Source organism: Vulpes lagopus, chromosome 15, assembly GCF_018345385.1.
Source record: "Vulpes lagopus strain Blue_001 chromosome 15, ASM1834538v1, whole genome shotgun sequence".
NCBI lineage: Eukaryota > Metazoa > Chordata > Mammalia > Carnivora > Canidae > Vulpes > Vulpes lagopus.
The window spans coordinates 5766694-5888589 of NC_054838.1; the positions used below are offsets into that span (position 1 = coordinate 5766694).

Genomic DNA, 121896 nt, shown 5'->3' on the forward strand with positions numbered 1-121896 from the left:
GGACCGAAGATTTGGGAACCCGTAAGTTGCCAAACAATTGGATATTTCATATAGATGCAAAGCCACTATATTTATCCTTTTCAAAAAAGTCAGACTGAATCCAACACAAGTGTCTTCTTGTAAATGCTTTTCATTCAAAAATGAAACAAAAGATGTGCTGCTGCTAAGAGCCTCAAGGTCTAGAATGCCTCTGCGCTCCTTATTAGAATTCCTTTCTTCAAAATAGGCATTTTGTGTCCCCGAAGGACAAGCCCTGCGTTGGTTCAGCTCTAGGAATTGATTAATGTCGCAGGATGTGATGTATATTTAAGCCAGACTCGTGGTCTATTAGCAATTCACAAGCCGTGACTGTGCACCGTTCTGTGCTCAGCTCCTTTTTGCATCACAAAATGTTTATAAATCTGCCTCCGTCCTCAGAGCGGTATATAAACCCATCAGCAAATCGTGTGTACATGGAGGGAAGGGAAGTAGAAGGTTATGAATTTATCACAGCCGCCGGCTGCTCTGTGACAAATTAAATAGCACCCTGGCCACTGGGGTCCCCGCCAGACAGTCGGTCAGAATGAACTGTGGATAGATTGAACCTCCCTTATTGGTGACAAGTCAGCAGCTCACCCAAACATTATAAATCGTACCCCCCAGTCCCTAAAGAGAATTACACCATGCTCAAGGCAAGCCTCTCCTTGCTGCAAGACTGTAGTCTTAGGATTTCCTTAGAAGACAAAGAGCATTAAGGCAAAAAAAAAAAAAAAAAAAAAAAAAAAAGTCATGAGGCATAGGTGGAGAGCAGGAAACACAGGTGGGTGAGGAATGGTGGGAACATTATCTCATTTCCAGCCCCAGCACCGGCAGGGAGCATTCAGATTAATTGAATATGTATCCCTCATATATATATATATATACACACACACACTCACGTTCCAGAAACACTATATATATATACATAGTGTTTCTGGAACATGAATTATTTCCCTTCCCATGCTTGGGACTTTAACAGGCAGCAGAAAGTGAACAGAAAATGGGTCCAACCAAAGCGCTCACAAATTTGCACTGACACCTCCTCCAAGAGGTGAGTGTCCAGATTCTGTTTTCAGCAGGATGTAGTCGCAGGCAGACCTCATTTTCCCTTTTAATCGAAGGGTATGTTGGGGTACCTGGGGGGCTCAGTGGTTGAGCATATGCCTTTGGCTCAGGTCGTGATCCCGGGATCCTGGGATCTGGTCCCACATAGGCTCCCTGCATGGAGCCTGCTTCTCCCTCTGCCTGTGTCTCTGCCTCTCTCTCTCTCTCTCTCTCTGTCTCTCATGAATCAATAAATAAATAAAATCTAAATAATAATAATAATCTAAGGGTATGCAATTGTATTCAAAATATAAATGTTCAGTGATTGGTGGGAAGATACACCATGACCAGCTATCCTAAAAGATCCCACAGTCGACTAAAAATTTCATCTTTTAAAGGTTTAGCTTATAAAATAAAGGTATTTCTTATGTGTTATATGTATTTTATCCCAATAAACAAAGAAAAAGAAATAAGGTATTTTCTCCCAGAGAAGCACACATACGAACTAGAAAAAAGGAGACGTTTTCTGCAACTGCATCATAGAATCAAAGACTTTCAGAACTGGAAGGGCTCTTAGAAAAATGCATTCAATACAGAATTTTCCAGAATGTTTTTCTAAGTTATAGCTTTTGCACTAAGAAAGGATTCCAAAGTCGGAGTAGTCATTAGTTCTGCTCACTATAATCCAGCTTTCCTTTCCTCTGTGCAGTTTCTACCTTCCTGATAGTTGACTAGGATCATGTGACTAGTTCTGGCCAATGAATTTTGAGTGGGAATCAGATGTGTCGTATTTTGGGCTGTAACATTTAATAGCTGGTTTGAGACCCTCCTAAACTTCCTCATTTCTTTCTGCCAAAATGATCTGCAATTTTCATGATGATGTCTACTCCATCGGCTGGTGTCCCTGAGTGACTATGAACATGAGTCCCATTAAACCACACTACAAATGTGATGAGAGAGTGAGAAGTGAGAGCATGGGGAGGGGGGAAGAGAGAGAGAGAGAGAGAGAGACTTTCTTTCTGTAAGCCTATGAAATTTGGTTGTATTTTTTCTGTCTGCATAACCTGGTCTACACTGACGCAAAGGCCAGTGGTGTTTGAAGGACACAGATTTATACAGGTTTCTGTACCACAGAAATGTTCAATACTAGAAAATGTGAATCTTCAAGACAGGCATATATATTGGAAAACTTTCTCATGCGTATTTGACCACAGAAGTTTTTACTTTATTTTAGTTTAGTTTTTGTGTATTGTGCGGGGCCCCGACTGCCATGTCGAACGAAGAGCACAGTGATCCACAGAGCAATTAGGGAAAGAACTTCTGGTCCAATGTCTGCGGTTTACAAAATAGGGAACAAAGCCCTAAGAGATAAAGGTCTTCTCCAAGGTCACATTCAGTCATATCTGGACGCAGCCATGGGGGGCAGATGGCCACGGTCCGTCGTGGACCTGGGAAACTGGGGTAGCTTCACAAGTGGATCAAACGTTTGCAATGTTCTGGCCTTTCACTGGGTCTTTGCAAAGCTAACCCTGTGGAAGCGCCCATCCCCACCTGGCCACACAAATGAAAATCAACACAAAGTTACCCACAGAAACTACATTTTCCCACAGAAAATTAAAACAAAACAAAACAAAACACCCCTAAGAAAAGCTCAAAAGATTTCCCAACCAAGACAAAAGCTAGAGGTAACATTTTTAAGAAATGTGAGGGAAGAGAATTTCTCAGGTGGATCTTCTCAACCAGGACTCTATAGACTGCTGTGGGGGGAAGGAGAGGGTGTGTGGGGGGGGAGAAAAAAAATAAAAAAGAAAAGAAAAGGGAAAAAAAAAAGATCAGTTCTCTTGCTAAACCTTGGCAGTGAGAACCTCAAGGACATGTTGTACTCCTTTTCCTTGGGGAAAGCTTTAGCCAAAAAATGAGATTTCAGTCTGAGATGAGGGGGAAACTAATTCACTGAGGCTGTTGTTAAGCCGTCCAAGACATCTCTCTCCTTTGAAACAATTTATTTTGACTGTGGGCGAGGAGAGGCCCTAGTAGAATTTCTTTCTCTCTAACAGAATCACAGAAGTCAGGCTGATAGCTTAGACACTGTGGGAGCAAAGGTCTACCGGAACATTATTTGGATTTAATCACAGTATCAAAGGAAGGAGTAAAACCTGTTTCAAAACAAAAACAAACAAAAACAAAAAGCAAACAATAACAACAAAAACACTAAAAAAGTAAACTGCTGCCTGAATATGGATATTGCCAGAAATTAAGAAAAGCTCTAATAATTTTTTTAAAAAAAATTACCTTTGGTAGCAACTCCAAACTGAATCTCTGAGCTTCACCGAAGCACTTTGTCTCATAGATTCGGGAGGATTCTAAATGGTAGGCTGTGTCTTCCCTGAAATATGTCCCCCAAATGCACGTTCTCTGTGGCTGGTTTGAAATGACCCAGATTGTATTGGATTCTTCACTGGAGTGAAATGAGATCTTTAGTTAAAAAGTAATGAAGTGTAATTGGAACATAAATAATTTTAAAACATTTTGGTCTAGGCCAGAACACTGGCATGTGAATAATTTTGCATCCTGCCCCAGGGACCGTATTGGTAGACACAGGTGGGGAGCATGAATTCCAAATACTGCCTTGAGGGTTCCAGACATAATGGCGAGGGCAGACAGGCCTCTGGTTTTTTAGTCAAAGAGCCTCTACGGAAAGCCTCCTGCTGCACTGCTCACCCCCATGGAGAACAGAGAGCTCCGCCGCGCCCCCAGCCAGCTGCGGGAGCAGGAGCAGCTCAGCTCAGCTCAGCTCGGGAGCCCTCTGCCTCAGCAAACCTCCAAATAATTGCAGGACCCCGCTGGAGTGCCCCTTCCCCCCAGAGCAGGAGGTGCAATTAGAATAGACAGGACTTGGGAAAACATGAATTTAAAGCTACTGTAACAGCTCCCTCAGGGGACTGCAGTACAGAGGGAGGTCCCAACTCAAATGCACTGGGGCGTAGACCACACCTGGATGCCTGAGGACCCTCCTCCACCTGTCACTCATTTGCATAACCCCAGCCCTTCAAATATAGGATGTCCTTACTCATGAAAGGGGCTGCTTGTCACGCAGCAGCAACTACACAATGACTAAGCATCATTCGTTGTCTGCCTCCCGCATAAAAATGTGATTTATTTATTTAAGATTTTATTTATTTATTCATTCATGAGAGAGGGGGGGGGGGCAGAGACACAGGCAGAGGGAGAAGCAAGCTCCATGCAGGGAGCCCAACATGGGACTCGATCCCTGGTCTCCAGGATCACACCCTGGGCTGAAGGCAGTGCTAAACCGCTGAGCCACCAGGGCTGCCCTAAAAATGTGATTTAAAAAAATCTGATTGGAGCCTCTTTCCTGGCTCCTCGGTTGTCTAAACCCCATGAAGAAGTTCATCCCTCAGGAAAAAAAAAAAAAAAAGAGAACCTGTACTGTCATCTTGTCATCTTACCTTCTTTTCTTCCTTGTGGCCCAGTTCCTTCATTTTCTTTTCATCTCTGATTTGATAAATACATTCTAAGGAAAATGTTCTGGATTTAACAGCTCCTTCTTTCTTTCCAGAGCTGGGGCTTCTGCAGAGGTCACGAGAACCATGAAAAACACATGAACCTAAAAAAAAAAAAAAAAAAAAGCATGGATGGAGGGATTTCTGGATTCACCACCACTGATTGACCAAGGAAGAGGGATGTCTGCCAGCAAATCGGAAGCCAGAGCACTGCCTGCAAATCAGTCACCGTCTCACTCCTACATTCATTTAACAGACACATTATAAATGTTGATAAGCAGGACACTGTGCTCGTTACTGACTCAGACACAGAGATGAAAAAGACACACGTCCTAATTTACAGAGACTTCCAGTCTGACAAAAAGAGGCAGGCCTATCAACACATATCTATAACACAAAACCCAAAGACATAAAATATGGGCTAGAAGAGGGGCGTGGGTGGGGGAGTGGGTGAAATAGGTAACGAGGACTAAAGAGTACACGTATGATGAGCACCCACTAATGTATAGAACTGCACACCTGAAACTAATACGACGCTGTATGCTACCTATGCTAGAATTAAAATGTAAAACTTAATAAAAAATAAAAAAAAAAAAAACAAACAACTCTGCGATAGAGGTAACAGCCACATACTATGGAATATAGAGAGCACCGTTGATGCGAGCCTCCAAGCAAGAGCCCTGGTTGCATGCATGGGATGCAACCCATCCCATGGGGATGGGGAATGGAGTGCGGGCCTGCTGGGCTGAGCAACCAGCCTGGCTGCTGGGCGGAAAGGCTGCCCATAGAAGAGTCTGGCCAGGGCACAGAATGTCAGATCGCTGCGTGCTGTTAAGTCAAGGTGTATGGAAACGTCTACTAATAACTATCTTCGTTTCCGAGGGCTTCTGTAACAAGTCAGCACCAAGTGGTTAACGATAACAACAGGAACTTATTCTCTCACAGTTCCAGAGACCGGCATCCAAATTTAAGGTATTGGCAGGGCCGGGATCTCTCTGAGGGCTCTAGGAAAGAATCCGGCCTTGCTTCCTCCTACCTGGCAGTTCTTGGCATTCCTTGGCTTGTATCTGGATCGCTCCCATTTTTGCTTTAGCCTTCATGGCTGTCTTCTCTCTGAGTCTCTGGTTTCTCTGCTTCTTTTTCTTACAAGGATGCCAGTCAAAAAAAAAAAATAATTAAAAAATAATTTAAAAAATAAGGATGCCAGTCATTGGATTAGGGCCCCCTTAATCCAGTAAGACCGCTCCCTGACTAATTACATCTGCAAAAAAAAAAAAAAAGAGTATTTTCAAATAAGATCACATTTTGAGGTTCCCAATGGACATGAAGTTTAGGGGAATACTATTCAACCGGATACAGTAATCGATATGATTTATCATTTTTGAGGCGAAGGGTAGGATAATGTGTCATGGCTCCAAATAGGCAAGCTTTGTGTCTAACCTTTCTAGCTAACAGCTTCCTAATAAAGACAAGTTCAACAGCTATTTTAAAAGTAGCATAGACTGAATAGCCAGGCAGATTTGGAAGGATGAAGAAAGAGGACCGATGACATCACTGCAGGTTTCCAGGAAAGGTCGATAGCGACACTTGATGCCAACGATAACACCACCAAACATTTGTTGAGTGTTGCCTCCGAGCCAGGCATCCTTCAAGCTGCAGGTACATCGTTAATGCTCGTAACAGCCCCGGCAAGAAAGATTTCACCAGATTGCAGGTGGTAAACTGTTTGCCACTTGGCAAGTCTTAAAACTGAGGCACAGAGCGCTTAAGTGCCTTGCCCGAGGACTTGGGCACGCAGCGCATCATTGTGAGAGCTGGAAAATGAAGCAGGGAGTCCAACTTCAGAGTCCGTGACTTCCGCCACTGCAGTAGAGCTGCCTCTCTAAGATGGTACGTCCTTAAGCCAAGCAAATTAAGGAGAAGAGTTCTTATTACAGCAGAAGATGAAGAGCGGAGGCAACAAGCTCAGTTGGAAGCATAGTTAAAGAAATGTTCCTCCCAGCACTTACTTAGGAATCTGAATTGTATTTGGTGCATCAGGATGCGCCTCATACCTCCCTAACAAGTCTCGAAAAATCCAAATATGCAGAATGAACACCGCACTACAGAACAACAATGCAGTGCCTCAGAACGTTGCAATAAATTATCAGAGGGGGAGACTAAATGTTGGAAAACACCCTTTTGCATTTCTCTTTGGACTTTATCTCTCATCTTTATCTCCAGGTCAGTCTGAGTCAGGTCCTCTGTGCTCTGCTCCTCCGTGACTCTGGCGGGAGGCTGCAGAGCCCTTGGGCCCTGGGATGAAGCAAGAGGGCATCGTGCCCCAGATCACCTTATTTCCTTCCTTGCTACTGATACTGCACAGCCAGATAATCACTATAGAGTGTTTCATAAGTTGTATCTTCATTAAAAAAAGTCTTCTTTTTTTAAATAAATTTATTTTTTATTGGTGTTCAATTTGTCAACATATAGAATAACACCCAGTGCCCATCCCATCAAGTGCCTCCCTCAGTGCCTGTCACCCAGTCAACCCCACCCCCCGCCCACCTCCCCTTCCACCACCCCTAGTTCCTTTCCCAGAGTTAGGAGTCTCTCATGTTCTGTCTCCCTTTCTGATATTTCCCACTCCTAAAAAAAGGTCTTCTTTAGGCATAGATCATCTTTAATTAGCAACCACTCTCCTCCTTTTACAATACCCTTTTTTAAAAAAAAAAAAAAGTCACTTTTTCTCATTCTTTTTGTTCCTTGACTCTACTCTTTTATCCACAGGAATCTGGACAACGATGCACTGCAATTGCCCCTGCCTGTGTTGCCAGTGATAGATCTGAGCGTGGCTTCTGATACCAACATCGTATTTGACAATCTTGACCTCTCCTTCCTTCTTGAAGCATCCTGGTTTTATTGTGGTGGTTTGGAGGACATTCTCCCCATTCCTGTTTCTTTCTTACCTCTATAGTTTCTCATGTCCCAGTTTCTCTTTTGATTTCTCTGCCTAGAATTTAAATCAGTGATTTTCAAATAGGGCATTATGATCACGTTGTAAGGGGATGTGATGGTAATGAGAATTTTGATAGGCAGCCTCAAAGATGACACCCGTGACTTGTTCCTCATGGTATTTATCCTTGTGTGATCTCTTCCTCTCAAGTGCAGACCGGATTTACTCACTCATTTCTAGTGAATGGAATGCTGCAGATGACATGTGACGTGTCTTTGAGATTAGGCTATAAAAAGATTGTGCTGGGGTGCCTGCCTGAAGCATCTGCCTTCGGCTCATGTCATGATCCAGGGGTCCTGGGATCCAGCCCCCACTTCAGGCTCCCTAAACAGTAGGAGGTCTGCTTCTCCCTCTCTTTCCACCCCTCCTCCCTGCTTGTACTCTGTCTTGTGCTCTCTCAAATAAGTAAATAAAATCTTAAAAAAAAAAAAAAAAGACTGTGGCTTCCATCTTGAAAGAGTCCTCTCTTGCTCTCTCTTGGATTCCTCAACCTGGAAGAGCCAGCTGGGAGGTCATGAGTGAACCCTAAGAGAGGCCCATGTGATGAGACACAGACAGTGGTCTGCCCAAACCCAGGCGCGTGAACTTGAAAGAAAACATTCTTTTGGTCAAACCTTCAGGTGAGACCACAGGCAAGACCAACTTGGTCGCCAACAACCTGAGAGACCCTTGAGCCAGAGGCACCCAGCTAAGCCTCTCCAGATTCCTGACCCAGAGACACTGAAGTAACAGATGTTAATTGTTTTATGCTGTGAAATTGGGGGGTAATTTGTTATGCAGCAATAGAGAACTAATACAGGAAACTTGACTGATAAGCTTCACTGACTACCCACCGCTCCCTCTCCTACCACCGCGGTCCTCGCTCGCAGCCTCCAGCCTGCACAGCCCCCTTCTCCGCCACTGTCAGAACCATTCAACCAGAGAAGTTCTGTCTTGATCTCTCTTATAAATTTATTCTTTATACAATTTTATTGTACTTACTGCACAATTTTTTCCCCAGCTAAAAATTGATTGGAACGCCAATGTTCTCAGTGTGGGTGTTTCTCAGGGTTCCATCCTTGGCATGTATCTCTTTTCAGATTTCCCACTCTCCCTTAAAAACCACACTTAAATCCATATCAATAACTACCTTTCTCTACTTCTATAGTTCCCAAAGGCACATTCCTAGACTTATCTCAAACCTTGACTCATCATTGGTCATCTCCGTTTGTCCCCCAGGCATGTGAAAGTCAAAATGTCCAAAACCGAACTTATAAACTTTCTTACAAAATATGTTTTTCTCCTGTTATTTTCCACTTTAATTGTTGGTGCTACCATCACTCAGGTCATCCTTAATTTCTTGTCCTCACTCCCCACCATTCTTTCAACAAACATTGAAAATCCTATAAAATCTCCTTCCTTACTGTGCCTTGGATCTATATCCTGTCCCTCCATTGTCACTCTTACTTTCAGGCCACCGTGGTTTCTGCCTGGATTATTTCAACTCTCATCAACAATCTACCTATATCCACACAACACAGGGGTGGAGAGCTCCGGTTGATGTTTCAGACTTATTTCTAATCTCAAATCATTTGAATTCCAGCTCTGAATACTTACTCACTGGGCTATATTGCATAAATCATTTAATCTCTCTCCTTGTAGTTATATCATCTATAAAACAAAGATAATAAGAATACATGCCTCAGAACGTAGTTCTAAATGCCTTAGGAGACTCATATGATGTGTTTCGACTGCTGCCTGGCATAGGGACAGCTCTCAATAAATGTTAGTGGTGATTATTGAAGGGCAAGCTAGCAGAGTGGCAAGGGCATGGACAGCCAGCCTGATGAGTTTGAATTCTTGTTCTGCCATTTATTATCTGAGTGGACCGAGGCAAGTTACTTTAGCGCTCTGTTCCTTCGCTTCTTCATCTGGAATACCAATACTAATCAACACACAAAATTATTATAATGTTAGCGCATGCTGAACACTCATCAAATGTTTCCTATTATTGTCCCTATTGTGCCACTTGTAGATCCATGCATTTCCCTGCCAAAATATTTCTCAACCTCAGGTCTCAACATCATGACATTTCCCTGCCCTTTGAAAGTCCACCCATTACTCCTTAGCACAGCATCTTGCAACTTTCGTGATTTGGCAAACATCTCCAGCTTCATCCCTCTCCATTCTTTTCCACTGAAACTTAAACTCCAATCAGACTAAGATATTGATCTTTAAGTATTCCATATTCTCGCGAGTCTCGCCGTCATTGCAAATGCCATGCCTCCTACCATAAAGACCCCTTCTACACTACTCACTGGGCTAACTGCTACCCATCCTTTCAAAATTTATCTGATAATATCAAGTTTTCCAGGAAACTTCCCCAACTACTACTGATACCCCATGTAACACACACATACACGCACCCCAACACACTCACGCATATTGGTCAATCTTCCATGAGTGCCCATAGTTCTCTCTGCACATTTCTATATGTAATATCCAGAAAATCGTAACTAACCTTGTATATTTATGACTTTCCAGTAGACATGAGATGTGTGCTCCAGCAATGAGCAGGGACATATGGAACATTATAGGGACACAATAAATATTTAATCAATGAACAAATGAGGTCTCTAATCTACCAAGTCCTTTTTTTTTATTTTAGAGAGTGCATGAACTTTCTGTATTATGTTCCTACAGTAGACTTTTGATAGAGTTTGGAAACAATTAGAGAGAGTCTCAGTTTGAGATCAAAAAAGTACATGGACTCTGAACAATGAGGAACCCCAAGAGGCTCCAGGGACTGTGTACTAATGTCTTCAACTGAGCCCAAGTGAATAAAGTCTTAACAATCTCTCTAAGCCTGTCTATTCCGTAGCTTCAGGCAAGTACATACCTGGTTAGAGTCTGCTATCTTTTACTCCAAAATTCCACAATACTCTTTATGAAATTCAAAGTTTTTGAATACTTCAGTTTCAGACCAACAACTCCAATAAGGTAGGACTCGTGTCCCATATTTTAACAGTTTTCTAAGTACAATTCTCTAAGTCAGTTGCTTAAACTGGGGCTCCATTAGCCAGTGTATTGATTTCCAATTGGTGGGAGGGCCAAGATGTGAATCACTTCACTAGAGTGCCAAGAAAGGTAACTGAAGAGACCAAAGAGTTTCCTGTCTTTTTAGGTTTAATCAAGGAACTGCTAAGTTCCCAATTCTTAAAAATATGTAAGAATGAGGAAGCTATGCTTTTTTTCTTCCTATACAATTTTCTCTTTTGATATATCCTGAAGAAGCAAAATAACTATTGAGAAACGACAGGTTCTGCTGATAGAAATGGAAGAAATGGGAGAGATAGTCTTCAGGTCTCAACACAAACAAAAATGAGCAGTATCCATGTTACTAATGAGATCTCCTCCTGAACCCACTTATTTCATAAAGGGTCTAAATATGTGAGATGAGCAAAGATAGTTTTCTCAAACAGAACATTTTCCTGTAGCTAGGAAAGAGAATTGGAGGGAAAATTACACCTATAAAACTGATTGAGAGGATAAAGAAAGAACTCTTTATATTTCTTACATTTCTAACACAGAGAAATGGAATCATTTTTCCAGAATGTGTTTTCATTACTGGAGTAAGGCGGCAATGATCAAGGTAAGATTGAGAGTTTTTTGTTTTTTTTTTGTTTTTTTTTGTTTTTGTAATGTATACCTATGGGGATGTTTGGCATTTCTCCTGACATAAATAATTTTTCCAGAAATTTTGGCTGGAAGTTTCTGTGCTGCTGCAGAAATAGGAACTAGAAGAAATAAACAAGTGATAGGAATATGTAAGAATATAGAACCTATAAAAAGTAATGACAAATAACAGGCTAAAGTCTTGACCTGACTGGGAAAAGAGATGTCAGTTTCAATTAACAACTGAGAACCTATGTGTCTGCAAATGTGGGTCCAGTAGGGTATATCCAGGGCTACAGGGTGTAAGCTAACTCACCTTGTGCCATAAAACCACTCTAGACTTCAGAGGGAAAGTAGTAATGCTTTTTAAACAAAACAAAACAAAACAAAACAAAACAAAACAAAATAAAACAAAACAAAACAAAACAAAAAAAACTGCTTCAAAGTCTATCTTCAAACCTGTGATATATCCTTGTTAACTGATCTCTTAGTAGAAGATAGTGACTTTAGGGGCACCTAGGACTCTCAGTCAGTTAAGCATCTGCCTTTGGCTCAGGTTATGATCCTGGGGTCCTGGGATAGAGCCCTGCAAAGGGACTCCCTGCTCAGTGGGGAGCCTCCTTCTCTCCCTCCCACACTGTGCACTCTTTCTCTCTCTCTCTCTCAAATAAATAAAATCTTAAAAAAAAAAGATAGTGGTTTTATGAAGTTATGTATTAACGAAAGCCCATCTTGTCTAGTAGAGGGTTTTCCCAAGATACTTACCTGCCAGGGGACTGATATCAAGGATGATAGAAAAAAAAAAAAAAAAACAGTGGAGGGATAGACAGGCCTTTGAATAGATAGACCACAAGGGAGGCCCATAGGTACAGGAAGGAATTGTTCATTAGGGAAATGCAAACTAACCAACAACGAGACGCCATTATGCACCCACAAAACACACCAAAACCTAAAGGAATGACTGTACTAAGTGCTGGTGAGGATGCGGAGCAACTATGACTCCCATAGGTTGTGGGAATATAAAATGATACAATCACTTTGGAAAAAAAAAAGTTCTGATAGTTTCTCCTAGTCTCTGGGGGATAGTAGGTGCCCAAGTCTGGCGAGCACGAGCACCTTGCTACAAGTTGCAAGACTACATCCTGCCATAAACATGTGGGAAGATTGTTCTTCCTTCCAGTTAAGCCAATTAGCAAACACCAGGGGCCTGGGACTTGCCCCGAATGCCTTGTAGTACTTTTCCCCTCGCTTCCCCCACCACTTAAAACCTCTGCCACTCTTTGTTTCAGTGGAGTTGAGTTGGGACTGAGTTCCGGCCCCTCTCCTTTATTGTTACAGCCTTTAAGAGTCATCCGCCTGTTTAAACTTTGTCTGGTCCATATGGGGTGACTGGGTGACGGGCACTGAGCGGGGCACTTGATGGGATGAACACTGGGTGTTATACTATATGTTGGCAAATCGAACTTCAATAAAAACAAACAAACAAAAAACTTCACTCTCAAAAAAAAATAATAGAAAAAATAAACTTTGGTCCTTTTTTTTTTTTTTTTTTTTTTTTGCATTGGGTAATTGTTACACAGTCTTTCAGAGTCACCTTAATTGTCTGCTTTTTTTTTAGGAGCTCCTAATGATCTCCAGGCTACTTTCTCACGCAAATATTTGGTTGTCGTTCTTCTCAACTTCCACACCATGGGGGAGGTTCACACCTCAAATAAAACATGTTTCTCTTTGCTTATGTGTCTCATCTTCCAGAATGGGAGTTCCTTGATTTGTAAATATGTCTTGCATCGTACCTCTAGCTTCTAGAATAACCTTTAATCCACAATGGACACCAATTAATGATGGTTAGATGAATTAATAATCAGATGGACAGAGATGATATCAGGTCCAGATCTTGCCATAAGATGAGGCTGAGCAAAGCATGGCCAACAGGCTACCTACTGCTTAAAGGATCTGAGGCAACCATGCAGAACTGATTATCTGATAATGTAACACACAAAAATCTCTACTAAGCAAGCGAGAGAATATCCCTCTTCCTCCTGGAACATATCTCTGTTTATGTCCTCAACTAGTTTCTAGCATTTGGGGATCTCAAATATCTCCAAATTCATTCAGCTAAACCTTTACCTCGAGAAACATAACGATGCTATATTTTTTCTTTTGGATAAGGAATAACCATATTCCTTAACTCAACTGTGGAAACTGTACATTTTGTGAGCTGAATGTTAGAATATTGTGAGTTTCATGTCAGCCTTGGCACTGTTTTGCTAAAAATGGAAGACCATAATCTTGCTCTTTTATGCATCAAGGCCTGTACATGCAAGGGCAAAACAGACCTCAGGGTTTGTAGAGCACTTCGATTCACCACATGCCTGAGGAACACAGCTACCATTTCTTGGGTGCTAATTAGGGAAAACACATGAAGCTAACCACTCTGCAAGCGTTGTTTTATTTAAATACCAATTCTGTACTTGAGCTATTGTAATTATTTCCACTGGCCAAGCTCATCTTGTTGAAATCTCCCTTTGCCCCTTTGTCCCAGCAACATGACCTCCTTTCTATCTTTGAGTTTCCCATCTCAGAGCTTCTTGAAATTAGCTGCTTCCTACATCTGAATTCTTTTCATTTCAAGTCTCTGCTTGGTTGGTTCCTTCTCATCCTTCAGGTGTCAGCTTAAATCTCACCTTCTCAGGGAGGCTTTTCTGGACTATCCAAGCTAAAGCCGCTGTCTGCCCCACCCCGGTCACTCTCTACCTCTTCCTCTTGACTTATTTTCCTTATAGCGGCAGCTCTCAAAGGGTACTCTGCAGTCCTGTGGGGATCTCTGAGATCCTTTTAGGGACTCCCTGAGGAGAATGATATTTTCAGAATAATACAAAGATGTCATGTGCTTCCTCTGCTGCATTGACATTTGCACTAATGGTGTAAAACCAATAGTGGATGAGCTCCTTGGTGTCCTAGTATGAATCGAAGCATTGGCACCAAACTGTACGAGTGGTCATTGTACTCTTCCATACTATGCAGTCACAGGACACAGAAACAAAAAAATGAAAAGAAAAAAACAAAAAAAGTCACTTAAGAACATCATTAATGAAGCAGTAAAATGTATTCTTATTAAAACTCTACACTTCAATATGTGCTCATTCAATAGTTTATGTGATGAAATGGGAAGTACTCATAAGGCACTTTTGATGTGTACCAAAGTATGATGATTATCTATCTCAAAGACATGCACTAGTATAACTGAACTGGAAACAGAATTAGCTAGTTTTGCATGAAACAGCACTTCAACTCAAAAGAACAACCGCGAAACTTGGTTGTTTGGCAGATATGTTCTAAAAAATAAAAAAGTGAGCCTGTCACTTCAAGGAAAACAACTAACAATATTTGTTGCCAATAATAAAATTTGAGTTTTCCAGGAAAATTAGAATTTCAGAACATTTCTATGTGCCATCAGGAGCCTGAAGGCTTCCAAATGCTGAAGACTTTTCTGATGAAAGTTGTAGTAATATCAACAAATGTGAATTTTTAAAAAAATATTATATCATGCTATATGCCAATACTGGGGAGATGCACATGACTCGGTGAACCAATATTTTCCAAATGATCAATGCAACGCATGATATGACAATATCATGAACAGATAAAACCTCCATTTGAAGTGCCAGACCGGTGGCTTTTTCGGCAATGGTATGCCAAGTTCATGTATGATTTTAGATTCTACATCACCATGAACATTCAAGAATTTACCACTTCTTAAGTCCTCACCAGCTTGCATTCTAGTGTATATTTTTCATTATTGTTTATTGTCTATACCTACCCATCAGATTGTTGGCCATGAGAGATGGACCTACCTCTGGCCTGTTTATCGACGTCTCCTGTGCCTATAAGAGTGCCACATACGAGGTGCTCAATAAATATTTGGTTGCATGAATAAATCCCTATTTGAAAGATGAAGAAACTTTAGTCTTAAAGACTTAAGGTTAAGTACCCAAGGTGACAGACATAGTGACTAGCTAAAGGATTCACATTCGACACGAATGTCAAAGCTGATGCTCTTTTTTAAAAAGAAATATTTTATTTATTCATGAGAGAGAGAAACACACACACATACACAGAGAGAGGCAGAGACACAGGCAGAGGGAGAAGCAGGCTCCATGCAGGGAGCAGGACTCGATCCCAGGTCTCCAGGATCACACCCTGGGCTGAAGACAGCGCTAAACCGCCGAGCCACCCAGGGATCCCAAAGCTGATGCTCTTAATTGAATCGCTGCACCAAACTGCCTCTGCAGCGAAGATTTATTAAGTGGTCTTGTCACATGGATAGCTAGTTTTAATATCGAAGGACTTCTAGCCTTTGTGAACTTTTCCAGCATCTTATGGTTGGAGTGAAATCATTATATTTCATTTTTTATGATTTTAACATTTATTTTATTACAAATATTTTTTAAATTTATTTGAGAAAGAGAGAGAGCAAGCATGAATTGAGGAAGGGGCAGAGGGAGAGGGACAAGCAGACTCCTCACTGAGCAGAGAGCCCGACAGAGGGCTCCATCAGGACACTGCACTTAACCCATGGAGCCACCCAGGCACCCCTAACTGTTTTTTCAGTAAGCTCTACGCCCAGCATGGGGCTTGACTTCACAATGGCATGATCAAGAGGCCCGCACTCCCCCTACTGAGCCAGCCAGACACCTCGTGTGAAGTCATTTCTATAGGACCCCTTCAAGGGTATTTCATCCAACCTCTCGCAGACTTAGCCCGGGTCACAGAGTTCCTTATTCATGTAGCTGGGAAACAGCCCTCGAGCTTCCATTAAGGCAATAGGTGAAGGCAATAGGTGTGGCACCACGGCCGTAGAAATCACGGGAAGTTGCTCTCCTTTCTCCTGCATCATCCCCAGCACTTTCTTTTCTAAAACCCCAGATGGCGAGCAAGGAACCAAACAAAACAAAGGAACAAAAAAATCGACAGGCGGTGGGGTGGTGAAGGAGGCCTGGCTCGCTAGTTGAGGTTGAGGGCTTTAATTTTCTGACCACAGCAGAAATTTTTCCAAAGTTGACAACTAGGTCACACGTCTTTCAGACTGACGCCCAGCTACACCCGGCAGGCCCCAGGCTATCCAGACTGCAGCACCTGAAGTGGGGTCACATTCAGGCATTTCCAGCACTTGGTAGAGGCTGCAAGTCTTTCCAGAACAAAGGCTTTGGAAAGCCCCTTGCCAGGGCTCTTTTGTAAAATTTAATTACTTTTCCTTTACTTATGACACTTAAGCCAACAACAGAAACACTTTATTGGTAAATCATTGAAAATGCTGCAAAGCAGATGTGACATCAAACTGTCACTCAAGGATCTGTTCAGGGGTGTGTCTGCAGGTAGCACAGCTGGGGAGTTGGCCAGGGACCTAAAAAGGGGTCATGCTTCCTACACTTCGCCCTAACAGTGCTCAGGGCCATACTTCTCTCACCCCAGGCCCAGTGCTCAGGGAAATTCCCTTGCTCAAGCCGTTCTTAAGTGCTGAGTGGCTACTTAGAGCGCTAAGCTCCCCAGCTTCCAGCACAGAGCAGATGATCAATACATAATCATCGAATGACTAATTTTCCAAAATGCCAGTACGTATTTCAGGCATTTACCGTGAGTACGGTTCCTCTAATCTGGAAACATTATGGCTGTAAGGAAGACCGAACAAATCCTGCTGCCTGTGGCACAGAAGGTTAGATTTATAGATCAGGTGGTTTTATACACTTCTATGATATTTTGCCTTTAGAGAGATCTTATGTCCAGATCACAGCTGTCAGATGAAAATAGTGTCTTAGCCGACAGCCCGACGACAAAATGTAAAATATAACATGTATTTCTTCCGGAAGAAATGCAAAGGCAGTATCATTTAGTGGGGTGAGGAAGATATTAAAGAAGCCAGATACTTGCGTTATTAATAGAAGGCTTAAGATTATCCTAAATAATGCATTTGCTGATTATTTATTAGCCATCTGTGTTATATTCAGACACTGGCACAAAATAAGTGCTTAATAAATTTCTGTGCCATTCATTCACTACAGTGATTCCCAAAGTCTAATCTGAGGACTCCTGGAAGCAGTGGTGTGCTAGGGCAGCTTCCCTCCTCTCACAGACACCGAGGTTTGGAGAACTTTCTGACTCCTTGTCAAATATCATCTTAACATTGACGATATCAAATGATATTGTCAAATATCATTTCAATAATTACCATCTAATTATTAACATTAGATGGTAAATACAGTTAAACACATTATATTAAAATAAGGGTAATAAATACTCAAAACCCGTCACTTCCTAAATATTTTACTACATTTTACTATCTCTAGGTTATTCCCATCTATTGTATTTATATGGAAGAGACGTCATACCCTGGAATGCCTCCCTGCATTTCCTCCCGGCCCTGTGTTATCAGCCATGTGAAGAATATTTACACCAGGAAAATTGGCAAATGATGCACATTGGGTCCCCCCCACCCCCCGGGTGAGTTGGCTATCAAGATCTTTACTGGCACCCTTCTGAGGGTTCCCCAAACTCTCTCAGGCGGCCTAGCATGTACTCCCCTTAATGTGAGAGGCCGGATCTTCTCCATGGACGCCAACTAAAACATCATAAAAGATTGAACGCAGAAGTAGCTATGAGTTAACTGCAAACCCGATCACAGTTTTCAAAAAGTGTTAAAACTATGCCCTCCCACTATTTTCTTTCATCTTTTGCACAAAAATGTACCCTTAACATGTGCTCTTTTTATCTCTATTTTTAAATGGATCAATAAATATTTTTATTCTCCTAAGTTCTCATGATAAATATTGATGGATATGACGCACAAAAGCAAAAGCTCTCTGGCGTCCTTAATAATTTTTTTGACCGTGAAGGGGTGTGAGATGAAAAGTTTGAGAACCCCTGATTGAATGGAGTAGAAAATCCCATATAGTGCTTTTTTTGACTTAGTGCGGCCCAACCAGAAAAGAAGGTCTGGATTCCTAGGCCTTTGTGAACCAGGGAAATGAATTCTTGACCTCCTCAAATCTTTCTTTTTCCCTTTGAAAAAACAGTGCTAGACAAGATGATCTCACCGAACCGTTTTCTAGCCCGTAGATTCTGTAGGTCTAAGAATTATACATGAGCTTGGCTCCTACTTTGAAGGCAGGAGAAATGTTGGTGCTTTGTCATCGTTTTCATACCTCCCGCCCAGGTCATCCCTGTCTTTGATAATCTTTTCCACCTAAGCTCCTGCCCCCCAAAGGACTTCCCTTCCCATAACATCACTGTAATTACAGAAGTCGCTGTGTCCCAATTGTCCAAAAAACAAAAAACAAAAAGAATCATACCAGTCTTGAACTAAAGTACATGCCTTGCAGCTGACCCCAAAACGCAGTGCAGACCCACAAACTGCCACGGCTGCGTGTCCCCCACCCGGTGGGTGGAAAATGAAAAGCCTGAAGCGGGCGAGTCTGAGGTTAACACAGCGAACCGTCCTGGGGGGCCCGCTCTGCACCCCCACGGCCGCCCAGGAAAACGCAGGCGCTGGGGCCAAGGCCAGGGTGCGCTGGTCCCGGGAGCCCCGAGGGGAGGGTGAGCGCCCAGGCCGGGCCGCGGCGGGGGCCCCCGGGGCAGACACAGGCCCAGGCCCCCCCACCCCCGCGCCCTGGGAGTCCGCGCCTCCGCCCCGAGCTGCCAAGGCTGCGGCCCCCCTCGCCCCCCACCCACCGCGAGGCGCCCCTCGCCCCTCCATAGCGGGGTCTCCTCCCCATCCCCCCACTCCAGCGCGGGGCATCCCCTCGCCCTCCCATCGCGGGGCACCCCCCATCCCCCATCCATCGCGGAGTCCCCCCATCCCCCCACCCCAGCGCGGGGCATCCCCTCGCCCTCCCATCGCGGGGCCCCCCCTCATCCCCCACCCCAGCGCGGAGTCCCCCCCATCCCCACACCCCAGCGCGGGGCATCCCCTCGCCCTCCCATCGCGGGGCCCCCCCTCATCCCCCACCCCAGCGCGGAGTCCCCCCCATCCCCACACCCCAGCGCGGGGCATCCCCTCGCCCTCCCATCGCGGGGCACCCCCTCATCCCCCACCCCAGCGCGGAGTCCCCCCCATCCCCACACCCCAGCGCGGGGCATCCCCTCGCCCTCCCATCGCGGGGCACCCCCTCATCCCCCATCCATCGCGGAGTCCCCCCATCCCCCCACCCCCCGCGGGGCGCCCCCATCCCCCATCCATCGCTGGGGCGCCCCCCCCAGTCCCTCCCACCCCAGCGCGGGGCATCCCCTCGCCCCCCCACCGCAGGGCGCCCCCCATCCCAGGCTGCGGCCTGATCCCCGCCCGCAGGAGGCCTGGACGTTGCTGACGGGGCTGCCAGCCTCCCGCGGGGGGGGGCGGGGGGACACTGCCCCGGGGGGGTGGGGGCAGCCCCCTCCTAGCGGCCCCCGCCCGGGTTAGCCCGCCCCCGAGGCCCCGGCCCGGCCGCCACGCCCCCGTGATCCTCCCCCCGCCCCCCCCCCGCCCCGAGCGCCACGTGCGGCCCGCGTCGCCATGGCAACCGCCTCGCTCCCCTGCCCTCCCCGCCCTCCCGGGGACCGCGGGGTGGGGGTCGCGGAGCCGTCCCGCCGGGGGCTTAGGTTCCTGCCGGGCTCGGCCCCTGTTCCCGAAGCTACAGAACCTGCGGGGCTCAGGGCAGGTCGCCCCAGGGCCCGGGCGGGGTCGGGACCGGCCTGCTCCTGGGGGGGGACCAGCTCCCCTCAGTGCCGCCACCCACCTTGGAACCCTTCTCACCTTGGGGGCCTCGGCTTGCTGTTTAAAAAATATTTATTTATTTATTATCTATCTATCTACCTATCTATCATCTGTATTTTGTTATTGGAGTTGGATTTGCCAACATATACTATAACACCCAGTGCTCATCCCTCCCGCAGGTGCCCCCCTCAGTGCCCCTCACCCAGTCATCCCCTCCCCCCCTGCCCCCCCTCACCTCCCCTTCCACTACCCCTTGTTTCCCAGAGTTAGGAGTCGCTCAAGTTCCTCCCTATTTCCCACCCAGTCCTCCTCCTTTCCCCTGTGATCCCTTTCACTGTGTCTTTATTCCCCGTATGAGGGAGACCAGGTGAGGATTGTCCTTCTCCGACTGACTTCACTCAGCATCAGGGACCCTCCAGGTCCCTTCACGCCGAAGCAGACGGTGGGTGTCCGTCCTGACGGCTGAGGAATATCCCACTGTGTACACGGCCCACAGCTTCTTGATCCATCATCTGTCGGTGGACACCGAGGCTCCTTCCAGTCTGGCTACTGTGGACATTGCTGCTGTGAACATCGGGGTGCAGGTGTCCTGCCATTTCACTGCATCTGTATCTTTGGGGTAAATCCCCAGCAATGCAATGGCTGGGTCATAGGGCAGATCTGTTTCTAACTTTTTGAGGAACCTCCACACAGTTTTCCAGAGTGGCTGCACCAGGTCACATTCCCACCAACAGTACAGGAGGGTCCCCCTTTATCCGCATCCTCTCCAACTTTTGCAGTTTCCTGCCTTGTTAATGTTCCCCGTTCTCACTGGTGTGAGGTGGGATCTCATTGTGTTTTGATTTGTATTTCCCTGATGGCCAAGGATGCGGAGCATGTTCTCATGTGCGTGTTGGCCATGTGTAGGTCTTCTTTGGTGAAATTTCTGTTCATGTCTTTTGCCCATTTCATGATTGGATTGTTTGTTTCTTGGATGTGGAGTTTAATAAGTTCTTTATAGACCAGCCCTTTATCTGATAGGTCATTTGCAAATACCTTCTCCCATCTGTAGGTTGTCTTGCAGTTTTGTTGACTGTTACTCTTGCTGTGCAGAAGCTTTCTATCTTGGAGGCTTCAGTTTTAAGAGATGCAAACCCTCAGTACAATTATTATATATGAAAAACTACATGAGTACCTTCGAGCTATCTGCCACCTGTAGTTAATGTTTGAAGGTGAAATAATCTCTCTAGCCATGACCTCTCCGGGTGCCCAGCAGAGTGGCATTCAAGGAGCTAAATGGATAAAAGAGCTATTCCTTTCCATTGTGAGTGATTACCAATAATGACCCTGAAGGACAAAATTGTGTGTGCTCATTAACAATCGAAGAAAACGTAGATTAAAATAGCAAAGGTATGCTATTTTGTAAGGATTTTGTTTGTTTTTAATAATAGCCAGTGCTGACGAGGGTGTGGTGAAACATTCATAGGGCTGGTGGATGAATGGATTGGTACCATCCTCCTGGAGACATTTTTTTCAACAAATAATTAGACTCTTGAACAAAATGCAGCTACATAATGCTCGTAGCAGCAATGTTTATAACAGTTTTTCTTTAATCCAGCTAAATGTAACCTAGATGATTGGATAAATCAATACAATGAAATAAAATAAAATGAAAGAATAATTTCTAGAAAGACACTTTTAATGATGTGTTGCTACGTGAAGAGTAGATATCAAATAGTGATTAATTTATCCTATTTTTATTTTATCTTAATGTATATAACAAGGGAAATGTTAACAATGGCTATCTCTGGGTGATGGAGTTACAGGTGACTCTATTTTGTTCCTTACTCTTTTGGTGACAGTGATAAGCATTATTATCTATTAACAGTAAAAAAACAAAACAAAACAAAACATGTTGTATTTTTTATTGTGTCAGCAGGTCCAATCTATTTTATAAATAAATATACATATTTATAATAATAGAATTATAATCTATTTTCACATAGACAATTAAATATATTTTTCTCAAAGGAAAGTGTGAAAATTTTAATAGAGAAAAGAGCTCTGGGTCAATCACTCTGATCATTTGTTTTTTTCCCTTCCGTACTTACATTTGGTTTGGAAAGGAAATATTTCTTTAATTCTTTATGTCTATCAAAGGAAACAAAAATGGATTTCCATTTAAAACATAATGATATTAAGGAATACACTCAAAAAATTTTAGTAAAAAAAAAAAAAGAAAAAAAATTTAGCATCATAAACCTTCATTAAGGATTAAGACTTTGATTTTGTTCTCATTCTCTGGCTGTAGCATCACACATTGAAAGGCAGTTGTTGGGGATCCCTGGGTGGCTCAGGGGTTTAGCGTCTGCCTTTGGCCCAGGGCGCGGTCCTGGAGTCCGGGGATCGAGTCCCGTGTTGGGCTCCCTGCATGGAGCCTGCTTCTCCCTCAGCCTGTGTCTCTGCCTCTCTCTCTCTCTCTCATAAATAAATAAATAAATAAATAAATCTTAAAAAAAGAAAAAAGAAAGAAAGAAAGGCAGTTGTTGGTTTAAAGTGAAAATTCTTGAGTACTGCCAAGAGGGCAGGTCAGTGCAGACATGCTCATGATGGAATCCTTCCAAACTACCTTCTCTGCGGCCCCTGCACCCAGGCCCTGGGATAGTGGGGAATGGCCCGTCATCTCATTCACACATGAGGAGTTGATCCTTCAGGGAAATTGCTCTCTTCCTAACCTTGTGAGAATGATGCAGGCTGCTGTCAAGGAGTTTGTGGCGAGCTGCGCATCAGTGCACTCAAGGAACCTCATTTCAGAGGAAAGCTCGAGAAGAACCCAGGCCCAAAGGTCACAATGAAATCAAGCCTTGTGAAAGCTTGAGAACCGCTCCCTGTGAATTATCCTGAAGAAAATAAGTCATAGACCTGGGCAAAGACAGAGTTACAAGACTGTTTATTTTTATACTATTTTATAACAGTAAAGCTTTGGAATGTACGGAAATGTCCAGGAATTAGAGAAATCATATTATAGCTGGATGATAAAACTGTCCGCAGCTGTTAAAATTGAAAATAGAGAAAAATATTTGATGATGCAGGAAAGTGCTCACACTGCAGAGTTAAGTGAAAAGAAAGACGTGTTAAATATAGAATATGCAAGAGATCCTGCCTTTATAAAATTACAGTACACACAATATTTAATGTATTACATGCATAATTGAAGATTTAAGCTAAACAATTATGGATTGTCAGTTTTGTTTGTTTTTCTCTTGTCGTCTGTAATAAATCCATTAAAAATACGCTGTTAGGGTATTAATGGAAGACATACGTTTTATTAGAAGCCAGAGCAAAGTACTACAGATTCTGATCACTTTTCAAGTATGCATTTTACAGGCACCTGGAGACTCTTTCAAAGCATACATTTTATTAGCTCAGCAATTAAAGGATGATAAATCACTTGGGTCACATCACCCACTTCACTCTGTTCATCTGAACTAAAGTTCTGGACCCTGTCTTTCTCTCCAACCTAATTGTTGGAGCAGGTAAGACACCGTTCACCTTAGGGCATCTGTTCACAACACTGGAAACATCAGATCAAACTAGAGATTGCCCAGGCCCCGAGTAAGCACATGCTATACATTCTCATAAAATATACATGCTCTGCATTCTGGTCTGATTTTCCATAAACGTATAAATAGAGAAATGATTGGCCACATGACCCTCTGATGGACAATCCATAAGGGCTAATCCCTCAGGCGCATGGCCAAACTTTGCAGGCTCGAAATGCCTTCACTGCCTGCTTCCCAACCCACTGGAGCCTCAAGTCCCACCACACCTTTCCCATGTCCTGTGTCCAGCCACAAGGAGACTACAAGAGCTGACACAAATGGAATCCTATTATGTCCTGGACATTGTTCTAATTCTGCTATCAAACCTATGGGGTATTTTATAGATGAAGAAACTGAGGCACAGAGAAGTTAAGCAAACAGTTCCCATGATCCACAGTCAACAAGTATTAATTGATGAACCCAGGAAGCCTGGCTCCAGCCCTTAACTGTTATATTCCCGCCCAGATATGAAGTTTGCCAAGTAAGTCATTAGCTTCAATTAATCTCTGCCTCAGCCCAGCTCTTCCCTGTATAGAAAGTCTTCCACTTAGCCAAATCCATGTTCCTTTCAAAATACAGGTGCAAAGTCTTCCTCAATCACCTCAGGCAGGCTTAAGGATTTTCCTCTTTGCCCCCATGATTACCTCAGTCATGGTACTTAACACACGGCTGTGAGGCGCATTTATTTGTTTGCTTCTACCACCAATCCGCCAGGCCTTCAAACCAGGGTTCAAATTTCTGATAATCTTTATACCTCCAGTGCCCACACAGTATCTGACACATAAGTAGTTCTTAATAACTAATGAATGTATGAGTGGTTATGAGGAGTACTATCTAGTTCTGCTTGTCCAAAACTATGGTCTTCAACGTCCTACCATGACAGCCATCACCTCTCCATTAAGAGTTGGTGCTATGTAGGCAAACACTGGGCTGGTAGCCAGAGGACTGGAGAAATGCCAGCTCTGCTCCACAGGTTCAATCTGGGCCCTGCTGAGCCTTTAAATGTTAAATTTGGACCTATCTTTGGGGAGGGAAGAGAGAATATCAAAAAGATCTCTTAAGGTATTACCAGGTATTAATTTTGACTATTTGCCAGCTGTTTTGTTAGAAAAGAGGGTCCCTTTTGGGATGGGACAGAGGGTGGCTAAGTCTGATCAAGGACTTGGGGCTCAGCATGTGGCCAAAAAGGTGCACACCTTGATGAATCCGCATAGTTGGTAGCCAGAAAATATACCAAGGTCTCTACTTTGGGCAGTTCCCACTTTTACCTCAGAAGTTTCATCAAGACAGTCAAGAAAATATGGTCATCCATGTCAATGTTCTTGAGTAGTAAAACATTATTTTTGCTGGTTACACAGTCCACTGTTGGGACAGCTTGAAGCAGTGGAAGGAAACTAATATTTCTGCATTAAATTGATCCATAATGAGTAACATAAAGTCATGTTTGTGTTTGCATCCTTCTTACTATTTGCACCAACATACTGTTGTGCCTGCATTTTATTAAGCTGTCTCAAATCTCTTTTGGAATGAACCTGGCAATAAATATATGCATAAGCTGAAAATAAACATACTGCTGATTCACTTTAAAAGTCTGTTTTGAACTTTGCTTTGAGCTTCTAGGTTTATGTGTGACCACATTCTTTGGGGAAGGTAGGATATCTTCAGAGATAACAAAACAAATGCTTTGAAAGAAAGCGCCAAAAACCCAGGAGCCTCTTGTACACTCATTTGGAGGGAAATAAAACCAATTTTACCCCAAAATGTTTCCTAAATTCTATTTATACATGTTGACGTTTGGCTATGTAGAGGTTCATTTGGCCATCATGGAAAAACTTAGTTCATGCTTAGTGCTATTGCATTTTTAACTATGAGTTCTTTTTTGAAGTTTTGCAAAGTTCTCATAGATATCTAGTGACTCCTTGTGGAGTTTTGTCGCTTCATGTAACAATTCACTAAAAAGTTAAGAAATCATAAAACATCAAAATTGAAGGGGCCGTGGAAGCATTTGAAGCTAACTCTCATCCAGGTGGGAAGCTATTTAGCAATAACTGTAAAAAAGGGTTGAAACCTCCTGTGACAAGAAGGCATCTTTGGATTCCTGCTTCCTTTCCTCGCTTATGATGAAACAGACTTACAAACCAGATTGTAATTTTCTTGGGATTTTGCCACAGAGGTAACCATTTCAAGAGGGCTCAGAACAAAAGCAAAAAAGGGAAAGAGGAGAATTATATATTGGCCTAAGTCTTTAATGTTCATTTGAATTATCTGAAGGAGCTAATTCCTCAAGACAGTTGGTCTCATTTGGTGGCCAAGTAATCAATGTTCCAAGTACAATAATGTGTCTCTTAAAAAAGAATCCCTCTTATTCTGAAATTTCACCATGACTTTATATTTTGGAGTTTTTATTAATATCCAATAACCTTGATAGTAAGCATTTGTCATTTGGGTCTCAATATCTAGTGTCTTGCCCTGAAAGTACTCTATTTGTTTTTTGTGGAACAACTTTTTTCCTACATCGTGTGTAATCTATGTGAGATGCTAAAACTAGTTGTCTACTTCCTACTTTTGAAGGCTCAGTATAGTCAGGTGGTTATCAAAACCTACTAGACAGTTTTTTTCCAAGACATAGAATGTGAGGTAAGTAAGCAACAACCCAAGAAGCCCATTTGAGACTGCCGTGGCAGCAGTGGTGCCCCACCAGAGTCTCTCAGCTGTGAGCCATGTCTTCACCCTACAGTGCTATCTTGGATCTTGACTTGTTCCAAGTCTGGTTTCATCATTTCTTGGCATCCCTAATGTTGTTCTAATATATTCTCCTTTCTAAAAAAGTTATCCAGATTCTAAAATTGTGGTGATGGTTGCACAATTAGGTGCATCTACTATAAAACATTGAATCATGTACTTTAATGGCAGAATTATTTGGTAGATGAATTATACCCCAATGAAGCTCTTATTTCCCCCCAACAATAAAAGTTAGCCAGAGTTGGTTTTTCCACGGCTTGAAATATGGCAAAATTTAACTGATACAATCCTCCTGTCAAAATGCAAATATCTAAGCTATAAAGGATTACACATTTTCAATCTCTTTAACATTAAGTTTACCAAGAAAAAAATAATGGGCGCTAGTTTTGAGAGGGGTTGAACAAGTCTAACAAATACAGTGCTATTCCAAGAGGGCAGGCAACAATAAAGCAACACATGGCGGGGGCGGGGGGGGGGTTGGTGTTCAGATTGGCACAGGGGCATTGAATGTTGGGATATTAGAGACAGAGGTGGGTGTGAAAATGGGTAGTGGTAGTCCATAGGGCAAGTAAGCTTTTCTGTCACTGGTCCTAAATCCATATTTATCCAATGTCATAGACTTAACACTAAGTTTATTACCCCTGTCCTGCAAATCAATTGTTATCTACTCCATATTTTTAATAACAGGTGTAGTAAATGGGCATCCAGATCCAGGAAACAGAGAGAACTTTGATCAAAATCAACAAAAGTAGGCAAGCACTAAGACGTAATTAAATTTGCAGAATATAATGATAAAGAAAAATATCTTAAAAGCAGCAAGACTAAAGAAGCCATTAACTTATAAGGGAAAACTCATAAAGCTAGTTGGAGATTTTTCAACAGAAACATGGCAAGCCAGAAGGGAGTGGAATGATATATTCAAAATACTGAATGGGAAAAATTTGCAGCCAAGAATACTCTATCAAGCAAAGCTATCATTCAAATAGAAAGAGAGGGACACCTGGATGGCTCAGTGGTTGAGCATCTGCCTTCAGCTCAGGGCATGATCCTGGGGTCCCTGCATCGAGTCCCATATTGGGTTTCCTGCATGGAGCCTGCTTCTCCCTCTGCCTGTGTCTCTGCCTCTCTCTGTGTGTCTCTCATGAGTAAATAAATAAAAACTTAAAAAAAAATAATAGGAGAGATAAAGAGCTTCCCAGACAAATAAGAACTAAAGAAGTTTTTGACCACTAAAAAAGCCCTGCAAGCAATATTAAAGGGGACTCTGAATAAAAAAGAGAGACCAAAAGTGACAGTATAAGGCAAGAAACACAAAAGCAGTAAAAATGAATATTTCTGTAAAAAATAAATCAGGGAGCTCACAAAAAAAGACATAAAATATAACAATTTATACCTAAAATGTGGGGAGAAGAGGAGAAAAGAATGGATGAACATGGATGTAAAAATTCTTGATAGAATACTAGCAATCCAAATGCAACAATACATTAAAAATCATTCACCATAATCAAATGATTGATTCCTTGATAAGTCAAGGGATTTATTTCTGGATTTCAAGAGTGGTTCAATATTCACAAATCAACCAACATGATAGGTCGCATTAATAAAAGAAAGCATAAGAACCATATGATCATTTCCATAGATGCAGAAAAAGTATTTGACAAAGTACAACATCCATTCATGATAAAAACTCTCAACAAATGTTTAGAGGGAACATATCTCAACATAATAAAGGTCATATATGAAAAACCTACAGCTAATATCATCCTAAGTGGGAGAAAAGTGAGAGCTTCTCCCCTACATTCAGGAACAAGAAGACAGGGATGTCCATTCTCCCTGCTTTTATTCAGTATACCATTGAAAGTCCTAGCCACAGCAATCAGATGACTAAAAGAAATAAAATATGCCCAAATCTGCAAAGAAGAAGCAAAGCTCTCACTGTTTGTGACATGAAATATTCATGAAAATCCCAAAAGACTAAGAAAAAATAAAACAAAATAAAACCCCTTCCAGAACTGATAAATGAATTTAGTAAAATTGCAGGATACAAAATCAACATTCAAAAATATGTTGCAGGGATCCCTGGGTGACTCAGCAGTTTAGTGCCTGCCTTCAGCCCAAGGTGTGATCCTGGAGTCCTGGGATCAAGTCTCCCATCAGGCTCCCTGCAGGGAGCCTGTTTCTCTCTCTGCCTCTCTCTCTCTCTCTCTCTCTCTCTCTCTCTCTCTTGTCTCTCATGAATAAATAAATAAAATCTTAAAATTCTGTTGCATCTCTATACACCAATAGTGAAGCGGCAAAAAGAGAAATTACAGAATCAATCTAATTTACAATTGCACTAAAAACAGTAAGATATCAAGGAATAGACCTTGCACAGAGGCGAGAGACCTGTACTCTGAAAACTATAAAACACTGATAAAAAAAATTGAAGGTGACACACACAAAAAAGGAAAGACATTCCCTGCTCATGGATTGAAAGAACAAATAGTTAAAATTTCTCTACTAACCAAAGCAATCTATAGATTAAATGCAAATACTTATCAAAATACCAAGAGCTTTTTTCACAGAACTAGAACAAACAATTCTAAAATTTTTATGGAACCACAAAAGATCCCAAATAGCCAAAGCAACCTTGAAAAAGGAAAACAAAGTTGGAGGCATCACAATTCCAGACTTCAAGTTATATTACAAAGTTGTGGTAATCAAAAGATTATGGTAATGGCACAAAAATAGACAAATAGATCAATAGAACACAATAGAAAACCCAGATATGAACCCACAATTACATGGTCAATTAATATTTGACAAAACAGGAAAGAACATACAATGGAAAAAGACAGTCTAGGGCAGCCTGGGTGGCTCAGCAGTTTGGCGCTTGCCTTAGGCCCAGGGCGTGGTCCTGGAGTTCTGGGATCGAGTCCCACCTCTGGCTCTCTGCAGGGAGTCTGCTTCTCTCTCTGCCTGTGTCTCTGCCTCTCTCTCTCTCTCCCTGTGCCTCTCATGAATAAATAAATAAAATCTTTAAAAAAAAAAAAAGGAAAAAAGACAGTCTCTCCAACAGATGGTGTTGGGAAAACTGGATAGCAACATGCAAAAGAATGAAACTAGACCACTTTCTCATACCATACATAAAAATAAATTGAAAATGGATAAAAGACTTAAACGTGAGACCCTGCGATCATACAAATCCTAGAAGAGAACATAGGCAGTAACTACTTTGACTTAGGCCATTGCGATTTCTTTTTGATAGGTCCCCTGGAGCAAAGTAAACAAAATCAGAAATAAACTATTGGGACTACATCCAAATTAGAAGCTTCTGCACAGCAAAGGAAATAATCAATGAAACTAAACGGCAACCTACTGAATGGGAGAAGATATTTGTAAGTGATATATCTAATAAAGTGTTATTATCCAAAATATATAAAGAATTTATAAAACTCAGTATCCAAAAAATGAATGATCCAATTAAAAAATGGGCAGACAGGGGGTGCCTGGGTAGTTCAGTCAGTTGAGCATCTGACTTGAGGTTTCAACTCAGGTCATAATCTCATGGGTTATGGGATTGAGTCCCATGTCAGGCATCATGCTCAATGGAGAGTCTGCTTGAAAGATTCTCTCCCTCTTCTCTTTCCATTCATACTCTATCTCTTGATTTCATAAATAAATGAATAAATAAATAAATAAATAAATAAATAAAATCTAAAAATTGGCAGAAGATGTGAATAGACATTTTTCCAAAGAAGACATCCAGAAGGCCAACAGACACATGAAAAGATGCTCAACATCACTCAGCATAAGGGAAATGTAAATCAAAACCACAATCAGATATCACCTCACACCTGTCACAATGGCTAAAATCAGCAACACAAGAAACAACAGATACTGTGGAGAAAGGGGAACTCCTATATCTTATACACTGCTGGTGGGAATGCAACCTGGTGCAAACACTCTGGAAAACAGCATGAAGCCTCCACGAAAAGTTAAAAACAGAACTACCCTTTGATCCAGCAATTGCACTACTAGGTATTTAGCCAAAGAATACAAAAATACTAATTCCAAGGAAGACATGTACCTCCATGTTTTTAGCGGCATTACCTACAATAGTCAAATTATGGAAACAGCCCAAGTGTCCATTGACTGATGAATGGATTTAAAAAAGGTAGTATATGTGCAATGGGATATCAGCCATGAAAAAGGATAAAATCTTACCTCTTGCTATGACATGGATCGAACTAGAGTGTATTATGCTGAGTGAAATAAATCAGTCAGAGAAAGACAAATACCATATGTTTTCACTCCTAAGTGGAATTTAAGAAACAAAACAAAAAGCAAAGGAAGGGAAAAAAAAGAGAGAGTGGGACAAACCAAGAAACAGACTCTTAACTATAGAGCAAACTGATTCAAGTTACCAGAGGGGAGCGGGGTGGCGGGTGGGCCAAATAGGTGATGGGGATGAAGGGGTGCTCTTGCTGTGATGAGGTGTTGTGTGGAAGTGTTGAATCACTATATTGTAAATCTGAAACTAATATTACAGTGCATGGTAATTAACTGGAATTTGAATAAAAACTTACTCTCTCTGTCTCTGCCTCTCCCTCTCTGTGTGTGTGTCTCTCATGAATAAATAAATAAATTCTTTAAAGATAAATAAATAAATAAGTAAATAAATAAATAAATAAATAAAAACTTAGAATAAAGCGAAAACTGACAAAATTACAAAATGGGCATGCACACGGTAGGCATTGCCCTCTTCCTTCATGGTGTTTGGGTGCTTCGTGAAGGTTGGCCGGGTGCCCTCCATCTCCTTGGGGCCTCATCCGGGGAAGCTGGTTGGGATTGTCCATGCTATTGCTCAGAACAGGGCTTGGGCTGATGGACCTTGCAGTCTGGTAAGAAGACAGGTCATGCCTTTCAAATCCATGGAGCTCACTGACTTCATTCTCAACTTCCCACACGGCACCGGCCAGAGGTGCACCGGCCAGAGGTACGTCGGACAAGCCTGGCAGAAAGCAGAGATCAACACAAAATGGGCAGCCACAAGATGGGCTCTGCAGACTGAAACCAGAGACAGAAAAGCCGAGATGACAGATTTTGATCATTATAAAGTCAGGAAGGCAAAGAAAATGAGGAACAGAATAATCAAGCTTGATGTCAGGAAGCTGCAAAAAGCACCAAAAAAGCACCCACTGCTCAGGGTGCTGCTGCAGCAGCTGCTGCAGAGTTTCCAGCAAAAACGATGGCCGCTTTTTTGCCTGCAGGCCAGCATGCAGCACCTCCGAAGTCTCAGGAAGGTCAGAATGCTCCAGCCCAGAAAGCACCTGCTCCAAAGGCATCTGGCAAGAATGCATAAAAGCCTAAGAGGCTATTATAAATACGTAATAAGGGCTCTTTCTCTTTTGTACATGTTTTAAAAAAAAAAAACTGACAGCATGACAAATTAAAAAAAAAAAGAAACGTAGAATTTGAAGATAGAGGACACTCGTGAAAAAGGCATAATCAACAGCTAGCATCCATTGCAGAGCTCAGGATCATAGCTTTCTGTTTCATTGTACTTACAGCTCATAACAACCTTGGAATTTCAACTTTGAACTATTTAGTGGTTTTCTCAAGGTTACAGAGCCAAGAAGTAAAGGAAATGAAATTCAAATGCAGATCCAGCTGACTCCAAAGGGCATGCTTTCCCTTCGTGCCAAATAGAATGCCTGCTCTTTCAGCGTTCTGAGGTGTAACCTCTCAATCACAACTGCAGGCAAGTAGAAATATATATGTATATGTATATATGTCTACTAATAAAATATTAATTTTCCATTAAATCTACATGGTGAAAGACTTTTTTTTTTAGATTCTCACCCGTGTGTGTGCACATGTACACACACCCACAAGAAGCCCCATGTTTTCTAGGAATAGAAGATTTATTTAATCTGTTTCTAAATTACCTCTTAGCCTTATCTCTTCTTCCTTATACTCCATATAACATGAATTATTTAAACACCACGTTGACCGAACTTTATGTAGACTTTCCTCTCTGTTCAAAGTACCAATCCTCGGGTGCCCCATTTTTGCCTAATCATTTCAAGGAAAATGGCTCAGTTCAACCTTCCCTCAGTTAAACCCTAACAGTGAATGAACTCAATACTCCCTATCTTACAGACTTCTGAAGTGTCCCGTGTCTACCTCGAACACAGGACACTTCAGGCTGGATTACATTGGTGCCTCACATCTCTCTGCCACTAAATGGCAAATTACTTGAGTCTAGAAACTGCATCTATTTGTCTTTAAGCTTCAGTCCCTACCAAGTTCCTGGAATATATTAAGTACCCAACGAATGCCTGTTGATGAACGAAACAATCATTCAGGAGTTTGGAAAACTGAAACATTTTTCCCCCACATCTAATAAACTCAATTTAGTGTATGATAGGATGTTCTGGTTAAATACATAACTTACTTGAAAGATTATCTATAGCATAAATATTATCAAAGAACCATGATATCATGGGATATCTGAAAACCCCACTAAACATAACAATTTAATATTTCCTTGATGAAATAATTTTGATTTTTTATGATGGGGGCGTCATAGGCCCTTAGGGGTTGTCATCAGTAATGATGCTTCAAAATCATTTAATAAAGAGATCCGGTTAGGGTGTCAAAGGCCAAGGAGCTTATACACAGTGGTGTCACTGTTTTTATTCCAAATATTGATCCAACAGTATTTCTAATCCTAGGTGGAAAAGCTTCTTTTGGAAATAACTGTAGAAACCATATTCAGTAATTTTCTGGCCATCTTAATCTCCTGATACTGTCACACTGGCGTACTGACCTTGACAAGTATGTCACCAATATTAAAGTTATCCCAAGCAAAAACTCATGCTTGGAGGCTAAGCCCATGACCTCTTGCCTATGTATTCCCAATTTACCAGTTCTATTTTTAACATCCATGTCCCATTCTTGCTTTGATATCCTGACTTGATACCCCTATCTTGCCTTTTCATGTTATATAACTTTTCAGACTCTGTCCCTGGCCTTTAGGACTTCAGCAATCAGAAGGCTTGGGGCTATAGCCCCCCTTTAACTTTTACTGTTCCCTATTGCCTGTGGTGGGGACCTGACTTCAGCTCCCAGTGGACTTTCCTTCACCTGGGCTACTCCCCAGCATCCCCTAGAGAGAGTAGAAGAGTAGAGGGACTAGACAGACAAAATTTTGACAAGTTTGCTATTCCTCTTTGCCACCACAAATGTTATGACCAGCCCTTTATGATAGGGACCCAGTTGAGACTTGGCAATTTGAACAACAGGCATTTAACAGTGAACTTTGTGTGGGGAAACACTGGTCTCAGCATTTCCTGAATTCTGATCCTTACATTGAACATTGTGTGTGTGCACAGGCAGGACAGTTCTCTTTGGTGTCTCAAAGTCCCTATCTGTAAAACTGATTGTAAGAACTGGGTGACGGGCACTGAGGGGGGCACTTGATGGGATGAGCACTGGGTGCTATACTATATGTGGACAAATCGAACTTCAATAAAAAAAATATATTAAAAAAATAAAGTTCATATTCCTTTCCAATCAAAATAAAATTAGTTTAAAAATGAAACAAAACAACAACAAAAGAATAGTCATCTCTTAAATAAGTTGAGACCTAGATCTAAGCTTTTGTTTGCAAAGAGTTATACTAGAGTTAAAAGGGCCTCTATCTACTAAACTGATGGTTTTCCCCTGTTTTACTTGGAGGAATAACAGGAAATCTTGATGGGATTTTTAGTGTGTTGTGTGCAAATGTGTGTAGTGCATAGAATGTTTATATATTAAATTATGTCATTTGAACTAGACATGATTTTTAGTAGAAATATGACTTTATTATATGTTTGCCATAAATTCACAACTCTGGGTGTCCTAGGCTTGGGAGTGGGGGCAGACAGGCAGTCAAAGCAAGCATGCATTTCCATTTCTCAGTTTTCCTGAATGCTTGTTTCTCGATCATTCCTTTTTAAAAGACAAGCTGTAGAAAGTATCAAATATCAAGAAATATATATGGAAGAAATTTTAAAATGTGAGCCAATACTTGTCTCAGAAAAATCATTGCTCGCTTTGGAAGCAGAACACTCCAGCTTGGTTCACGGAGCTCCTAATCTCCAGACCAGCATAGTTTCAAAACCACTGTGCTCACATCTCAAGAAAAGCCTCTAAAGCAACTGTTCCCCCCTCATTTTTCCTTAAAATGAATAAAATAAGGTGGTTTTGCCCAGATGGAGGTTGAGATGTTAATATTTCCAAAGAGAATGAACCCAGAGTTTAGCATAAATACATAAAATGTACATTTCTCATTTCTAATAATCTTTTACATTTTGACATAGACCATTCACACTGCACTCACTCATGGACTCGGTGCCTAATTTGAAACATATTTTCCATTGGAGAGATGATTTTATATGGAAAAGGAAATAACTCCTGTAGTCCCTCTGTGTATATTGAAAAAGAAGTCTGGAGCCACTATATAGTTTATGCTTAAGTTTTGATTAAAAGATACCATGAAAATCCCATGAGAGCTCAGGCCCAGGTAAGGGATTTGATTTGAACATATTGAAAAAAGATTGGGTGCCCAAATACCAGTTTTAAGTATCTTTTCTTGCTGAACTATATAATAAACAATCCACATGAATGTAAAAACCAGCAACTTCCTGAATCATGGTCACATCTGTTTTCCAGCCAAGCTTAAATCCCCTATCTCTAAATTTAGTGAATAATTCATTTTAGATCTGGAAGAGAATTTAGTCCAATTCCCTTCATATTACAAATGAGGAAATTGAGGCACAGAGAGATTTCTCCTCCATAACCCCGACTAATCCTTCCAGTCTCAGCCTATGTGACTCCTTGGGGAAGCTTTCTCTGATTCCTGCCACCATCAAAAATGAGGTGTCCCTGACATATACTCACAAATTCCTTTGTCTTTTTCTTTCAGAGTGTTTAACATAACTCGTAATTATGCAATTGTTTTTATGGCTTTTTGGTTTAGAACGTGTTGTCATGATGGAAAGCTCCATGAGGCTCCATGAGCTGGATGCTCATTGACTAGCTCAAGCCAGGCACAGAGAGCCAGCCCAAAAATACTTAATAAATCAATGTCTAAGTGGCATGCAATGACACAAATATATGTAGTACTTCATTTATAAAATGAGAGGACAGCCTAGATGATCTTTAAAATTTATACCAACTAAAATAAAATTTATGAATTCTCGGTTAGGTCTCCTGTTCTTTCCGCTCTGCTAGTAATGTCAGAGAAGACAAGTCTTGTTGCTATTCATAGTTTCTCCATTTCCTGTTGGCATAACTTGGGACAAATTTTTCTCTACACTGAAGCTCAATTTCTTTAATAGAAAAATAATAATAAAAATCTCTCTTCCAATTCATTTTTTAGTTTTGTTTTTTACCTGTGGTAAAAATACAGGTAACACAAATTTTACCATTTCAACAATTTTTTTTAAGATTTTATTTATTTATTTATTTATTTATTTATTTATTTATTTATTTATTTATTATTTATTTATGAGAGACACATACAGAGAGAGAGAGAGAGAGAGAGAGAGAGGCAGAGACACAGGCAGAGGGCAAAGCAAGCTCTATGCAGGGAGCCTGACATGGGACTCGATCCTGGGTCTCCAGGACCATGCCCTGGGCTGAAAGCAGCGCTAAACCACTGAACCACCTGGGCTGCTCCCCATTTCAACCATTTTTAAGCATACGGGTCAGTGTCATGGAGTACATGATCACTGTGGCCCAACGATCACCACCATCCATCTCCAACATTTTTTTCATCTTCCCAAGGCATTTATATTTATACGCCCACCTTACCAACCCTTCCCTCTTTCTCTGACCTCCAATCCATTTACCTTTCCTCACCATCCATCACTTGTCCCAATTATCTCTTGCTGTGTAACCGACAATGTATTGGGCTCACAATTCTGTTAGCTGGTTCCTCTAGTCTAGTCTGGGCTCAGATTATCTTACCTGAGTTTGTGTGGGGGTTTGCAGTCAATTGGTTAGTTGGCTGGGCTGTGGCTGGTCTTGGATGGCCTCACTCACACGTCTAGCAGTAGGATGGCTGTTGGCAGGTGTGACAAAAAATGACCATGTAATTTTCATCCTGCAGGAGGATAATCAGAGCTTATTCATTCTGTCGTGATGTCAGTATCCCAAGAGCACCAATAGGTCGAGGCCCAATGCTCAAATGCTTTTCAAGCCAAATGGCCATTTTCAGTGTGGAGGAGACCATGACATGGGGACATTGCTACAAAAATATATCACACCCTTGTTAACCAACTGGATTCCATGCTCTACCACATGATCATTCATTTCTGTACATTATCAACTCTCTTCTTAATCCTCCCTCCAGTTTGGGAGGAGACACACACAATCACATGGAGTTGGTATCGTTTCCGGTATTTGACAAGACTTGCTAACAGATTCATGAGGGTCTAGTGAGAAAGAGGAAACAAGAGTGACTCCCAGGCACTGACTTGAGCAACATGGCTAAATGCCCTTATCAATGGAAGAAAACCGGAAGAGAGATTAACCAAAATACTCAACTGGAAAAAAATCCAAACTCTGGCCAAAGCTAACAATCTGCCTATTCCGTCCTGCATTGGAGCAATTTACATGACTGAAAAAACCACCCAAACAGGCTGGAGATGCAGTCGCTTGTAATCATGGCTACAGATCCCATCTGGACACTGAGGTGTCACTTACAGGTCCCACTTACTTTTCTGACTGATTCACTTTGTTATTGTCCTCGAGGGTGATCTTACTTCATAATATCTGTCACATAGACACACATGGGGAGGGGGGAGACAGAATGAGAGAAGCATGAGGGTGTTTCCTTCTCTTGATGATAGACCTCTCCCGCATCTGAGAGCACAGTCCTCGCCCTCCTTCTAGCTGCCTCTCAAATCGATTTCTTCGGGCTTCATCTGTTTCTTGTGCTCCCTGCTGGATGCCCAGCTGCCTCCCTGGCACCTCACTTAGATGTCTGCCAGGAAGCTCAAACATGACAGGCCCAAACAGAACACTGGGTTCTGTTTGTTTCTTCACCATCAGCCTCCAACGCACAAAGTTCATCTCTTTCCTGGTTTTCTTCCATTGATAAGGGCATTTAGCCATGTTGCTCAAGTCAGTGCCTGGGAGTCATTCTTGTTTCCTCTTTTTCACTCGACCCTCATGAATCTGTTAGCAAGTCTTGTCAGATACCAGAAATGATATCAAATCCACGTGATTTTGGGTATCTCTGTTTCCAGTGCCCTTGCCAGCCTACCATCGCCCCTCATCACCTGCGATGCCTTCTTACCCACTCTCTCCGCTCCCCTTGGACACTGCAGTCTACTCTCTACCAGAATCTTTTTAAAACACAAATGATTATACTGCTCCTTTGCTTAAAATTCTCTAATGGCTTTCCACTACTCATTGAATTAAATCCAAATTCTTTATGGTTGTCTGCAAGGCTCTGATACGGCTGCAGCTACTCCCTCCCCAGCCTCACCTCACATTGCTCTTCTCTGTGTTCTTAAGCCTCAGCCAGTCTGGCCCACGTTCTAGGGCTTGAACACACCAGGCCTTTTCTTGCCTCAGGAGCTCTGGCACTTGCTATATTATCTGCCTGGGGTGTCGTTCATGTGGTGGGACTTTCACGTAAATCAGGTCTCACCTGAGATGTCACCTGGCCATCCTTTTTAATGCTGTTTCCTTTCCCCTTCACCTCCTCCTCACACCTCACCATACATACCCCTGCTCACTCTCCATCACATCACACCCTGACTTTTTCTCATAGCGTTTGTATTACTTGAGATTTTTTTTTTTGTTTATTATCTATTCCACTAGAACATAAAATCCTCCATTGCTGAGGACGTGCTCATTTCGTTCAGTACTTTATTTTCAGCTTTTAGGACAAAGTATGAAAAATAGTAGGTATTCAATAAATACTTGCCTTAAAAGGAGAATAGCTAGTCCTTTACATTGCATGGTTTCTGTGGAATTTTTTTAATGCATTTGAAACACTCTAGTGTATCCTAGTCACTCAATCAATGTTGATCATCTCTTTCCTCACAGTTGAAAATGAATATTTTTTCCATCTTGTTCCCTTGAGACCTTGTAGTTTCTAGAAATAGTATGCATGTAATGTTTTTTTTTTTTTGTATCACATCAATGATTCCACAATAAATGCACTAACTTTGGTCACTATGGATTCCATAGGATATTTTGATCAAGATATTTTTGGTGACAATGAACAGAAATCCACTTATACTAACTTGTATACAAAGGAGTAATCATCATAAGGGTAAAGGTGTCATCTTATAGAGGTGCAGGAAGTACAGCTGTGACCCCCCCTCAGGCTTGGAATCAGGAACTAGAAAATTGCCATATACTGTGGCTGTTTCTCCAGAGGTGTCATGACATTTCTGTCTGGATCATTCACTCTCTGCATTTCAAGTCTTTCTAGTGTTTCAAAAAAATTTCCAACCCCCAACCCTGGCATTATATTAGCTTATAGTTCTAATGACCAAAAGGTAGTAAACTAGTGTCTGAGAATTAAATTTCCCATTCCTGTGAAGAACATCTGACTTGTCCAGATTGGGTCAAATACTCTATTCAAACATGTATGGCCAGGAGTCGTGGTTATATATTATCAGATGACTTCAGAGGTCCACACCTCTGTGTGTGTATGTGTGTGGGGGTGGGAGGAGGGTAGAGTTTTCAAAAAATGAAGAAACAGAGGAATGGACAAATTTGTCAAAATGCATTTACCTCTCAAGGTCCATCAGTTCAACCCTCAGAGCAGTGGAGACTCGGTCTCCAATGGCAGCTTTGGTCTTCAGATCTCAGCTGATTTTCCTTAACCATGTCCCATTCAAATGGTGTAAAATACATTGTCAGGGAAACTTGGTCTAAATATATGAGGAGAGTTTGCCTTGTTTCAGCTACTAGTGGGACTACACACCCTAGAGGCCTTCCAGTAAATTGATATGTGTAAATTATAGGTTGTGATTCTGGGGTCCTGGGATGGAGTCCCACATCGGGCTCCCAGCAGGGAGGCTGCTTCTCCCTCTGCCTCTGTCTCTCATGAATAAATAAATAAAGTCTTAAAAAAATAAATTATAAGTCAGATGCACAAAGTACTCACAATATGGGGGCAAGAAGTCTTGTCTGATAATGCTGAGCAAACAAATGTAATTGGCATTTTGATCAGAGTATACAGGTTCCCAGGAAGACCCATTCTGAAGCAAGCTACTGAGTAGAGATTGAAACTGAGATGCAGAGACACGATTTCATCTTTGACCCCCAGAGAAACGTGATTTATTAAGAGTGTAGGAAAACAGAATGATTGGATTCCTGGTGTTAGCATGGGCATTGCAGTAGAATCATGGAAGGAAAGGCAAGTGGATTTGTTTTAATCTCTTTTTGCCTCACCCTCTAAAGGCAAGCCTCCAGGTCTCCCATGTATAAGAGAGAAGTGTTATTGAATTTTAGGACATAGTTCTTCTACCTGCCACCCCCCATTCTGTGACTCCTCCATGAAAAATAAATACCCTTTGAATTGAGAGGTAGGCAAGAGTGAGAAAATGGTGAAAATTGGACTGACTTATTTGAACATGGAATAAAAGTCAGAAAGATAAACATAAGGACATGCACCTGAATGCTGCCTTGTATTTTAGACAGTCCAGATTACAAGGAAAAAAAAATTGTTACGCTCTTTAAGTCAAGTCCAGCTATATTTTAGCAATATGAGGGGGGATAGGAATTAAGAAGGTACAAATGTTGGATCTGCAAAGGCTACCTCTGCCGTGAGCAAGAAAAAGAGAGATTGTAGTATTTATCACTCATTCCTCAGATTTCAAACTTTACTTCATAACCATGTATTAAGACCTGATGTCGGGCTAAGTCGGTTAAGCATCTGCCTTTGGCTCAGGTCATGATCCCAGGGTCCTGGGCTGGAGCCCCAAGTTGGGTTCCCTGCTTGGGGGAGATCAACTTCTCCCTCTCCCTCTGCTGCTCCCCCTGCTTGTGCTCTCTCTCTCTCTCTCTCTCTCAAATAAATAAATAAACAAAATCTTAGAAAAAAAAAGACCTGACATTATGGACCAGGGCAAAAGCAGAATGTACACCAGACTCCATTTATCATTTATCTGATCTGCCATCCAGCCAAATCCTTTGGGCTCCCCCATGCCAGCCATTTTGAACAGTCCATATATCAGCTCTTTGCTGGCAACTACATTTTTATTCATTTATTCTTGCATTTCTTGACACATTCATTTTCCCAAAAGATTTTTTGAGAACTTTTCAGATTTCAGGTACTGTTCTAAAAATATAGGCTATAATAAGGCAAAGAAGAAGGAGGAGGGGAAGGAGGAGGAGGAGAAGAATTAATCAGGACTTTGCAGAGTACTTTGTTTTGCTGAGCACTTACTCTGTGTGGTAATTTTATGTGTCAGGTTGCCTAGGCTGTGGTGCCGAGTTGCTTGGCCAGACACCAGTCCTGATATTGCTGTGCAGGTGTTCTATAGTCTATCATTTAATATGTAAAAGATCACCCCTGATAATGTGAGTGGGCCTCATCCAATGAGTGGAAGGCCCGAGGAACAAAAACTAAGGTTAACTGGGAAAGAAGGAATTGCCTCAAAACTGTAACATAGAAGCCCTCCCTGAATTCCCAGCCACCAGCCTGACCTACCAACTCTAGCCTGAAGACTGCACCGTCCCCTGTCTTCTGAGTTTCCAGTCTGCTGACCTGCCTTGGATTTTGATTTGCCAGCCTCCACAATCATGTGAGCCAATCCCTTAAAATTGCCATCTCATCCCCCCATCCCTCCTCTCTCTTTCTTTTCTATATTGAGCACATTCCTAAAGCTTTATATTTACTTAATATGGCATGTCATCTCTGTAACCAGAGGCGGATCCAGATATTATCAGGCCCGAAAGTAGTCAATTTGGAAGGCTCTTTTTTAGGAAAAACAATACAAAATTACAAATACAAAATTAGATACTGAATTTGGAGAAAATTTGTATAAGCGAAGCCTTGAAACTTATCCTTTATTAATGTCGTGGTAAAGTCACCTCTCTTTATAACAAACAACCCACGAGACAGGCACCATTATTTTTATTTTTCCCAGCTGACATACGGGGGAATTGAGATTTAAAAGAATGACTTGCCCCGTGCCTTACAGCTTGGGATAAGAGAATGTAAAATTCTAGAATAAATTCTATGTCATGCTTGAGGCTAAAGACAATTTGTGTATGTATATTAGGTACCATTGCAAACAGGAAGTTTCTATTTGGGGTTGAAGAGAGACAATTCTGAGAGGTCTGTGCTTTCCGATTTAATGTACTTTTTAAATTTCTAGATCCAAGTTCTACCACCACCACCACCACCGCTGACCAAACACAGAACACAGAGCAACATGCACCATGTAATCAAAGCTTTGAAACCCACATGGTGCTGGCGTATTAGGATTCATGGTCACAACATAGTAAAAGTGCATTTAAAAAAAATGTACTAGGGGCGCCTGAGTGGTGCAGTTGGTTGGGCAACTGCCTCTTGGTGTTGGTGGAGGGCCTGATCTCAGGATTGTGGGATGGAGCCCACACAGGCTCCGCCCTTAGTGCAGAATGTAAGACTCTCTCTCTCCCCTTCTGCCCTTACCCCTGCTTGCACTCTCTTTCTAAAATAATTAATAAATCTCTTTTTAAAAAGTGAAGCAAAATGGAGTGCTTTTAGTGCTTATGGATTTTAAAACGTATTTCCCTTTTTTATTCTTTATTCTCAACCAAATGTCATATATTATATTCAGGATACTGGCTTAAAAACAAATCTCAGGGATGCCTAGGTGGCTCAGTGGTTGGGTGCCTGCCTTTGGCCCAGGGCGTGATCTTGGAGTCCCAGGATCGAGTCCCACGTCAGGCTCCCTGTGGGGAGCCTGCTTCTCCCTCTGCCTGCGTCTCTGTCTCTCTCTCTGTGTCTCTCATGAATAAATACAAAAAAATTTTAATTAAAAAAATGTCATTGGATCTATACTAAGCTTCTTCTTCTTCTTCTTCTTCTTCTTCTTCTTCTTCTTCTTCTCCTTCTTCTTTCTTCTTTTTAGAGATTGGGGGAGAGAGAGAGAGAGAGAGAGAGGCCAGATGAAGTTGAGAGAATCTGAAGCAGGCCCCATGTCCAATATAGAGCCTGACATGGGGCTGGATCTTACAATCCTGAGATTGTAACCTGAGCTGAAATCAAGAGTCAGATGCTTAACTGACTGAGCCATCCAGGTGCCCCCAAACCTATAATAAGCTTTAAACAAATCTTAATATTTTGCCATATTTGCTTCAGATTTTTAAAACAAAAATATTGTATGTAAAAGTTAAGCCACCATTGTTTCCCTCCTCAATCACATCTCTCTCTCTACTTCAATATTTACTAGTAGAATAAATAAATAACTGAACTGATGAGCAAATCCAGTTGCAATAATATTTTCTTTCCTTTCCTTCTCAACAAAACCATAAGTGCTTCTATCCTATACTCTAAAAAAACACCAACAAGCAAACATTCCATGAAGATTTGAGTGAAGAAACTAGAGATGAGTATTCTGATCCACCCAAAATGTCAGTAATGTCATTGGGTAATACATTGAATTGGAATGGAAAACCCTGAATCAACTCAGACTTAGTCCATTCCTTAATCTTTTATATTAACTTACAGGCACTGGATGCATCTGTCTTTTAAAAATTTCTATCAGAATCTCTCCACATCCATTTTTAGAATCATAGAATCACTTTTCTTTAATTTCTAGTGAGATCTATAGCTTTAGGTGAGGACTAACACCACCAAAGTTAATGAAAAAATCAGCATCCATATGTGAAAGTCACTTTTAGCATGAAAGGTGTGATATTTTATACTCTGTTGGAAAGAGAGAAATGATATAGACATAGGTAACAGAATCACTTCAAAGTTGTGTGATCTATAACATCTAAAGAATTCCTGTCTTTGAGTTCTGCTCTGGCTTTCTTCTTCATGGCTTGTAATCTCTGGCTGGCCCTCAACACTGGGGAGAGAGAGAGGGGAACGCGCTGTCCCCCCAACCCCCAGCCCCCAGGGTTCAGAATTCTTCTGCTCCCTAAAGGGAAATAGAAATCTGGTCTTCAACTGAAAAGAGACATTTATTAAATTAAATGTCCCTAATAGTCAATAGCTCAAACTAAGCTAGGCAAGCTTGGTTTGGTAACCAGGCTTTTCACCTTACTCATTGTATGAAGCCTGAACAAGTGACCACTTCATTATAACTTTGTTTCTTTGTCTATAATATGGAAATAATAATAGTAACTACTTCGTTAGGTTAACATTTAATGAGATATATCATCTAAAGTTTGTTGCATTTTGCAAAAACATTGAAGATGTGCATCAAAAATATGTAACTTTTTTTAAGATTTTATTTATTTATTCATAAAAGACAGAGAGAGAGAGAGAGAGAGAGAGAGAGAGAGAGAGAGAGGCAGAGACACAGGCAGAGGGAGAAGCAGGCTCCATACAGGGAGCCTGATGGGGGACTCGATCCCGGGACTCCAGGATCACGCCCTGGGCCGAAGGCAGATGCTCAACCGCTGGGCCACCCAGGGATCCCAAAGGTATGTAACTTTAATTATTAGTATATATATATATATATACTTTAGAGAGAAAAAGAGAGCAGGGGAGGAGGAGCAGGGGAGGAGGGAGAGACAGAATCTTAAGCAGGACTTGATCTCACAACCCTGCAATCATGACCCTGAGATCATGACCTGAGCTGAAATCAAGAGTCAGATGCTTAACCAACTGAACCACCCAGGCACCCCAATAAGTATTTTTATAAACCAGGAACTGAACTGTCTCTCCAACTCCCAAAGTCACTTCAGGAGCCACCATGTGTATACATTATGACCTTACTCCCTGACCACAGTTGATGGCTTTGGGGTGGGCATCTGACGAGTCCTTTCCTAGTAATTTTGGAACTTGAACTGAGAGAAGCAGACTCTCTTTGAATAAGTTCTGCCAAAGATATAAAACTCAGAAGTTGACTTCTTGGGCAGCCATGATCATCCATTATGAATGAAAAGCTGGTGTTTGATGGAAAGGAAAGATAATGTCAACATGCAAATGGAAATAGATATGAAAAGCAATAGTGTCTTAATAGCATTTGAATTTCTAATTGCAGTTGGTCCTGAGATGCAGTCACACCCCTGCCCTCTGTAAGGTCTTCACGTCCTATACATCTCAATAACCTTCCAATACATTGCCCTTTAGACTTAAATTAGTTGAAGTTGAATTTCTATCTTTTGCTAACAATGGAAGTACTTCAAATACATTATCTCATTACTTTTCAGTAATGTTGACAGTAAAAATTTTTACTGATAAGGAAACTGAGGCCCTCAATTTTCCTTGAGTGGCTAATCAAGGTCAAACCACTGATGAAAAGTTGAACCCGGTTGCAACATCTTCCGCCTCCAAGTCTTTGTTCCTGCTTCTCTCTTTGGTCCATCATGTTCTTGCCTTTTCTTTGTGTTCTCCTCTCTCCCTTCACCCAGCTTCTCTGTCCTTCAGGTACCAGCCTACCATTCCTTTAGGAAATTCCTCTTGACTCGAAGAACAAGGTAAAGGTTTTCATTCTATGCTCGATAGCATCTATGCTTCTCCTTATTGTTGTATTTATCAACTTGTGTCCTGTCTCTCTTCCTTTCTGTAAACTGTGTAGGAGGAGGGGCCTTTTTTCCACCTTTGTATCTCATGACAGGCATAGCCTCTGGCATAAAGATCCTGTATACATGTACTTGGAATTGAATGGGTAAAGGATATATTTACAAGAGGAAGAAGAGGAGTTTCTCATATCTCCAAAATCACATGACTGAGGAGGCCACCAAGTTTCTCACATGGAAGATCAGTCCAGCAATCAGAACCTTCTTTTCCTGGGCTAGAAGCTCCTATCTCATAAAATCACACAAATCAACCTTTTGCTTAACAGTCCCTTCTTCTACACCTCCCCCATTTCCCTGCAGCTTTGCAGCTCTGCTCTAATTGGGAGGTGAGAGTGAAAATAGCAAATAAAGACAATTTAAAAACTCTGAGCTATCACATGGCAGTTCTACAGCATGGAAAAATGTATCTTGGGCTAATAATGTTCATAACATTTCTGGCTTTAAATGCTGTCCTGGTAATCTCCAGGAATAGAAGCTGTGATTTTTCATTAAGCTTTACTTCAGAATGTCAAAAATTATCTGGTTTTCATATTTTTTTCTTGACATCCAAGGAAATATGTGCATAACTGTAGCATGCATGGGCACACAAATACACACACACATAGAAAGGAATTTACGTTTTAAATAAAATAATTAAATCTAACTATGAACCTAATATTTGATCTAATAATTAAATCTAAAATAATTACAATAGTATCAAAGATTCTTCAAAGTTGGATCGATCATAATGAAGAAAGTTGAAAGAATAATATTTACAGAGGTAAATTTTTAATGAGCATGGTCTGCACCTAATTAAACTTTTCTCTCCAGAAATGATCTTAGGTGAAGGAAGACCAATTGGAATTGATGCTAAAATGAGCTATCAGATTTAAGACTTTTTTTTTTGGTATTTGACTTGGTGAGCCTCATGTCTCAGCTTGATAGAGAAGACAGCATGCCTTTTTGTAGAGACCATACTGAAATGGTTTTAAATTATTAGGGCTTCTGGGAGATTGTGCCTATTTTGGACAGGTGAACTGTTCTGAAGCAGTGAGTCTATCATCATCCTCATTAAACAAAATCCTGAAAGATCAAATCCTCACGCAGGTTGGGTCCAGAAGCTTTCAAACAGCTCCTGAGCAGTGAGGGGTCTACTTTGTGGCATAGCCATCCAAGTTGTTCTTTGAAAGCATTGTCTCCTAAGCAGATGGAAGGAAGGGGACAAGAGCTCTTCAGCACTGCAGAGGACACAGCAAACAAAAAGATACATAGTGTGAGTGCTTTCAGAGTAGTGCAGTTTAGCTCTGGAACATGTAAGACATTGACTTTCTTCGTGCAGGATGAGGGATGGGGAATGGAAGAAATCACAGAAGCAGAGAGGGTTAACATGATTAAACCAAAGCCCCCATAATGTGGGGAATCGAGTTTGAGTAACGGAACGTTTTCCTCAATCACTGTCAAAACTATTTTCCACAGGAAGCTTTTTGGTTCTCAAGCCTGTAAGTCCTATTGCATTTAAAACCTTCTATGGACTATGTTCACCACCAATGAAATTTTTTTTTTTTTTGTGAAAGTTGCTATTTCTGAATTTTGGTGTGATGGAACAATCTGTTCAGCTGTAGCTCTTCATTTGCTGATTATAATAAGGAAAGGGTTAGTTGTTTCACAAATACAATTTATCACGAAAGGTGCGAACTCAAAGAGATAAATTAAATTGATGTTTGTATTTATTGCCATGAAGATGAAAAGAGTTACTTGGAAATAAGCTGCAAACCCGTTTCAACCAGGATGCAAGTGAAAATCAATAATTCATTCTCATACATCTTCCTGCACTTTGCTGGCAATTGCAGACAAAATTAACAGCAACTCTGACAACCAAAAGGAATGGCTCTACCATGTTTCCCCAGGAGGGCTGAACCGTTTCGGTCCCAGTGACACGATGAGCAATTGGCTTTGGGATTTATTGTAGTTAGAGGGAGGGGCCCAAGTGAGAGTTCTCAAACAAGGTCTTGCATGGTTTGGACTTCCCACCAGTGTCAAGGGAGGGAGTGCCTGGGCTTTCCTACCAGCCTGCTGAGATGTGGAGCAGAAGAGAAAGGAGGGTGCTTGAAAGCTACCAACAAACAAACACTAGAAATGCAGTCAGATCATCTAATACACTCTCCATCTCCTATTGGGCCCCAATACTCTGTGGTCTCAGACTCTCTCTGCACATCTGCTGCTTAATCTTCTTTAAGAAACTGCTCTCTCTCTCTCAGGTTCTAGTTTTTGTGTGTGTCTTTGGGGCCCTGTTAGGCAAAAACTGTAGCCATAAGTTTCAATGACCTGTTAATGTTAGTGCTTATCACCACAGAAATGACAAAACCTCTTTATCTAAATTCAGAAGTGAGAGAAAGAAAGGGAAACAGGGAAATAAAGAGACAAAGATGGAGGGAGTGAATCCTCTGTTAGGATTTCCCCTAGGCAAGGTATCTACTCTGGCCCATTTAATTCTGTCCAGTAGGGTTAAGTCATATGGTCCCAACACGGCTACTTATGGCTACTCAAATGCCCTCTCTTTAAAGGTCCCCTGATTGAGGTAAATGTTAATAAAAGAAGTGCCGAAAGGAGACTATTTTGGCATCTTTAATACACTAAGTTGACACCAAAAACTGCATTGTGAGATGAAATCGGATGAATGTTATATGAGTATTGAACACAAGAGATGGGAAAATAGAAAAAGATATGGTCAACTAAGGGCATGATGATTCCAAACACAACATGATATGTTGTACAAATTAAGCTCACAGATAATTGATCAATTGTTGATTGAATGAAGTCATAAATAAGCAAAAGTTAGTCATATTAGTAAAGAGAAACAGATCCATCATTCATTTGTTAAATGCTAATTGAGCACCAACTATGTTCGAGGTATTGTTCTAAGCACTAGGGATACATCCATAAACCAAATAGAAAATAGCTTGCCTATGTGGAGCTGTGGCCAGAAAAGGGGAAAGAAAATAAATAAATAATTTGTAATATAACGTGTCATAGTGATAAAAATATTTTTATAAAACATAGACAACAAAATTCTATGTAGGCTAACACTTTGTTTATTGAGCACTTACTACATACCAGGCCCTGCCCTAAATCCTTAATGCATTCTCTCATATTCAATCTTCACAACCACTCTCGTGTGGCTGCTCCGATTATCCCTGTTTGATGAAGGAGGTTTCTGAGACACCAAAGACGTTTTCTGCTCAAGACACATGGCTTTGAAGTGGCTGAGTTGGTAAAGGAGCATGAGTCTACTTGACAGGAGAGACGATGTGCCTAAGTTCTGCATTCTCTTTTGGGTCAAAGAAGGTGTCAGTGCACATGTCAATTACCAGTTCATCCTAATGAAAAATGTGTGGAAACTCTTAATCAGGAAATATTCTCTTTTCCAATGGGGACTGGATTTCTCTTCTTTATTCCCATTGTTTTTGCAAAAAAAGAGCCACAAGACTAATTGTGCAATTTCTCTTGATCATGACTTTACAGGTGATACCATTCACATCAAGTGGGTTTGAATAATGGCTGAACTTTAAACTGTCTGTCTTAATCAAACCTTTCTTTTAAATATATGCTCTTCTCTAGCTTTTGAAGAGCACATGTTGCAGTGGTGGGTAAGCTTATCAAAAGGTCACACCAAGATAAATTACAAGTGGAAAAGGGGAGAAATGGAAAGGGAGAGGAGTGGGGATTTGTAGCAAAGGGAAATAGCAGACCCAGCAGGAAGACCTTTGGATCAGTAGGGGGATAGTCAGGGTTGATGAATGTAAGGAGGAAAGTAATCTAATTCCTACAAATGCCCTATAAAAAGGGCAGGTCCAAAGCATAGTCCCTCCAAAGAAGCCTTTCTTGGAGTCTAGGCAAGGATTCTACTTGAAAAGACTCTAAATCCCCCACATTAAGTCCTATCTGTCCCTTACCAGACAAGGTGTTGCTTGGGAGGAGCTGCATCTTACCACAATCTGAGGCTTTGAATAAGAAGCCTGGCAAACAGCAGTCTTGCCATTGGGATCCTGGCTACCTTATGCATTATGCCTGGATTTCTCTGAATCTGATGGTTAAGGACTTTTCTCTCAGACACTTGACCACAGCCAAGTTAGCTCCTGCATCTGTCCATCTGAGGATCTTTTCGCCTAGTAAGTAACTCATTTCAAATTCACAGCAAGAGTCAATATGGTTTAACGAACTCCATTTATCAATGTAGAACAGTATTCTGAAGAGTTCCTTCACTCACTCAAGACTTTCAAAGTCATCAGATCCACCTCAGATTTTTTTTAATCAAGAAAGGCAATTTTAACATAAGTATATCCAATAAACTCTAAATAATGCACAGTCTGATTTAATTTTAAGTTTTTTTTTTTTCCTTTTCCACTACTGTTAGTTCTGGTCCTACCTGATTCCTTCTGGTTCTTTCTCTTCCTATTGCCCAGAATCTTTTCAGTGTTTTGTCTAATGCTCTTTAATTGCTAATGCCCACCCCCTCCTTTTTTTTTTTTTTAATAACAGAAATTTTAGTTGCCTATGTGGTCACCCAGGTAAAGACTACATTTTCCAGCCCCCTTTGCAGATATGTGTGGCTGTGTGATTAGGTTTGGACCAATGGAATTTGGTCAGAGCCATGTGTTTAACTTCTGGATCATGCCTCTTCCTGTAGACTGGCATATAAAAGTAGGGGAAGGCCATCCATGAACATGCAGATAAAGGCAACACTCTCAAGACTGAAGGGCAACAAAATGAACAGGCCTTGCTACTCAGTACTGTCAACTCATCCTACCGGCCTTGGACTCCTTTCTCTGAGATGAGACGCAAACTTTAAACTTGTTTAAACCATTCAACCCACTATGTTTTAGAGTCTTTTTCTTAGAACAGGTAAGCCTACATTCTAACTACCATACTCTGCTCATGTCAAATCGTGAGCTGTAAATAAAACTGACTCCACGTGGGATCCAGGGATAAAACCTAGGTCTGGTTAATTAAAACATCACATTTTTTTTTCTCCAAACAATTATTTAAGCAAAGGAGAGTCTGTGTAAGAGTGGTTAAACCCTAGAAAAAGCAAAGCAGAAGAAATCTAAAGCAATTTGGGTTAGGCTTCTGTCTCTTTCAACAGAGTCCCAACTAATAATAAATATGGAGACAAGCAGGGAGCAATTCAGGTTTCATCGATTCAAAGAGACATCACTCCAGAAAAAGAAAACAAGACAGGGTCTAGGAAAGAGCAGAACATATCGAAAAGGAACAGATTTTTAAAAATAAAAGTATTTTTTTTACTGAGCAATGCAGTAAACTCAAAGAATAAGGCAAAAGAGGAAGCGTAGTGGATTAAGTCTGTTGTAGAGAAGATAAAGTCTCAAAGTCGGTCCAGTAGTTAATTCCAAGGTTATTGAATATCTGCCATGGTTTCCTTGTATGAACAGCCAGAGAAGCTTCACCAGCTAAAACACAGGGACATTCCTTCAAGTGTCAACAGAGCCACTTTGTATATTTTTGTGGACAGATTAGGTTTTCTGTCTCAGGTTACAAAAAAATGTTTAATGGGGTGACTCAGTTTACCCTGAGCAAAGGTTGGCAAGAAGATCAGTCACCAAATGACCAGGTAAAAATGATTTCCCAGAAAAAGTTGTGGAAAGGCAAAGTGGATTCCCTCCTGCCATCATTTCTGTGCATAGATACATTCCTGGGTCGTGGGCTTGGGAAGGGCTTTCTTCTCACGTAGACTCCCAGGAGAAGGGGAACAGGTGAGAGCTGACACTTAAAATCTGGCTGATATTACCTGCAGAATGTTTAAACCTTGATGAAGAACTTGTCACATTACTCCTTGATTACGCAGGAGGTGGGAATGTATACCTTTGTGGTGCAACACTTCTTGGTTCTTGGAAAACCATACAAAGGGGTCATTTGCTTATGCAGAAATAGAGACGTCTTAGAAGCTGTGGAATTAAGGTGCCAACCTGCTTTGACGGGCTAGCGTGAATGTTTGTTGATGGCGGGCATAGCTACATCTCTGAATGTGAGGTTTCCTTCAGAGGAGGTCAATTTCCAAGCATGGATTTAGAGCGTTGTGCCTCCAATATATCTTATGGAGGTCTACATTCTCCCTTTGGACTCTTCTGTCACAGGAGGACATTTGTCAACATCACCAGCAATTTCCAATGTTGTAAAATCTAATTATCAATTTCTGACTTCTTTTAAATTATAAATAGTAGACTAGAGTGGAATCTTGTAGTCAAAATAATGTCATGCACTGCTTAAGGCAGGGCAACCAATCCAACTACTGAGTCAAGGGGAATGAGATTATCCTGAAACATTCATACTAACTGGGGTACTTTCTATGAGGTGGAGTCAACCCCACCCAAATTTTACAACCGTAGTACCAAGAAAAAGGGTGAAATTGATGATGGTTAATCAAATACAAGCTTACTCAAATAAAATTTTGGTGAGATAGTCTCCTATCCTCCCAAATCTATCTTAGTGTTTATCACTGGCTCTTCTCCGCTATTCAAGCTATAATTTTTTTTTTCCCCCACAGGCTGTAAATATTGGATGCTCCAAGGCTTGACCCTATTCTCTTCCCTATACCCTCTCCCTGGCTGATCTCACTTTCTCATATTTTTAAATATTATCTATTGGTTAAGGACTCTCAAATTTATGTCTCTAGCCCTGACCACACCTTAATCTTTGGTCTCATTTTTCCATTTTTTTAATGTAACATTTGCACTTGAATGTCAAGTGAGTATGTCATATTTAGTATGTCCAAAACAGAATTATTCATTTCTCTGCTTTAAACTTTTTCTGTTTCCCACTTACTCTATTAACTCAAGGTAGTTAACAGCATCATCAACTACTCAAATGTGCAAATTCCTTGATTCCCTCTCCTCATAATCCAATCCCTCAAGAAACTTGTCAGCTTTGGCTTCAGAATATTTTGCAACTCTGACAGCTTTTCATCTTTTTTGTGGCTACTGTCCCAGTCCAAGTCCCACCATCTATTCACTGAATACTACAGTAATCTGACTAGTCTCTTGCCTCTAGTCATGTTTTCCCTACAATGTCCTCAGATCCTATTCGGAAATCTAAGGCTGGTCATGTCACTGCTCACTCAAGAACTTAAAATGACCTTACCATAGGATTTACACAAAATTCATACAGGTCTTAGTTACCCATCTACTTCTCCAGCTACATTTCACCCTGTGCTCCACATTCCCACTCTACTCCAGAAACATTGGCCAAGCTTGTTCCCATGAGCCCTTCCTTCAGCCTGAAATACTCTTCCTCTAGATATTTGCATAACTGGCTACTCCTTACTTCCAGAGCCAAGCTCAAATATCACCCTTGATTGTGAATATGGTGGGTGCCTACCCATATTCCCTTTGCTATGAGGGTGCACCCATCCCCAATTGTTGGGTATATTCGTTATTAACAGCTCACACTTGCCAACTTTTTCAAAGAATTGTCCTCAGCTCCATGGCTTAAAAAGGTCATGCTCCCCTCACCAGGGGGAGGACTGAAGCCAGTGACTGACAGACAGGGAGATAAGACCAACCCTCTTGCTTCAAGGTGGCCCCAGTTGTGTGGTGTATTCATGTTCTAGAGCTCTGGTGGGACTAAGCTGAAGGGCCCCACATCTGAGACCACACCCCTGTTTTGCTTTCTGTGACCAGCCTCTTCTTCCCCTAGCTCCCCTTCTCCTAAGAACATACATTCAGTAAATCACTCAGGAGTCCCCATCTCTAGTCTGCTTTGAAGAAATTCTATTTAAGTTTTCTCCTCAGAGAGGCTTTCTTGACAACCAAGTTTAAGGTAGAACTCTACCCTCCCACCATTCTCTATCCCATTACTCTCTTTCGTTTTTCCCTAACACATACCATTCTGAATTTATTTTATTTGTTTATTTGTTTGTTTATTTATTTATTTATTTACTTTTAAAAATCTGTCTCCTAGATGTGCAATAGACTCCATGACACAGATCCATATGCTTGGAACAGTACCTGCCTGTGCTTGATCACACAGTCAATATTGGTGGTGTGAATGGAATACAGGCTTTAATGGATGAGGAGGGAAATGCTTTTTCTGTCTGTACTTCAATCTCTAAAGGCTGGCCTCTGAGGTGGGTAGATGCTTTTGAGCACAGCTGCAGATGAAGGGGGAAAGATGATGTATGTCAGTGGGATATAGGCTAAGGGCATGGCAGGGACTTATTCCTAGATCTTGCTAGTAAGTCAGGCCTGAATGAGTGTGAGGCATCTTATAAAAGAAGCTTGAAGAATTCTCAAGTCACACAGCCTCTAAACTGCCAGCCAAGAGACTTCCAAGTGAGAACCTCAGGGCCAAATTGGCCTGGAGACATTCTGTTTAGCTCACATTGCTTGTTAATTTGCCATTATGTTTGTATTAAAAAAAATAATTCTGCAATGCCACATAGATATCTCAACTTTCTGACTCTCAGAGAAAGATGGCACCATTTCCACTGGGCCACAATCAGCTGGAACTGAGGAACTGCTGTGCCCCTTCCATTGGGTGGGAATTCTCTGTGTCACCACATCCCCACCAGCCTTTATCTGTCTTTTGTGTATTATGCTTAAACCCTGTAGGCCTTTGAATAGTAATCCTAAGTAGTAATCAGTTGAAAATCTTCTTCTATAATCCTGGATTCCATCTTTGGTCAACCTTTGTAGAATCTTCAGCTTGTCTTGAGCTGTATGGTTACGGAGGGAAAGACTAGAGTGGTAAAGGGACAACAGGTCCAGGTGCAGGGAAACCCTGGGGCTGGAACTCTGTGCCAACAACTGAAAGGATGGTGTCCTGTTCAAATCTCCCTCTTTGTAATTCACTGGCAAAGGGCAGACCACATGTAGAAGTATGGCCATGAGAGAGCAATAGGGCCTCAGGCTGGCAAGGTGGTAGTGGGAGGAGTCCCTGCCTGAAGCTCTCAGAGTAACATTATGTTATGTGATCTCATTAGGACCAAGAAGCAGAGGGACCTCGAGGGATTCGTTTTTGTTTTTGTTTTTGTTTTTTATTTTCAGGCAAATTTATCAGTCTCACATACTCTGCAGGTTTCACATTGAGATATGTACAGTTGGCTCGTGATATTTACTCCAAATAATAGTTCTACCTTCTGCAATGGCTGAGGTTGCCATTGCATGGAATAGATCCACTGAATTTTCTGAGTAATGTTAAGCCTAGAGTAAGATGAACAGCCAAATGGAAAAAATCAGACTCTTGAGTGATTTGGGATACCGGTCACACAGCCAAGTACATTTGTTTTATGCCCTCGTCTCTGGTGCTCATTTCATTTCTTGCCCTTTGATCTAGGTCTTCAGCCATCTGATTCTTGAGGGGATCCACAACGTGTCTTATCAGACTGACTCCTTGTCAGCAGAATGGCCATGTAGTGTCTCTGTGATGTCTTCCTCATTGTCTGGAATGCGTGTTTACTCTCTGTTTCTGGCCATGTCGGACAATCACGTTCCTATATGTCTTGGAGAGAATGTGAGGTGACCAATGCCCACAGTAAGCCAAGGGTTATCACATTTTGCAAGTCTTTTATTACCCATACTAACTGGAAGAAATGGAGAGGTTATTAGAATAGCTGCTTCGTGGTCCCCAACTGAACAAGCTCGTGTACACTGGGAGATTTTTAGGATCTCTTAGGGCCAGAGGGAGGCTGTCATGGCTTGAATTATGCACCTCCCCAAATGTATATGTTGAAATCCTAACCCCCAGGACTTTAGAATGTGACCTTATTTTCTTTTTTTTTAAAACAATTTTATTTACTTATTAATTAGAGAGAGAGAGAGAGAGAGAGAGGGAGGGAGGCAGAGACATAGGCAGAGGGAGAAGCAGTCTTCATGCAGGGAGCCTGACGTGGGACTGATCCCAAGGTCTCCAGGATCAGGCCCTGGGCTGAAGGTGGTGCTAAACTGCTTGAGCCACCGGGGCTGCCCAGAATGTGACCTTATTTTCAATATTACACCTACACCTACCTGTAGGTGTAATGAGTTTGGTGAAGATAATGTCATAGTGAACTAGGGTGGGTCCCTAACCCAATATGACTGGTATCTTCATAAGAAGAAGGGTGCATAAAAAGACAGATCATTTGTTAGCACCTTTAGCAAGATCATGGCCCCGCCAACACCTTGATTTCAGGTTTCTGGCCCTCAGAACTGTGAAACAATAAATTTCTGTTGTTCTAAGTTACTCAACTTGTGATATTTCTTGGGACAGTCCTAGGCAACTAATACAGAGGTGTTTTGAGTTTCCCTCCATTTGATTCTGTATTAGGTGAGAGGAATAGTTTGGGGACTGGGAAACCATGAAGAGAAATAAAACATGATTGCTTCCTTCAATAACTTTGCTGGGGAGCATAAATAATAAGACAAATAGAAATAAAGGTTATGTGAAAATAGAAGTAACTTGTGTCAGTGAGCAAAACAAAACATGACATCTCAGGTTTCCAGAACCATTCCCTTCCTTTTCAGTGCCCCTCTCTCTTCACCCCATACAGGGTCTTCATGCAGTCATGCTCCTGCCCACCCCCAGCAAAGAATGTCCTACTAATCCTGAGTTCCAGCCCCGGACTGGACAAAGCAAAGACTAACCCTGGGTCTTGATTTCTTTTATTTGAAGAAAATGAGAATAATGCCCCTTCTCCATTTTGTCTCATAGCATCGGAGTGTGGATAAAATTAGGGAGAATAACTGAAAGCATTTTGAAAACCTCTGATCTATCATAAAATATTCATAGTTATTAATGGTCTAATATGTTTACCTCCAGGTAAATATGTCCTTCTTACTGGGAGCTATTTGCAGAGCTGCTACCTTCCACTCAAATGGAGAAACTCGAAATCACTGCCTTTGGTTAGCCCCTTCTAGAGATTTATGCAGTTCACCAATCAAATCATCTGACTTAATTTTTATCACAATTTAGTGAGTTATGCATTTTATGCCCATTTGGAAAATGAGCATACTAAACTCAGAGAAATGAAATGGTTTGCTCATAAATAGTTGGAAATATATGAGGCCAACTCCAACACTGCATTTGACAACTTCTCGTAAGGGGGATATTTTGGATCGCCCATCCTTTTCTGTGCTTTTAAAAATCAACCCTTAATGTAAGCAACTATAATGTCCACCATTACTGATGAAGAAGTGCGATTTTGATTTTGAAAGCCCTCTGGTGATACTTTAAGATTTTATTTATATTTCCAGACATATCATAAAGAATGATGTTCTAGCAAGAAAAAAGATTTGTTAAAGAAATACAGTTTTTAAAAAGCACAGAAAAGGATAGAGTACGGTCAAAACTTAACTTGAATCTACCATTTGAATGAGCCTATTGTTCTCGGAGTTGAGTGCATCAATTTCTTAGAGAAAAGAAACAATTTGAGGTTACTTCTGGAACAAATATGCTCCGAGATATGAGAGAGAAAACAAAGCCAAAATTGAGACACTTTGTCTTGTCCTTGTGAAGAACCTTGAGTTTCAGATAGGATTTTGAGAGAGAAAGAGAAGAAGTATTATCTCATAAATAATTGTGCCTGGTTCGTTCTGTCTAGAGTTGTGAAAGGCAGGGACAAGTGGATCACTCTGCCTTGGACTCCTTCTGCAAGGTGCAGAAAGCATGAGTAATGTATTTGTCAATATATTTTGATTACCCACATCCTGCTCTTGGGTTTGAGTTGTGAGTAGGTGGACATGAAACAATGGAAAAGCCAAGCTTTTATCTTAACATCTAGAAAGATACTGAGATTCCCGGAGTACATCACCTTCCCCCACACCATGTCTGCCTTGGCCCTCGTGTACAGAGCCTGCTTCCCGCTCCCCAGTCCTGTGCCACATCCTCTATGATGGAAATGCTCACTCAGGCTTCACAAAAAATTCCTTCAAATACAACAACATCTGAAAAATGTAGTCTTCCATCTGAGGCCCGGTGTGGCCAGCCTAGTCACCCCATCCTGCCTCCTGCCTGTTCCCGAGCACACTGGATAGTTCATCTGCACCACCTTCTCCCTCGTCCAAACACAGCATGGTGGCCACACCTCCATGATCTGCCAGTGATGTGGCCTCTGCCTCTGTGCCTTTCCGCCCCTTATAAGGTGGGCAAACATCCATTCCGCTTTCAAAGTATAGTTCAGTGTCTTCTCTCTGTCACTGACTTCCCTTCCGACAAGAATTAATTTAATGAGGAGGATAATGTCGTCCTGTTTGCACATCACCTATGACCATGCAGTCTGCCATCAATTATTTGAAGGATTCCTAATCTATATCAGGCCTGGGGTGCATGATGGAGAGCAAAAGGTATGCCTCTTAGGACTTACAGCTTAGTGGGGAAAATGAGTTAATATTAGAGTCACCAACAAACATCTATGCCTAATTGCCAGTGGTGATAAACCATATGTAAATAGTGAAACTGTGCAGTGGTGACTCATGCCAGGAATGACTGTGAATGTCTGTTGATATGTAGAATTTGCTGCCCATATGAGAGATTCTATGTACATGAAATTCTTCCCTTCTTTTTTCTTTTTGCTCTGAGGACGTTCTTTCTATTTCTATTTCTATTTCTATTTGTCTTCCCTTCTAAACCACGCTCTTCTCAAGAGCAGAGACTATGCCTCATTCATTTCTGTATCACCATAGTAGAGCAAAAGGCTGGCATATAGCTCAATAGATGTTAAATGGAGTAATGAATGGGCAAGTATTGTAACTTCTAAAAAAAAAAAAAAGTTTTAGTATGCTAGACGTAAGCTTAGCCGATTGGCATTTCTACATACTAAATAAATCTCACTTATTCTGTGTGCATATTCACTAACATTTAGGTAGTGTTGAAATACTAAAATTGATTACCAGGCTCTTTCCACCTTAGGGTCTTGGCACACACCATTTTACCTTTTTGAAACATTCTTATCGTGCTCTGTCAGCCTAACTCATACTCACCTGCGAGGGCTCACATTTTATGTAAAACCCCTGAGAAAATTTTCCTCCGCCCATAGAAACAGTCAAGTCCCCCATTGGAACTGTTCAAAGTACGGGTACATCTCTTTCATGGCATCTGTCAACAACCATAAGTGATTCTTCTGTTCATTTCTTTATTATCAGTCACCTCCATGTATTAAGAGCTCCAATGAAGGCAGGATCCATTTAGCTATTTTTCCCACCATACTTCTAGTACCTGACACATTACATGTTCTTCTTTTTTTTTTTAAGATTTATTTATTTATTTGTCAGAGAAAGAGGGTGAGCACAAGCAGGGGGAGCAACAGGCAGAAGGAGAGGGAGAAACAGGCTCCCCACTGAGCAGGGAGCCCGACTCTATGCTGGATTCCAGGACCCTGAGACCATGACCCAAACAGGAGGCAGATGCTTTAACTGACTGAGCCACTCAGGTGCCCCCAGGTAGTACATTCTCAATATATAGGTACTTGACAAACTGCTTAACTTACTGAATGAAAGAGTGGTTCTTCATTACCTCAAAAGCTCTGTTGTGAATCCCAAGATGTAGGTTAACATTACCCTTCTGCTACTGACTAGCCGGGGAGAATTTGACCAGTCACTTCATGTTTCTCGCTGAGCCTCCTCATCTATAAAATCAAAGGGTTTCGAGCATGTGTTTTCTTCCTTCCCAGTGCCAGGAATATAATATGTCCCATTAAACCGATAAGTGACCTATTATTAGAAGGTAGACTTGTGTTTTTCACACAAGCATGTCAACTCTCTGCAGGACATTTACTGAATAAGGGGTTCCCACAAAATTCCCAAATCCAAAGTTTTGTAAGGATATGTAAGGTGTTCCTTAAAAGAATCAGAAAGAAAGTAGAGTCACAGAAAGAAGGCCCCCCCCCCCCGGATGAAGTGAACCTCCAACAACCGTCAAGATTTTAAAAATGTTAATAGGAATGTAGGCAGAAAGTCAAAATTTAGGGGCACCTGGGTGGCTGGGTCAGTTGGGTGTCTTCCTTTGGCTAGAGTCATGATCCCAGGGTCCTGGGATCCAGCACAAGGTTGGGCTTCCTGCTCAGTAGGGGAAGCTGCTTCTTCCTCCCCACCCTTGTCCCCCCACCCCCACTTCTCATGCTCACTCTTTCTGCTCTCTCTCTCAAATAAACAAAATCTTAAAAAAGAAAAAAGAAAATAAAAATTCAGTCTTACATTTAACAGAATTCTGAGAACAACTTTACTTCTTCAAGTGGACTTGAGGAACTCAGCTATTTGTCAGTAGGAATAAAGACAGAAAACTTCAGGGCTTCAGAGTCAGGAGGATCTTTAGAAACCATCAAGACTAACAAGTTCCTTTATTTTCCAGACTGGGAAGCTGCAGCCCACAAAACTGAGATGACTTGCCTCGGATTATGTAAAGAGGCAGTAGTAGATTTAGGGATTCAATCCACATAAATCTGATTTTTCTACGATCTCATTGCAACTGGAACGGAGGATTAATATGCCTTTAGAGTAATGGTGATATACTAATTTCCACCCTGCATTCAAGGAGCTAGGTATCTTCCTCAAACCCCTTTTTTAATCTTTGAGAAGCAGTCCAAGAAACTGATGAGACCTGTCAGAAAGAAGGCTTTCATCTGTGACATTTATTCTCATGCACACTTTTGTTGGCTTTGTGCCCAAGAACTTCATTTGGATTCATAAACCTGTTCATAAATGTGTATAATTCTACCTTTATCTTGGCTTTATAAAGTAAAAACATTTCTCCCAAAGCTGTTGCGTTAAATGCTACGGCTTTTGAAAACTGTCAAATGCTCTGGAAGATCATGACAATATCTTCATTGGCAGCCCAAAGATTAAAAAAAAAAAAAAAAAAAAAGCAACCCTGAAGAGAAATAAAAGACTTGTGTTCTCTAAGGAAAATATCGTATAGGGTTTGTTTGTTTTATATTTCACAATACAGAAAATTGTTTGAAAAATTAATAAAAAGCCATATATAAACCCCAGAATAAATAGATATTGGTATTTTATAATATTTGCTCCAGATCATGTTTCGAATTTAAAAATGACAAATTTGAAGTTTCTTTTATGCTTTTCCCAAATCTTTTCTCTTTCTTCCTTTCCAACTACAACTCCTACAAATACTTTTGTGTGTTTTCTTACCATCTATGTCTTTATCCTCTTACTACACAATATACAATCTAATAAATATATATTTATCACAAAAAGCATCCTATGGTGCCAGTTATTCTGCATTTGTTTTCTGTCACATAAAGTTGATAAGCTATACATAGAAAAATAATTTAGATAATCCCTGTGATTTAATTCACTTTTAATTTTAGTAAAAATAAACTTATCTGCCGATAGTTTCCCAAATGATCCGCTGTGATAAATCTGACATGGAGTTCGTACTTGAAGAGTCAATACCTTGTATTTCTGTAACATGATGGGCAAAAGTGCAAGCAAAATGACCCTTGCTAAACACTAATGTGCAAGTTTTTGTGCTGCTAAGCACTTTATCTGCTATTTTATTTATTCACAATCCCAGCTACAAATTAAGTATCAGAGTACCACATTACTGGTGAAAAAAACCTGAGCTTCAGAGAAATTAAATTCCTTCCCAAAGTGACACAGCTATTTAGAGGCAGTGAACTGTAGGGATGATGAGTACAGGATCTAGAGCTGGAGGGCTTGCACTCACATTCAAACTTTACTCCATAAATTGTAGGATCTTCAGTAAGTTACTTCACTTCCCTGTGCCTACTTCCCGTGACTTACAAAATGGAGTTAACAATAGTATCTATACCAAGGGTAATTTTGAAGGTTTTTAAAAAAGATTTTATTTATTTATTTATTTATTTATGAAAAAGAGCGAGAACTCACACATGAGCAGGGGAAGGGGCAGAGAGAGAGAGAGAATCTCAAGCAGACTCCATGCTACACGGGCCTTGACCTCAGGATAATGAGCTGAAATCAAGAATTGGTCACTCAACCGACTGAGCCACTCAGTTGTCCCACTAAGGGTTATTTTGAAGGTTAAATGAGTTACAGATTTATATGCAAAACCTGGAGAACCCTTGAATTTCATATTTCTATTAGCATCATTATCATTATCAGATCCCTCTCTCATGTCCTCCTTTAAAATAAAATCAAAGGTAGTAACACCTAAACAAACAAACAGTGAGAACCGGAAACTAAATGAAAATGAGGGAGATAAAAACAGCAATGGAACCAAACAGCGCGTCTCTAAGCTTCTCAAGGAGACAAAGAAGGAGACCCGCAAGCTCCACGTCTTGTCGTTTCTAATTGCCCACGGTGCACTAATGAGTCAGGAAAAGCATCCCTCAAACTCTCAGAAATGCAGGGATCTGTATCTAATGCATATTAAGCAAAGTAATAAAACACGTCCTTAAATGCGATTTAACAAAACTGAAGAGGTTTCTTCAGTTGGTTTGCTCTTGCTGAAATCTGACGGTATCAATCAATAAAAGCTGCTGAATTTGGGCAAAGCACAGGGTAACAGGTCCGGATCCTGGAGCTTTTAGGTGCCTGGCTGCATTCGTGAGAAAGCTCAGAGAAGCCTGAGCATTTTAAGGGACTGTGTAGCACAAAGCAGCCTTCACAAATGAAGGGTTTCTGACAAGAGCTGAATAAAAATAAATAAATAAATAAATAAAGTCAGGTTTGAGGTCTTGTGTGAAGATGGAGAAAAAAGAATTAAAAAACAAACAAACAAAAAAAAAACCTCTGCTCATTATATCACCCTGGTAAGAATTAAATCTCAATAGCCACTACATGTTGTTAAGACTGACAAGGCAGTGTGTACAAGGAAAAAAAAAAAGGAAAGATAAAATGTACAGTTCATTCGAAACCCAGGGGAGGAACAGAAACAGAAAGAACTGTGAAGACCTGGGAACTGAGCTGAGAGGTTCAGCTCATCCGTCTCCCCATCCGTCTCCCCTCCTGTGGACACTCAGGCCCTGGGGGGAGCAGACGCTGATCCTGCTGCCACCTGGCCTCCCTGCAGCGTGGAGATCTCTAAGGCTGAGAAAAGTCTCCTACCTAAAACTTAAAAAAAAAAATTGACATGGGGAGCACCTTGAAGGCAGACCACGTTTGGGAGTTTGGAGGATTAAGACAAACCTTTTCTCAAGGAGGGGCTGGTGTTAACGCCTCTTCCCTTCAGTCATCTCTGCATGGCCTGTTCGGGCAGCTGGGGGTTCTGCAAACACCTCTGGGAGGAGATCGACTTCAGGATTTAAAAGAGCAGGGGCTGTTTTCTCACCACGGTATCCACGATGACTTGCACAGAGTTGGAGCTTAATAAACATTTATTGAATGAATACGTAAATTAGCAAATGAACCCCAGAAAAGCCCATTGCCAGCAGCACTCTTGGTAGACAAACAGGAATGAGAAGCTAGGGACAGGAACTTAAATATCCACCATGATTATAGAAATTAAAAGTGTGTATATGTGACTTTGTATTTCCCAAAATCAGCCACGAAAGCAGAAAGTTAAAGGGGAAATGGTGCAAAGATAGAATTTTCGTAATCAAGGTACTGGATACATAGATTAAATACAGCTCATGCAATAGAGTGTTAGACTCTGGAACTCTATGGTTCAAATAGAAAAATACACATGCTGTATTGTTAAACAACAACAAAAAAATAGTTTGCAACAGTAGATGAGGTATGACTTCAAATTTGAAAATTGCTAAATATTTTCTGTGTATTTTTCTTATGAAAGATGCCAGAAATGTTAAACAGTGCTTATCTCTGGATAGTGAGATTATCATTGCCCTCATATTTTTTTTTAAGATTTTATTCATTTATTCATGAGAGACACAGAGAGAGAGGGGGAGGCAGAGACACAGGCAGAGGGAGAAGCAGGCTCCACGCAGGGAGCCCGACGTGGGACTCGATCCTGGGACCCCCAGGGTCACACCCTGGACTGAAGGTGACGCAAAACTGCTGAGCCACCCGGGCTGCCTCTATTCATTGTTCTTAATACTGTCTTTAGCTAATGAAGCTCCCCTCCCTCGAACTACCTTTATAATCGGGAGAGTAATACAGTGATTTAAAGATAAAAATAAATCACTCTTGCTGCAGCCAAATGGTCTGTATCTTATTCTAATCCTGCCTAGGGAACCTTTAGGAAGTTAATTACACTCTCTCACCCCCACTTCCCTTCCTTGGAAAATACAGCTACTAATATTGATATGTGGCCTTTCAATTGTATAAGGCAGCTGCGTGGATGCAGTGGGGGTAATGCATTAGAGAGCATTTTGCAAATTGCAGACTACCTCAAACATAAAACACGGCAGATGGGGCTAGGCATCGGGATGAGGAGGAAAGGGAGGGAAAAGGGTGAGTGTGCAGAGAAAGGGAAGGGGTGCCTGGGTGGCTCAGTCAGCTCAGCTTTGGACTCCTGCCTGATTCCAGCTCAGATCAGGATCTCAAGGTCTCAGGATCGAGCTCCATCTAGGGCTGTGAGCTGAGTGCAGAGCCTGCTTGAGAGTCTCTCTCTCTCCCTCTGCCCCTCTCCCTGCTCCTGCACTTTCTCCCGAAGGAAGAAGAAGAAGAAGAAGAAGAAGAAGAAGAAGAAGAAGAAGAAGAAGAAGAAGAAGAAGAAGAAGAAGAAAGAAGAAGGAGAAGGAGAAGAAGAAGAAAAGAAAGGAGAAGGAGAAGGAGAAGGAGAAGGAGGAGAAGACAGCCAGTGGTAATATCTGGAGACATCATTAGAAGATTCTTTTACAGGAACTGTAAATTTTTGCATTATCGAATTGGGGAAATTATAAAGTATTAGTTCCAAGACGCTTTCATTCCTGCCAAAGTTATGCACGAATGGCATGTGGGGCCCCAAAAGAATTAGGCTGAGTCTCTGGCTGTTGTTGCTTTGTGCAGAGAATTTCAGTGAGAGAAAATACATTCCCTCACCTCCCACCCCCCTCCGCACACACTCTGAGCTTATGTGACTCGTGGATATGGGGTAGTGATTGAACTGATAAATAATCTTCAGTTAACTTCCCAAATTAAGCCCTGACTAAAAAAAGAAAACAGAAATAAAAACAAAGCCCAGCTTATCCTAACAACTTCTTCCCAATTCCGTAACGTGCTCTGTGTCCTCTGGATCCAGTTAGTTTCTCCTGTTGAGGCTCGGTGTCCTCGTTAGTTATGTAGGGAGTGTCAGCTAAATCATCCCAAATGCTTTTTTGAGCAGCAAAATCTGGAATCTCAGATTCCAGTGCTATATAATTATGGTCTTCCCTTTCTGCACATCTGTAAAGTCGGGAATCAGAGGGAAATGATCACTTTTCCAGTGACACAGACATTCCATTGGCTGCTACGTTGATAAATCCCGCTCCCTGCTTGCTGGTTTGGCCGACACGTTATAATATAATGACGTTACTCTATTTGACCTTGGGAAAGTTATTTAATCTTTATGAGCTTCAGTTTCTTCCTTTGCAATCTGGGAATAAAGGGGATACCTACTTAGGGTCGTTGTGGAGTCATATGAGACACTCTACATAGAATGGTTAGGACAGCGTCCCCCACAACCTACACACAGAGTCTCAATTAGATGGGTGTCCTTGACCTGATAACTTTTTAATTTTTTCCTATTTCTTTAAACTGAGCACACAAATCATGAGAAGACTCCCCTCGAAAGATAGAGTTTGACTCAGAGACCTATTTCTTGATGTAAAACTCTGTCCATGGACCCATACAATCTAAAGGGTGCCATGTTCTTCCAGTAAATCTCAAGTAGCTAAAAAGGTTATTATCCTTGAACCTAGATTTGGCTTCACGGGAGCACACAAAAGCTACATTTACATTCAAGCTGCAAACTAAATAAAATAAACCCAAGTTAAGGTATTATATTTTTACAAAAGGATAAATAGAGCATTTTATTAACACTTTTTCTTTTTGCAGCAACAAAATGGTAGTCCACATCTTCTCATTCAACACAACAAAAGCTATGATCACATTAGATCACTTTGAGACACAAAGCAAAGGATGTTTTTATTTTCTTAAGGTCAGGGATGGTTTGCATCTTTAAAACAAATGTCATGTTTTCTATTTGCAGTAGCAGGGCTTCCGGTCACTAGCACAATACAATGAACAGATCAAATATCCAGAATAGACAAATACACCAATGATATTTTGCATTGAATTGGGAAATGCATTATTATCATTTAGAACATTATAAAGAGGTCTGATGTTAACTTTTCAAAAGAAAAAAAAAATCATTCCAACCACCCAGACAGCTACCACAAGCAAAATGAAGGTAATATACAGACAGGAAATTGTATGCATTGCACTTATTGCTTGGAACACAAATGTTGCAATTCCTGTTGAGATATATTAAGAAATGACAAGCAAAATGCCTCTGCCCCATCTAAAATTCTAGACTCTATGAAAGTAGAAATTGCAGTCCCCTAACCCAACATTAGGTGTATGCTATTTTTGGTTTTTTTGTGAAGATTGTTTACTATGTTTTTGTGTATGGATATGTATAAGATATACAGATATATATAGATATAATTTTAATATAATTTATTGTCCTATATATTTAAGACAAATATCTTTTAAATGGGACTTTAAATAATAAAATTGTCTACTTACAATAGCTCTATTAAGTTTATCTTTTCATATTATATATAGCTCTGTGGCACAAGTTCCATATAGTATTTAGGAAGAAGAATATCTAAACCATTTTCTATTTCTTTTGTTGTTAATATTGCATTTTAAGGGCTATATCTCCATAGTAAATTTATTAGATTCTTTATGGTGTATGCATCTTTTTTTTTTCTAATGCAAGTTACAACCAGTACAAAGTTGTAATAAAAAATACATTAAAGTCTATTTACTTTTTAAATATTTTTTTGCAAAAAAGTTATGTGATATGCTACATGAAAAGTCAGGTTTTTGTTGAAATGTGAAGTGTTTTATACTGTTAGGTAAATGAATGGAAGAACATGAAGCATACCCCTCACTTTACAAGTTCTCTTTCACAGATATAAGTATATGTGCACGAGCATTTCATATAAAACACTGCAAGATATTTCTTTTCAGAACCAACAAAATATTTCACATTATGTAATGACAATAATTATTTAGTACACCTTGCTAGTTGCTAGCCCACAATAGTCTTCTCTATTTGAGAGATATATCAACTCCGTAATTTATATTCAATAAATGTTGCACACACCTGATGCAGCCAACATGACATCTTCAGGTTTCTTAACAGGATTTCTGCATGATATCTTGCAATACAGTGTAACAAATATATAAGTGCATTTTGCATGATCAAGTAGCTTTGGCTTCCTAACCTTTGTAGGATGGGATGTGCCAACTGTTTTAGTTGTGCTTTATTAAATGGTGATGAGTTTTAGCTCATATGAATCCAATGAGTAACTACTCGCTTCTACAATTTTGACCAGTCAACCTTTAAATCACAAACGCAAAAATGGATGACCTGAATGGAAATGGTGGCATTTCACAACTTCTACAGATTGCACTTGATGGTAACTTCATGAGTTTGTTTTGATTCATTTTTACAGCAAGACTTGCCTGGTTGATATGTTTATGTGTTTACACCACTTTTTTTTTTTTAATTTTTGTGCAATCACAATTAATTTAATCACAAACACTAAAAATAAATCCAGCAATTAGCTTTGTTATGAATAATCATTTCGGTCCTTATAGGTGTATGAGTCTTGTACTTCTTCTTGTACAAATTCCTCTTTCTTTTCCCAACCATTGGGCCAACCTCCATTGGCCTGTGTTGTGGCCCCATAAGACTTGGTAGTACCATAATTTATATAATTCTGAGTAATGTCCCCTGTTTCTTCATCAAGCTCATCTTCATGGATAAATCCACACTTTTCTTCACTTGTTTCCTCAGGGTCTGCCCAGGGTTGCTTCTCTCCTGAGGCAAATATTGCATAAAATATAACTCCGCCGTAGTGGACCAAGGCAGCGATCAGGAAAACATACTGCCACTCTTCACGTGACTGCAGTGACAAAAAGTGGCACTGTGAAAACCAACTCCCCTTGTTTGACAAGCATAACCTCTTCTTTGAATGCTCCACCATCACACTTTTCATACAATGTTATCTTTAGGGGAAAACCCTGTTCTGAATATATAAAGCAAATACTGTCATAAAAACCTTCCATAATCCTACAACTTTCATTAATTAAATTTCTTTAAATCTCAGGTTCTGAAATAAAACTCCAAGTAAAACTCTGTGGTCGGCTCATTTTTAAAATGCCCATAATCTCTCTTTTAATTTCCATTGATTGATATATATTTTTTCCTCCTACTTCTTTTGTTTATTTACTTTGGGTGAACACGAATTGTGAAGCTCTACCTATAAGGACAAATAGCTAATAATAATATCCTTCCATTGATGACTGCAGAGTCTGAATTGACATTTCCAAATTAGCTCCAAAAACTTCTACTTGGGTGTTCTAATAAGCTAAGAGAAAAAAGGTTTGCTGTTACTGTTTTACCACACAGCAAAACTACAAGAAATATTAAAAGGTGTTGAAAAGTGCTTATTGGTTGGGAAAGAAGACTTCCTTGGAGTTCTTAGAGATTTTCTTGTGAGTCTCAATTATCTTCCTTACTCAGAGATTTGGTGGCTGGAACTCAGAGATGGCCCAAACAGAACAGAGTAACCCTTCTCTACCACGAGACAGTTCACAAAACTGAGCATTTCTTTTGCTTCATCTTACCTTATTCTTTGTCATTGCACCAACAATTATAGGACAAACCATTCCTGACAATGTGCCAACACCATTTGAAATGCCCATTAAGATACTGGCATATCTCGGAGCAATATCCAAGTGGTTAACATTGAAACCTGAAATAGACACAACAGCTTAAAGTCAGAGAATCCTAAACCCCTTACAAGTGGGTGATTGTGGAATATTCTCTACCACATTCACCACCCTCCTCAGAAGGTACCAGATATGCAGCATGTGCACGGTAAGTACTTTTTGATAATTTAGCTCAGGGATATGATTAGAGCAGAATGCAGTATGGTTTCTTATCCAGTACTTAATATGTGATGCTCAAATCACAGAGAAATGTTTTCTTAAAAAAAAAAGAAGAAGAAGAAGAGTAAGCAGGAAAAAAAAAGGGGTAGCAATAAATCCAAATATCCAGCAAAAATAAGGACATTACATGTATAAATTTTAAAACATGTATCTTACCAGAAATAGCAAATCCACTGAATCCCACCGCAAGTACCAAGAATGAGATAGCTACCCCTCTGGTATGAGAATAGCCAACCACCAGAAGCAGTGTTGCTTCCATGCCAAAACCTTCAGGAACAAACAAATGGAAACACTTAGAAATTTGTGGGCATTTTTCCAGTGAGCCAAAACTGCTGAGACTGCTTATGCTCATCTGACCTAGCAAACCTCTTCCAGGAGTAGATCTTAAAAGCAATAATAACAGGAGCATCTGGAGGGCTCAGTCGGTTAAGCTTCCAACTCTTGATTTCAGCTCAGGTCATGATCTCTAGGTGGTGAGATCAAGCCCTGCATGGCCTTGCACTCTATGCTCAGCAGGAAGTCTGCTCAAGGTTCTCTCTCCCCCTTTCCCTCTGCCTCTCCCCTCCTTCTAAAGTAAATAAATAAGATCTTTAAATACGAATAATAACAATCATAATCTACACATAGAGATTACCAAATCCTTCCATTTTAATAAAATCATTGAAAACAACCTTAAGTTTCCATGGTGAGCAGGGACGAGTTGGTTATAAAGTTATTTAACACCAGGAGTTATGAAAATTGGAAGATAGAGAAATGATTATAAATGAACAATGAAGACACAAGTTTAGCTGCATCTCTGGCATGCACAGTAGAAGTTACTCACTCACATAGGTCAGCACTTTGTGAGCCAAAATCATGTCCTTCACGTTATGTACTTACCACCACAATTCATGATCTTTCTCACTGTAGTAGTTGAAAGAATTTGCTTGCTTCTTAGAAAATCCGCAATCTGCCCTCCAATGGGCACAATAATTGTCATTACTAAGTGTGGCACAGCAGATAGCATGCCAACCTGAAGAAAAAGAAAAAGAGGAAAAAGAAAAAAAAATGGTCTTGGTTTTTTGAATCCATCCTAAATTCTTCATGGAAAAAGAGAGAAAAAAGTACTATCTCCAAATGACCACTTACTTATTCCTAGAATAAGCAATAATATCCACAGAAATAAATGAGAAAAGCTAAGTATGTTTACTTTTTATCTTTTAGAAGAGAATACTTTTTTCCATGTAATAAGTCAGTAAATTTTGAGTTTATGAATAAACTGTCCTGAATCTTAACACAGAATGATTCACATTTATCCCATTTTATATTCTTAAATACGTTTGCAAAAATTCATCATTAGTGAGTGAGAGACAGAGACTGAGTCAGAGGGACAAGAAATATATTTGACAAGCCTTGAAGAGGCTGTATTTTTAACTTTATTTTTTTAATTTTTAAGCAGGCTAAAAACCTTAACTGGATCTTAAATATGTATCTCTTATAAGTTTTATATTTAGTTTCTAAGTTAAATTAACCCAGAAAATGCAGATCAGTTCTTCAATTTTAGGTATTTTCTGTCAAATATCAGTATTTGGATACATTGTCACACAGTGGTATAAAGTCTCTGTATTAATTTCATACGAAAAAGCTCAACTTAACATCTAACCTACCAGCATCAATTCAACACACACTTTTTGGGCAATAATTATGTGTAAGACACTCCTCTAGGCATCATGAAGGTAGGAAATATGAATAAAATGCATTTTTAACTGTGTAAATAGACTTAGGTTTTGAACATAGACATCTAAGGAAGTTTTTAATTCCTAAGTGTAATTAGAAGTACAGTTCCTGGCAAATTAGAAGTACTGGGAAAATGTATTATTTGTATATAAAAATGTCTTCCAAATTAGATTATTGAAGGTTTGAGACAGATTGCTTGATTTTACAATGGCATGCAGCATGGTGCCATGCCCCTGGAGCTGAGCTTTTACCACAATTAATTAAGTAAGTGAATGACTCCTAAGTAGCTTACACGTCTCAGTTATGTAATTCTCTCCCTTTTATCCTGATGAAAGTTTATTATATTATTACTCTCTTGTATTGATGAATAAAGTCTAATTTAAAAATGATTTCCAGGACCAAATATTGAGCCATTTTTACCTGAGTCCAAAAACGGGGCTTTTGACCACTATGCTTAGCTCTACCACCATGTGAGAAAGAAAAATCAAATAAAACCAGATAATGCATGTGAATGTTCTTGATTTAGTTCAAAACCTGGTATTTAGTATAGGCTCACCAAATGTGAGCTAAGTAAAAGTATGAGGTAAACTGACATTGCTTTTCAGAATAGCGTCTTGAAAGAGCAGAGTGAGTGGTTCTTCATTCTTAACTATAGAAGATCTCTTTAAAGCAATCAATCTGTAGAAAGAAACCATCAGACAAGAAAATATCCTGAAATATGCCATGTTAGGATTTGTGTGGAATTGCATATCGTGCATTTGATAGAGGCAAAGAAAGCCTGAGAATGACCTGCGTTTCCTAAGTCCACAAACTGGCCTGCATCTTGACTCAGTGTTTGAGATATCTGAAAAGTTCATAAATCGAACATACTTTGCTATTCACTGTCTACTCACATAGAAATTTTAATTCCTTTGGGTAAATGAAGAATAAAAGTATGATTATTAGTTATCACTTCCAACGAAACACAATGGGAACTGCAAGGAGCTAACAATCTGGAAGTTAAAGAGACAGACGTTGGGAATATTCTAGCCCACTGACTTAATACTTGCAGTACTGAATCTCCCATGTCCCTAAGCAATATGTGGACATATTCGAATGGGATCTCATCAGGATCAAGTTGCAGAACTTTATGAGTTATTCAACTATCTTCTTAGCTTTTGGTGACTTATCACTTGTGATCACATGTGATCAGAATGCTCAAGACTTTTGGGGAGAATCATCATCTATGATAATCACACAGTACTTTGCTCATTATCTTAAGGTTTTACAAGAGTTAGGCTAAGTGTGTGGAGCCTATAACTGATGGACTCTTCATAGAAACTCTAGGTCATTAGACTTTGTGCACCCTCCTCTTTGCTTCTCTGGGTCACACTCTGCATTTCCTCTTTCCCCACCCGTGTCACATTCTGTTTAGAAATTGGCAGGCTGTTATGCAACAAAGAGAAGCCTCTCAATATTTCTCTTCTGCCCCTAAATGTAAAGCTCAGAAGAATTGAATGCCTTCTCTCATTTGGTTGTCTCTTGTAACCTCTCAAAGTGCCGGTTTATCCAAGGTCATTTGATAGGTCATTTTAAAAAGGCTAAAAATGTTTCTTTATAAGTATTATACATATAGATATTATATTAATATATTTATTATAATTTATATAATTTTTAAGTTACACAAAATATTAAAATATAATTTCTATGTTATATAGAGAGATAGATAGACACACACATCCCTCTGTATATATTTCTGCTTTAACTGGGTCAGTCTACCTGAAATGAAGATTGTGCTTTAGTCTGCAGGATACTCAATTTAAGGTTGGAGAGAACCATCCCCCATTTAAATATTTTAGTTTGCTTACACTTTGCCGCAGTTCTGAAAGAGGGCATTAATACCATTATTTATAGAAAAGAAAATCAAAGCTGGCAATTATTCAAAAGCCAGCCCCAGGCTACATATTAATAGTCTATTATAGAGCTTGGATTCGGAGCCATGCCAGCCTGGATCCAAAGCCCCTGCTCTATTTCCTTTACTACTTCCTTTATACGTTTTTCAAGTAAGTCAGTGATTTTTTTTTTTTTAACCAGTATAATCAAAATCTTCAAGCCAATCTGCGTGTGCGGAATATATCTACAATTGTAGTTAAAAATATAACAAGTGAATCAAAACAACCCATCTGGTTATTATATTTGTTTTTTGTGAAATATCATTGCTTTTACTCAAGCATTTTCAATTAAGTGGAGCTACAGGGTCAGAATGGCCACACAGTTTCATTAACATCGGTTGGCTCCTTCACTTCCCCCCTATGAGACCTGACTTTATTAATAGCCTCTCAGTGTCATATTTGTCCTAGATTATGAAAATGGACTCACACCTCCAGCAGCCTTTGTTGAGAAGTATAACACCTCTCAGAGCTCCCAAAGGCTACCCCGCAATGTTTGATCAGCTCTAGAGAGAAGAGCCCTATGGAAAGCAGCCATTCTTCTCAGGAATGGAGGAAACAGTTTCCTTAGAAACAGGGACTACAAAAGAGCTCTTAGAATAGCTTCTCCTAAACTCAGGTTTTCTTCAATTCCAGGCCTCAGATAGTCTTTCAAGTAGAGACATAATATGAATAGGGAGCCCAGCTGGATGTATGTAATGACATGAAGAGAAATGGCAAGTCCATCGCCAGCACAGACAAGTGTATTCAGTACTCAGCAAAGGGCTTGGCAGAGATGGTATTCAACAAATACTTGCTAAGTGCTTAAATGAATATAGGATCTACCTGAATTTGAATAGCAGAGTAAAGGGAATTGAATCATAAATTAAAGAATCGGGGCTTAACCTGCTTCTGGCATATATTACCCTTGGCCCTTAGGCAATTTAAATACCTTCCCTAGTTTGTTTCTCCATCAACGGAAATGATGAGAGTTATCCAGCTGGTCAACCAAACAAGGTTGTTCATGCATATGAAAGGACCCTGTGAATTCCAAACTCTTCTCTAAATATAAAGTAGTATTTTTATGTTCATCTTATCCTTATAGAAAACCTCAAAATGATCACATCTTCACAACTATGAACAAATGTCTGTAGCGTTTTGCATATTGTGCTGTAACTGGCAACTAATTGCTTTCGTCTATGCCACCAAGCTGTGAACTCCTGAGGACAGGAACCACATTTTTATTTCTGAATCAAACACAAAGCTTCATATATCCTATTCAATAAGTGCTTGTTAAGTGAATAAATTGAATAAATTAAATGCAAGAATGTTTTCAGATTTTTTTTGCTTTCTCAAATCTTTTAGCAAAGACCATTTTTTTTTAGATTTATAGAAAATATTTTTTTTTTTACTTTATTATAGTTAGTATACAATGCTACACTAATTTCAGGTGCAGGACAGAGTGACTTGACAAGTTCATATGCTAACCCGTTGCTCAGGACATGTGTAGCTACCATCTGTCACCATGCAACACTATTACAATATCATTAACTATATTCCCTATACTGTGCCTTTTAGTCCCATGACTTCTTATTGCATAACTGGAACCCTGCATCTCCCGTTCCCTTTCACCCATCTTGCCCACTCCTCATTTCCCACCTGGTTACCTTCTGGTAACCACCAATTTGTTCCCTGTATTGACAGATCTGATTCTGCTTTTCATGTGTTTATTCATTTGGGTTTCTTTTTTTTTTTTATATTCCACCTATGAGTGAATCACATGGTATTTGTCTTTCTCAAAGTCTGACTTATTTAATCTAATAGAATACTCTCTAGGTCCATCTATATTGTTGCAAATGACACAATCTCATCCTTTTTATGGCTGAGTAATATTCCAGCATGTGTACGTGTGTGTATGTGTGTGTCTGTGTGCCCGTGTGTATTACATCTTCCTTATCCATTTGTCTATCAGTCAGGACTACATCAAAATAAAAAGCTTTCACACAGACAAGATAGCCAGACAGATTTTTGAAAGCATTGAAGAAGAGATTGGTAATCAGATAAATACAATTCCATTTCAATAAAATATTTTTTTGTTCACCGTTGCATTGTCTCTGACCTGAGACTTAAAGGAAGCTATGTTTCTTTACAGGAAAAAGACTACAGTCCTGTCCACCCTAATTGAGATATAAACTCCTTGAGGGCAGAAGCGAGGTTGATTTTGTCTGTATTTCCATCAAAAACATGCAGTTTCTAGCATTGCTAGAAATGCAATGCAATTCAGGCAGCTGAATGCAGTAGACACTCAAACACCTTACTTAGTCTCTGTTTCCCAGAAGTTATTTGTTAAGTGGTTAAACACATGAATGAGTAACAAAAAATTTAGAGCATAAAATATTGGCAAAGGAACTTAATATGCCATTGAAGACAAAAATAATGCACTAGTTAAACAAGGATAATTTTTACATACCTTGCTGATTTCAAATCCAAAGACTTCCTCAAAATATGCTGGCTGGCTAATAAGCAGTAAGTAGAAAGTCCAGCTTCTGCAGAAGTTTGCAACAATTATTGCATAGACAGGCATAGATGTAAAAAATTTCCTCCATGGAGTCTTGAATTTCTGAAATCCCAAAAAAAGAGCCATTCTGACCATTTAAAATATTTTCTAACTTAAATAGAAATAATAGGTTCTTTGCATTTTCAGGATGCACATGTTGAGGCATGAGTAGGAGGTAATGAATAGTTAATTGCAACAGTCTAGTTAACCTTAGTTGCATAAATTATTCTTGGAAGAAAAAAAAAGATATTAGTCTCTTCTTCTGATTAAATTGCTCCCATTTGCGAAATGTATAAGATCCTATGTTAATAGAAGCAATTCCAAAAGCACAGATCCTAGCTTCTAAGAATTTATTTATTTATTTATTTATTTATTTATTTATTTATTTATTTATTTATTTTGGGGGGGGCAGTGACAGATGATGCCTCAGCTAACGATCATTGCCGTATCAGTGACCTTGTTGGTATCCAAAATATTTTATCTAAAAATACTGAAAATTCAATATAGTCAGGAGGAGAAAAATAAGAAAAATTAAGAGTGCAATACTCTAGACCCTACTAAAGTTAATAATACCACTGTCTATACATTCTCTTGATAGACCATGGATAGCAATATAAATTCTGTGATGCTAAATTGCCAGGTTCTGTAAAACTTACATGGTATACGGCTGGGTTGAGGTATTTAGCTATTCAACACACCATGGGCACATCACAATTATTTACGATAGTCACCACCTTCTGAATCAACCACTTAAATGTGATTGGCTTATGGTATCCATTTAAGAAATATATCTAGTGTACTTAGAGATCCTGCATATGCCTAAATATAAAGCAAGTATCTTCCTCCAAGACTAAGATTTTTAGACCTGACAATGTCTCTTATACTCTGTTTTTTTAAAAGAAAAAAGATTTTATTTATTTATTTATTTATTTATTTATTTATTTATTTATTTGAGAGAGCACACTAGAGGCACAAGCGGAGAGAGAGGCAGCTGGAGAGGGAGAAGCAGACTCCTCACTGAGTAGGGAGCCCAACGCTGGGTTCAGTCCTAGGACCCCTGGATCATGACCCGGATCATGAGCCGAAGGCAGGTGCTTAACCAACTGAGCCACCCAGGGGCCTGTCTCTCACATTCTCATTTTCTCAAGGACTTTGTTTTGAATGGCAAAATACTGTTTGGCGAATACTGTTTGGTGAAGAAACAATAGCTTGGAATAACTGTTTAATGCTAGCTTGGGATCCCTAACCTAACTAAATTAGTAAAAGGGGAAGCAAACATTTTTCACAGAGATTTGGTAATTATTCCTGGAGGGAGAGCCTCATAATTACTAGTATTGATTGTGACTCTAATCAAGCCTTCCAAGATCACTTTAAAAGTAATGTAGCAGGGATCCCTGGATGGCTCAGCGGTTGAGTGTCTGCCTTTGGCCCAAGGCCTGATCCTGGAGACCCGGGATGGAGTCCCACATCGGTCTCCCTGCAGGGAGCCTGCTTCTCTCTCCGCCTGTGTCTCTGCCTCTCTCTTTGTGTCTCTCACGGATAAATAAATAAAATATTTTAAAAAAATAAAAATAAATAAAAGTAATGTAGGAAGAAGTTATACCATTGGGATCAAAAATATGTATAAGACAAAAGGAAAAACAAAAACAAAAGCATGTCCGAGTAACATATAATAAGTACTGTGGCAAAAAAAAAAAAAAAAAAGTACTGTGGCTTTGAATAAAAATATCCAGTAACAACATCACAGATGGATTCAAAAAGTGCATTTTTAAAATCCTATATACTCTGAGAAAATAATGCCAGATAAATATGCTCATTTCACATTAAATAAAAATTGTTGAATACAGGGATGTCAGCATTGTAGTATTATGTTTGTATAAGAAATAGCTTCAGAATATTATTGAAAGTAAATATCTTTGTCCTGCTGGGAAAATGTTTCCATTTTTCATGAGGGGATCATCTCTACTAAGAACTTTATTCTTCTGGTTGTAAAATACTTCCTCAAATGTAAGATGTTAGTATTTAATTTTATATCTTAAAAAATTGTTCGGGGTCCTGGGAGGGCTTATAGTCCATCTATTCACTGACCTGGTTGTTCACTTCACACGTGTGAACAAAAATTAGGCAAGTTGTTCACTTATGCTTTGTGCATTTTTCTGTATGCTATATTTAATTTTTTTCAGAAAAAAAGACTTAAAAGGCACACAGTCAGCTGCATTGTGTGATCCTTAACTGGATACAGACTCCAAAGAAATAGCTACAAAAGACATAATGAATATAGACTAGGTATTCAAATTAGGACTGGGCACTAGGAGTCTGAATATGATCTAGATATTAGATAATGTCAAGGAATTATTCTTAATTGTTTTAGATATAATAACAGTACTTAGATTGTGAAAGAGTATTTTTATTTTTCTAGAGAGGCATGTGAAGTATTTGTGGGTAGAGTGTTAGGGTATCTCCTCTACTTTGAAATCATTCAGCAATAAGAAAACTGAAGTAAATAAGGCAAGGGGTTGACCACTGCTGCATCTATGCAGTGAACACATGGATGCTCCCGTTACTATGCTTCCTGCTTTGCTGTATATTAAATTTGTTCATAGTAAAAATTTAAAATAACGTATAAGCATTATAACTAAAATATCATCTCATTTTAATTTGGTTTCAAATTACAGGCAAGTATAAAACATCAGTAAGAAGTAAAATATTATGTTTAGAAAAGTGGTAAGGTAAGGAAATGGGGAGTTTGAGACTATCTATGCTCTTTAATAAGCCACCAGCTATTCTTCCCAAGGTCATTTCCAGAAATTGGTTTTCACTTAAACTAAGTTTCTGATTGTTTAAAAAATTCATGCTTGATTTAGATACACAACCTTTCAAGAACTCGTAAATAAAAGAAATATATTTAACTGATGAAAGTATAGTTTGATTGGATTCCTTTGGGTTCGAAATTGAGGCTAAATGCTGAACACAGATCAGCCTATATTTAGTTTCTGCTCACTGTAACCACGGCTGGTGGGAACCAGAGCACGCTGCCAACACCCGCCCCATCCCCACATAACCACTTATTTCCTCAGTAGCCACTGTTGGAAAGAAACTATCAGTCCACGAACAGAAGGAAACAAGAAGGGGGACGTTCTAATCCCAGGCCATAGTGTAAGAATTTTTTTTTTTTTTTTAAGTAATGAAGTTTCACTTCTGAATGATATCCAATGTGAGATTTTTCTTATTCATTAATGGCCTCAACAACAGCAGGTGATAGACATTTTTACCTAGGATGAGATGTCAAAGACAGACCTTTTCTAACAAACTAAGTAGAGAATCAGAGCTGGAATGAGATATAATTAGAAAGAAGGGAGGAGCCTTCAAAAGAAAGAGAAGCATAATGTATAAGAGACACTGGTTCTCCAGCTGTGCATGGTACCTTCCAGCTCTCAGCACAAGGAAACTGAGTTACTATTAGGTGCTGAATTGCTAAACCTGCCTTAAATATTAGTTTTGCTTCCCATTTTTAATGATATCAAATGGCTATTTGTTAATTAATATGTATGATATGTTAATGTCACATAGACGAAAATATTTGCATTGACACAGTTTCTCTGTGTCAAATATTGCAGTTTCTCTTTCTATAGAGCCCCTGCAAGAAATCAAATTAGAATCAGAAAAGGGGTCCATGTTATGTTTTTATGATACTTTATCTTCATAATAAGAATCCTGAAAATGATGAGATTTTATCAGTAACAAGATTGTATTATATTAAGAATATTTTTATGTCAGCTATCTATTACCGACATTCTAATCATTTCATATTTCTTTAACCACATCTAGCATAAATACAAATGTATAACACGTATATTTTACACAATTCAATACACCAAAAAGAGTCTTTTTCATGATTGTATTAGGTGATCTGGCATTTCCTACAGTCTGAAATTAACAACAAATGTTCATTGAATTTGTTTAATTATGGACCATATTGAGCTGTTTATAAAAGCTTATTTAGTTTTATAGTCATAGCTATAGTCCATGGCAAATTTGAAGGTTATTAGGAAAAGATAAAGAAAAAAAAAAAGAAACTATAGGTGGGGGAAGTAGCAATCATTCCTAAGTTAGAAAGTATGGATGGAGGAAAGAAAACAATCATGATTGACACCAAATTGGTTTTGTCGAATAAGGACTCAGATAGCAGTTTGATTGGTCAAAGAGAGGTGAGATGAGGAATAAGAACAGGAATATACACCATAATAAAGTTCTTACTTCCATTGCACCTAAAAGATTTGCACTCTCTCCAATGCTTTCTTCAATGTACCTACGTTCTTCATCTGTAATAGTAGGATGCTTTGCAGGACTCTCATAAGACACCAAAAGCCAAAACATGTACCAAATCATTCCAAAGCTCCCTGCAAGGAAGAGTTCAAAAGGAGAAAGTCAAAAATCTATAAGTGCCCCCATTTAACTGTCATTTGCTGGAATAAAAATTACAGGAATCTTACGACAAACACATTCTACAGAATGCAAATTGCAGTTTATGCTTCTCCATTGACTTCAGCCAGTTGTTGTGCTATGCTACTAAACTTCAAGTTTCAATAAATAAATAAATAAATAAATAAACTTCAAGCTTCCTGAAGGCTAGTCCTGGAGTTTTATCTCTTTGTCTCCAATAACGCGGACACACAGCCCTGGATAATTATTGAATGGTATGGTTTGGAACGTGTTCATACGACCGACAAACATTTGCTGAGCACTTATTATTCCAGCCACTCTGCTAAGTGAGAGGAATATGGTGAACTAGACAAAACTCCTGTCTTCAAGGAATTTTACAAAGGGTGAGTCATTTTCTTATTTGCCTTCCTTGAATATATGAGAAGGCAAAAAGAAATACTCATTTTTCTCATTTTTCTCTCCACAAAAAGAAATACTCATTCTCTTTCTTGTTAGCGCTTCCAGATTTAATAGTAAACAGACTATTAAATAAAATCTAGTTTATTGTAACCTGGGTGGTTATCATTCCTTAAAAAATGGGGAGGTAATTCTCTGAGGTAATTCATGTAGTAAGATCTAACACTTTATGTGACTATATGCCATTATTATTTTCAGTATATAATATTACCTATTGATCATTCTCTGGGCAAATGAAAGCTATAAATTCTAACACAGTAGACTGTTTGCAAGTTCTTTTGCATCTCTTTTTTTATTTAGCACTCTCGCAATTTAAACATGCCCTTATTGAGTAATGTAAATCTAAAGTATTAATAAAAGAAAGAATTTCAAGGGATTTATTCTTGTTTCCCATTTTTGGCCTCTACTCTTCTTTATCCCTGGGGTAACAGTCTAAATGCTTTTGATCTCTATAATACTTTTTTCTTGCTTGTTCGATCTCTAAGAATTATTTCTTAATACCACAGATTTTGATGTGTCATACTCCTTTTCACTACCAAACAGGATAGCAAACATAAATAGGGGTTAGATAGTACGTGAAAATTTGGGATAAGTGTAGTGGTTATGGAGTATAGCTCTCCCAGATTCAATTCCTGGCTGTGTCACTCATTAGCTACATGCTCCAGTCAGTGACTGAATCTCTGTAAATCTCCACTATAAAATGAGACAATTTCTTTTTTATAAGATTGTGGCAAAGAAGAGTTTAAGGAGATAATGTATGAAGCAACTAGCATGGTGAATGGCGCAAAATAAGCACTCGATAAATGAAAGCTCCTGCAATTCAGTAGTAATTATCATTACCGCTAACTAAAAGCATCTGAAGTGCCAGACATTCAGCTAATTGCTAAATATGCATTATCTTTTTTTAACATAAGACACTATACAGTCCTTATCTTATTAATTTGAAAAATATTAGTGTTGAATGTGTAGCTCAAAGACCTAATTTTTTGTTATACGCAGAAAGTAAGCAAGTACTATGGGGATGTGATTTTTTCAGATTATCTAATATTTAAACTTTGTATCATTCAATGGTAAATATTAAATGAGATACAACTTGACATAATGAGATTGATTTTCATGAGTGCTTTGTGGAAGTTAATACTTTAAAGAAAAGATTATTTATTTTGGGAGAGAAAGAGCATGTGCGTGCACACCACACACATGAGCAGGAGGAGGGGCAGAGGAAGAGGGAAAGCAGACTTGCCTCTGAGCAGGGAGCCTGACTCTGCTAAATCTCAGGATCATGACCTGAGATCATGATCTGAGCCAAAACCATGAGTAGATGCTTAACTGACGAGCAACCCAGGCACCCATGAAAATTAATATTCTTACTTTAAAGTCACATTAATTTTCAATTAATTAATGGAATCAATTAGGGCACAAATCAGGGGATTTAATTGCCCAGCATCCCAACGTGTACTGTACACTCTATACCCATTTGCTTTAAACTTCTTTGAATTATGGACTCTTGAAAATCTAGTGAAAGACATGGATTAAAATCTAATAAAAATATCTCCCCAGGAAAAAAATGTATAAATGGATGTATGGCTTATAATTTTGGACATTCATTAATCTAAAACCCATCCATGGCTTTTGAACCAGAATAAGAGCTCCTGCTATAAAGTATATTTAATAATATTCTGCAAACATAAGAATTTGCTCTGATGAGAACATTTTGAAATGGGAATGGATCATGTCAAATTCGGAAGCATCCAGATACTGTTCGGTCCTACCTCATGACTTCATTAATATTTCACATTCTCCTGCCCACATCCAAAGACGTTATTAATCAGTGACATCAGTTGGAATCCAGCTCTCTTATATTTCTCTTTTTCTCATGGCTAAAAAAAGGTCTCCTAGAGAGAGATTTTAGGGGTACTCTCAAGTGGTAAGCTTTCTGGTTCTGGTTAAAAAGTGATCAGAAAGAGACTTCGGACTTAGGGTTTCTTGGCCTTTTTAATTTCTGCTTGAGGGTTTCATCTTATTGAATCCTGGAGTCATGAGGACTCAACTGTGCTGTTGCTGCAGGTGACTATTAATATTTTGTCCCAAAAGTGAACTGTTGCATTTGCGCTACTATTGCCTTCCAGCTTCCTATCTCTATCCAGTCTTGACAAAGTTGGGGAAATAAATGAGGAGGTAGTAGCAAAGAGGTGCTGCGTAGCTCTTTCCTCTTAATTGGCTATGAAGCAAGAGCTAATTTATTTTTTTTCTTCATAATAGAGGACAATATATGAAATATATCACAAAGTTTCCACCAGCAATATAGTTCCTTTTTGAAATAAATAACAAAGTAGGGAGAATCATAGAAATAGAACATTTTTCTTGATCTTCTCAAAATATAAGGAAAGGATTCTTTAAGGAAAAAAAATGTGAGTAAATGCAGAAGTACATCCAGTGATCTATGTCACTGTTTTAGTTTATACCCATTTCTTTTAACTTTACTGCAGATATGCCACATACCATAGACATAGAATACTGAAGACCAACCAGTATACTGCACAAGAATGCCAGCTAAAGGCATTGCAATTACAGCTCCAGCATATGAGCCTAAAGTAAAAGGGAGAGTGGGAAGTAGGTAAGTGAAATAAACAGAAATTCTTGACTTCTTTTCACGTTTCTTGGCAGGCTCTCACAAACACACACTTACACACTCAGGTGCATGCACACTCACGCCTCTATATCTCCAAATACATATATATGTCTATATACATAACCAGTGATACAGGACTACACTAGTGGATATGACCTACTTACCCAAGACACAAAGAGATCTAAAAATAACAAGACTATAATAAAAAAAATAAATTTCAAGGACTCTTATAAAAATTATTCACAAATATCTGAAAACTTAGATTGGATGAATGCCTTGAAAAATACAAAACATGGAAGAAAGAAATAGAGGATTTATGGAGACCAATGAGAATTAAATAAATTGAAATGGTAGTCAAATGCCTTTCCACACACACGTACACACACACACACACACACACACAAGCACACACACCAAATAGTTTTACAGGTAAGCTTTATCAACTTTCAGTTCTTATCTAAGTTATTCCTAAACGTTCATCCAGCATAACTATAACTGCATGCAGTACTCACCACAAAAGGAAGTGGTTGCCAATCTACTCCTCTCTAGAGGAGGAGCCCATTTACTCCAAATCCCATGACATGCTGGGTAGGTGACGCCCTGTGACGGGGAAGACGCACATCACCATTTAGGATACAGGGTCACGGAAAAATAAGCACATTCCCTTCTACGATGCTGTCTACTTAGAATAGGTACAAGGTATTAGGGAAACCTGCTACTCATAGATCTTTGCTAATTCCCTGAAATTCCACTTTAAAGCCTTTCAGCCCAGATCAGGTTAGACATGGTTTCTTTTCAGTGACCTGTCCAAATGCCCCCCACCCTTCAAGTCTTCCTTCCACCTCAGTTTTCCTCTGATGAAGGGAAAAGACCCTCTAGTACTTCACTCATCCGGAACTCTGAACAGTTTGAGAAATGTGGGAGGTCTTTTTGTGAGGCTTTAAACACAGTGATTCCTAAATATAAGGAATCCATACAGAGGAAGATAAAGCTTAGGTCCTTGAAGCTCACACTTCCTGAAAGTAGCATCCAGAACTTAAGACCTATAAAATAATTATCTATTTTATGTATTTCTATCCTATCACTTTTTTTTATTTCTTTTTGGAGAGAAAAGAGAGTGTTCTCAGTGCCTTAATACTTTATTGGATTTATCTTCTCCCACTATACTTCCGGAGAAGAGAAGGGCAAAAGTAGGTGAATCCGAGTTTTTAAATGATATTTTTTCAAAGACTATAGGGTGATGAAGCAAAAGTCATTCATTAGAGTTTTATTCCCAAAGAACATAGTCAATGAAATATTTTGATGAAAACTCAAATCATGATTCAAGTCCAACAGGGATTTGGTATAAAACTCCCAAAAGGTATTAATTCAGGGTTATCATCAGCAAAGGACGGACTCAGAAATTCTCATCACAGCACATTAATCAAACTGTGTGTCCTTTTTTTTTTTTTTTTAAAGTCAAACAGTCATTAAGCATTTTTTTTAAGACTATTCAATTCTAAAGAAGGGGAGGCAAGCAGTCACAATCGTACTTTAGCATTATTTAAACACAAAAGATCTAATTGCCTAGATTTTCCAATTTTTTAAGCAAACTATGTAGGCACAACCTTATAAAATGTTTATCTGTAGATCAAGTCAAAGATAATCTGCTGATTCTAATCAACACGCCAACCTTAAGATGACACCATCCTGCAGTTTCATACCTCAACAAGGCCTTGCAATATCCTGACAAAGATGACACACCCATAATGCACTCTGGCTGCTGATGGGATTAGCATATTCAGAGTAGAGGTAAGAAGTATGGCAGCTCCAAAAACCCTGAAAAAAGAAAAGGAGTTAAGGGATCTAATTTTCTCAGGTCAAGTTATTATGCAATTTTAAGGTAGATTTTTTTCTTTTTCCTATAAGAATAAAATGTGTTTTGGACTTGCTTGGTTGGTCACTACAAATAGATACTTCGACTATCTTGAAATGTTACATTATTGAAACGTGAGAAATAAAATAAAAATTTAATAAATCCTGTTATATGCACTTGTATTTATTTTCTTCATAGATCTAATTACAAAATGCAAATGTTTAACGAATCATCATCCGCTGCTTGGGTTTATAGCTCAGTCTGCAATGTAAGCTGCTTCGGGGCAAGAGTCTGTTGTTCAGGGAGGGACACTGTTGCATCCCTAATACAGCACAGCGCCTGACACATAGCAGAGATTCGCTGAAAAGTTGTCAGAAAAAGAATAAATGCCTGAGTGGAGCTATGTCTCACATTATACGACTACTTGCAACTTCCCTAGAAGCTGCATATACATAAATATTTTATGAATGGAATTATACTTTAAATGCCCCAAGAAATCTCATGATCAGACCCCACAGCACAAGGATTTGTAGTGAAAATAACTCTTATATATATATATTTTTTTTTTCTTTCTTTCTTTCTTGTGGATGTGGGTGGGGGTACTGTCTGAGGCACACCTCTGGCTGTGCGCCATACACAGGGTGATTCAGAAAATAATTACTGAAAATATGGTTCTTGCACCTTCCTCCACCTGCAAGCAAAAATTCCATTCTGTTTTTTTTTTTTTTTATCTTCCATAATGTTCATACTAAGTAAGAAAAATAGTCCCTTAACTGGTTAAATTTAGCAATATCCTCTTGCAGAGGAATTTGGTGACACATTATCTCGAATGAGCTAAAGCTGTGTGTCCTGGGCAAGTTTTCTCCAGTTGAACACTGAGCCTCGAATTCAGGGAAGATCGTTGCCTCGTAGAAGGTCATGGGGCACATTTAAGTGTAAGAGTTAAATGACTGGAGTTCCCAAAAGGGTCCCTGGTCATTATTGATCAGCTATGGAAATTTGAGAAATGATTTTATGAAGGCCTGAAGTGGATCAGCTGTTTTTCCACGAATCATAGACCAGGTCAAATCCTTTTGTTTACCTGATGTAACCTAATACTGCCTGTCCTCAGTGGCTTCTCTCCACTGAGATGGGTCACACAGGACATAAATATCCTGTCCTGTACTTCCCCTGTGCTGTTTGCAAAATAGGTATTGTTAGGTTTGAGTCAAAAAATAACGTATCTTCTAAAAGTCTATCGCAAAATAGAATCTTTCTATTTCTAAAAATGATTACTCCCATTACAATGCCACACCTCCAGTGACATTAAACTTCTGCTGAATATGAATTTATTTTTCCAGAAAAGAAATGCAAAATCATATAATGTGTCTTTGTAAAATAAGAACCCAAAATTGTTATAAAAACTGACTTAAAATGTGTTTTTATTGATCATTACTTTTACATTGAAAGAATTTTCACCTCTCTTAAAAATGCAATCCAAATGTTCTTGTGTGCAAAGCCCGGGATACTTTGGAGGTTTCCTTTAAGGCTGAAAGGAAATAGGAGAAAGTGCATGGAGCATGTTTCCTGGACCTAGTGGTGAACGGTGCAAGTTCCCAAAGGCTGCGAGAAGAACATGTTTACGCTGTTCTGGGAGTAGGAGTGTTTTACCCATGTCTCAGGGAGGATGAAGGCAGGAAGGACAGATGACACTGGGGTCTTGGTCATATTGAGAGGCTGCCTAGGTACTGCCAAACTCGTGCTGACTGTATTTTCTGTAGGTGAATCCCACGTTGCTTATGATCTTCAATAATAAAAGAGACTGACTGTGCTTCAGGCTTTAAGGATAATGAGAACCAGAGCTACATGATGCTACAGAATTTTTGAAAGTGTTTATAGGAGTTAGGCATCCACTTCATTTAGCCCTTTGGAAGAATCCCTTCAAACTGTTGTCCATGAACCAGCTGCAGGAGAATTCCCTGGAGTGCTCATTAAAAATGCAGATTTTTCACACCAGAGTTTCTAAATCAGACTATGCTGGGAGTGAAGCCTGAAAATCTGTGTTTTATTAAGAAATCCAGGTGATGGATGCCTGGGTGGCTCAGTGGTCGAGCATCTGCCTTTGGCTCGGGGCATGATCCTGGGTCCTGGGATCGAGTCCCACATGGGGCTCCCTGCAGGGAGCCTGCTTCTCCCTCTGCCTGTGTCTCTACCTCTCTCTGTGTGTCTCTCATGAATAAATAAATAAATAAATAAATAAATAAATAAATAAATAAAATATTTTAAAAAAGAAAAAAAAAATCCAGGTGATAATTTTTTTGTATGCTAAGGCTTGCAAAAAAGCCCACAAAACGTTCATATCCAAATTTATCTAACATGCGTGTCTTCTTTTCCAATAATTTCTTGAAAGTATGATGCAGGAAGTTTATTTTCTATGAATTTAACTTTCAACCCTCACTCTCTCCATTTGAAGAGTTTTAAAATACTGCATTTCTAGATAGGCCATTGAGACATGAATTTTACCCATTTTATAGCTCAGCATTTCTCAGTCTCTACTCTACTGATATTTCGGGATGGATAATTTTTGTTGTGAGACGCTGTCCTGTGCATTATGTGTCTAGTGGCACCTATCACCTTTCCGCAGTAGAAGCCAGTAGTGTTTGCCCCCAAGTTGTAACAACTAAAAATGTCTACAAAAATTGTCACATTTCCCTTGGGGAACAAAATCACCCACCAGCAGAACCGAATCAGTCATGAACTATTTGTCGAGCACTCACTAGAGTTAGACCTAAACCTAGTAAGTGCTTCTTCAACTTGCTAGACACCATGCAAACACTTCACATGCCATAAAATCCACTCCACAACCAAATGAGATGGATATTTTTCATACATCCATTTTATAGACGAAGAAACTAAGCCCAAGACAAGTGAAATCACTTGCACGCATTGTTCATCAGTTCCAAGTAGAAGAGCCTTGGCTCCAATCTATTCTCTCTGACTCCAAAGCCAGTGGGTTTTACCACTAGGGTCTTCATCTGACTATGCACATGTGCAGTTAGTAATGTGTTTCGGAATTCTAACTGTAAATTTATGTCAATTTAAATAATAATCTTCACAAAGCTACTCGAACTCATCCTACTATTCCTGAAATAAAACACCAACAGGTCACTCTTAAAGTTTATTTTCCACCCTTGCCCTGAATTAGTGTTTCTAATTATGCCATTTTGTGACATGTCTAAATGCTTCCTACTTTTAAGCTCCTAAATTCTTTTACTTATCCCTTTTTCATTATTAGTTGCTATTGGATCATAGAAATGCATTGACTTTTCTTCTATTTAAGAATAAATCCATCGTAGGGCACCTGGATGGATCAGTCCATTAAGCATCTGCCTTTGGCTTAGGTCATGATCTCCGGTTCCTGGGACTGAGCCGCACATCTAGCTCCCTGCTTAGTGGGGAGTCTGCTTCCCCCTCTGCCTCTCCTCCCTCTGTTCATGCTCCCCCTCTCTCTTTCTCTCAAATGAATAAATAAAATCCTTTTTTTAAAAAAAAAAGAGTGAAATCCATGGGATTTTTCAGAACCTCATCTTTTTAAAATTTCATATCATTGTTATCCAAGTCAATATCCAAGTAATTAAAATTCTGATTATCAAAATTCTTGCTCAGTACAGGAAGCCTTCAAGCTTTCTCTTGCTGTGCTACACACAGCCAAAATTAAAGCAGCCGCTTCATTCAACATTCATTTATGCATTCACACTCCAATTCTTTGTGAGACTATATTTAGAGTAGGGTACTGTGCTGAGGAGGAAAAGGGAGCTAAAGCTTACAAAGCGCTTACTATACTCACTCCACCTACCTTAATTCATTTAATCCTCACAACTACTCTCTGAGCCGCACATCCTTCTCATTTTACAAATAAGAAACCGGAGACAATGATTGTGCAAGACACAAGCAAGCATTAAGTGGAGACTGGAATCCAGGGCTCTCTGACATGAAAATCTGTGCTCTGTCATTGGTACGATGCTATTAGGCACTTAGTAGAAAAGATAGGATGGCCCTTGGTGTGGTAGGGGAAAGGAAGGGAAAGACAAGTAGCAAGAAATAACTTAAGCCAAAGGTCATAACAGAAGTACAAGTGAAAAGCAAGGGAGGAAAAGACCCAATCCAGCTGGAGTGACCAAGTAGTGAGCCCTTCACAGGAAGTATTTTCACACTGGGCCTTGGAAGATGAATGTTAAAAGGAAGAAGTAAGAACTTCCAAAAAGAGGAAATGGATCAGCAAAGGTTCAAACAGTGCAAGAGATTTCATTCTATGTCAGAAACTAGGTCAGTATTTAAAATGGCTGGACATGGTGGTCCCTGTACCCTGAGTAGGAGAAGTAAGACCACCAAGAGTGAGATTATGAACAAGGAAGGTGTGAGGAAGACTTGAGGAAATACAGATTGAACAAGGGGAAGAGCAGAGTCTGGAAGTCCATGGCACCCAGGAGATGATGCAATTTAGAGTGATCGTAGAAGATAAACAATGATTAAGCCTTCTGAATGAAGTAAGCATGAAGCTTACTAGGATTAAGGGGAGAGGGAACTGTGAGGCCAGTGCGACAGAAGGTGATCAAGAGCCATGTAAATTTAGGCAAGATGATGGTTTACAGAGGAGCAAGGTGCCAAAGTCACCAACGGTGGTAGAGGGGGAGAAAGTAACATAATCATGGTACAGAAATTTTTATAGGACCCAAGCTCTGTTCCTTAATAACTATGTGACTTGAAAATTAGTGAACTTCTCTAGGCTTCTGATTCCTTGCCTATAAGACGGCAGAGTCACATAATGGTCAAGAGCATGGCTTCTAAGACGAGACTGCCTGACTTCAAAGTTCATTTCTGTCATCTATTACCCGAATGATCTTGAGTAGTTTGTTTAACTAACTACACTTCATTCCTTGCCAACAAAATGAGGATTTTTTTAATAAATTTATTTTTTATTGGTGTTCAATTTGCCAACATGTAGAATAACACCCAGTGCTCATCCCGTCAAGTGCCCACCTCCGTGCCCCTCACCCAGTCACCTCCACTCCCCACCCACCCCCCTTCCACCACCCCTAGTTCGTTCAAAATGAGGATATTAACAGAACCTACATGTTATTACAAGTAAAGCACCCAGAAGAACACCTGGCATACATTTAAGGGGCATTAGGATCTGTACAATGATGATAAATTCATGTATTACATGTCATAGGGTTGCTGTGAGGCTAAAAATAATACACTTGAAAATACACGTAAAAATAAATCCATAAATGTGAGCCAGTCAGGTAGAAATAATACTAAATCACCAGTGGTTACTGGAAGTGTTAGTGTGTGTCAGTCCCTGTTCTAGATTCTCATTTTAAAGTAACGATAGGATCAGTTTGCTGTAGGATTGCAGCTACTGCTGTAATTATTTCATAGAATAAGTACAAGTGAGTTTAAATAGCTTGCTACAGTCACATAAATATAAGTGGAGAAGTATGGTTTGCATTTACTCAGGCTGGATGTAGATCCTAGACACATTCCGCTAAGCTCTCCTCTACTGTCGCAGCAGCAGAACTAGTACTCACACAGTGCCAGCAGCAGCAGGTAAAATGGCAACAATTTGGGAAGACAAAAACAAGTTGGATAATGGATGATAGCAGTGAGGAGTGAAAGAGGATTCTACTCCTGCCCTATGTTTCAAAGTAGTCAAACTGAGGAGCTTATTTAGGGAAGGTTTGGTCTCCTTATCAGCCAAGTCTAGGTTTCAAAAGAGAAATGGAAGAAATAGAACTAAGTATGGAGTAGGAGTCCCAGAATACAAAATAGTTCAGCATAGTGATTTTTCAGATTTCACCCTTCATGATCATCGCCTTCAAGGGTTTGTCCAAACACTGCTGGGTGCCAGAGCTTCTGGTTCAGTAGGTTTGTGTCAGGACCTGAGAATCTGCAGTTCTAACTAGGTCCCAGGTGACACTGATGTTACTTTTCCTGACTTGAGAATCATGGGCTTAGCAGTGTTATGCTAGATTTTCCCCCCAAGACAGCATAAAAAGGGCAGGTCTGGGGCAGGGCTGGGGACAGACCTAAAATGGACAGAGGTAGACACCACTGTAAGAGGGAGTTTACCCTTATTTATAGAGGGGAGGGGCAAGAATGGAACGGAAACACCTGCTAACAGGGGCAATATCCTTTACAAAACAAATTGTCATTTGATGGTTGAAACAAGACCAAAGTGAAGTTCTCTGGCCTCTTCTGGATGGAGCGCCCTCACTGCCCGAATCGACTGAGCAGCTGCTGTATTTCTCCTGGGGACATAGAAACAGCACAACATAATATTAAGAATAAAAGCTGTGGTTACGGTGTGTGAATTCAAATTCCAACTCTGATTTCCTTCTAGGTATAATGTTGGGCAAGCTGTTATTAAGTTCACTAAGCCTCACTTTTTCCATTTGTAAAATAGAAGCAGTAAGTTTTCATACTTCAAAGGACTATCACGAAGATTAAACGGATTAGTTATGAAAGGGGACAGTGTCTGGTTCAGTGTAAATGGTTTATAAATATCAGCTATCACTATACAGGAATTTCCCAACATTCCTTAGAGTTTTCAGAGAATTCTTCTTCTTTGCCCTTTTTTTTTTTCCCAGAGTGCTTTTGTCCTGGTTAAATAGTACTGTTTCTGCAACAATGGATTCAGAGTTGTTTCGTGTCATCTTGAAATCCTATCAGCCTAAAGTGCATGAAGACATAGAGAAAAAATTCTATCTCCCAGTCCGAAGGCCTACAGAGTGGATTGCACTGCATCGGGCTCCCAATCTGTGCCTCAATAGACAATCTAAAATATCTGGCGGGAAACAAAATATATTTTTTTTTTACATGGACAGGCATCATCCAAATGAATTATATGTGTCTTGGTAATAGCTTTGCCTCCACCCTTATCCCTAATACCTACCCCCCGCCACACACACACACACGTACACCTCTTTTTTCAGCTAATCACGTCTCTCAGATACTCCTCAAGCACTGTAGATTGCTTTTATAAGACTTAATTCAAGACATCACATATTCCCCTAACCCTGCATTGTTTGTGCCCCTTGGGGAACACAGTCTGGGTCTTTATTTCATGTTTTCAAACCCCATGTTGCTATCAGAATGCTTTATACATGACATGCTCTTAGGAAATGCCTACCCAGTTACTTTTGTTTGAAGACTTTAAAACAGAAGGCAATGGTAACTTCCCTTTCTGAGGTATATGTGGGTGATAACAGATCTTTCTACTTTGAACCTTTGTTATCCCGATTTCTTTTTCAATCAACTGGTCATTTCTTTGTTCTTGAGCTTTTAGTAGAGATGAACTGCTGTTCTGGGTATCCTAAAAATCCTGGGAAGCTGAGTTACTCTCATAGAATAACTGTAGGATGGAGGCTATGGACTAGACTTTAGAGTATTCTTGTGGATATTTATCAAATCCTCACTTGAGATAGTTGCTGAGTTCAAGTACGTGGCCCAGTCTGGCCTCATCCTTGTCTTCCCAACAACACTGTAGAATCTTCTGAAACCGACTGCCTTTTACATTCTCTGTTTATCACAGCATCCTCATCAGCCTTTGAAACCACTGTCACTAAAGCTCTGCTTTCAAAATTAAATTAGGCGGTAATGCTTCAGAGATGACATATTGTCCTCTTAAAGAATCCCACCATTTATCAATATTTAATGTCATCATGTATATTGTATTATGCTTGACAGTCATTCGTTTCGTTTGGCCTGATGTCAACCAAAACAAACAAATAAACAAACATACGCATCGAATATATTTTTGATATCGCAACAGAAGGAAATAGATTGTATACCAAGAAATATTTAATATTCTTGCGAATTTCATTATCTCTAGCCCTGGTTTCAACACTGACACACAATTGCATTTCATAGCACTGCTGCCCTGAAAGCAATCTCTACCATAATAGGTTTCCAAGTTTATTCTGATTGGAAGGCTTGTCTAAAAACCAGAATCGTGAAAAAATGTTTTAAATTATTCCACAGCCATGTTCTTCCCTATGAGCCTAGCCTAGCACTAAATAATACAGTGAATTTTTTTAAGAAACTGTAAAATAAATGTTTTAAAGAACACACGCTAAAGTTTTTTTTTAATAGGAGAAATGTGTTTTTTTAAAAAAAGGAGAAATGTGTTTAATAAATAAGCACATCCTTTGAAATCAGATATACTGGGGCTGATACTCCAGCTTTTCCTATTATCAGCTAGTGATCTTTGGGAAAATAACTGCTATTTTGCCTTCAGTTCTCTCATCAATAAAACAAGTGTTAAGAACGTCTGCCTTACAGAGTATTTATGAAGAAGAAAGATGACGTATGTAAAAAGTTTAGTGATAATATATATTTAGTCTTGTAAATGAATCTGTCTAATTCCATCTGTCTCCTGAAATGGGGAACTAAGGCAATTACAAAAACAATTTACAACTCATATCCTCTCTCTTCCCACCCCAATACAAATGTACTCTTTAGGGAGAGGTAGAAATGTTATCCCTGAATGATCTACTTCACATTGATTGAAAAGCTTTCTGATACTCACTCACCCCTCTCCACTGTGCCTGGTTAGAGTAGCTCTTCTATGTTTCCATTCAGTTGAGCTGGCTTTGTTTTTCCCCATTTTGATCTAAAAGCTAGATTTCTAAACTCTTTTTAAGTACAGAGAAGGAGAAGGCTGTCCTTTACTCCATCATATAAATTAAGTAATCATGTCACTGCTTGACTTCAGTAGAACTAAGAAGAGCATCAATGCTGCTTTTTAGGTTCATTTTTACCATCTTAATTGTCTTTTGAAATTTCACTGTGGATTTCCTCAGGTACATTTTCAATGTTTCTCAATAGGCCGAATGCTAAATTTAATGGCAGACAAATAATAATGTAGTTTATTTGAGAATGTTTTCATGAATGCTGATTTAGAATAGAAATTTAAGACTCTATTCAATATAAGTAACCAACTGCACATTTGTAAAATTAAGCTGACTTCTGGTTTATATTCTGGGTTTTGTGTTGTTGTTTGTTTTATAACTCATGTCAGTTAAGAAGCTCACTTATGGTCTGATCCACCACTTATTCCAAGTAAAGGTGAATAATGTATAGGTAAATTGAAAAATATTATACTTTACATTTAAAAAAAAGATTTTCTAGAAACAAATCTCCCCAAGTAAATATTTGCCTATTTTTAATATATATATATATATATATACATATATATATATATATACATATATATATATTTTACTTTCTAAATTATAAATCTAAGTTCTCTAAAATATAAGGCAGTGTTTATATCAGCATGTATAACATCAGGCAATATATTCATATCAGCACCACATATAAAAATAAACCATCAATGAAAATTCTAGCTGAATTACACAAAACTTTTCAGCAATAAAGTAAACTAAACCATTTCTTTCACTGAATAATCAAGCCATGTAGTTATTAATTAAATAAATTTTGCCAAACTTGAAGTCCCCCAGAGTAAGTTGTATCTCTACAGCAATGATATTTCTTTTCGCCTAATGTCCTTCTCCTTATAACTGGCAGCTAGAGTTCCACCTGAAAAACCCACATGTATAAATATAAGTCAGAGATGAGTGTCAGTAATTGCACCAGGGGGAAAAAAGGCAAAAAAAAAAAAAAAAAAAAAACCATGCAAACTAAATGTGAAAAATCTTAACATTTCAAATGCCTTAGGAAGAGGATGAAAAACTGATGGGTGTTCTCCATTTCTCAGGGAACATCATAATCTCTGTGAAATAGAATAAGGGCCATTTGCTTATTAAGATTGCTTTTCAAAATGATAAACCACTTGAAAGCTACTTAAAATTGTTGTTTTCCTCATGATTTCTCCTGCAGCAAATGAAATACTAAAATGAATTCAATTTGCTTATTTTCAAGTTAAAACCTAATTTCAACTTGTTTTTCCTCTACTTGTTACTCTCTCTCTCTCTCTCTCTGTTCTTGTCTTCCAGTGTGAAATTACTATATTCTCTTACGTAGAGTGACTTCAAGAACAGGGGTGTGTGTATGTGTGTGTAGGTGTGGTAGGAGGCTCTATATTACTAAACAGATTCCCAAAAGGGAGAAGCATATAGTGTCCCTGCTTCAGAAATGTTTGGAAAAGCAGATGTAATTGCTGAAAACCTGCATCGCACCCTGACTTATGATTAACATTCGGTGTGGTCCAGGGTGAGTTAGCTGTGAAATTCTCAGTCATATTATTTCTCTATGACCCGGAACCACGAACACCCTCAGCTACCAAGCCCACCCCAAAAGGCTTTGCCTGCTGGAGGTGACAGGAACACTGGTGACCTGTCACTTCTGCAGATGATATTCATTTTCCCCAAATCAATCAAACCATTTCCATTTGGACGATGGCTTGTCACTTAACAGGGAACTAGTGTTCCTCACCCCAGGTGTGGCACTAATCCTGTCCTAGAGGGTCTGTAGGAATAGACTGATGCAGGCTGTTTAATCTATTTAATCTAATCAAATCAGGGCTCAGGCGCCTCCCTTTGTCACATCTGATGCCCCATTCCCATATTTTAAAAGGAAAACACAGGCACAAGCCAGTCCTCTGGGTCCCTTGGTACATCATTAAGTTGTAAAAATGACTTCATCACTCATGACAGAGAAATTAGACAGCCCCAACAGTGGCATATGGCAGCGGGAGAATCATTGTACCAGCTGCCCACCTGACTCTCTCCTCCCTCAGAATCACGTCCCCCCCCCTCCCCAGGCTGCCTCTGCACTGCAGTAGTTGGATGTGGCGGCCGCAGGGGAAGCCAGAGCTAGTAAAGGGTGAGAGGAGAGGAGGATGGAAGGAAAGAAGCTCCTGTCAGCAAACCACGTGCAAGCCCTTGGGGACCCCTCCCCCTCTCAATCCATTTATTCATCTTGTGGAAAGGGTATTTTCTTTTGTTGGAAAAAAGGAAGGTCTCTTCCGCACAGTCCCAGACACCTAAGGCATAGAACCCACAATGAGGAGGCGGTGAGATATCCGATAGGCTGCCAGATGAGTGAAACAGTCACCTCTGGCCCTACAGGACTGGATGGTGAGAAACCATTTCCACCGCAGCAGGAAGGTGGTCTCTTGCAGCAGCTTTCTGTTCCCAGTCTGAATTATTTTCTCAGACAAAAGGAATTTGCAAATGTTTCTCACTGGAAGGGTTAAGGAACCTCTGCTTGCAATAGATGCTGCAATGGATAAGTAAATGAGCGACAGATAATAGATAGATGATAGATCGATTGATAGATAGATGATAGATAGAGATAATGTTTGCATTTGTGTTTAGTAATGTCACTTAAGAATTCATTTCCAAAGCTTATTCCAATAAATAAAGCGCATCTTCATTGTTTTATTTCTGTGAAGGGAAGGGAATAACACCAAAAAAAAAAAAGTTCCTTTCTGGGCTTAAAATATGAAGATGTTATGTTTAAAATATCTTCATCCCTCTCTTTCAGAAAAAATCCCTCTGACAGGAGAATTTTTCAGAATCAGGAAGGCCAGAGTATTTACCTAACGTATACTTCATTTCATTTTTATAAATGCAAAGTCACATTACTAGTTTTAAAATCCATGCATTTGAATTTATTGCTTTTTTTAAAAGTATAAACTACTTTCTCTCTCTCTCTCTCTCTCTCTCTCTCTCATGATGGTGGTATGAATTGAGTTGTATCTATCAAAATCCCAAGGAAGAATTTCTTCTTCTTCTTCTTCTTTTATTTTTTTTTTTGAATTTCTTCTTTTTTGCAGATAAAAGGTCTGAACTACCCCAACTACCTACCCACCCACACCCCTGCCCAGTGATGCTCAAATCTCTGAAATCTTGCAGGAGACCACACTAGTAGGTTGGGAGAAAAAGTTCTAAATGCCACATTTTCTCCTGTAGAAAAATCACACTATATCTTTAAGTCATTATCATGTTTGGGTTTTTGTGTCTTGTAGAGAAGGGAACAGAATCATTCCTGAAGCCGAATCATTTGGGAGTCCCAGTCTACACACACACAAAATACAGTATGTTTCTCCTGCCACCAAAACCGAAGGATCCCTTGGGCCAGCTAAAGGCTTCTCTTTCTAATTCTTGGATTTTTGTCCTGGATTTGGGGCATGATGGATTGTAGGCACTCATTGAGAGAGCAGATGGTTCAGCTCGCTGCTGAAAGTGAACTTCGCCGTGAAGCACGTAGTTTCAGGCAGAGATATTAAATTTCAGTGTAGAGATAACCTGAGGTCATGCATTACTGGATATCTGAGTTATGGTGCCAATCTCTTTGTGATCTTGGGCAAGTCACCACCTCCCTGACTCTCTAGTTCCTTTCCTGATCCCTAAGTGAGAAGATTGGATTAGATGAACCTTATCTTTCTCTAATAGGGACTTTTTTTTTTTTTTTCTGTTAGCTGAAGTTCACCACGTGCTACAGACACATGGGCTCCTCAATCTCTTATGCAAATAAAGAACTCTTTCTTTTTGTTTTACTTTAGCAAAAATCAAGTTAGAAACCCAAGAAATACCCGAAAAGACAAAATGCGGTACCAGCAATTAAACCCTTTTTAAATTAACGAGAGGAGTAGAGGGAAATAAACTATGACTTTCAACAGGGAAGTCTAATCTCAAACTTAAAATGGATTTCTCTAAGTGTTTTTCTGGTGCCTGACTAGAATTCAAAGACTGAAAGCACTGAATCACTAGCACTCTCTTTACCCTTGGCTAAAAAGCTTTGCTAAGACAGTCCTTCAAATGAGACTTAAGGCCTTTGTTATTATTTTGAACAATAATGTGTAAATAATGTGTATGGGAAAATAATGTTCAAGCTAGAAATCCGATTTGCATTTTTTAATCACAGTAGAAATAATCCTTTTGTATTACTAATACCAAAGACCAACTTAAACATAAGGAATATTGAATGGCCTCAAGACGTTATTCATTCTTTCATTTTTTTTCTGAATTTAGGACCTTATTAATAATAAATGATAACAGCCAATAACTAATGAGGGCCAGGCACTTGTAAGAACTTCACATGCATTCTCTTATTTAGCTGCCATGATACTCATATCAAATAGGTAGTTTGATTAGTCCCCTCTTCCAGAAACATAAACTGAAGTTCAGAGGAGTTAAATAATGTTTTATAGCATTCAGTGATTAAGTACTACATTCAAGAGTCTGAATCCACATGGTTGGTCTTTAGAACCTGTCTCTTAGACACTCTGCTCTAGGCTCTTTTTAAAAAGCCCAAATGGGATCCCTGGGTAGCGCAGTGGTTTGGCGCCTGCCTTTGGCCCAGGGCGCGATCCTGGAGACCAGATCAAGGAAGCATAACAGAATGGGGAAAATTTTTAAATAGGGTTTATATAATATTGCCACCTAGACAGAAGGAAGAATAGTCTTGTGAAGACAATATAGTCCATTAAAAACATAAGGTTGACCAAATATCCTTTGGTAAATCTGACCATCTTTCGTTAGGCCCTTTGCAAAAATTCTGTTGTTTCTCCTGTTAAGTACTTGCCTAGGTCCCTCATCAGTCTAAATGCAAGGTAAAAATAATCCTTAGCTATTTCACATGTGTAATTATCTGGATTACTATTATAAGCCCATTGTCCGGTCCTGTTTAAAGACAAATTGATCTGCCCCAACACATTGTTATCACTGGAGTAAATCTGTTCTCATCTAAAAAACACTGCAGATTTTGTCAGGAATCTTCCTTGACTCCTCATCCCAAAGCCCTCCAGGGAGGTAACTAAATTCTCCTGCTCACAATATGCAATAGCCCTTTAAGAAAAGACAAAGGAAAAAATGATGCAAAGGTCCTCCTCTGGGACTGAGATTTCTCTCCCCGTGACTCCCCATTTTTTTTCTCTCAATGAGGAGGAAAACAAGAATACTCAAAATCCGACCAGAAAAGGGACCAAGGATCTGTATTCTGACCAAGGGTTCAGCTGCTTTTGCTGAAAGCATAAAATAGAGAAGCCACATCGTTGCCAATGGTTTTTCATTGAGACACTAGCCAGGAGGTGTATCCAGGAGCCCTTCTCTCTAGAGGAGCAGTCTCCACACACCTCAGTTCCTCTACTCCGCTTCCTCCCATACCTGTGATGGCAAACACTTTCCAAAGTGAGCTTTTTTTACACCTAGAGGGAAAGGAATCCTGGTATCCCACCCAAGGGAAATATTGTTCTATGATTAGATGATCTACAGGGAGAAGTTTATTTGAATGGGCGCACAATATTTGCAGGTGGAAAACTGGTCTTGTATGTTGCTTTTAGTTTTTGAAAAACGATCGTAATGGGAAATGTATAACTTTCAAACCAATTCTAAAAATCTCTCAGATTTTATGTTTAGAACTTTATCAAGTTCTAAGATAAAATTCTAGATAGCATACATAGGGCTATTTGGATATTTACCAACATGTTAACAATAAGGTCTCTGTATAATTTATGATTTTTATTATATTCTATTTTTATATATTTTTCTTAGGATATGATACTTTCATCATGACAAAAGGGAATATTATATATTTCTCAAACCTGTCTTCACAGGAGGCTTCAACTGTATTTGTAATGTTTTGTTATATTCTTTAAAATGAGGCAAATATGTCAACGCGCTAAGATCTGATAAGGAAGTTAGTCTATATTTTCTATATGTTGTCATATTTTATAATAGATTGTAGTTTTCTCAGTCTTAGAGAACACAAGACATTGAAAACATTAAGGTTCCCTCTCTTGAATATTTGTATAAAGGTAAGGTGAATTCAGACCCAAATATGACTTCTAAAGTTCACACTTTTTTCCTTTAAGGAAAATCTACCAAATATATCAGAACCTGAGTTAGCATCAGTCTTTATTAAACATAATACAAATGATAGAGAGGAGCTTGCTTTTTTTTTTTTTTTTTTTTTTTAAGCCAGGAAAACCTGTTTACTGACCTCCTAGTGTTACAAAGAGGGAAAAGCTGGGGCATCCCTGGTGTTTTTTCCTGGCAGGAAAATGTTAGCATTTTAACAATTGGCAAGCTGAGGGTTTTGACTGGAAAAAAAAAAAAAAACAACAACAACAACAACAAAAAAAACCTTAAAGGCACAGCCATTATCCTTTCATTTCACATTACATAGTTTCCTATATCATTTTTGTGTGTGTGTTTGAATTGTTGCTTGTTTTCCCCTGAAGCGAAAATAGTTCATATACATATATCTGGACTATCTTTCTGGGAAGTTTATTTTGTTTTAGAAAAGAATTTGAAGGGAAAAAAACTCAACTCGACCTTATGCCTTAGGGATATGACAGCCAAAAGTGTAACATGTTCATTACCAGGACTATTTAAGGAAATATTTCCCTTTATTTGAGTTATCCCATCCATAGAATTGGCTTCTCTAAAGAGTTTAATGATTTTCATTTTAAGCTAACTCCTTTTTTTAAAAGAATAGTTTGTCTCCTGTTGGCTCTGAGTACAAACCATCATGATGTCAGGGGAAAGATGATATTCAAAAGGCACCGTTCCTAATCTTTGACTCTCTTCTTTTGTCATTTTGAAGGACTGTCTAAAAATCCTGGCCCAAGGATTCTGAAGCCTAAAATAAACTTGCAAGAATTCTTCCCTGGGCTTTGGACAGGAGAGGGCGGAAACATCTTGAGCAGGAAGTCACCGCTGGTGAAAGGGATCCTAGATGACAAAAGCCACTGAAAGAGGCCTCCTCGGAGATTTTACTGAGAAATGAGGAGGGACCAGTTTACAAAAAGCAAAGAGGAGAGAGGTGCCCAGGTCAAGATCCCTTCCCCGGAATATCCGGCTTTGGAGGGGGCGAGAGAGGTGAAGTCACAGGTACAAAGTCCGAAGAAAGACCCCAAGTCCTCTGGGGGGGGGTCTCTATGAAGCAACACTTGAAAAGGGGAGTGCGGGCGTTCTGTCTCAGTTTTATCCTTCAGACTTAAGAAGATTAATTTAGTTTTATTTATCTTCATATACACAGAGTGAAGCAAATGCAGCTGCCCCTCCTCCTGCAGTGGCCAGGTGTGCTCCTAGAGCTGCGCACCCCCTGCGTCCTCACGCCCCCTACTCCGGGGGTGTCTCTGCAGGTGACCCCGGCGGCTTTCCCGGAGCTTTGCTGGGACCTGGGCTGCGGGGCTGGAGGCCTCAGGGCGCCTCGGGGTCGGGCCCCGCCCCCGCCCCACCCACTGGCTCAGCAGCAGGTGGACTCGCCCCGCCCGCGCCGCTGAGATTCCGCTGCCCCCCTGGAAGCGCGTCCTCCAGACCCCGAGCACCGAGCACCGTGCAGGCGGCTCCGGGGCCCGCGTCCGAGGAGCCGGGCCGGAGGGATGCTCTGGCCAGAGCCGCAGGTGTCACCCCCGCCCCCCCAGCCGCGCACCCCCGCGCCCCTGTGCGCGCAGCCCCGCGGCCCGTCTGGCCCCTCCCCGCGCCCTGGGGGCCTGACTCTGCGAGGAGGCACCTGCCAGTGCGGGCCCCGCGGGGAGTCCCTGCCCGCCCCTCCCGAGGCGCCAGCCCGAGCGCCCTTACCTGTTGGCCGCCAGCCGAGACGCGATGTAGCCGCCCGGGATCTGGGTGATGATGTAGCCCCAAAAGAAGGACCCGTGGATCATCCCCACGGTTTCCGGGTCCCAGTTGAATTTGGCTTTCTGGGGGGGAGGGGAGGAGAGGGAAAGAGCATCGTCAGTGCTCGGGCCGCAGACCCCAGGCGGGGCCCTGGCGCCCCGGGGTGCCCCCCGCGCTCCCCAGGTGGGGGTGGCCGACTTTTCGTTTTCTAACAGAATTGAACGTAGACCTCCTTGCAGAGGGAGACACGCTGCTTTGAACTGCTTGTTGGAAACGTCTGGCAGTTAAGGAGGGAGCTGGGCCCTGGCCTTGCCCCCCCCCCCCAGCTCCCCCCTCCCCATCAGGCGGGTGCGATCACCCCGAGGCAGGAGCCTCCCCTCTGAGCTCCAGGTGTGGAGGTTAGGGCCCTCCGGGGAGACAGTCGCCTGCGGGCTGCGGGCTGCGGGCTGCGGGCTGCGGCGGGGACCCCTGACCCCGGGTCCCTTTGGCTAAGGCCCGCCAGCACTAAGGCAGCAGCTGAGGTCGTTTCCAGAATGAAATCCAAGCAGGGCGATGCTGAGAAAGGGACGTGGGGCCCTTGGGACGGAAGGTGAGGACGTCGGAGGAGCCAGAGGAAAAAGCATCGTCCCTGCAGATTGGGGACGCGCGCAGGCCGCAGAGACCCGGGTCGCCCGGGGACCTGGCGGAGGATGGGGGCGGCCAGTGGGGACGGGAAAGTCCGGGGGTGCCCTACAGTGTCCGAAGCCCAAGGCCTGCCCCCCCCCCCCCGCCAGCCCGCGCCGCCCGGAGAGAACCTTCGCTGCCGGCGCCCCAAAGGCCCAGGAGCGCCGAGCTCGCCTGGGCAGCTGAGGAGCGCGTTGCTCCCTTTGATTCCTATTTTGAAACCAAACGCACTTTGCAGGGGGGGGGGGTGTCTCCTCGGCCCCGGCCGTCCCAGAACCACCCCCCTCCCCCCTGCACCCTGGCTCTGCCCTGCTGCAGCTCGCCCGGCCCGAGCGGGGAGCGAGCCCCACAGGTGTCGGTGGCTCTGAGGTCTGAGTCTCCTGTCCCCAGGCCCCTCCGCACAGCCATCAGGAGGGGGCGGGCCTGGGACCCCGGTGGCCTGCTCCTCGAAGCCCTTAGGCTTCCCGTTGGTTTGATTTTGGATTTGTTTCGTTTTTTTTTTTTTTATTTTTTTATTACTGGGAATGTTTGGCCGGAATTGGAGGACACCAGAGGGACCCCATCATCACTGACACGCAGCCCTCCTCCTGCGAGTGACCGGAAAAGATTCCGATTGACATTCAGCGGACGTTAATTAGGCGACTTCTCGTATGAAGTCATTCTTCAGAAGGGAAAAAAATATATATATATAGGGAGCTCGATGCTGTTTTGCACCTGGCAGGTGCGCAGAGGAAGGCCCGGGGAGCGGAAGCGCAGAGGGAGCGACTCGGCCCCCAGGTGGGTCCCTGTCCTAGGAGGGCGGCGCCGGCGGGGGCGGTGGGGACGCTGGGGCTCAGGCGGGTGCCGGGCTGCCCACCTCCTTGATGACCTTGCCCCCGCGGTGGATGGTGCTGTTGTTGACCATGTCCACGATGGCCACGCCCAGGTTGCAGCGGATGCCGAAGGAGATGCAGAAGCCCAGGCCGCTCATGATGGCGATGATGTAGCGGCGCGGCAGGCCGAAGCAGGTGCAGTCGCACAGCGGAGCCTTCTTCTCCGGCACTTCGAGGGGCTTCCCATCCTCCGTCAGCTCGATGGTCTCCCCGGTGTCCTGCTTCTTCTCCAGCACCCTGCGCGGCAGAGCGGGGGGGGGGGCAAGGATGCGCGGGTTAGGCACCCCGACGCCCAGCACCTGGCAGGGTCCTCCTTCGGGGCTTGGGGTGCCAGGGCGCCACGCGGCTTCGGGACCTCCCCGGCTCTCCAGCCTCCTGCCAGGAGGCCCCCTCCTTGCACGTCTTCAACTTTAACACCACCTGGCTGGGGGCGCCCCCCCCCCGCCCCCATTGCCTCGGGATCCGTCCCGCAGCGCCTGCATTCGCCCACACAGGCCTAACTTTCCCGCGGGGTCTGTAGCTTGTGGGGAAACGGGGAGCGGCGCCAGGTGGGCCCCGGGGTGGACGCCCCCCGCCCGCAGCGCCTCGCCCCCCAGGGAAGGCGGCTGGACCCCGGGGCCCTTGGTGCCCCGCAGGCTGCAGCTGTCCGGGTTAGGGACGCGCGCCCCGCCCCGCAGCTGGGCCCGACCCCGAGGGACCCTGCGCCTTGCTCCAGGCCCGGTGCCGCCCGACGTCCGCCCTCCCGTCACCTGCCTTACTTCCCTCTCCCCGTTCCTCGAGTTTGAAACAAAGGCCTCCGCAGCATATGGCCGACACCTAAGCTTCCCGCTGCCAGAACATGAATAATTAATTATTCACAATCTTGCGTCATTACTATCTCGGTTACAAACAGCGAAAAATGTCACGGGCAGGTTTCCAAAGGCGTCAAATGCGACTCCCAGACACACAAACGTGCCCCCCAAAATCGACTCTGGTAAGGCGTTCCACCAAAGTAGATGCTTTGTTTTGTGGTTGTTGTTGGGTTTTTTTTTTTTCTTTCTTTTTAATTTGCATAGTGTTTCACAAGATTTCTGCCGTCTAATTCAGTGCCTTTTAGGGTTTCGTCCTTGAGGGAAGGGGGAGGGGAGGAGGAGAAAGCGGGGTGATGGAGTGGTTTGACTAAAAGCTGAGGGTGCTGCTCTAGTTCACAATATAGCCGTGAAATCGTGAAATGTCTACTAAAAAAGAAGAAGAAGAGAATCAATGTGAAGAGGACAGTCATCGTGGACTCTTGAGACGGATACTTCCGATATTTAAACAAAGAACCTCTCCTTTTCCGATTTGCAGAGGTTTTTCAACCCATCGTGTAGTTTATTTTCCTGTGCGCCCCTTTCAATGATATGTTCACACACAATCGTTTTCAAACACACGAGTAAAGCAAATGAAATTTTAAGATCGATTCCAAGAATGCACAGGTCGGGAGCTGACTGCCAAGCAATTTGAGGCTACCAGAAAAACAATGTCAGACTTCCAAATTCTACAAAATATCACCTGGAGGATAGGTCATGGAGGTTTTTGCGACCATGTTAATTCTTATTTTTTAAGTTCAACCTCAATGTCAGAACACATGGTAAATTCTTTATTCTGGGAGAAAAAAAATAATGTGATTTTTTTTTTTTTTACATTGGCTTATAGCTGATATATGCAAAGTTACACTTGACACCTGAACTCCCCACCTGATGGCAATTGAGCTGGGAAAGAACAGCTCTTTCCAGGGCAGCTGCGGGACTGCAGGGCCCTTGCGGTATCTACTGCCGCATAGGTGCATGATGGTGCCTACATGAAGCCCACCAGATCCAAGGAGATTTGGAAAATCGGGAAGTGCATTGCTCATTTTCTTTACATTTTCCATACACTTCTAAAGCCTTCAGTATCCCAAATGTGAAAATTAGCGCTCTCTTGGAATCGTTTTATCCTTCTGTCCCTGCCCTCTCTTCTTAATTTTGCTCATATTATTAAGAAAAGTGTACTCATGTAGTATTCTTGAGATGATTTAAAGTTGTAGAATTTTCAGCATAATTACTACATTGACTACAGGAAGGTTAACAAAATGAAATCATTTCTAGTACTTTCAAAGTCATTTTGCTCGTTATTATTATGGCTTTTCTTATAAACACTGTGACAGGCAAGAAATAGACTTCTGGGAGAAGTCAAAGAATTAAACTACATGTACATTGTTTTAGGTTCTGAGAGAGGAGCCGCTTTAGCTATTAATTATTGATATATTTTGATTCTTCTTCCTTCAGCACAGAAGGAAGATTCCACTGGGAGATTCTGTACTTGAGTGGTTTTGAAGCTGAGATCTAAATTTCCTTCTGCCATTACTCTTTGGAATATCTTGGTTAATTTTTTGAAGGTTGTATTTTTTTTAAAAAAAATTCATTTGTCTGCATCAAAGGAATTTAATTTGTTGTCACTATAAACACCAAAACAAAGATTCTTTGAACAGGTGCTGATCATTTCTCGGTTGTAAAGAGGATAAATCCTGGGTGAGAAAGGATGAGAACCTGCAGGTACCAAAACAAAAACCCCACACACACATACACACAAAGCAGACAGGTTCATTTAGTGCAACATTCCTGAATTAATAAGCAGGTTTCCAGAGCAGCCCCGCTTGAGCAATGAGCAACAACAACAACAACAACAACAACAAAGACTTTCCGATCATATTACAATGTCTCAAAGCAACCAGGGTTTACGGAAATAGCCCTGCAGATTTTTTTCATGCTGAGCCCCAGGCAAACACGGGTTTGCTTTCTCTTACCTGTAGATCTGGCCAAGGGATTTTCCAGCAAAATTCTTTAGCCCCTCTTTTCCTGGGGTCAAAATCCTTTGTTTTACCGACTCCATTCTTGAAAAGACTGGTGTTGGCTCTCGCCAGATTTAAATAGTGATCGCTAAGAAAGGCGAGAGTTGCGCATATTGTCTTAATCGCTTTAGGTAGTTGTGGGCTTTTTCTCCTCGGCAGAACGGTACTGGTGTGCCTCCAGCAAGAGTGTGAGTGAGAGAGGGGAGGGAGTGAGAAAGAGAATACAACAGAATAGCTGCATGCAACCCACGGGTTTCCTAATAGGAGAGTTGGTAGACACAATCAGAAAGTCTCATTGGAAGGGGAGGATCCGGTGGCAAAGGGCGCACCAGTGCCTTGGTATTTGGGCGGGTGCAGAGGAGTCCTTGTCCTGGAAGTCAGTCCACTGAAAAGCAATGCAAATTCCCGGTTTTTGAAAACCTGATTGCTGTCAAATCTTCTGGCTTTTAAACGGAGGAGCAGACATATCACAGAATCTTTGTGTAAAAGCAGAATCAGAAGAATAGTATTTTATTATTATTATTTTTTTTAATGGTGTCTTTGCTGTAGGGAGCAGAGCGCTTCCAAAACTCCTGGGAGCATCTGAGGTCTCAGGTGAGCGATGCTGCTGTTAGTTTTTCCTTCTTGCCCGGTGATCTCCTCCCATCACGCCGGCGCAACTCTGCTCTGCGGTTGTGTCGAATTAAGATGGAGAAAGCTTGCTGCTCTTTGAGGACGTGAGTAAATCGCGGATACACAGTTCTGGGGCGGGCCGCGGCAGGGATGCTCTCCTGAGCGCGGCGGGCAGCGCGGCCGCACCGTTCAGCACCACGGACAGAGTAAGTTTCCCGGAGACGCAAAGCTGCTGCCGGCTGGCCAGGTGGCCAACTTTCTAGGGGAGCTGGGTGGATCGCCCTGACCAAGGACCCCCGTGGGCATCTCCAGGAATGGATGCTATGGAAACCGAGCCTGTCATCATCGCCAGAGTTTGCAGAGAGGCTGGGTGCATTTGGCTCTTCGCGGGAGGAAGGCTTGATTAAAAATTGACAAGTGACTCCTCAGTCTCCTACATTCTGCTCAGCGCGCTACCGCCAGCCCTGACAGTGTGTGTGCTTCAGGGAAGGAAGCTTACAACATACTGCATTTGTGTTTCTGGAATTCTGGGGGCACTTGGGCTCCCTTGGATGGAGAACATATGTACACAGAATGCATAATTATATTGTTCGTGTATCGTGTCTTAATTTCTCATAAGAAGGAAGGAAGGGGAAGAAAGAAAGGAGGAAGGCAGGAAGGGAGGGGAGAGAGAGAGAAAGAAAAGAGGAGCTGCAACCTCAGTGCCCTTGGTTAAATAAAATACAGGCGGTTTAATATAAATTCCTTAGGATTTTATGATTCTTTGCTTAACTGAGTTATGGCATACTCTGATAATATCAATATACTGGCAAAATTTGTGGCTGTATCTTGTCCTTGTTAACAAATGATCACTAAGAATATTTCCAAGATTCGTTTGAAGTTGCTTATATTCCTTTAAAATGTGATATTTTTCTTTGTACCATCTTCCCCTAAAGTAGAATTACAGATAGACATTCATGTAAGACTTTCGTTGTCACATACATAGGTATAGCATCAATGAATCTACTTCATTAAGCAAAGCAAGAAAGCCATGCTAGCTCTATATTAATTATTAATGTCTTTAACATGAATCACAGACCTCTTAGATGCCATTCAGCCCAGTGATTACAAAACCGATTGCCCTTGAGCCACATTGTCAAGGTCAAAATCCTTGGATTTTATTTAAGCCAACAGGGGGAGTAGATTTTTCTTAGGGATTCTGAGACCAAATCTCAAAAGTATGGATCTAAATACAGAACCATGGAAGAATGTTCCCTGAATAGGTCAAATAATACAATGGATATGTATGCACTGAATGGATAGCCAAAAAAAGATAATCAAAAGTAGCTAAAACCATCTGCCATTATTAAATTTGATAGTTGTTACATAACACATCATTATGAATTATTATAAAGAAAAGAATACCAGAGGCATCTTACTCCCATTTTAATAAACGTGTATTAAAATATACACCCCTATAGAACAGTGAACCAGGTTTTTCTAAAACTCTGGAATGCTTTAAAATAATATCCCCAAAGATGATCAAGTAGAAAAAGGACACACACACACACACACACACACACACACACACACATACATAACTCCTTTCAAATAAAAGGTTCGAGTTAATCAGAACTTTACTCATCTAGGGTGCTTTTCAAAATATTTATATTTTTCAATTCTTTAGTGTCCAAATTCATTAGATCAAGTTCATTTAGGGATATCTATGATTTTTAAATTCTGGGAAATTATGCCCAAACTAGAAATTAGATAAATATCTGAGATGCTAAGAGGGTGATATAAAACTGATTCTTCTCAGCACTCCTGCTTACATTTCACCTCAAATAATTGAAGATCTAAACCACCAATAAACCTAATTGCTAACTCTGCACTGTAGATTACCTGAGAATGTACCAAGCAATACAAATCCAACATGAAAACATTGTTTCTATAGTAAAATAGCTGCATTCACCTTTATTGAAATTCATGTCATCTGGCTCCTCCATTCTCTTGATAACAGGGCCAGGGCTTGAATCAGAATTATTGCTAATATTGATTAACTCATTCTAAAATTACTCACTTAGTGCCAAGAATTGCACTAGCTTCTGGGAATATTCCCTGAAAGATCTCAGAAGCTATGGGAAATAGACACATAAATACAATTACAAACAATTAGGGATGCAATTGGACAAGTAAATAACCCAGCCTGGGAGTAAAAGAATACAGAAAAGATACCAGGAAATGCTGTTTCCTTATCTGTCTTCATACTTGAATAGAAACTTAGCTCTATGGAGGTGCTGACCGCCCGTGGAATTGGATGAGGAGGGGCAGTGATACTGGGAGAGCATCCCAACCAGAGGGGACATCTTGAGCAAAGTCATAAACAAAGGAAAATATCGTATGTGGAAAATTACAAAAATTGTTACTAGGCCACCTGAAACCAAAAAATGCCACTTAGGCTTTTCTTAAATTAATAGCTCCCAATATAAGACACATTATTCAGGCACTATTTGCACATCCAACAGATTTTGATCTGATCCTCCAAACCAGGCACTGAAAAATGTACTTTCGCCACCTTAAGATCACCAGACTTATCTTTATGCAAAGAAATATCAGTTGTTCTACATATAGTATTAATTTAGTGATATGAAAAAGGCTTTTCTTTCTCTGGACACCTCCCTTACCCTCTTACTCCCAGCCATACTTGCTTACCTCCCTTAGGCCTTACACCCTCTTCAATCCAATTTTAACAGTGCCTTAAATTGAATTATTAGACAAGTCTTCCTATAGAAGAAATGTCCCCTCTACCTAAGCAATCTTAAAAATAAAAGGAGGTGGGATCCCTGGGTGGCTCAGCGGGTCAGTGTTTCCCTTTGGCCCGGGTCGTGATCCTGGAGTCCCAGGATCGAGTCCCGCATCAGGCTCCTGACATGGAGCCTGCTTCTCCCTATGTCTGTGTCTCTGCCTCTCTCTCTCTCTCTCTCTCTCATGAATAAATAAATAACATCTTTATAAATAAATAAATAAAAGGAGGTTACAGAAATTTATTCTATGTCTGTAGCACAGTACAAATCATGAATGACTTTCATTTATAGGATCACATTTATTCCTTATAATTATTTTTTCAAACTAAACTAATTTCATGCCATTGCATTGAGGAGAAAAATTAGATTGAATGAATTGCCTGAAAACATACAAACAGCAATGAAGAAGGAGTATGAGTTAGAGTAGTTGGTCACCATTTAAGATCTTGTTAAAACACAGATTCTGATTCCATAGGTCTATAATGAAGCCTAAGATTCAGCAGTTTTAACAAGTCTTCAGTACCACTTGCTCAGGGATCACACTTCAAATATTGACAGCATTACAGTATGAAAATTGAAATTGGCTGACCTGTGTTTGGGTCCTGATTCTGCTGCTTATCAACTTTGTAACTTTTAATTGATCATTTAACTTTAATGAACTTCAGTGCTTTACTTGTGTAAATGAAGTGTTATAGTAAGTGATTACTATATTTCCCCTTCTACTTGTAAAATTTTATGACTTTTTCATTAATTTATTCATTGATGTAAAGCCACAATTACTTTGTTTATTCCACCATGAGATTGTTCTATTGTATTTGCGCTAAATGGTTAATAATGAACAGAGAAAAGTACAAATAATATGAGAGAAATGTGCTTCTTTCCAGAAAATTGAATCTTCTTACATATTCAAGGAAGAACTAATTTATTGCTGGCTTTACTATGAGTAGACATTGAGTTTTATATGCAATCATTTAAATAATTGTCTTTGCAGTATTCTTTGAAATTTACAGAAATTATTACCCAATAACAATGTGATAGGTTCGCATTTGTTTATACTCTCCTGTGAGGAAATAGTTTTGAGATATCATTTAAATGACTTGCAAATATTGCCCTCTGCTGGAAGGACATACAATTATTTATTTTAGAAGCAATTGTAGTCCCTAATTATGTAATTAAAAGTACAGTTTCCTTCCTTTCTGTTGGTCTCTTGCTCCCTCTGTCCTTCTCTCCCTCTTTCTCTCCTCTTCATTCACTCTCTCTCTCTTTAATACTTGTTAAATTAATATCTACAACTAAAAATATGAAGTCCATTTTGTGAACAAACACTTCAATTGCCTGACCAAGTACTAAATATCTTTAGAAGTAAGTTGACTGTCTAAAACTCAGTTAACCAAAGAGTTATTATAAAAACATTTAACTCTATCTAGATTTATAAATGTTATGGTAATCACATGGGGGAAAATGGGTTGAAGTATCTAATATCAATAGAATAAATTGTGATAATTTTATAAATACTTTGAAATAGTGATGTAGGTTTGATGCTTCCTTCCCCATTACCAAAATATATATATTTTAAAAGCATCATACTTAATGCTATTCATAAATCTTTACTAGCTCATGTTTATGGCAAATTTATTTCAAAAAGTTCTTCAAGGTGTCTAATTCTGAGGCTATTTTAAATGCAACTTTTTCTATTGTTTTTTTTCAACAAATATCAGCAGATAATTTACACGTGTAGTGGGCTAGGCCCTTTTCTGGAATGTAGTAAACCAGTGAACTCAGGACAGTATCATAGCTTGTTATAATAGATGTAGGGAGTGTATATTCCTGAAGAAAAAGATGATTTGAAAAGCCTTTAAAAAAAAGAAAGAATCACTTTTTATTACTTGACTTGAATACCTAAATCAACATTCACTCTAATAATCACACATTTCTTTCAGGTTGAGTCTATACAAATAAGCTCTAGGATTCATCTGTGACTTGTTTCTTATCAAAGCTTTTTAAGTGGACAATTTTAGTTCAGCTTTATTTGACTTTACTTGGCAGTGTTAGCCTCAGAGACATTTCCAAGAAATTATGATTATACAATTTCTCGAGTGCCAGAGATAGAAGAAATAACTTCGTTTGTCTTATCCACATCTGTGTACATAACCCAATATGCTGCACTGCTATATTTAGTGACCTAGAATAAAATACCTTTTGATTTCTCTGTGATCTGATCTGTCTGATTTAAAAACTGGAAACTGTAAGTTTTCAATAAAGCACAATGTAATCTTAATTATATATTTTAACTACCAAAAATGAATGCATATAATCATTTATGCTATGTGTTCTTCTTTTGGTGTGTATCTTACTCTGTATAATTTACCACTAGAAAGATGTATACATTTTATTCCTGCCCCTTCTTTTCTGTACTCAAGGAAAAAAACCTTTTTTCACTACAAACCATTATGCCTTAGGAAAATCCAAGTTTAAAGTAAATGGAGAACAAATACTGTAGTTTTAATGCCAGAAAAGTATTTCTAACTTTGAATCTTACAGTATATATAGACAGTAATGTGACAAATTACAGAAGGACTTTGAATTCTCTTTAAGCTCTCAAAAATTTTTCTTAATGTGAAAGATGTGATTGTAGAAGGGAATGTTGGGAGAAATTAGGGCAGAAAAGAGATGCAACTTGTAAAAAGAATAAAAGAAATATATACTTCAATAGGAAGGAGACGAAGGCAGAGATCACCATGACTTAAGATATTTTATAGATAAACAGATTGACAAGTAATATATAATATTCTCCAAGTCTGATGAAATCTTACTAATTGAAATCTCTCTCTCTTTCTCTCTTCTGGGTCCTATAAGGATCCTATTTAACTTTCATCAGCCTAGGTTACTGATCTCTTTGAATAGCATATGCTTGTCATTCCAGCTTGTGGAATATTATCTTCCTTGAAGGCAAGCTTCTAACATTATAGAAATCTCCCACTTGGCTGCAGACAGCTAACTATTTTATGTTTAAATTGTTCACATTTCCTAAGTTACTTAAGCTATTAGAGACAGAAGGTGGGGGAATTTCACTTCTAGAATACTTACACGTTTTCCAAAGTAAAGATATGGGTGCATAGTTTTTTTAATAGGAAAGGACATTATGATACAGAATATTTCACTGCTGCAAGCACACTTATCACAATTTTGGAGAAGTAAAAACAACAGCAATAAAAATAGCGAATAAAAAAATAAAAAATAAATAAAAATAGCAAATAGATGTAATGAAACACGGAGGCAGCTATAAATCTTTCCTAACTGCTGCCCTCTAGTGGTGAAAATGAAAAGGATGCCTTTGAGTTAAAAAGGCTAAACCTAACGATTTAAATTATTTTAAAATCAGCGGGTAAACGTCTCAGATCATATTCGTATTATTTGTATGTTTTCTCTTAGCACAAAGAATAAAGGGACACTGATTAATTAGCACTTAAGAATGTGCCACAAACCAAGTGGGATTTATCCCTAGGATGCAAGGTTGGTTCAACATTCATAAAACGATCAACATGATAGATCATATTAATAAAAGAAAGACAAGAACCATATGATCCTCTCAATAGATGCAGAGAAAGCATTTGACAAAATAGAGCATCCATTCCTTTCAAAACTCTTCAAAGTGTAGGGATAGAGGGAAAATTCCTCAATATCATAAAAGTCATCTATAAAAACCTGTGTGAATATAATTCTCAATGCTGAAAAACTGCCAGAAATCAGTGGCATTTCTATACACTAACAATGAGACTGAAGAAAGAGAGATTAAGGAGTCAATCCCATTTACAATTGCACCCAAAACCAAAAGATACCTAGGAATAAACCTAACCAAAGAGGTAAAGGATCTATACCCTAAAAACTACAGAACACTTCTGAAAGAAATTGAGGAAGAGACAAAGAGATGGAAACACATTCCATGCTCATGGATTGGCAGAATTAATATTGTGAGAATGTCTGTGATACCCAGGGCAATTTACACATTCAATGCAATCCCTATCAAAATCCCATGGACTTTCTTCATATGGTTGGAACAAATAATCCTAAGATTTGTATGGAATCAGAAAAGATCCCAAATAGCCAGAGGAATATTGAAAAAGAAAACCAAAAAAAAAAAAAAAAAAAGAAAGAAAAAGAAAAAGAAAAAGAAAGAAAGAAAGAAAGAAAGAAAGAAAGAAAGAAAGAAAGAAAGAAAGTAAAGAAAAGAAAACCAGAGCCGGGGGCATCACAATGCCAGATTGCAAGTTGTACTACAAAGCTGTGATCATCAAGACAGTGTGGTACTGGCACAAAAACAGACACAGATCAATGGAACAGAATAGAGAACCCAGAAATGGACCCCCAACTCCATGGTCAACTAATATTCGACAAAACAGGAAAGACTATCCATTGAAAAAAGGACAGTCTCTTCAATAAATGGTGCTGGGAAAATTGGACAGCCACGTGCGGAAGAATGAAGCTGGACCATTCTCTTACACCAGACACAAAAATAAACTCAAAATGGATGAAAGCTCTAAATGTGAGACAAGATTCCATCAAAATCCTAGAGGAGAACACAGGCAACACCCTTTTTGAACTCGGCCACAGTAACTTCTTGCAAGATACATCCATGAAGGCAAGGGAAATAAAAGCAAAAATGAATTATTGGGACTTCATCAGGATAAAAAGCTTCTGCAGCAAAGGATACAGTCAATAAAACTAAGGGACAACTTACAAATGGGAGAAGATATTTGCAAATGACATATCAGATAAAGGGCTAGTTTCCAAGATCTATAAAGAACTTATTAAACTCAACAGCAAAGAAACAAACAATCCAATCATGAAATGGGCAAAAGACATGAACAGAAATCTCACAGAGGAAGACATGGACATGGCCAACATGCACATGAGAAAATGCTCTGCATCACTTGCCATCAGGGAAATACAAATCAAAACACAATGAGATACCACCTCACACCAGTGAGAATGGGGAACATTAACAAGACAGGAAACCACAAATGTTGGAGAGGATGTGGAAAAAGGGGAACCCTCCTGCACTGTTGGTGGGAATGGGAACTGGGGGGCAGCCACTCTGGAAAAATGCGTGGAGGTTCCTCAAAGAGTTAAAAATAGACCTGCCTACGACCCAGCAATTGCACTGCTGGGGATTTACCCCAAAGATACAGATGCAGTGAAACACCGGGACACCTGCACCCCAATGTTCACAGCAGCAATGTCCACAATAGCCACACTGTGGAGGGAGCCTCGGTGTCCATTGACAGATGAATAGATAAAGAAGTTTTGGTCCATGTATACAGTGGGATATTCCTCAGCCGTCAGAAAGGACGAATATCCACCATTTGCTTTGACGTGGATGGAATTGGAGGGTCTTATGCTGAGTGAAGTAAGTCAATCGGAGAACAACCATCATATGATTTCACTCATCCACAAAATACAAGAAATAGTAAAAGGGATCATAAGGGAAAAGAGGGGGAACTGAGTGGGGAAAATTAGAGAGGGAGACAAACCATGAGAGACTCCTGACTCTGGGAAACCAACATAGGGTTGCAGAAGGGGAGGTGGGGGGGGTATGGGGTATTAGGGAGGGCACATGATGAGATGAGCACTGGGTGTTATACTATATGTTGACAAATGGAATTTAAATACATAATTAAAAAATTAAAATAAAAATCTTTTAAAAATGAAAAAAATGTGCCACAACTTAAATAATGTTTTGTATCTGACGATAGAATTATGGCAATGGTAAAAACACCTTAATACTGTAGTGAGAACCAAAGTGAGTAGGTCTTATTGTGTAAGAAAAAAAAAAAAAAGAGGTATGGTCCTTCCCTGACACTGGATATTGAGCGCCATTCCCTTTGCTCATTCATTGTGGAGAGACAGACTCAAATCTGATCAAACCACACCTGAAACCTACTCCCCTAAGTCAATTGACTTCCCAAAATTTGAGAAATTGAGTCCCTTTTAATTAATATTTAAGTCAGTTTGAGTTGGGGTTTTCATTCCTGGTAAGAGAGAATCCTGATTTATCACCTTAAAAGCATTTTATGGATGGATAAATGGATGAATAGGAAAAAAAAGGATGAATAGATAGATTCGAGATCTAGAACATAAACCAAGAACACTGGAAAGAGAAGGAATATATAAAAGTAATTATAGAACAAAATATTAGAAAGGAAGAATAGGATAAGACAAAAGAATTTCAAGTGATTCAATTACATCTTTATTCAACATTTCTAAGTTATGATTAACCTACGTCTTTCGCTAGATACGAGGTGAACAGAAAAAATAACACAAAGATCTTGCTTTCAGCTCAGATTTCTCTCAAGAAAGTTAGACTTTTTTTTTCCTTATAAATAATCAGGGTAACATTCTTAGAAGTTTAATCATGCAATAATGTGGCAAACTGTGGAGACAAGCTGGAAGCAAGGTTCTCAGCTCAGAAGACAACTACTGCGGTCGTGTATCAGCTGACAAAGTGCTTTAAAGATTTGTCTTCTTTCCTATATCATGATGCAGTTGTTGTTAAAGATAAGAACAGCTAAAATTAACATTTTCAGGAGGCTGTTACTACTTTTAGTTTTCTTTCTGTCCCTGTTTTTCTGTTAATTTCCTCTTTTCCAGTTTTGTTTTAGATTCTTTGAGAGTCTTTCCTCAAACACCTCGGGGTCCTCAGCAGTCCACCTGTATTCAAGAGGGAGGCACTGTGGGACTGTGGGGGTGCATGGGTAGTGCAGTTGGTCAAGGGGCCTGACTCCTGATTCCCCCTCAGGGCCTTGTGAGATCTAGTCCCCTGTCAGCCTCCAGGCCCTCCATTTCTCTCTGCCCTGCCCCGGCTCTCTCTTTCACTTTCTCTCTCAGAAGTAAATAAATCTTAAAAAAAAAGAAAAGAAAAGAAAAAAAAAAGAGGGACACCTGGGTGGCTCAGCGGTTGAGCATCTTCCTTCAGCTCAAGGTGTGATCCTGGGGCCCTGGGATTGAGTCTCACATGGGGCTCCCCGCAGGGAGCCTGCTTCTCCCTCTGCCTGTGTCTCTGCCTTTCTCTGTGTCTCTCATGAATGAATAAATAAAACCTTAAAAAAAATAAAGTAAGGCACTGTTGGGAATGGAGTTTACCCACTGAGATTAATCACACAAAAACTCAACCTTTCAGTTGTGAGCCTTGGATAGCAACAACATGTCTTTTATTTTTCTTGAGCCCATGAGCTTCCCTACATAGGAAACCTCCAATCTCTTTCCTGAAGAAGATTATGCATATGGCAACTGGGATTCTAGAAGCTGAGTAGAGAAAGGAGCTAGAGAGAGAGTCTTGCTATTCAGTATGTAAACTTTCACTTTTCCCCCTGATTTTAGTAAGGCATCTCCTCCCCTCAGACCTCAGCCGTGCCTTCCTCCCTTGAGAGCCAGGCCTATATGATTCACCCTGTAGGGATAAATCTCCATATTCTGCAAGAGTGAGGTCTGTTGACCTGTCTGAACAGGGTAAGGTAGGTTGAAGTCCTCCTGATACAGAATTGCAGCAAACCATCTTTTTAAGCCCATGATCCTGCTTTCAGATGGACCTGGTCATTTCAACTCCCAAGTTTTTTCCGGGGTTGGCACATGAATCAGATTGCCTCCCATTGGGTTTCCACGGAAAAAGCATTTAAAGTTCATCTCTCCCCACCATCTAGGCCACTTTCCACTTGTCTATCAGCTTCCCATCTCCGAAAATCTTGTTAACATCCTCTAAATATAAGAACCTCCTGTTCCATTCCCTTTATCCTTGGGCATTTATACCTTTAAAAAATGCTTTACTATCATTTTGTCCAGAAAGTGGACATAAGAAAGTCTTAGGAGAAAAGTGGACGTAAAAGAAAGTCTTAGGAGAGAGTGGACATAAGCTATATGTTCGATCATCCAGATTTCATTGGAAATCAGTGTCTATTTTATAGTTTGAAAAAACTCAATCAAAAACCGTACCCACACAGAAACCTACACATGGCATGTTATAGAAGTGTATTTATAATTGCCAAAACTTAGAAGCAATTGAGATGTCCTTCAGTAGGGGGGATGGATCACCAAACTGTGGTGCAACCAGACGATGGAAAATTATTGAGCACTAAAAAAGAAATGAACTATCAAGCCATGAAATGACATGGAGGCACTTTAACTGCATATTATTAAGTGAAAGAAGCGGTCTGAAAAAAAACACATGTTGTGTGATTCCAATGGTATGACATTCTGGAAAAGGCAAAATTGGGGAGAGAGTGAAAAGATCAGTCGTTGCCAGGGGTTGTGGGGGTAGGAAGTTGGGAGGGGAGGGATGAACAGGTGGATCACAGAGGATTTCCGGAGCAGTGAAAAGGCACCATACTGGTGGACGTAGGTCATTATACACTAGTCCAAACCCATATGATGTACAACGGCAGGCGTGAACCCTAATATTATAGACCTTGGGTGGTTGGGATGTGTCCACGTAGATCAGTTCTAACAAATAGATCCCTCTACTTGGAGATGTTGGTGCTGGGTGTCAGCTAGGGAGTATGTGCAAATCTCTGTACCTTCCCCTCAATTTTGCCATGAACCTTAAAATCCTCTAAAAACTTTAGGTATCATTTTTTTTAGAAGAATATAGTATACATCTTGAGGCAGGTCTCATGTTTCTCTTTTCCAGGGATAGAAAAAAATAACATGCTTATCACAGAAAAAAATCTAATGTTTCAGCTTATCCCATTCTGATTAAGAGCAGCTGGATGCTTCCTAGCGAAGCCCACCTCTTCACCTTCATCTTACCTAATCTCATTCTTGCTCTTTACCCACCATGAGCACAGGGCAAGTGTGTTTTTGTGTTAGGACCTGTTCACTGGCTTACTAGCATATATCTTTTTTACAAAACCTCTTCATTATGAGGAGCCTGGGTGGTTCACTCAGTTAAATGTCTGACCTTTGATTTTGGCTCAGGTTATGGTGTCAGAGTTGTGAGATCCATTTCCGCATCAGGCTCGGTGTTGGATGTAGAACCTCTCTCTCCTCTCCCTCTGCTCCTCCCCTCCCCGACTCCCTCTAAATAAATAAATAAACAAACAAACAAATAAATAAATAATAAAATTGTCATCATTCTAGATCATATCATTACCAAAAACTATCTTGATTAATTTTCTGCTTAATTCTGTTTTAGTTCACTATTGCCATTGTGACAAGTGAACACAAGCTCAGTGACTTAAAATGGCACACATTGGGACGCCTGGGTGGCTCAGTGGTTGAGCACCTGCCTTTGGCCCAGGACGTGATCCTGGAGTCCCGGGATCGAGTCTCACATCGAGCCCCTTGCAGGGAGCCTGCTTCTCCCTCTGCCTGTGTCTCTGCCTCTCTCTTTGTGCCTCTCATGAATAAATAAAATCTTTAAAAAAATAAAATAAAGTGGCACACATTTATTATCTTAGAGTTATGTCACTAGACGTCTGACATGGGTTTCACTAAGCTAAACTCAAGGTGTCAGGAGGGTGGCATTCTTCTGGACACTTTAGGGGAGAATGCGTTCATTGTCTTTCCCAGCCTCTAGAAACTTCCTGAGTTCCTTGGCTTGTGGCCCCCAACCACCAATCAAATCCCTCTGACCTCTATTTCCATCATCATTTCTCCTTCTCCGATTTGACGGTCTTCCTCTTCCATCCATAAGGACCCTAAGGATCACATTAGTCTCACCTGAAAAATCCAGCATAATTGCCACATCTCAACATCCTTAACTCAATCACTTCTGCAAAGTTCCCTTTGACACATAAGAAAACATATTCATGGATTCTGTGGATTTTGATGAGAACATCTTTGGACTTGCCTGCCACACTATCCATTGGTTCTTTGTCTTGTTGCCCATTGCTAAGTAAGCTAGAGAAAACTCCTGAATGACAGAAAATGTGCCTGTTTTACTTTCAATTCTATCCTGGGCACCCAGAATACCCCTGCTACAAAGAAGGCCCTTAATAGGTTTTTGTTGTTGTTCCTGTTATCTGTCTTTTTTGGAAAACACGTTTATTTTCAGTCAACCATATTTTCATTTTTCTGCATTAGAGCCTATGGAAGAACAGCTTGAGACCACTTGATGGCCATCCCTATCCATTCATGACTTGTGTTCCAGTCACAAGGGCAGGCTGAACGCTCCAGTCCTCACCAGGGAACTACTGGATAGGCACACTGAGCACCTGCAGGCCTTCAGACCTCAGGCGGAGTAGCAGTCAACTCAGGAGCTAGAGCGAGCAGTCTACCCCCCTTGAAACCCCTTCTTGGTCACAGCCTTTTCAGCATCAACTTGATCTCCGTTTTCATTCTCTCCAGGATTTATAGAGAAGTAGAGGTCAGGCATGGGTTCTTACACGGCACCACACCTTCTTGAAACTTCTAGGTTGGCATCTATCACATCATACCCCCTGCTGTTGTACAGAATGACATGTCCACCTAGGGCAGTCTGTGTTGCATAGAGCCATGGAGACAGGTTGGCATAAGACATGTCTTTGAGAGGCTGGTGGTCATCCCTAGGATCAGTAAGCATCAGAAAATGTGTCTCCTGGGAAGCCTCCTGGATCTGGTTAGTGAAGGTTCCAGAAGCCAAGCAACCAATAGTAAGAGTGGTTCTGGCAGCAGCAGCAAACATCAGCCCATCTCCATGGCCAGCATTCCTGGAGGATGCGACACTGACATCAGCCACATTTTCAATGGCAACAATGGCGTGAGCCATCAGCAGAAGCTGCTTCCAGGTGCTCTTCAGATTTATGGGGTCGATGCCATCATATCACAAATTTCCTTCTGTAAGTAAACGGTTGTTTGCAAATCAGTGTTGGTGCCGCCGAAGCAGTTTCCTGCTGCAAGAAATTTGAGGACATCTTTCTTCACTTGCATGATATCTGGGTTCCAGACACTGTGACCATTTCCCTTTCAGTTAGGACAGAAAACCGGGACATTGTCATAGAGACAAAACACTGTCTGGATAACACAGAAAGGTTCAGCAGATATTTTTTAAGATGTTATTTATTTATTCATGAGAGGCAGAGACATAGGCAGAAGGAGACGCAGTCTCCCCTTGGAGAGTCTGATGCAGGGCTCCATCCCAGGACCCCAGGATCATGCCCTGAGCCAAAGGCAGACGCTCAACCACTGAGCCACCCAGGGGCCCCCAGCAGGTATTTTTAAATAAATGAGTAATTGCTGTTTGAATTTAGTGTTGTTTTCTGAAGAAACTGAATGGATTTTGTCCTCTCTTATGACATTTGGCTCCTAAATGGATTCCTGGTCACCAGTCTCTCCCAGGCTCCAATCCATATTTCACATCCCTGTGGGATTTATCTGCCTGAAGCAACACTCAGATCTTTCCACTTGTTTTTGCAAAATCTTTCAGAACTTCCATCTCTCTCAAGAATCATTTCACAGTTCCTTCTGACATCTGCTCATTGGTCAATAGCTGGTCTGTATCTGCCATTCCCAGTTGATTTCCCACTTTTCCTTTTCAGTGTTCTACACATTCTAACAAACTGGAGCCTGTATTACCCACAAAAGCCCCACTTCTTGCTCCTCTGGCTCACTCCCACTCACCCATAATGCCATTGCCCTTGCCTCCATTTACCAGTGCCCTGCATGGATCATCATTCCAGACCCCAATCAAATGCATGCTCTTTAATGAGGTTCCTTTCTTTATCCCCTCCCTGGAAAGTGAGATCCAGCTCTGCCATAGGAAGAAATGAACAACCTTGAAGAAGATAATTAAAACTCATCAATAAATAAATAAATAAATAAATAAACAAACAAATAAATAAATAAATAAAATTCATCAAACGTCAGTTTCATTATCTGTTAAATGGAATGAGTTATATCTATCTTTTGCTAATTAAATGAAATAATGCACGTTAGCCACCTCTCATAGCGCCTGGCATATGAGAGTGATCATTAATATGATGATTATTTATCTAAAACTCTTAGGTGAAATCAAAACCACATTGAGATCCCACCTCACACCAGTGAGAATGGGGAAAAATAACAAGGCAGGAACCACAGATGTTGGAGAGAATGTGGAGAAAGGGGAACCCTCTGCACTGTTGGTGGGAAGGTGACCTGGTGCAGCCACTCTGGAAAACTGTGTGGAGGTTAAGAATAGACCTGCCCTACGACCCAGCAATTGCACTGCTGGGGATTTACCCCAAAGATACAGATGCAGTGAAACGCCGGGACACCTGCGCCCCGATGTTCACAGCAGCAATGTCCACAATAGCCAAACTGTGGAAGGAGCCTCAGTGTCCACCGACAGATGATGGATAAAGGAGCTGTGGGCCACGTATACAGTGGGATATTCCTCAGCCGTTAGAAATGACAAATACCCACCATTTGCTTTGACGTGCAGGGACCTGGAGGGTATTATGCTGAGTGAAGTAAGTCAATCGGAAAAGGACAAACATTATATGGTTTCATTCATTTGGGGAATATAAAAATTAGTGAAAGGGAATAAAGGGGAAAGGAGAGAAAATGAGTGAAAATATCAATGAGGGTGACAAAATGTGAGCAACTCCTAACTCTGGGAAACGAACAAGGGGTAGTGGAAAGGGAGGTGGGCGGGAGGTTGGGGGACTGAGTGATGGGCACTGAGCGGGGCAGTTGGTGGGATAAGCACCGGCTGTTATGCTATAAGTTGGCAATTGAACTCCAATAAAAAAAAAATAAAACTCTTAGGTGAAATGTCATTTTCAACCCTGTGGTCTTTGAAAATGGGGTTCATATTTGCATTATGTTCATTTTCCATAACTCTTGCCTGCCAGGGAAACAGTAAATAAGATTGAATAAATACATCCTCCTCAACTTTATTACTCGGTTCTGCTTGTGGCAAAGGGTACTGTATTAGTTTCCTTGGGCTATCATGAGTGACCACATACCGGGGGTGGTTTAAAATAACAGAAATTTATTCTCTCACAGCTCAGGAAGCTAGAAGTCTAAATTCAGGATGTCAGTAGGGTTGGTTCCGTCCAGGAGGGAGAAATCATCTCATGTCTGTCTCCTAACTTTGAGTGTTTGGTGGCAATCCTCGTCCTCTCTTAGCCTGTAGATGATGGGTCATTTCAATCTCTGCCTCTGTCTTCACGAATTGCTTTCTTCTCTGTGTCTCCGTGTCCCCTCTTCTTAGAAGGACTCTGATCATTGGACTTAGGACCCACTCTAAATTCAGAATGTTTTATCTCGAGGCCCAACTAAGATCACATCCTGAGGTTCAGGTAGACATGAATTTGGAGGAGACACTATTCAATCCACTACAAGTAAATCCAAGAGCTCCTTCTTTCTTATAACAAATTGCAATTAAGAATTTAAATTTTAAAACTACGCTGCGCTGGCCCAGGCCTTGCCCCTTTACGGGGTGTGTGGCTTCGGTTTTATTACTTAACTATACCCAGTTTCCGTTTCTGCATCAGAGAAATGAGGATAGTAATAATATCTACCTTAAAGAGTTTCTGTATGGATTAAAAGAAGTAATCCTTACAAAGGGCTTAACGTTGGCTTCTTCTTTTATTTATTTTTTCAGTTTTACAGAGCACGTCTCTCAGCCTGGAAAGCTCACCCCCCACTTTTTAACTGATTAACCTGTAAACATTCGTGTCTCAGCTGAAGGTTTACTTCCACGGGGAGGCAATCTCCGATATCCTCAGTGAGCTCTGATCGTCCTCCATAGTCCTTCTTTCCGTCCTTATCCCAATCATACAACGATGAACTATTACAAACAATAATTGAATGCACTTTAGGGAATTAACATTTGATACTGGCTCCCCCCCTGGAAGTAGACACTCCACAGGGAAAAGAACTCTGTCCACTTTGATAGGGACTCAGATGGCCTGGGACGAGATCCTGGCCCCTTCACCCTTCCTCCTTGCCCAAGTTCCTCCATCTGTGC

At 40.4% G+C, this 121896-nt stretch overlaps 1 protein-coding gene and 2 pseudogenes across 1 annotated transcript; 1 reads left to right on the top strand and 2 right to left on the bottom strand.

Annotated features, from left to right (window-relative positions):
• The first annotated feature begins 31055 nt into the window (after nucleotides 1-31055).
• LOC121476070 lies at nucleotides 31056-31648 on the top strand (annotated as a pseudogene).
• Nucleotides 31649-64871: 33223 nt separating this feature from the next.
• On the bottom strand, nucleotides 64872-105606 carry SLC17A6 (solute carrier family 17 member 6). Its single transcript, XM_041730321.1, has 12 exons — nucleotides 104533-105606; nucleotides 101714-101966; nucleotides 100159-100277; nucleotides 83472-83586; nucleotides 82281-82368; nucleotides 81639-81725; nucleotides 78495-78637; nucleotides 74151-74300; nucleotides 68937-69069; nucleotides 68214-68324; nucleotides 67734-67861; nucleotides 64872-67009 (listed from the first exon to the last, which is right to left on the bottom strand). Exons 1-12 carry the CDS (start codon nucleotides 104616-104618, stop codon nucleotides 66674-66676), a joined length of 1749 nt encoding a protein of 582 aa, XP_041586255.1. The 5' UTR covers nucleotides 104619-105606; the 3' UTR covers nucleotides 64872-66673.
• A 12443-nt stretch (nucleotides 105607-118049) lies between these two features.
• On the bottom strand, nucleotides 118050-118764 carry LOC121476549 (annotated as a pseudogene).
• Between the last annotated feature and the right edge of the window lie 3132 nt (nucleotides 118765-121896).

Coding starts and splice junctions, on each gene's coding strand:
- SLC17A6 (XM_041730321.1), bottom strand. CDS start 104,618: ATGGAGTCGGTAAAACAAAGGATTTTGACCCCAGGAAAAGAGGGGCTA. Junction 101,967..104,532: donor TCCCTTGGCCAGATCTACAG/GTAAGAGAAAGC, acceptor TCTGCCGCGCAG/GGTGCTGGAGAAGAAGCAGG. Junction 83,587..100,158: donor TCTCGGCTGGCGGCCAACAG/GTAAGGGCGCTC, acceptor TTCTTTTTTCAG/GGTTTTTGGAGCTGCCATAC.